The sequence below is a fragment of the Corylus avellana genome, chromosome 6, assembly GCF_965113065.1.
Source record: "Corylus avellana chromosome 6, dhCorAvel1.hap1.2, whole genome shotgun sequence".
Lineage (NCBI taxonomy): Eukaryota > Viridiplantae > Streptophyta > Magnoliopsida > Fagales > Betulaceae > Corylus > Corylus avellana.
Window position 1 is genome coordinate 5542788 of NC_142495.1, and position 141188 is coordinate 5683975.

Genomic DNA, 141188 nt, shown 5'->3' on the forward strand with positions numbered 1-141188 from the left:
TATTGGAAAGTTCTGCCACAGATTTATATGTTTCAGACCAATTATGATTCGAAGTTTAGGTTTCTACTTCAACAGTTAAATGCTCAGAGAATCTGGCCTGTTCGGTAAAATGATTCATCCTGATTTAATTGCGTGCAGGATGAATACCATAAGGATACGCCACCCTGTGATGGCTGTGGTTTGTTTCTGCCATGCAAAACTATGAAGAAAATGAAGGGCTCAACTTATGAAACCCTGCTTCTGTGTAAACATTGTGCTAAGGTGTGTTATAAATGCTTTATTGTGGAGAGCCATTTCTTGAAGCACGTCATTGTATCTTGTTTTCTAAGTGATGTCATGTCAATATTTCTACAGTTACGAAAATCTGGACAATACTGTGGTATTTGCAAGAAGACTTGGCACCATTCAGATGGCGGGAATTGGGTGAGATTATCAGCAAATCTAAATTAGGGTTATTTTTTGTTCTTTTCTTTTTTCCTTTTGAAAGACAATTGAATGATTTCAGAGATTGTTGGACTTAACTCTTTGGATTTAGGTGTGTTGTGATGGTTGTAATGTTTGGGTACATGCTGAGTGTGACAATATTTCCAGCAAACTCTTCAAGGTGCTTATCATACTTGATTTGTGATTTTATGTTTCTGTTACTTGTGGATGTTTGTTTACCCTAGTTCATGAGCGCCTGGGGGATCACTGACTTGTTTATGGTTTCAAGGATCTGGAGAAAATTGATTACTATTGCCCAGATTGCAAAGCAAAGTCCAATCGCAAATCATCAGCTTTAGAAAAATGCCAGCCAAAAATGAAGTATGTCTACACTATCTGTGTTTCTTCTTTTCTGCAGTTCTTTTTGGGCAATTGCATATTTGACTGTATAGGCTGACTTTGGAGGTTATAATCAAGTTCAAGCCTAATGTTGCACAATTTTTGAAGCAGGTCTGTAGAAAATGGTAGACAAACTGTTCTGCCTGAGAAGGTGACTGTGGTGTGCAATGGGATGGAAGGAACATACATTCCAAAACTTCATATGTAAGTCTTGAACTCTTTATAAATACTAGGTAGATTGAAACGGATTTCATATTGTCTGGGACCTTTTTTCTTTATCCCTTCTTTCTCACTATCTCATTCATTTTCTTATGCTCTCCTCGCCATTAAGTTGGTTTTTTTTTTTTTTTTTTTGTCCTGTTCAAAGCATCTTGCTTTCATCAAGTACCTTCAAGTATCTATTTTAGCTATGACTCTAGTAATTTATTTCACACAGAAATTTTTCTTGAAATTTACGTACTAATTTGAGACTTGTCATTAAATCTGATTAGGGTTTGTTTTTTATGGACAGTTCTAGCTGGTTAGATTAAGTTCATTGTTAAATTTCAGGTGATTTGAATTATTATTTTGAAGAAGCACCCGTTAAGCTACTTCTGTTTCCTTGTGTCTTAGAATTATGTGCAAATGTGGTGCATGCGAGTCGAAGAAGTATACACCTAGTGAATGGGAACGACACACTGGTTGCAGAGCCAAAAAGTGGAAGTATAGTGTGAAAGTGAAGGATACAATGCTGCCACTGGAAAAATGGGTCTGTACAAGTTATTATCATTTTCAAAGCATAAATGATATCACTTTGTTTTTCTGTATTTTAACTCATTTATAATATTCCAGTTTATGAAAATAACTTCTTTATTTAAAACAACTCTGAGTTCATTAATAGTATGGTTTGTTTCTTATCTTAGATTTTGGTGTCCCAACATTTTTGTAGCATCTTCTCAATGGCTGTTGTGGATGCTAAGCATTTTCCTGATCTAATTTTTTGGTTTGCATTGGATGCATAGATTTGCCTTCTATTTTACTACTTTTCAATGTATAAATCATTGAGCTAGGATTTTAAACGTCAATTGATATTATGGAGTTCTTGTTCCTTGTATGTTATGAATATGCATTTTAGTCTTTAGTGCCCTTGGTTAGAGACTTTTTGTACCTTAGTTTTTAGAACCAATTCTGTAGCCTTGTCAAAACAAAAGTTAATCCCTGTTCTTTTCAAAAAAAAAAAAAAAAAAAAAAAAAAAACAAAACAAAAAAGAAGAAAATCTGATTTTGTAGATGTGGAAACCTTTCGGAACCCAGATTTTTGTATGCAAATCTGTTCTAGCTCGTTTTCTGTCAAAATTTTCTAATTTGTATCATTTTGATTAGTTTTTTTTTTTTTTTGGTTGCAATTATCTCAAGTAAATTTCTTTCCTTTCAATTAAGCAGTATGTTTTGGCTCAGGCTAGGATTGCTTTGATCATTGATTTTTAACCCATGATTTGAGCTAATGGTGTCTTTGAATTAATGAATGATCTGAGAACTTATCTGGATCTATTAAGTTATTGAGTTGGAATCAATTTTCTAGATGTAGATTTGTGACACAAGTACAACCCTGATGCCTTCCAAATTTCTATGAAATTATTGGAGTGATTGAAGCGTTCCTTTCTTTTATTTTTTATTTTTATGTTTTGCTTTTTTATATTTGGTTAAAGATAATGAATTATGTGTATGGTTGCATTGTAATTTCCTGCTAACATTGAAGCTGCTTCAGATTGCAGAGTATAGTGTGCATGGTAACGTGCATTGTATGGATTCTCTGAAGTTAGATAAGCCGCACTTACTCACCATTTTGCAAGGTAAAACATGCACTTCACTTAATTCTTTACGTGTTGAAGACTATTTCTTTTCTGGTGTGCTTTGGTGCTGTGTCTGCGGCAGTAAGTTCTTTTTGTGGATTGGGAGGAAACTAATTTTACATATTTTAATTGCTGCAGAGACATATGAGCCTGTTCATGCAAAATGGACAACAGAAAGATGTGCTATTTGTAGATGGGTGGAAGATTGGGATGATAACAAAATTATTATCTGCAACAGGTATTTCCATCATTTATAGGATCTTTATAGCAAGTTTGTGTTATTAAATCAAAATTTGCTTGGTGGTAGAAGATTGGGTTATATCTTATACACTGCACTACTGAATGTATTTTCTGATACTTCTTTTGTGGGGGTGCAGATGCCAAATAGCTGTCCACCAAGAGTGCTATGGGGCAAAATCTGTTCAGGATTTTACTTCATGGGTTTGTAGAGCTTGTGAATCACCTGATGTCAAAAGAGAGTGTTGCCTGTGTCCTGTACAAGGTATGCCATCTGGATTAGTGTCTTGAGCAGTTCTTCGCCAATCTGTCCAGAATGCTTATATATTGAAGTTCTTTATGAAAATGCTAGTATATGTTTATTCTTCCTGTGTTTTCCAGCAAATCTTCTTGGTCTGTTCTGACAAATAATATTGTGGCAGCCTTTTTGAATCCCTGCATCCTTTTTCTTTTTTATCATAACATGGATGGTACTCATTAAGGATACAATCCAGCTTCCCCCTCTTTCAAATTTACAAGGATTTACTTTTGCCACATGACCATCATGCAAATATGATGACTATATATAGATTTTGAGTATACTAGACATATGAATTTGGATCCTCTCAAGTTCATTTGAATTTAGGAATATCCAGTTAGTTATAGTGAATATGTATATTTGTCATCTCAAAAAGTGAAAAGACAAAAATACCTCTCCATTATAACTAACTGGATACTCTCCAGTTCAAATGAACTGGAGATGATCCTATTTCTAGACATATGTACTTGAAAATGCTTGTGCTATTTAGTCACTGAAGTTAACTGTATTCCGGTGCTCTGCTATTTAGTCACTAAAGTTCACTGTCTTCCAATGGTAATATGTTCTTGTTATATCTGCAATCTGCTTATATAGGTGGTGCTCTGAAGCCAACTGACGTTGAGACACTGTGGGTTCATGTCACATGTGCTTGGTTCCGGCCAGAAGTTGGTTTTTCAAATCATGAGACAATGGAACCTGCCGTGGGAATCCTTAGAATTCCGTCTAAATCATTTTTGAAGGTAAAATGTTGTTCTTAATGATTGTCTAAACAGTTTTCAGTTCTGGTGCTTCAATCACAATATATCATGAGTTTCTCTCTAGTCAATCTTTACAGTCTTAAATTCCATACCTTAATAGTTGGTAGAAGGCTTTGGAAAGTCCTGTGGTTTGACTGTTTTTTTTTTGGACTACAGTGTTGTGTAATCTGCAAGCAGATTCATGGTTCCTGCACACAGTGCTGCAAGTGTGCTACTCATTTTCATCCAATGTGTGCGTCAAGAGCAGGATATAGCATGGAAGTATGTTTTTGTAGCTCTTTTACTTGTGAACTGACCATTGATTCGAACTAATATATAATATTATTGAATTCAACTGTAATTCTTTTTTTTTTTTTTTTTTTTTTTTTTAAAGCCTGCACGTCTGTATGATGCATGCTTCCATTTTCAAATTTTCTTATATAATTCATGAGTAAATAATATGAAGATGTAACTAGGTTGGTGATTATATTAACAGTATTTGTTGAAATTTCAGTTGCATTGCTCAGAAAAGAATGGGACACAAAAAACCAAAAAGTTGATATATTGTGCAGTTCACAGGTTTGATTTGCACCCATCATTTGTTTCCTCATTTTCTTCATCTATTGCATTCACCAGTGGAAGTGAAGCAAATTTTTTGTTGGTCTATTCCATCATGCACGGCATTTATTGGTCCAAGCCTACTTAATACCGTGGTTTTTCTGCAGGGTCCCAAACCCTCATGCTGTTGTAGTTGTTCATACTCCTTTGGGGGTTTTCTCTGCCAGAAGTGTACAGAACCAGACGGGGTGTTTCAGGGGTTCAAGGCTGATTTCATTGAAGAAAACTGAAGTTCCTGAATCTTCAACCATAGAGATTAATGAGTTTGAGCCACTCTCTGCTGCAAGATGCCGCGTTTTCAAAAGATCAAAAAACAATAAGGTAACTTATGTAGGAATATTATTTGTCTATAATATGTTTGTTTCATTAGAATACTAGTTGATTTACTTAATCTAAAGTAAAAGTCAAATTGTTGTTGCTATTGTTTTCTGCAACAAGGTAGTAAATTTTTTTTTTATTTTTTTATTTTTTCTTGTTGGTCTCATCTTAGTTTTGGTTTTGTTTTACCAGAGGCAGAGGGCTGAAGGGCAGCCAGTATTCCACCGATTGATGGGGCCAAGATATCATTCTTTAGATGCAATTAGTAGCTTGAGCACAAATAATGTAAATTCCTATCACCTTTTGGATTTGAAACTTTTGCTTTTGGAAGGGGATAAACTTGTTTTTCTGTTTTTGGAGTAATGAGACAGATAAATGTACATTTACATACTTTCTGTTGTCTTTTAACAGGAAGTTGAGGATCCTAAGATTTTCACTTCATTCAAGGAACGACTTCACCACTTACAGGTACTCTTATTTTTTCATATGCTACTGCCTACTTTATATAAATTTTTAATTTCACTACTTTTTTTTTGGTCCAACATTTTTCATTAACATTTATTTGTGGCTTCAGAAAACTGAAAATCATCGGGTTAGCTTTGGTAAATCTGGTATACATGGATGGGGTCTCTTTGCACGTAGGAATATTCAAGAAGGAGAAATGGTACGAAATACAGTGGTACATAAAAGTTGCCTTTTCTATGTGTGTGTGTATGTATTTTTATGTATGCATGTAAATAAATGTTTGTCTATATGTTTCTTTTTCTATCTGCATATTGCCTGCTATTGGGAATTTTTTTCTTTAGGATACCCAACTTCCCAAAATTTTTATAATAGATTGATAGACAATGGTGTACTTATTTTCTGCTTTACTTAGGTAGTTGACATAATAGCTATCTGTCTGCTTGTCTCTACCGTTTAAAGCATTAAGTACATCACTGGGTTGTTTTTCAGTAACAAACTTGTGGTTCATTTTCTTTCCTTTTTGAATGCGGGTGACTGATGCTAGGTATGTGTGTACCCATCCAGGTTGTTGAGTATCGCGGCGAGCAGGTTAGGCGCAGTGTTGCAGATCTGAGGGAGGCAAAGTATGGATTAGAAGGCAAAGATTGTTACGTGAGTCCCTTTCTTCCCTTTTTTTAATATTCCTTTGATTTTGTCTGTGTAGATGTATGCGTGGCTTGGCAATTGCTTATATTGTTAGATATCCTTATGCCTATGTTGGAAGTCATCAGAAGTAGCATGATGCTTCAGATGCAGTCAGGGAATATTGGGGACCTCTGTGTCTCTGTTTAGTCGGGCATAGATGTCCAATGCATATCTTTTACTCCATTATATTATTCTATTGTGGACTTTTAATCGTCTATGAATCATGGTTATTAAAGTCGAATGAAAATTTTATGCAGCTTTTCAAGATAAGTGAGGAAGTAGTAATCGATGCCACAGATAAAGGGAATATAGCACGTTTAATCAACCATTCGGTAAGCTCTTCTGTTGGAGTTGGAAGTTTTTGCTTGAAGTGAGAAAATCTCATGTTCTCGATTTCACTTCAAGATGCCTATGCTCATAGTTATAAGTTTATGCTCAAATCTCATGTTACTGCAGTGCATGCCCAACTGCTATGCGAGGATTATGAGTCTCGGTGATGATGAGAGCAGGATAGTTCTTATTGCTAAGACTAATGTTTCTGCTGGTGAAGAACTAACGTGCGATTTATTCCCTGACCTCTTTCTTTTTTCTTCTCTCTCTCTTGCTCGTTTATGCATTAACATTCAGTTTGGGCTGGTTGAAGAATAAACAATTTTTTCTTTTTTGAAAATTTTTCTGCCACAGGTATGACTACTTATTTGATCCGGATGAGCGTGATGAATTGAAAGTTCCTTGCCTGTGTGGAGCTCCTAATTGTAGGAAATTCATGAATTAAGTTGCACATTCTTTATTTCCGTCGTCTCCGCAAGGAGCCCTGACCCATTTCCTAACCGATGAGGATTAATTCTTTTTCCAAGGGAGCTTGTAATTTTTTTTTTTTTTTTTTCTTTTTAATTTTACCCGTATATGTATGATAAACGATTTTGCTACAATAAAATGTAAATTCACCAGCTTTTTGGTTGGTGCCATTTTTCTAAATAATTGCGCATCATCTTTGTAATATTCATGTCATGCTTTTCCCCTGCGGCGGATAACACAATCAAGAATAAATTAGAAACAGGGAAATATGTCGGTTCTTTTAGTAGCATCTTCGTATTTCAGCCTTGATTTGAAACTTGTAAACCTGCCATGAGTCATGACAATAGCCACGTGTCCCATGCTGGCGATTACAATCCTACGGCCTCTTTTTAGCGGTGATAACCACACGTTCATATACTTGTACTAGTTATTTTATGCGTTGGAGTCTCCAACAAAAGAGAGTAGGCCCAACTGAAGTTGGTCCATAATCAGGCCCAAATGGAAATGGAACTGGGGACCCGAGGCCCAAATATTTTTGAATTTACTCATATTATTTACTCCTATTCATTTAGTTTAAATCTGTTGAGTATTTCGCGCGCTTATATAAATAGGCGGAAGTGTGAGAGAAGGATTTCAGACTCGCACAAGATTTACTCATTTGGTTTTGGCTCTGTGCTTCAGAGCGATTGGCATAGCAACAATGGGAAAGCGACTGCAAAGTTCTGTTCCGCAGTCGGACCGATTGGAGAAGCGGTTGCGACGAGCCAAGCCGATTTGCTCTTGCGGCTCTCCTCGTCCAGCTTTCCTCACTGCTCACTCCTCTTTCTCTTGGTTCTCTCTCTCTCTCTCTCTCTCTCTGCGAATTTAGCCGGAATCTACTTGATTTTGTAGAAAATCTCAAATTTAGCTCTAAATTTTGTGCATGTAGGTGAATTTATGCCTATCTTGAATATCTTTGAGTTTCAGTGAGAAGCGAATGAGTGAATGCAGGTGTTATTTGGAAATTGATTCGAATTTTGTGATTCCGTTAGAAAATTTCCATTTATCTGTTTTTCGAAAGTACTGTTCGGTGAACTTCGAATCTCGCTTGTAAGGCTAGCTAAAAGCAAATCTGTTTTCATTAGGCAATTTCGCACTCGTACAGCTATTTGAACCATATTCTGAAAAAAAATTTGCTGAAAAGATTTATAAGGTACCGAACTATGACTTGAAGACTAGGTTTTACTCTGAATGATCGATCGGATTTTAAATCATGAATTCTAGAAAAATTTGGCAAAAAATAATGCATTTTCTCTACATTTTGCGAACTCTGTTTCTGTTTGAATTGGTAAGTTCAATTTCGTTAAAGCTTGATGTGGTTCATTATAATTCCCGATCCTCTGCTTGGTAAGTGAGAAACCGGAGGAATTATTGTTAAGATCACGTTCAGAATCTTTTCTTGGAAAATACGTTACTAAAATGATGTTTTGAAGGTTTAAGCCTTCTCGATTAGAAACTAGAAGTCTTTTGCAATATTCACTTGGTTTAAGTTTAATCGGTCAAGTTCCTGCGTTTTTTCAGAAAGAAATCAGAACAATTATGTTTAATTTCATTCGGATCTGGAATCAAATTTGAATTCTTACTAAATTTTGAAGAAGTGGTCTGAGTTGACTCAAAAGTGAACAGTTTTAGTTCATTTGTTGAATCACTTCTGTTTTACGCCTTTTACGTGAAACTTTCTGTTTTGATTTTGGAGAAAACTGAAAAAAAAAAACAATAATATGTTTTTTCTCTTTCTAAAATTCTCTCAGTAACCACATAAAGCTTAACTGAATTTAATTTTCTTTTTCCAAATTTATAATATCTCTGTGTACAAATCTGTTTGGTGTTCTTTCGAAAAGGTACGAAGAGGACGTGTGGACAGAGATCGCGAAGTTTCTGGACGGACGTTCTCTGGTGATGCTCGCCTTGACGAACAGATGGTTCCACCGTCTGATCATGGAAGATAGCATATGGAAGTTCGTGTGCCTACGTGATCTTCAGGTCCCTGCTCCCGAGCACGTGGCATTCAAGTGGATCAACCTCTACACTTCAGCCTTCGGTAAGGATTAGACATAGCCTCTAGATGCTTTCCACGTGTCGTTTGTGAATGGTGTTGCAATGGTTTAAGATAGGTGTTACACATTGTATAATAATCGTCCGATCAAGTTTGATTTATGATTTGGGCAGATGGGAGTCACTCTTACATGTTCCGCCAGCAGGAGAAGCATATTGGTCAGTTCCGTTTTCTTTGTTAATGAAAGGTTCCATGTGCTTCATTGACTACCATTAGCTGCTATTTCGACCAATCTTATTTTTCAGATTTCGATATTAGAACCACCTGGTGATTCTGAACCTATCCAGAGATTAATTCAAGGCTGGTTTTTAGTGCTCATATGTATAATTCTAGTTGCAAAAATACAGTGCACTGTATAGCTGTATAGGGTTGTGGCCTTGTGGGTATGTATGCTCGGTCATTTATCGAAATGTAAGAAGTTAATTTACATAATATTCAGATAATTTTGGCTGAATGGGGATGATGGGCAATGCTTGTAACGCAAGAGCTATTAACTTAAATTTATGGTTTTATCGAGCATATATAAAAAGAAAAATCCTAGGTGGTGTCTCTTATGTGAGAGTTTGCCAGTCATTATGCTTGATTAGGAAGGACTAAACCCATTAGCTTGTAAAGATATATGATCATTCGGAAAGTTCATGCTTTCTTATTTGACATTCTCCTGACCCATACAGATGCAAGTATGCCTGCATTAGTAGACTAATGAATTTATTCACTGTATCTTTCATTTGATGGAAAAATCAGATTGGATGCGAATTGGTGCATTTTTCCTCAAATCTTCAGAAGCACTCCTCACAGAAAGGCTGAGCTCCCCAGAGAAAATCCCAAAAGAAGATACTATAGAGGAGACTTTGCAGTCTTGCGGCTGTTGTGTGTTAGACAATGTTAAATCTGGGATCTGGATAGCTGGTAGTTCCAAGTCACTCTTATAGACTCCAATGTTAAAATTTTATCCCCTCAATTAACCTCGTTATTTAACTGGTGCTGATGTTTTCAGATCTCCAGCTTGTTCGATGCCCTGTCTGCGACCTCAATACATGTGATGGTGAGCAACAAAATTCATTACTACCATCAAAAGAAAAGAATCACTTTTCAATTTATTTGATTGATGAGATTAGCAGCCACCGTATTTGATTAATTAAAAGAGATACGGATATTCAATCATTAGGCCTATTGCACAGAATAAGGCCTTACTTAGAGAATCTGGTAGTGTTGTGACTCTGAGTCATAATTGAGTAGCTCTGAGGTTTTTGTGGCGGTAAGTTATGGTAAAGTTTATAATATGTAGTCTTCACAGGCTCATCCACTTCTATTATGCTTCAGAAACTGATTCTTTTTTTATGCTTTATATTCGTTGGAGGGTATGCTTGCTTTTTTATCCTAAGGTAACTCACCAATCCACCGGACTTTGCTTTGATAATGAATAAGCCAACATGCATGTGCAGCATGTCTTTTGTGTTGAGACTGATATTAACTACTATAACTGATGCATCCTATCACTGCTCCCATGATCAATCTTATAATGAAGCCAAAATCATCAACTAAGGGACAAGCTACTATAACTCTATAAGTACTGCATAAGCAGCTGTCCATTGCGGGTAGTATGTATTGCTCTCATATTGAAACACAGGAGGTTTTAGTCCATCAAGCCCGCAGAAGTATTCATGACCTGGATAGTATCCTTATTTATGTAGGAACAATGCAGACATTAGATGCAAGGCATATAGAGCTGTTCCTCTGCGACAAGTACAAGGATGGAAGCTGGGAATATGAGCTTACTGGATCTCATGATGTCAAAAAGCGCGCAAGTGGAGCTTTTGCAGCCATTTTTGACCTCAAACACCTCAAGGACCCGTCATCATGTGGTAATTCTTGATACTCCATACCAATTTAAGTCGCTGTTTCATTATTCTGTCACCAAAAGAATCACTTCGACTTTTATATTATAGCGTGATCCAATTTGTGTCAGATGTTATCTAATGCTGTTAAGAAGAGGTAGTAAATCTTTTCGCATGAAAGTGTGATTGATGAGGCAAAAACGATGAAGTGAAATTCGTCAGCAAGTCAGCCAAAATAATTTCACGAGTTGTGCTTTGTGAATGGGGTTTGAGGCAGTTTAAGAGTGTAATTGAACTTCGTCACAGCAAATGCCTCAAGTCCCTGATTCTATGTCAAGCACATTTATCATGTTATTAGTTGCTTCCAAACTATTGAAAAAGTAAAATGATCTGACCCTAATTTCCGAATGAACTGGCAGCGGTCTTTAATCTTGATTCATGGATAGGAAAACACAGTGACTGGCAGCCAAAGGCTATGATCACTCTCCATGCGGTTGCTGTCAACACCAATTTACAAGAAAATGAAGGTAATTATCCTTCAAAGCTCAAGTATTTGTTACTTTAAACAGATTTTAGCAGCCCTTTTACTTCTGCCCCCACCATTCCATAACTATCATAAACCAATCATGTGGTTACTCATAAATAGGCAATCAGATCATGCTTGCATTTCCCATTGTTGGTTTACCTAAGTTTCTTACATCAGTTATGAAACTCAGTTTGATGGATTACGGCTTCTAATGATTTTGTCACGATATCCTCTTGGAAGCAGGACTTCACCTCAAATACCAGACCATGAGAGCTGGAGCTGATGGGGAAGTTGTTTCTATTAGAATCTCTCAGCAGCTCCTGTAATTCTTCTCAAATCCCAAAACCTTAGCAAAATTTTATCCATCTCTTTCTCACCTGATATAGAGAAGTAATCTTCAACCATAGAAATCTTATTGGCTAGTAACTTTTATGTTGCTCCTATTAAAAGAACATGATCAAGAGTTGAGCTAGTCTGGTCTTCCCTGTGACCACTGTGTTTTTCTGTCGCTGTATGAGGAAATGACAAATATTTTTCAGGAACATGTATGTATGAAATTGCATACTTACATGTATACATGCATGGATATGTGGCTAATCTATATTTGGACAGAATGGATGAATGGTACAGAGTAAGTCTACAAAGAAGAAGTTATGCCCTAAGAGGTAGCTCAATCGACTGGTGACCACGCCTTATAAAGCGGAGGTCACTAGTTCAAATCCCCCATTCTCCTCTTGTGTAGACATGTCAAAAAAAAAAAAAAAAAAGGGTCTACAAAGAAGCCTCGCCAAATTATTCGTAATTGGAGCAGTTCGTTAGTCATTTGATCTGGCCTAGAGAAGTTTATTTTAAGCTTTTTATATTACTTGAAATAATGCTACATTAATCTTTATAAAGGTTTTTAATTTTCAATGCAAGGACAAATTTCCATTATCATTGTTAAGATAATACCATTCAGAAACTCCTACAATCAACATTTTCATCAAACAAATTCCATATAGTATTGATATATATTTAAGGCACCAATTTTTATTTTTTATCAAAATTTTGGTTTCAAATTATGTGTTACCGTCCCATCATTTTATGCATTTATTTACTAAAACAATAAATCACATGAAATGGTAGAACTTAAGTTTTGAGCCAAATATTTGAAAAAACTAGCATTTCTTGTTCACATATATTTGAGTGAGCATTGTTCTTTGATTGATTCATGCTTACATGTAATGTACTTTGACCTTTCCATTTTGGAAAAGGGCCGGGCCGGGCCGGACCCAAAAGCCCAAAGAATTTTTCTCAAAATTAACCATAACATTTTTACTTTTTGCATCACATCAATAATTTTTTATTATTATTTAAATAAAAAAATTACTACAAAATAAATTTTTTTATTTTTTTATACAAAATATTTTTATTTTTTTCTCTCATAGCAATTAAATCTTTTACGATACAATTCTACTTCTTTTGTCCATTGCATTGCCAAACACAGCTATGTGAAGGCGCTTCAGCATGTTAGTGTGATTCCCTTTTAGACTAATGGACCACATTTTGTCCTCTTAAACGAAGGTGCGCAGAAAATCCTTCTGCATACCTTTTCTTTGAATTGAGAATATCCTTGTGATAGTTGGAATATAGTTGTATGATTCACAAACGCAATTACGTCAAACGTGAGTCATGTTTAATCATTTAATAATGTTGACCAGTCAATAGCAAATTGTTGTTGGATTTCGCCGATCGTCATAGACTTATTTTATTTTTTATTTTTATTTTTATTTTTTCCTACGAATGAGTTTTTTAAAAAAGGAGGAGGGAGATCGGAAAGATTGACTTGGGCCTTAAGAAACGCCGTTGGAGTTAATTATGACGTTCTTCAGGAAGATAGTCTACGACCATAGAGGCATCATTGCATAATACATATTTCTATTTTAACTATCAATTTTTTAAAATTATTTACATCAAACTTAACATTTTACTATTCAAGATATAATTTATTTACCTACTTTTTCTATTCTTAAAGAAAATAAAGAACCTCATTACTTTATTTATTCATTAATATAACTAAAGATTTGTTACGCTACCTTACTCAACAAATTTTTAACCATTTTAACTGCAGAGTTTTTTTGAAAAATTTTTATTATAGGATAACCAAAATGATTTTTCTTTTCCTAGCTATTTTTTCTACATTCATCTATAGTGCTTACTCAAATGTAAAAAAAGCCTGGTAACTCTATGGATAAATTCTTAATTGCTTTATTCATTTTTTTTTTCTCTTTTTCTCTCTCCCTCACCCTATTATTAAAATGAATATAAAATTATTAAAAAGATCATTTTAATAAAATAGAAAAAAAAATTAAATAAGTGGATATATATTGTTTTTGAAAAGTAATTAATGAAAATAAAATAAAAAAATTTAATAAGTTTAAATAAAAATGTAAATAAGTCATTCGAGATTGAGATGCTATAAGAGTGGCCACATTCTCTCGCCAATGATCCTATTTTAGTAAGAGGCAAAACTTCCCAAAAATAAATAGTAGTACAAGGATTAAAAAACAAACAAAAGGGAAGTGCATATGTCATACGTGGCATGCGCTTATTGGCTATCAGTCATGGCGAATGTCAATTGGACCACGAGTGTGAAACAGTGAAAATGCCAGCCATTTTTGTCTCAATCTTAAAAGCTAAAAAGCTTGGAGAGCAATCCAAGTCCAACAGCAGGGCAGGGCAGCTTCGTTATAAATATGTAATTGTCAAAAGTCAGACATTCTTACGCGCAATCCACCTATCTCATTACCGGCGGCTACACGCGTCCTCCTCCTTCCTCTCCCTCTCCCTCTCGAACGGTCACGGAATTGGAGCTCGTCCAAAGCGAAAATAGTGAAAGTTTGCTATTATTGGCATCCCATTTAAGCTCCGATTCCTCTTCGTTTTCTCCTGTTCGGTAAGAAGTCCCTCTCTCTGTCTCCTCGTGTTCTTGGTCTTCTCCTTTGTAATCTCATACACTAATGATTTCACAGATCTCGAGGAGTTGATTGATTTTATTAATTACACTTCTCGGGATTCGTGGTTTCACTGTCCCGTGTGTTTGTCTGTCTCTGCGAAATGTCTTAGCCCTGGTTGATTTCTAGGTTGTCCATTCTTAGGTCTAGGGCTTCAATTTGTTCCTTTCTTTTTTGGTTGTTGTATGTAAATTCGAAATCAAATATAGGGGCTGTTTTGATCATCTGGGGATGAACTAGGTGATCTTTGTAATTATGAAAATGGCCGAATTCTTGTGAATTGTAAATATCTTTCGGTTAGGTTATTGTACATTTGATTCAAAGCTTTTCTGACTTGTGTAGTAGTAACCAAACAATAAAATGTCGTCCGCCGGTGTCACTATTCTTAATCCGGTTCTCAATGAGCCTGTGGTTTTCCCAACTCATTTGTATTCAAAATTGGATCTGTGCTCGAAAGAATCGATTTTGATATATCTCTCCATTTCGGGTTCAATGACTCCCATGCGTGTTTTGGAATCTGATTCCATCGAGTCCATGAAGCTCAGAATTCAAACCTGTAAAGGGTTTGTTGTTAAGAACCAGAAGCTGGTTTGCGGTGGCCGGGAATTGGCTCGGAGCAATTCTCTGCTCCAGGACTATGATGTTGCGGATGGGAATGTTCTGCATTTGGTTCTTAGGCTTTCGGATCTTCAGGTAATTACTGTTAGGACTGTGAGTGGGAAAGAATTTACATTCCATGTGGAACGAGATAGAGATGTTGGGTATGTGAAACAAAAGATTGTGAAGGAGGGGAAGGAATTTGTTGATTTTGAAGAGCAGGAAGTTGTGTTGAATGGAGAGCGACTTGAGGATCAGAGGCTGATCGATGATATCTGTAAACATAATGATGCAGTGATACATTTGTTGGTTCAGAAATCTGCAAAAGTCCGTGCTAGACCAATTGAGAAGAATTTTGAGTTGTCTATTGTCGCACCACAGTTGAATGATGGGAGAGATTATGACGGTGATGGAGAAAAGTGTAGCAGACAATATGATGTTGGAGAAATAGTACCGAGGAAACCTCCTGACAGTGATTTTTTGTTGGAGCCAGTTATTGTTAACCCCGAGATTCAATTGCCCTCTGTGATATGGGATATGGTTAACTCTACATTTGACGGATTAGATAGTGGTCATTACCCGATCAGGTCTATGGAGGGTACAGGAGGAGTTTATTTTATGATGGATTCTTTGGGGCAGAAGTATGTGTCTGTTTTTAAGCCCATGGATGAGGAGCCAATGGCTGTGAACAACCCCCAAGAGCTACCATATTCCCTGGATGGTGAGGGGTTAAAAAAGGGCACGAGAGTCGGAGAAGGAGCATTCAGGGAAGTTGCAGCTTACATTTTGGATCGTCAGAAGGGTGGGCACTACCCATTGTTTGGCGATGAGAAGGGTTTTGCTGGGGTTCCCCCTACTTTTATGGTCAAGTGCTTGCATGGAGGATTCAACCATCCAGGGGATTTGACTGTCAAGATTGGGTCTTTGCAGATGTTCATGGAAAATAACGGAAGTTGTGAGGATATAGGCCCTGGGGCTTTTCCTGTTCAGGAAGTGCATAAGATTTCTGTTTTGGATATAAGGCTAGCAAATGCGGATAGGCATGCAGGCAATATTTTGCTGAGCAAAGCTGGAGAAGATGGCCAGCCTATACTGATTCCGATTGATCATGGGTATTGCTTGCCTGAAACTGTAAGTACTCTGCTTAACTTTATTCATGATTAACTTTCTGTAACTTCATGCGTCCTATGGCATTTTTATTTGTTTTAAACGGCTTGTTGCCTCATTTATCTGTTTTTCACTTTCATAAATTATGGATTCTAAAATTATTATGAGATTGTAGTATTTCACTATTCTGGACTCCATGCTGTACATTTGATTCAAATTTCAATCAGGACTCCTAGATAAGGTTTCATAGGACTTACTAGGCTTGATTGAATAAATGGATTTGGGAGTGTACTTCTACAATTGTTTATGATGTATCCATCTGATCATTTTCATTAAAGGTTTTTAATCTAAATTGATGTGCGAAGCACATTGTTGATTAAGTATTGTCAAAAGACATGTCATTTAGATGATAGTAATTTTTTATTTTTTCAATTGATTGTTTCAGTCTTTTTGTTGAGTTTGTTGAATCCTATTCACTTTACACTTATGCTGTTCCTGCAGTTCGAAGATTGCACATTCGAATGGCTCTATTGGCCACAGGCTCGCCAATCTTACTCCACAGAGACGATTGAGTACATAAGATCGCTGGATGCTGAAGAAGATATTGCCCTTCTGAAGTTCCATGGATGGGAGTTGCCACTTGAATGTGCTCGCACGCTCCGCATCTCAACTATGCTTCTGAAAAAGGGGGTGGAGAGAGGGCTCACCCCCTTTGCCATTGGAAGCATAATGTGCAGAGAAACCTTGAAGAAGGAATCTGTGATTGAGGAGATTGTCCAAGAAGCACAGGATTCTGTGCTTCCTGGCACCAGTGAAGCTACATTCCTTGATGCCGTGTACCAAATCATGGATCGCTACCTTGACGAGATTGCTGGATCGCCTTTATCATAAGGATGCTGGTTTTTCTTTTCGGTTTTTGGAATACAGGTATATATAGGTATGGCAAGGCAACTAGGATTTTCTCCTTTTGTCCGTCCACACACAATGTGATTGGAGTAACATTTCTTTGTGATTATCCATTCTTTCATATCAAATTATCAATCACTAGTGTGTTGTGATTGAACTGAAGTCAAGTTTTTTAAGTTACAGATTCACTTCTTTAAGTTTTTTCTTTTATTATTTTTTTGAACGAGGGCCTCTCAGCTTGAAGGGGTAGTGTTGTGTGATTCAATACAACGGATTGTTTGACATGGTAGAAGTGATGAAGCTTAAATCCATTGAGGTTTTGTAGTCCACCAAAACATCAGATTTTTTAACGTGGCAGAAATGATAAACCCTAAATTGATTGAGGTTTTGTTGTCCGAGAAATGTTAGAGGTCATTCTGTTTCTTATTATTTGGCCCATATTTCATTATAATTAACTATTGAATTTGTGGGGTTCATCGTTAACTTATGTGATATCTACATAAGTCTACAAATTCAATAGTTAAGTGTAAGGAAATATGAGTTAAATATGTTTGACCCCTAGCATTTCTCTTTATTGTCCACCAAAACACTAAATTGTATGATGTGGCTGAAGTGATAAAATCCTGAATCCATGGAGGTTCTGTAGTCGAACAAAAGGAGGAATTTGTCTATGAAAATTTTGTTGATAGGAAAAACTGAAATAATTAATTTCGTTCAACGTTTAAATTAACTCATTTGTATGCTGTTCAATCCTTACTCTTTATTAGATGAGTAATGCTATATATATATATATATATATATATATATATATATATATATATCCATCATTATTTTACTGTTTTGATGCGATGTTGTTATATCCATCATTATTTTACTGTTTTGATGCGATATTGTTACCTTCAAATCAGTTCTTATTAAAAATAAAATAATGGTAAGATATTAGTTATAGCATACTCTTAATCGACTGAGCCTAATATTTATGTTATTTATTTTTCACCTCCTTTCTACCTAATCTAACCCACAACAATTGATCTGTCAAGAGAGAGAAAAGATGTTAGCTAACACGGCTTTTAAGCCTTTTATTGTCATTAAACATTGAGTAGCAGAAACAAGTTTACAGTTCCATAAAATACTATACACTTCAAACTATTTCTCCCCAGGTTACATGAATGCAGCAGGGACAGCAGGGTGATGAAGAACAGTTGTGAACCTCCTTTGCATTTGAAATAAACACAAAAATAACTTGGAACAACCGCATGATGAGGAGATTGAAAGTTGGCTCCAGCCAGAGTCATCTTTGGACTGGAATAAACACAAAAAAGCATATGAATTATGCAGTTACCATTTCTCGTGCATAAAGTTTGGAAATTTTTTGTCCTCCCAAAGTTTATGCAGTTTGACATCCAAAATTTTGCCACAATCAAATGCATGCAAACATAAGCTCTTGCTAGCAGAATTGGCAACAGATTAACTTGAGAAGAAGAGGGCTTGGCAGTGGCAGGTAAATGTCGGATCAAAGACATGCTAGATCTCGCTGTGGCTATGCCATTTGTCTGTCATTTGTGAGACGAAAAGTAAGACTCAGAATAGTTCTATGTTCTTAGAGAGGCCTAAATCCTCCTGACCTTCTTACATGGGTTCTTTCTTCTTTTTTTCAAAAAAAAGCCAACGAACTCTGACTGAAATGGTACTTCTCTCATAAAAATAGGTCGGAGAATGAGGTTGTTTATTCACGATCTGCTGGATGCAAATATAACTTACCAATAAAAAATAAGTTTTTTTTTTTTCTTTTTAACATGCTGCCCAAATGCAGGAGGCAGGTATCATCCTTATTTCTTGCCATGCTTTAGCTTCCGCTTCGGCCCTTTTCTGAAGAGAAAAAAAAGGAAACACAGGGTTTTTCTATGAAAATGCAAACATTGCTGAAATACCTCATGCATATTAAGTAGACTAGTTCCATCCCTCTCTGCCGAATTTCAGAACTAACTTTGTCAGAGTTCAAGAGTTACCTCTTTGAGGGTTTGCCAGTGGCACCAAACACACCCTTCATCATTGAGCTTATATCCACAGAGCGTTCCTTCATGATCTTATCCTGGTAAATTTTGCTCCCAATCTCACTAATTTGTTCCTCCACTTCTTCCACCGTTTGGTCCACATTGAGCTGAAGCTCCCCTTTCCGGATGACAGTTACACCAAAACCATTTCCTTTGGCTTCCCGAAAAGCATCCTAGGGAGAGTTAATGACTGTTAACGAGAGCAAAAAAAAAGGTTTCCCATCTCAACAGGGAAAAAGAATAACTAATAACCCAAAGAGGAAAAAAAAATTCTTTATTATATTTTCTAGTGGACAAGAAGGGAACTCTAGGCCTAGCGGTCAGCAAAACACACAAAAGCTAAAGAACATAGCTGAAAGGAATACTTAAAAATACACTACTTTGATAAGTTAAGAGAAGAGGAAATCAAGCATCAGATGGCGCCATCAGAGAGGTCTCTAAAACAAATGATGATGTACGACAAGCATAAATGATATTGTGAGCATGGTCCACTGAGCTGGTTCTTTAATAAAATGTATGACCATCGCCAACAAAGGCACTCAAATGATTATAGAAAACATTAATATGGAGACAAATAAACTCCTTACTTTAGGCAGCCGTGGAACAACAAAGGCATGGCCATTTCCAAGCATGTCCATATGAGCCTGAATGATGTAACACATATTTTTGCAGTCACCAACATCTTCAAAGGCAATCACATGATATGGCTTTGGTTCCAATTCAAGATCAGTAGCCATCTCCAATGAATAGAATCCAACCCTCTGTTCCCCATTATCAACTGTGTACAATTCGATGCACTGGAAAATGGAGAGAAGATAATCTGTAACTATATGGAAAAGGATTTTTTTTTTTTTTTTTTTTTAATGATGGGGAACCCCGCATGGCCACTTAGTGTACCCATCCCTGAAGGGCAAACTCCCGGACAATTCAGTGGAATATATACTAAAGCAGAATATAAGGTCAATTAAGTGAAATATTTTGACATGTGCTTAGTATTGACACTTCCTTTTTTTGGTAATGGGCAGATTCAGGTCAAAGTAGCAGAAAAGGTGAAATATCTACGTACCAACACATGTGGGAGATCTAACCACCACAGGTAATCTTCTTCCTTCTCATCTGCGTATTCACGATATTTGCTCACTACAGCTTGGGGTCCAAACAATTCCATCTCTCTTTTTAGTTTGTTGAGCTTCTTTTCCATGAATTTCTTATTCCTTTCAGGTACTTTCGTCATCAAGTCCGCTGCTTCCTGTATTTCATTTTCAGTGATCCACCGATCTAAATCCTTCCCTACATCCTTCATAATTGATTTAACTTCGGGGTCTGTCTCTGCATTGTAAGATTCCAAAAATCCATGGGACCATTTCTTTGTGTGTTGCCAATATTCCTTCCCTGATTGTGTTCCGGCTTTAACAGAACCATCACTGCCTTCAACTACTGTCTTAGATTTTTTTGAATCCCCATCATGGAATTTTTTGTTTGGATCAAGGGCTGGCAAAGAAGTTACATTTCCAGAGATTGGTGATTCTGTTGTTTTTTGAATCGAGTATTCCTGATCCTTCTCTATGGGGTATGAATTACCAGTGTTTTCACCCAAAAATGCCTTCCTTTGTTCGAGGAAGTTATTGAGGAACTCAGGATTTTTTTCCACTGGAGGTACTTTCCAGCGTGGTATGATTTTTTCTGGTGGATCATACAAGCTGATACCATCTAGAGGGAGAGAGAGAGAAACATTATCAGCACCAGTGCTTGAAAAAACTTCAAATGATAGGTTAATTATATGCACATAAACTTAGCCACTACTTGGTGACTTAGTATGTATAACCATTTACCAGTCTACGTATTGGTTCTTGAGAACTTCATTCTTAATGTAGAAGTCGTTACAGGTTTCAGCATGAGGTGAATTTCATTGTATTGCTGGTACTAATTTGGATTTAGTTATATTAGAAAACTAAAAATATATTGCTTTTAAGTTCTACCTTAAGGAAATAACGAGTGAAGGAAAAATAAATGATTTAAGAACAAGTAACTACCTGCTCCATAATCAAGATTTTCAATGTTTGAATGTAGCCATTCGTGCACTTTTGACAGCTTTTCATTCTCTTTCTCAACCTTCTTCTCAAGACCCCTAAAGAATGCCTGTTTATCTTCAGCATCCATCAAATGAAATGGATCCCGCCCCGCCAACTCATTTTCACGGACTTGAAAGACAATTTCTCTAAGACTGTCATCTTTCATCCACTCAAGTTCACTATCATCTTCACTAAAACCAAGCTCTGTAATTTTGGTATTTATATTGAGCTGTTCATTAATTTTTTCTCTAGCAACCATGTAATTATCTTTGAATCCAACTCCAATCTTCTTCATTATGGGCTCAACTTCATGAAAATTTGTCTCTATCCAGTTTTCCATCTTTGCAGATGATCCCGCCTCTGTATTGATGTCATTACCTTCATGATTTAAGGAAGTTTGGGGCTTCTGAAGACCCCCCATTCCACATCCCAACTCAGAACCTTCAGAATCATCATTGCTGGTAGGGACAGATTCCTTCGGAGAAACTTCACAAGCATTTGTGGAAGGTATAGAATTTGATGTTGGACCTGAAATGGCAGCCACTTTGTCATGAACGTCCAATTTATGGCTTGTACTGCTACTAAATCCCTCCTCACTTGGAAGCCTGAAAACAGCAGCACTTTCTTGCACAGTTTTGACGCCAGATTTTATGCTAGGCTTTAGGTTGTCACGTTTTTCAGAAAGATAGTCTCTAGCTTCTTTTACTGACAGTATCACTCTTGGTTTTGTTCTGATAGAATTTTCCTTTGACAAACACGATTCACCATCAGGAGTATGAGAGAATCGGATGACTTCTCGTGTGTGTGTTAACTGCAAAGCACTTTCGCTATCTTTACAATCCTGCATAGTGCTTTGCCTATAATCTGAAACTTTTCCACTTGGAGCGCTACTATCTTGCCTATCCTTGTCCTCTATGAAAGTGACCATACTGAGAAATCCAGTATCATCAAATTTTGGTTCATCCAAAGTTCCCATCTTTACAGTTCCATAAATACCATGATTCTGCCCTGAATTTCCATTTGGAAGGTTAGTTAAAGACCCTTCATCCTCTTCACTATGCTTATTGACCAGTTCTATCTCACTAGATAGTTCATTATTCACAGCCTGCTTTTCTTTTTCATCTCTATCAGTCTCAGTTTCCCGTGCACGCCTGGCCATTTGTCTGATTTCCTGAATTTTATTATCCAAGTCGGTAGATTTGGCAGTCAGAGAACCAGATGAATGTCCTAATGACAATTTATCAGTGCATGCCTTGGCTTTCAAAATAGTATCCATAAGTTCTTCCTTATCAAGCTTAGGCTTCTCAACAAACAGAGTGGGCGATTCTGAAGTTTCTTGAACAACCTCCACGCTCACCTTCTCCAACATCTCTTTCTCCTTTCTCGACTTTATCTTCCTCCTCATCATTTCTTTCTCAGCTTCTGTATGGTGAACCTCCTTCTCCCCGAAAGTAAATAACTTCTTTACTGCCCACAACGCAACAAATACAAATAACACCATTCTACCAACCCTCGGGAGCTTTGGGAGCAGCTCAGGCGGAAGAGTTAAACTCCGAACCGCCTTAACAAAACCAGACTCCGCGCCTTGAACAACAAACTTCGCCACCGAACTATTCTTCGGAAGCACATTCTTCCCACTCTCCATCTCTCTAGCCAAACTCTCGGCACGCAGAATTTTCAGGTTCACTTCCGCTGAGTCGTCCAATTCGCGTCGATCAACACGGCTTCTTCTTGAGATTTCGTGCTCGTCAACCGAAACCCACTTGACATTCCCTTCCGAATCCTCAAAAACCGTAAAAATAGGACCCGACCCAATACCCCAATCCTCGATATCCTTCTTATACTGGTCAGCCCAATTCTCTAACTTATTCCAGAATACAGATTCACTCAAACGTTTTGACTTGAATTCCTCCCTTCCACCATTTTCAACTCTATCAACAACACCACCATGATCAGAGTCATGCTCTTTTGCACCACCAAAATTTAAATCATCTTTAATACCGCTATCATCCAAACCAAGATTCGGTTTTTGGAAATCAGAGCTGGGTTTGTAAGTAATGGGATTGTTACGCACCTGTTGATAATCAACGAGCTTCTTCCTCAGCGAGTTCCGGCGACTCGTGGGTCGACCAAAATTCGCAAGCACCTGGAAATTTCTGCTGCTACGTGATGGTAAATAGATTGGAAATGACGGGTTCTTGTAGAAATTCGAGCTGGGGATGTTGTACCTAAATGAGGTTCTCTTGCTCCAAGCTTTAATCGGGAATTTGGGAGAGAAAGGTGAAGTTCCAGAAAGAATAAGAGGTATTTTTGGGTTTGGAGGAGTGAGAACCTCCATGGATTAAGACAGTTGAAAGAGAGTGAATCGTAAGGAGCATAGCATCGCACTCGTAGTGTCTAAAATGTCTTTGATAGAAGAGGTTTTGCAGCATCGCTAAAACCCATTTGCCCACCGGTGGAAGCTGATGATAAAGTCCGCGAACGACGTCGTGGTGCGATTCACGGGGAAAAAATGATTACACAAGACTCGCTGGAGGTTTATCAACGGGCCCAACAACCCAAGCAAATCAAATCTTGGAATAGTGTATCAATGTAAGCCCACTATAACAAGGAGCCCAATTGGAAAGGGTAAATTGATAAATAACAACAATATGGACCTAATGGGCTTCTGAAAAAGGTAAAAGAAAAACTATAAAAGTCCAAAAAGTCTTGAGTTGTTAATCTTAAATGAATAGAATAAGATAAATTTAATCATTTAATTGATATTTTAACAATTATTTTTATGTTTTATAAAAATAAATATATCACATTATTAACTCCTTCTATGTCAACTTATCTGCATGTTCAAGGGCGGATCCAGGAATTTTTTCCTCGGGTCCAGGTTCCGAAATTATATATATATATATATATATATATATATATATATATATATATTACCATTTTGCCCCTGAGTCCGCCTCCCTCCCTCATTTCCTCTCCTCGGGGCTTTTTATTTTATTTCTCTCCTCTTCCCACCACTACACAATTGTCTCCCATCTTTCATAAATAAATATTTAAAAAAGAAAAGGTACCCGAAAACTTAAGCCCCACTCATCTTCAAGACAAATTAGCAAAAACCCATTTTTATTTCCGAAAAGACAGAATGAACTTTTAGTTGCAGATTAAAGAGGAACACAAAAATAGCAAAAAAATTAACCTAAAACTCAACCATTTTCTGAGAGAAAAGAGGGACCACTTACCGACACCGCCAGTGTGGCCAAAGGTTTTTTGTGTCGGAGTGAGAGAGACAAGAGCGAGAGGGGATACTAAACGCCAGGGAGAGGTTTAGTTAGATGTCTTCGCCGGTGACCAGAGCCCTTGCCAGAGTGACAGAGAGCCAGAGAGGGTGAGCGAGGGAGGGATGGGAGAGCAGTGGGAGAGGGAGAGTATTAGGTTTAGGCTTCAAAAAATTTTGGAGAATTTGGGGAACCACGAGAGTATTAGTTTTCTTAATATTTTTTAGTATTAAAAAAATAAAAAGAGAAGAAAAGGTAGACATATGTTGGACAAAGGTTGTCACCCTATCATTTCTCTTCTAGGAATGTGTTTAGTTGAGAAAAGCTTATTTTTTTATTATTATTAAAAGTGACCCAAGTGGGCATATCATGGATTTTTTAAAGGAGAAACATTTTAGGGGGGGTGGGGTGGACATTTTTTTGGAGGGTATAAACAGTAATTTTTCAAGGGCCATTCTATCTAGGATTTTTTTTTCAAAGGGCATTAGGGAAAATTTTCTTTTGTTGGGTTGCCAAGGACCCCCCACCCCATAAGGTGGGTCTGCCCCTGTGCATGTTGCTATTGTAAGAGTTCCTAAAATCTTTTATTAAGATGTTGATTCTTTGTGGGTGAGTGGTGTTCTCTTGAGCCTTCATAAACGTCTAAGGTGAGGTTATGGAAGAATATTATAAAGGGTTAAAAGATGGTGCTTACGTGCCTTTTATAGTGTTTATGAAAGGAAAAAGAATTAAGATAAATTTTGAGGACCGTAAGAAGACTTTATAGGAGATTTGTCCTTATTCTTTGTAGGAAATTAAGTTTATATTCTTCTTTGTAGGAGATTAAGTTCATATTCTTTAAAACTTTATATATGTAGACAATTGTTTGAGTTATCTTTAACGATTAGTTATAGTGATTTGTTTGTTCTTTTTGCTCCTTTTATTTTATTTTTTATTTTTTTGTGTTTCCTTTAGTATATTTTTTATGTATTTAAAGGCACCCTATGCTTTTTATGATATATAACCTTCTGCTGCTACTCAATTTAAAGCTGACATCCTGAAATAGCTTGTAAAACAAAGTCAACAGAATCAACATATATATATATATATATATATATATATATATATATATATATATAAGGTCAAGGTACAATCATTCACAAGGCCTCAACTTGAAGAATGGGACAATTTTCTCTTTTGCTTTGCTGAACTTTCTTTTATTTGGGGGTTAGATTTTATAAGTTTTTCTGATTCTTTTTTAATGCAAAGTCGCGGTTCTTGTTAAACTGCTGCAAAGCTTTCTGCTGAAATTAGTTGGGTTATAGTCACTGATTATTGGTTGAAATCTGGCAACAAAAAAAAGTGCAAAAAAGGGAGGGGAGGAAGAGAGAGAGAGAGCTCACAGACAATTTATGAAAGGTTGAAACCTTCAGCACCATGCATAATTAATGACAAGCAATGTTATCTGCATCATCTACTAATATTATTATTGTTCCCAACATAATGCATGAAAGTACAGCACACAGGGAAGAGAGAGAGAGAGAGAGAGATCCAGGCTAACTACAAAGATTGTGTATGCAGGCCCCGCCTTCTGGGTTCTGCTGTTCTTTCCATATCCGGCCCGTAACACGCAACTTGAGCTCTTTCCTATCCCCTCCAGAGAAGAAAAGTGCCATGTTCCGCTGTATAATGAGGCCATCATGGCTATCTCTAACTTTCCTGTGGCTGTCCCTTACGCTTCTTGGGTTGCCCTCCCAAGTCAGTTTTCGACCATTTCCTCCAACTTCCAAGCTATAGGTGTAGTTTCTAGCGTCGTTTTCATCACCCATGAAACGGAGGAATGCCATATAAACAGGAGCCATGCCAAGCTGGAAGGCTTCAAAATGGAGACAGAAGTACTGACCAAAACAGTGGAAGACCTAACGAGGACAATAAAAAAGAGACAATTACTCAAGTTTCATGAAAATTCTACAAGTGGGAATAGCAATCATCAGCAAGATCAGGGACAAGCGGCCATCGGATGCAGCACAAAGAATGATAAAATAGCAATCTTCTATAAAACAAAGAGCAACGTGATTCAGTAAACTACTATATAATTGGCATATCACTGAGGATGACGTAACAGTAAAAATTGTTTATTTGCCCTTTCAATAAAAATAGGGTTTTCAATTTCAATCAAGACTTATTCCACATAGGAAAAAGAAACATGTATACTTACAGTTAACATCCAAGTAGCATTTTCTACTTCTCGGGGATTTGACTTGACATAACGATGGTTAAAAGTGCATCCAGAATGCATATCAACCTTGTGATCATCCCTTAAGTGGGCAACAAGGAATGGAATATCTCCAACGACAGAGCAGTCCGATCCAGCATATGGACAGTTGTATGGTCTGAAGTTACAAACAGCTTCATGTTTGAGTTTACTATAGTAAGGGAATATCTCAGGGCACCCAAGAGAGCTGTATTTGCAGCGCAGTTCAAGTGATTCAGCTACCTTCTCCAATGCTAGACACCTAATGTCGCCAAGCTCCTGCCTACAAGTTGGACACCGGTTGTGTACCCTTGTTTTACAGGTCGAACAGAGGGTATGCCCATTGTGGCACTGCAGAAACAATAATTGTTAGAAACTCAGAAATCTTTTAGGCATCCTAAGGACTGTGAGTAACATGACTCTATTCCCAGACACAATGGTAACCCAAAGTTTCCCACTACTTGTAGAGAAACAGTGACAACATCTGGGAGGAAGCCATCAGATATGGTTACATAACCTCAGAAAATCTGGCAACAAAAGCATGCAGGTGTTTTTAAATAAATACAACATTTTAAATCAGTAAACATCAAGCAATAAAATAATAATAATAATAATTAAAAAAAGAAAAAGAAAAAAAGAAAGATCAATCGTGTCAAACTACTCGCTAGGAAGAAGTTAAATAATACACACGAAGAAAGCCAAATCTGACCTCTACACCAATACTAGCTCCAACTCAACACACAAAATTCAGGTGGTCAGAAACTCTTCAACAAAATCTTTTCTGATAACCCTTAAATAGAAGCGTCTAACACCAGAAACCCAAAATAGAGTTTAACCCACTTCACTTTTCCCAGACTTGCTTTCAGACAAACCATTTTAAAGCCATCCAATGCCAGTACTCCATTTTTAACTCACTTCATAAAGAAAAGCCTCGGTCATGCATTTGCCAATTGCAGATCTCTCATCTCACAAACAAAGCTCTTGGATGACACTTAAGAGCACCATTGAGACTACCCATACAGACATGGTAACAAAGATTTGTAACCATGAAATAAAACAGTAGATCTGGACCAAGAAATTCTATCTATATAATATGACAGCAGGGGGGAAACAGGATTATAGGAATATCCTCCTCACGACCAAGAAAGGAACAAAAATGGCGCCTATAAAAGAAATGAGAAAAAGAAAATACCAAGCCACTCTGTATTTGATCTAATTTCAGTTGCCACTTATTCTAAAGTTCTTTTGAACATGATAAAACTTCCAAAGACAAAAAAAATTCACATCACATATCAATATCTCCTGCAGCAGTCATGTCACACCCCATTATGAAACATAGGCCATCATTGTAGAAGGATCTAACAACGAACAAACCTCTTTTGGAGGCGACCCACCAAAGCTTGTCTTCACCTTCCCGAAGATATTCCTGTAATCTTGTTTTTATCATTGTTGTTGATAGTCGTTGTATGTGTAAAAGGAACGCGGAGTCTGTAGACCATCTTCTTCTCCATTGTGAAGTTGTCAATGCCTTATGGGATGTTTTCTTTAGTTGATTTGGGTTCTTGGGTTATGCCTAAAAGAGTAGTTGACTTATATACATGTTGGTGGACTGTCGGGAGCACTTGAAGTGTTGTTGTGTGCAAGATGGTTCCATCATGCCTCTTGTGGTGTCTATGGAGGGAAATGAATGATAGAAGTTTTAAAGACCGTGAGAGGACTTTGGAGTAGCTTAAGTTGTTATTTTTCTATATTTTGTATCTTTGGACAGCAGCTTTGTTTATCCTTTGGTAATTAGTTACCATGATTTCATTATTCTCTTTTCTCCTTCTAGTTTGGTGTTTTCTCTTTTATACTTTCTATGTACTTGGGGCACCTTACACCTTTAATGAAATCTCGATTACTTATAGAAAAAAGTAAGTCCACTATCTAGAAACTTTCCAAACAAGGATACTCTAACCTACCCGAAATAGAGTTTTTTCTCCCGGCTACAAGCTAAAAATAAACTCAATCCAAAACCACCGAACCATGTCCTAACTGACACAGACATGCTGCTCATAAAATTTGAACATAATAAGAGGAGTTTAGGGTTAGGGGTATTACAAGTCATCAGCCACCATTCAACCATGTGATCAGCTAGAGAGATTCTATAGAGCAATTCCCATTATATGCAGTCATTATAGCCATGTATTTCATTAATATAGGAAATTTCAAGTCTTCTTCCAAATAGTCACTAGTAGTCTCCGCCCATGGAAAACCATCCTAATTAGTTAACTTGATTTTTGCAGACCCAAATAGCAATGGAAATTTAACTTGACAAAATCACTAAACTGCAGTTTGCAAACACATCACACCTATTATTTCACTCACACACCAGAAACCCTAGCTCTCACATCTTTTAGCACCACTACCATCTCAAATAAGTTGCACGTGCCTAATACAATACAACACAAGGGAGAGGGGTTGTTATTTAGAATAATGGCTGGCTAAACAAAGCATAGGAATTTAACCAAACAGACAGTGCTGCTATCTTAAAACTACAATTAATCAAGGAACATGATTGAGATCATGCTATCTCACATAAGCTCCTTTAGATTACTCACTCACACAAGACTCATTGTGAAATCATAAAATCATCCGCCCTTCCTCATCTTTGAGATCAAACTGGTATAGTAAAGAGGGATAGAGCCATTCATATGGAGGTGCACAGTTTGGGGAACACAGGAAACAGTAGAACAAATCAAGTAAACTCCCTTAGTGCTAGATAAGTAATAAACAAAGCTTTTCTTGGTTAAGATGTATACTCAACCAATAGAACCATCAAAGAACCCCAATTCAGAACCAATAAAATTCAAACTCTTGCAAAACGCAATGTTTTAACTCATGGCACGCTTACCCTTAGCTGCACCTTCTTTCCAGACTGTTTTGCATAAATTCTAGCAACTAAATCCCCCCAAAATCCAACCCAACCCAACCAAATCTCACAAACATAATCATCCAACAGAACTTAAATCCTACCCAAAATTTCTTCTATTTGGTAGTGCATTCTGCTCTTTATCTAACCTCAACATTCCCAATGCAATGCAATTATAACACAAAAATCCATAATCTTTACCAGCCCAATCAATCCAAAAAGAATCATCATCATAATTATAATAATAACAACAACAATAATAATAATAATAATAACCAGTAACGATAATAACAAAAATAAAATAAATAACAAATAAAAAGTACATAGAAGCTGGAAGCAAATTGATCAAGTCCAACAGAGGAAAATATTGAAATAGGCAAAAAAACAAAAACAAAAAACAAAAACAAAAACAAAAAAAACGAAGAAGAACCCATCAAGCAAAATGGAGGAAAAAAACAAACCTGATGGATTGGGGGGTACATTGAATTGGTGCATACAGGGCATTCAAGAAGCTCATGGACGCTGGTGGTGCTGGGACTGTTGTTGTTGTTGTTGTGAGGCTTGGAAATCGAAGGGAACTGATGGTGATGGTGATGGATCTCGTCCTCATCCATCACATCCGGGGATGGCACGATATCAATGCTACCTGACTCCATTCATATAAAACAAAGCCAACCCACGAACACACAAAACCAAAATATGAAATTTATGGGTTATCCTAAAATGGGTATAATTTTGTGGTTCCTTTGTATAGGATTCTCGCTGTACAGTCCAGAAGAGAGGGACAAAAGAGAAAGAGGTCAAAATTGTGGGCAATTGGTGGTGGGAATGAATGTTTTGTATGTAATCATGTGAAGAATGAACGAACAAAAAATAAGGAAGAGCAATAAGGGAAGGATTCCATCTGTATAATTATAAGGACAACTATTCATCAAAAAGGGTGCTTTTCTTCATCGTTTTACATACGCAGAGAGAGAGAGAGAGAGAGAGAGAGAGGGGCACCGTTGAAAATCCAAGAGCCATTTGATCAACATCATGCGGATTTGAAGTTTGAACTGAGACCGTAATGATTGGTATATGGAGATTATAGATCCTTATTAATTACCACTACGATTTTTTTAGTTACTTAAACGTTTGTATGCTGTAATAAGAAGAACGACTGTGCTATCATCATGTTTTTTACTCTTCTAAAATTGGTATGGTTTTTAAAATTATTATTAAATTAAAATTCAAGTATGATTCATCTAAAGTTTAATGATAATTTTAAAAGTCACATCAACTTTAAAAGAATAAAAAAAATACTCTTAACATTACTCATATTTTATTATTTGGTTGCTCTATCATTTAGGAAACATAAATGTTTTTTTTTTAACATCCTTTCATTTATTTTGCAAATTAGGCATGGATTTGTGGGATTCCCATGCTACTTATAAATTTAATAATTAATTTACAAAAGAGATGGACTGCGTATATGCATGTAGCAGGTCTCTTTAAGAATATGTATTATCCTAAAATGAGAAACTTTTGTTCTTCTAAAAAATGAAATATGTATTCCCTAAAAAATGATGCTGGTCTAAAAATAATAACTCAAAAAAATCATTCATCATTTTCATTTCATTTCTATCCCTCCAATAGGTGGCTGACCACCCAACCGAAGCTCCATTGTACACCCCAAGCATGCCATCTGGTGGCCTTAACCACAATATTGGGGCTTATCATCGATCATTGCTTTGCTTTGCCAACTGACGGCCATCATCCGGCTCAACCTATTGCTAGCAATCATATTCGGTGATCCTTTACCGTCTTCGAACATTGATTGCTCACATCCCCCTCTGCTAGCCATCTCAAGCCACTATCTGTAATGTCCATGAAAGCCCTCTACTGTCTGCCTAACCCACCATCGAGCACCGTTCGACCCAACTTACCTCTGACCATCGCTCAACCACGCTCATCATTGACCACCTTGGCGGTGGTCAATAGTGGGTTGGGGGGCAAAAAGTGGTCAAGAAAACAAGGACATAGTTGTCGAAGATGACAAAAGGCTATCAAGTACAACGACAGACGATGATTGGAGACAATAGAGGATTGTCAGATATAGTTGCTAGTGATATGCAAGGCCAAAAGATGGGCGGTGGTGGGCAGGGTCAGGCCAAGCAATGGCACACAATGAGCTTCAATCTGGTGGTATTAACCAGTAATCTAGTGGCTACAACCACCAAATCCGAGTGGCCCAACCACCCCAGTGCCAACTAGGAGGAGGAGGAGGAGGAGGTGCTATTCTTATATTATTTCTATAAGTAAGAGTATTTTAGGAATTTGGGTTGAAATTTGATTCCATTTCAATTAGGAAACTTGGTCAACGCAATTGCAGGGTGTGTTGTCACCAAATAATAAATAAGAATGATCATTTCAATCTAGTTTCTTGTATTGTTACTAATACTCATTTTTATTTGGAGGTAATCATCATTCTAATATAACAAAAGTATCCAAAAGGAGATTTACACTTTTTTATTTTGTTGGGCATTTTCTCTCCTTTCTGATTGGGATCTGTTGCAAATTGCAACTTCTAAATCTGTGGGGGAAGGAGAGAGACAGTAGGGTCTGGACCAAATGAGGAAAACATGGGAGTAAGGTGGTGCACATTATTGGACTAATGTCAAAGACATTATTTTGGATGGACAAGTTTAATTTTCTTTATAATATATGTGGGTCCCAGTTATCTCATGTTGTTTCAGAATTTGTGGGCACTTCTGATATGGTCAAATTGATTGATGCAATTAATAAATGTAGGATATATGCAGGGACGGTAGCATTTGAAGTTTAGGGGGTAAGATTAAAAAAATTAAAAATTTAAGAAGAAAAATTTTAATTTTTAAAAGGTTATAAGAATATTTTCTAAAAAAAAAATACTAAAAAATTGATTAAATAAATAATTAAATATCTATTTTAACAAATGTCTTTTGGTCACATATTAATTATAAATGCCCGAATAAACATCTGAAACTCTGAAAAAATTGTATTTATTATTCTTGACGTTCAATGGGGTCCATCTTCTAAATATAAAATATAGATTTTCTTATCTATTCAGCATTACCTTTTGATCTAATCCTTTACTTCTCTAAAAGTTACAATGCATTATGCATGTGTCATATCACTCTTCTACTCTTAAAGCTTGTGAGGCAAGGTTTATATTTTAGACGATAATTTATCATCTTTTTTATTTTCTTTTTATCTTTTAAAATTGATGTGGCTTTGAAAATATTAGAGGGGGGTGGGAGAAGAGTATGTGAGGGAGAAAGAGAGAATAAAAGGAAGAGATGGCAATGGAAAAGGGAGACCCCCGGCTCTCTTTTTATGGATCATGTATATTTGTTATCATGTTTAGAGAGAATATTGTGGTATAATGATGGCATAAAGGGTTACTTAGGTTGAAGGTTACTTCAAGATAAGAGGAGCACTAGCGCACAAAGATTCTAATGCCTTTTGTCTTGGATTAGAAGGAAGGTTAACCACTATAATGGCAACTTTAGCTCATCCATTGTGCTATGAGTAACCCATCAGAAAGTGGAATGGAGGTAAACACGCATTATCATCAGCAAAACAATCCGGATAAATACGGCAGCGTTTCAAAATTACATTTTGGGAATATCATCAAACATTCAAAAATTTCCCACCAGCTTAACTTTCTTACAAGAATCATTTGATATGAACTACCCAAACCAAAAGCAGAATATATAGAAACTTCGCAACTTTTTTATTGTAAACTTTCAATCCAGCTCTGCTATTCACCTCAAGTATATACAAATCTTTCACAAAGATTTAAAATAATTGAAAAAAAAAAATTCTACATATATATGATACACCTGAATGTGGTACACCTGTGAAATTCTGATTCCTTTAAAAAAGCCCAAAAGCTTGACAAGGAAGTTTTCATTACCATTGATTTGGGAAGGCTTCTCGGTAATTTGAATCCTCACCCAATGTAAGCTCTCTTACTGTTGCATCCTTCACCTGTGTATTCAAAAGCCTCTGAGCTAACCTATCTTTTGGTGTTACTTTCTTGCGCAGCATGGATGACAGTGTTTCCTTCTTGTTTCTGGCCGACAGCTTCTCTCCATTAGTTGCCTCCATATCTTCTCCAATAGCTGCAGAGCTTGAAGTCGATGCCAATGCAGCATCCCTAAGAACCACGTCATTGTGCTCCCGAATTTTCGCAAGCTTTGCACGCTTCAGTGACCGTTTATCAATTTCTCTCTTTTTCACTACCTCTTTATCTCTCTCACGAACATTCTTCACAGCTTGTTTTGCTACCTGCTCAACTAAATCAGTCCCTGAATCAAGAGTTATCTCGTCCTTTGAAGAGTTATGATTAAGTGGCTTTCCTTCGTCATCTCGAGGTATAATACGTCCATGAAATGGGCAAACTCTCAAGTCTCTTCTCTGACAAAGTCCCCCTTTCCTCAAAGGAGCATGGCATGGTTGAATTTCAGTTTGCTCCTCTTTGTAAAGAGTTGAATGAACATTCAGTTCTGCAATTTTCTCAGCTGGGATAACTGCATCATAGTCCACCCTACCCCAGTGACTTTCAAGCTCCAACCCCCGCTGATTAGCTAAAACCTCCCTATTTGAGCCCCAGTTATTCAAGAAATAGCCCCAGCTCATCATGGGAGCGTCAGCCAGAAGCTTATTCCTTAAAGAGTTTGTACCAGTTTCACCACCTTCAAGACTGGGCAACTCATTGTCATTAGAACCCCTGTTATTGCTTTCAAGAGTTCTATTTTTCAACTCGATAGATGCTAATGCCATGGAAAGATTTTCATTTTGATTATTGGGCACAGTAGACCTCTCATTCTCAAGTGATCCAATCTTACCCTCCTCCCAGAAATCTTCTTCTTCATCATCACAACTTGTAGTGTTTGGAACAGCACAACCTGATTCTTCACACTTCTTCTTCACCGATTGGAGACAATTTCGGATATCTATCAACTCCTTCAAAGTGGAATCTCTGACCCTGTTGTCTGCCACTTCGACCCTTACAAGAACAGAAATGCCTTCTTGGACTGAAACCAAATGCTTTGTCACTAGAAGCTTGTATAGCTCCCTCAATGCATCAAAAACCACTTTATTGTCATTGTTTTCATGAACCTTTTGCCCTTCTCTTAAAGTATTGAGACGGATTTGCAGCAGTTCAGATGAACGAAACTCTTCAAAATCTTCATCATCTATAGGACCCAGTGGCATAAATTCATCTTTTGCACAGACAATGTCTAAACATTCTCTAATCTCATCTATTGTTGACTTTATTTCTTCCTTTATTGATGAGAAGTTCTCCTTCAACATTTCAAATTTTTTTAGTAAAAGCTCTTTTGACCTTCTTTCCCTTTCCCTTCTCTCCTGCTGAATTCGAGCTGCATGTGCCTGTAGATTTGGAAATTGGAACTTGAGGGTGTTTTTAAGGTAGTCAAATCCTAATCTGAGCTGCCTGTAATGAATCCCAAAGGAAGAGTTCCACTTCTCCAGGAATTCAATTGCCTTTGAGCGCAAAACAGATGCAACAGCTGGTGGAGCAGGGAGAGGCAGATTTCTTTTGAACCCAACACTCAAACTTAGTAACTGATCCAAGTTCTCAACAAGGATGGTTCTGAAAAGCTTTGACCGCATGAAGAGTTCATCAATTATGAGAAGCGTGAGATACCTTACCTGCAATAGATTATGTCAAGATCAAATCAATGTTCACCAAAGCCTTCTTTCTCTTGAAACAGCAGCAATATTGCAACGAGAATATTTAGAGGCAGAGACCTCAAAACCGATAAACAAACAAATTACTCCCACCCGCAAATAACTGTAACACATAATTGTTCCAACACATCTGAAAAGCATATATTTGGGTGAATACTTGATTTTTCCCACACTAATGAAAATAATATCTAAAATCCTGTTTATAGCCTGACCAAGGATACCACAACATCATCGCAATTCACAAGCAAAGGCTTGACTCTTCAACCCACCTAACCCAACAAAAAATTATCTAAACTGCCTGGAAGCTAGATAAATTCGCAATGCCAATCTTCTGTGTAAAACGCTCAAAGAATCTTAAGGACTAAAGTTCATAACCAAATGACTAGTGGTCTCACACCACCAATCTACCAGACTTTCTCAGATTTCAAAAGGATTACATTTAAACATAAGCAAAATAATGGCTCCACAACATGTTACTTCAATCCTCATCATGTGTGGCAATAAAACAGGCATTCCCCATTTCCTTCACTTTTCCCCTACAAATTTCCTGTCGCATTTTAGCGCTTCTTAGTTCTCACAGCATTTATCCCTCTAATATTCTATTTCATGACGAATCTTAATGTGCAAACAAGTGATCACACACCAGTTCTATCAGCCAGCAAACAAAACAACTGCCAATCCTGTCAATGCTCTTGAACTAGCATTGCGAAGTCAACCGAGAAAATATGAAATTAAAAAAAATAAAATATAGTTTCATACAACAAAATTTATGACTCAACCAGGCAAACCAACATAAGCCATACTACCCAAGACTTTATTTTCTTCCCTTTAGTAGCATTCAGGAAAAGTAATACATTTCAAGTTGAAGGCACTGAAAATTCAAAATCTCTTCAAGGAGTAGCCAAGGATAATTGTGAATATGAGTTGAATTCAACCAAATAGTAGAACAGAATCAAGGCAGCCAAACCAAAGAGCAGAAATTAGGGCTTTGTTATCTTGAACATTTTTTTTTTCATCAGTATTCTCAGGAATCAAACATAGGGTAATAAAACAAACTCAAACACAAATCAATGCAAAATGATTGTCTGGAAAATCCAAATTCCAACTAGAATCAAATTCCAATGCAAAGCTTAATTATCGGCAAAAACATAGAATTAAACCCTGTACTTATCCACACAACAATATCCATCGAAACTCAAAACGGAAAAAAGAAAAACAGAAAGGCGGGATTATTATGAAACAATTAAGCGAACAACAACTAAAGAGACAAAACGAATCCAAAAAATGAGGACCTGAGAGTGATCGCGCTTCATAAGGTCCATAAGGGTCTGGGCGGCGAGTCGGAGCTCCCGATCCGAATAGCGGACCACCGATTTGATGGCCTTGAGGAGGCGAGGGTCCACCTCCGGAGCCGTGGAGTTCGTCGCCTTCTCTATCAAAGCCCTTACCTTCCCTCCCTCTTCTCTCTCCTCCTCCATTTGCCACCAATTACTCTGATTATTCCAAAACAAAGAGGGATCGACTTTTATTTGAAAATCCCCAATTTATATGGCTCTAAACCTTTGGGGGGTTAGATGGTACATTTAATTACATGAGTAATTCTAATTGCATGTAACTATGTAAGACACGTAGCATATAAATGTAAATCTGTTTTAGGGCTGAATAAGCCGAAAGTTATTAACTGTTATTCTCATAATTGTACGAGAATGCGGTTAGCAAAATTACTTTAACTATATATATATATATATATATATATATATATATATATATATATATTTGAAGAGAAATTCATTCTGATTTCATTAATGAATAATCAAGAGCATAAAAAGCTCTTACAATTATAGAGTATAAAGCTCTAAAATTCTTAACCGAAGCTAAAGGAGTATACGACATAAATGTCAAAAATAAACAAATCTTATAATGAAATCCTATGCCGTCTATACATCTGCTAACTTATGCCCAATCTTTGGCTTATAGAACAAATCTGCTCGATGCGGACTTAATCCAGGACATAGATAGCCATTTTTTAGGCATGAGCAAAAGCGCCACACCAAAACAAGTCCTTCTCAACCCGAAAGGTCAGAGAATTATTCACGTCTTAAGCACAAACATCAAGGCAACAAAACAAGCAAGGAAATACAGGGAAAAAACAAAACAACAGAGAAACCCACAAATACAGCAGCAACCATCATAGCAAGGAGCGGAGGACTCTACCGATAGTGCGAAAAAAGGGCAATGAAGAGATGCGGTGGAGATCGGTAGCATAGTGGAAATGGCAGGGCGGAGTCACGACAACCGATGTGCTATGGGGCACCAAGAGAGAAAAAAAACTCTAAGCAAAAACAAAACAAAAGGGAAAGCCGCACAAGCGGGTAGGCTTCCTCTCTCCCCTAAGCAGGGACCTACTATTTTTCTTTCCTTGATTTATTTGTGATTTCAAAATTACTTTAACTGTATCTACATTAAGATAAATGATTTTTTGCATTTTCCTAGTATTCTTCAAGGATATTTAGTTGATGTGGTATACTCAATCCATTTTTAAATCAATCTTAATTAAAAAAAAAAAAAAATCAAAGCTGAATTGAGCATGCGAAGTTAACTGAATATGCTGAAAAAATATGGGATAATGCAAAATAGTATTTTTAGTAATAAAATTGAGAAATAACAATAATAAGGTGGCAAAACTATCCTTATTGTGCTTAAATAGAAGTTAGAGATGCAACTTTGAAAAAAAAAAAAAAAATTACAACACTAACCTTTATTGAAACAATCACAAACTCGCTCGAGTTAAGTTTCTATTCCACGATTATCGCAATCTCACTTGATGTTCCTTCACTCGATTGAACATCGAGCAAACTTAATGTTTTTAATCTCGCTTGAGACCAACAAAAAAAAAACCCAAAAAATACAAAAACAAAAACCAAAAAGGATAGTTGTCAAACCACCTCTAAAATTGGCCGTCAAGGAGAGCGTAATAAAAAAAGAGGTGGCTAAGCCAACCCAGGCATATTGATGCATGGTGGGGCTTTATTTATTTGTCGATCCAAGATCTCATTAGCAAGTCATAAAGGCCAAAATAAGGATTTCTCTGTATATTCGGGCAGCATACGATGATTCAGCTAGCCCACGTTCCAATGTGACATTTTGAGCCTGTTATGATATCCATCTTAATTACGCCATTCCTTGAGCTGGGCCCTAATTCTTCAGCCGTCAAAGTTGATTTAATTCATGTTATAATATTATTGTCCTATTGTCATACGTTACCGTATTAACTATTACAAATATATTCGGAATATTTTATAATTTTATAATTATTATATTTTCTTTCTTTTTCTGTCCTCATACAACTGTAACTATTCTATTTTCTTCTTTTTCGTTTCCACAGTGATTTCTGTTGTCTTTTTCATCAATTTAGATATCAAGGCTACATGGGCCAACCAGCGTCAATTATTGGATAAAAAAATAGGATGTAGGTTCCTGCCTACCCAAAATAATAAATTATTCAGAACATATGTAAAATAATGGGTAGCTTATACTCCTCTATGATATTTATAAAGACAGATCTTCTTTTGGTCCAACTTGTCACGGTCACAATAGGACAGCCCATGTTACATATATTTGTACGTTGTCGTTTAAGATTGCAACATTCTGTGTAACACACAAGTTATATATATATATATATAATAATTTAATTATATTTTTACAGCTAGAGTCCACCCAACATGTGGGTAAAGAAGACACTTAGACACCTGCTTTGCACTTTCCCAGGTTAACGCTACCGAGACAATTCTCACTGTGCTGCATTGGGATGGTGGGAGCCCAGTTTTTTTGACTTGGCGCTCCTGACATGTGCGTTGTTTCTTTTAATTGTGGTCACAGTGGTCACCGCCATCTGGGCTTCCTGCTTTCTGATGATTGATTCAAAGTATTTGGTAAATTGCAATTAACTGAAATTTTTATTTTTATTTTTAGTTTTTGGTAAATTGCAATTAATCAATTTGGGCATTTAGTTGGAAAAAGAAAGAAAGAAAGAAAGAAGGGGCAAGTGGGCAGTGCGCTTACACATCAAAAACAAAAGGTGTAAAGACTGCAAACAATGCATCATTGTCATCGACAAAACAACGTAATGATTTCCTTCGGCCCTACTATGCCATCGTCCTTGCATTTCCCAGTTAAATGTAAAGTTAATAGGTAAAAAAGTTGCATATTGTTCAACAGAATTAACTTAAAAGTGAATAAAAATTACCCCTGTATTAGAGTAATAATTATGATGAGATACCGACAACAAAGACCACGTGAACCCTGTAGCAGTCTCCCATGTCCTATCCTCTCTCTTTTACTAGGATTAAAAAAATCCAAGAAAGATTTTTCTTTTTCAACTAAACAAAAACCCAAAAAAGAAAAAAAAAAAAACAAATGGGAGGGGAAAAGCTTTCATATTTCCCACTACCGTCGCGCACGCCGCTCAGTTCACGCGCACCCACGCGGGGCAAACCCGATCCGAGAACCCGCCAAATCGTACACGACCCGGAACCCCTGCTGCTGGATATTCCCAAGAATCGACAATCCGCTCAACGTACCGGCAAACGCAAAGCAGAAGGTACCATCAGTATCCACCGGGATCAGATAATTTGTCGCCGGCAAAGACAAGTCAGCGCCTCTAAAATGCAACACCACCGTCGGTACCTTCACCTCCGTCATCCCGGACAGGTCAAAGCACGTGTCGAACAATGAAAACTCGGGTCCCCGCTTCAGATTCGATGCTCCGGCCCGGAACGCATCTCTTAAGGCTATATAAGCGGGTCGGGTTAGGCGAGTAACGGATGTGCCCGAGTCGATGATTACCCCGCCGTTTCCAGAGGGGTCGAGTTTGAACAACGAAGCGGTGATGCCAGGGATGAGTTTCCCGCCGACGCTGATCCCGAGCAGTTCGAGGTAGTAAAAGGTGTCGAGCTTGGGGTTGACGAGCAAGGAAGTAAACCGGGCGGTCCGAGAAACCGCCGAATCGCCGAACACGACTGAGGACGGCCTGGATGAGGCGGAGCGGTCCACCAAACAGTACGAGAACTTCCGGTTAAACCGGCGACCGGTCTGCGAGGGGAATGACAACTTCCCCCGGCCGAGTCCCAACAGCCCCGCAGCACCGACGAACAAGCCCTCGTTGTCGTGGCCACAACCGACCGCCACGCGCGCCACCCGGGTACGACGGAACGTCAGCGTTTCGGTGGAGAAATCGCCGAAAGTGAATGATCCATCGCCGTAGGAGACTTGATACATACAAGTCTTGCGAGAATTGCAGCCCGCAGAGTCGAGCTTGCGGCACAGTGGGGACGCACAGGAGATCCCGGCGTAGGATCTGGATTTGGTCGGATCGAAGACCGGGTCGCCCTGGGAGTAGCATTTCTTACACGGAGCGCACTGGAGCCAAACGATGTCGCTCCCAGTGTCGAGCACCATGTACATGTACTTCGGGGGGGTCCCGACGCCGATGCGCGTGAAGTACTCGCCGCTGCCCTGGGAGAGCCCGGAGATGACAGAGCTGCTAAAGCCGCCGCCCGGAAGAGGCACGCGACTCCGGTTCACGGCGGATGCGAGGGAAACCAGGTCCTTCACTCTGACAGCGTCACGTTGGAGCCTGAGGTTGAAGAGTTGCTCCGGCGTTTTGTCGAAGGACAAGGAGTCTATGTGGTGCAACTGGAGGGTCGTGGTGGATGAATCCGGGTCGGTTTCGGTGAAGTCCGGCATGAAGGAGTCCGACTCGGCCCATGAGAGGGTGTGCTGGGTGCTAAGGAGCGGGTTGAGGACAAGGGTTTGGTACTGAAGTGGTGAGGCTGAGGAAGAAGCGGAAAGAAAGATGAGAATGGTGAGGAGAGAGAAGGCAGCATTTCTTGGTGGGGGTTCCATTGGAGAGAGAGAGAGTGAGGGTCTGAGAAAGAGTAGGGGGTGAGGGCGGCTTAAATAAATAATGGAAAAGAGCGAGCGACAGTGGTGAGTGTGGAGAAAGGCGGTTCTGGAGTGGAGTTAACAGATTCATTTTAGCATCGCAGTTGTCGTTTTGGGTTTGGCTGTGATTGTGTACGGTTCTACCGGTTATCGTGCTTCCGTGGGTGGGGATCCACTCTACTCTCTTGTGAATCCTCCATGCCACTTCACGTTTTGCCCAATTCCCAAATGACCAACTAGGCGGCCAGTAAGTGAATGAATCATAACCGTCCGATTTTTGTATATTTGTCTCTTTCTTTTTTTTTTTTCTCGAAATGTTTGTAGTTGGATACAAGGAAAAGGAAAGAATCTTATAATTTCACGATAAATCACGACTATGCGATTTTTATTTGTTAGAATATATATATATATATATATATATTACTCACTATGTTAAAAATAATAAAGATAATGTAATTTTATAAGAGTAGTGAATGTAAATGTTTAATGCCAAATTACTCATAATTTTTTGGGTTAAATACCTAATACCCCATGGAGTTTAGGAACTTTATTTTTACTTCCTTAGAATTTTATTTTTATCACAGGACCTCCTGGGGTTTTGATAAAGGACTAACTTAGTCCATTCGTTAGTTGACTGTTAGTTGATCGTTAAGACTGACACGTGGACCAATCAGATGTTGACATGTGGCACTTATTTAATTTATTTTTTTTTTAAATTAAAAAAAAAAAAAATTTAAAAAAAAAAAAAAAAGGAAAAAAATTGGGCTCCAAGGCCACCCCCAAATGGCCAAGAGCCACCCCCAATTTTTTTTCCTTTTCTTTTTTTAAATTTTTTTTTTTTTTAATACATTTTTTATTTTTTTAAAAAAAATTAAATAAATGCCACGTGTCAACATTTGATTGGTTCACGTGCCAGTTTTAACGGTCAACTAACGGATGGACTAAGTTAGTCCTTTATCAAAACCCCAGGGAGATCCTGTGATAAAAATGAAATATCAGAGAGATAAAAATAAAGTTTCTAAACCCCATGGGGTATTAGGTATTTAACCCTATTTTTTTTTTTTCTCTTCCGCTATAATTTTCGTATTTTATATTTTTTCACAAATTTGAATATTGTATCATAGGTTTATTATATTTTGACATGTTCACACAAGGGAACGAGGAGAAAGAATTCAAACTAATGACCTTCATTTTATAAGGTGTGTTTCACAGTCAATTGAGCTACCCTTTGGAGACTAACTTTATTATATTTCAATATTATTTAAAGGATATGTTTTGAGTAGAAAGTGCATATTTTTAATTAATATTTAACTAGTTATATCAGCTTACTTGATTTTTAGTGAAATTAATGATTTGGCGAAGACTAGCCGTCATTTAACAAGAGTTTCATCATTAACTCATTCTGTTCATATACACTCATATTTGACATTTTTGGATTGACATGCTCTTTGATAAGGGCTTCTGTTCATCATTTTGGAGATTGGACAAGAGAAAATGTCGTTAAAATTTTATTTTATTTATTTTTATTGGGTTAATAATATTTTTGGTATTTGGGTTTTGAAGTTTTTTAACTTTTCTCCTTAGATTTTAAAATATGACAAAATTAATACATTAAATTTTGAGAAAGACCGAAACACTACTTTCAGTTAGAAAAATTATATGGGGGTGGTTAAACCACCCCAGCCACCCCTAGTTTGACCTTAAGGGTGGCTCAGCCACCCCAAGGCCGGTCTGGGGGTGGCTCAAGGGCCATGGGGATGGTTTCGGCCACTCCCTTTTTGGCCCTTTTGAGCCACCCCTAAGGTCAAATTGGGGGTGGCTCCTCATAGAATTTTTCAAAATCTAAAGTATTAGATTTATATTTTTTAAAATCTAGGAAAAAAAATAAAAACATTAAAATTCAGGTACCAAAAAAAAAGTTATTAACCCATTTTTAATATATATACGGTCAAATAAAAGAAAATAAAATCTTTACTATAAGATATCTAATTTTCATTTCAATTAAAATGAAGAATGAATAGACCCTTACACCCACCTGAATCCTCCATTTCAAATAAAATGGAGAGAAATCAATTGTTTTTAGAGAGACAATTTTGTCATTTTCTTTTTACAAAAATATCTTCTTAAAACAAATAAATTATTTGAAATGGATCTTCCATTTCAAATAAAATGGAGAGAAATCAATTGTTTTTAAAGAGACAATTTTGTCATTTTCTTTTTACAAAAATATCCTCCTAAAACAAATAAATTATTTGAAATTAAGACGATATTTCTCACTTACCCTCGTATCATATCATAATTAGTACCAAAATTGAGCGGCTCAAATTTTTAGGAGAGGGTTGGAAATGGGGGTAGCAGTGGATGACAGAAATGCCCTTGGGCTCAAGTGGAAGGACAACTATCCTATATGGCTATATTCCTATCCTTATTTATTTGCTTTTGTTGGTGAAAGTTGGGTTTGTATTAACTGTAATGAATGCTAAAATCACTTGGAACTCGGGAGTTGAGCTGGCCGCTAAGATCCCGGGAGTGAACGGTGAAGTGATTTCCTGTGTGCCATCTTTGTTAACCGTGCTGTTCCTTTATCTATCCTCCGACGGCCAAAAACATTCTCGCGATAGTAACCGTTGATTCAGAATTATGTGACATAAGATGTGACGTGGACGACAACCAACATGTGTTTGTTAAAAGTATTATCTTATTTGGAGGATATGGAATTTATTATTATTATTACAATAATAATACGAAAACATAATTCTAATATAATATCCACAACCAATGAATGTTGTTAGCACTAAAGCAACTTTGTTCTTTTCCTTCAATCAAGTTTACTTAATTGGTTCGTTTTAAATGCCTTGCAAATAAAGAAAGACTGCTTAAGGACTCAGGAGTGCTCAACTTTATAAAAATTTCCCATCAAATTTTAGGCTGATAAGCCAATACAACCCTATTTAAACATGTACAATGAATAGTTAGACCGGAAGTAGAAGACAAAGACATCAAAGAACATGTAAATTACAAATCCTATGTTTTCCTAAAAAGCCATAACCACTACCTAGTATTTTCCACAATGCCTCTCTTAATTACCAAATTATTAAAATATTAATTTAACTATTTAATTAATATTTTAATACTCTAAAATACTTGACTCTTGAACAAGTTGACTTAAAAAAAAAAAAAAAACCTATTCTCGAATCATTATTTATGTTGCCCTTTTTGGATGAATCAATTAACATATATTGATTGCCACTAATCTCGCACGCGTTTATTTGACTTAAAACCATGAGAATTTCCATGTTGCCATTCACTACTACTGTATATTATATGGGGTGTCCAAAAGTGACAGCACAGAAATCAGAATGATAGAAATACGGATGAGTTCAGTGGGAAAGCATGCCCCTTGCAATACTGTTGATGTTTCTCCATGACTCCTGTGTACCATTTGCTATGATTCCTATCTTCCAACCGACCACCCAACTCTTGTGTTCTTTTTTCCTTTTATTTCTTGCTTTTCAAAAAGGTTGTTTTAATGTTCTGTAACATATTTTTTTAGACTAATTATAATTCCTACCTTAATTAACACAATTTAGCACATAGGTTAGTGTAAGGTAATGAGTTTAAGACTTGCTATTCCTTTAACTCTTGTTTATTATTTGTCCAACTCTTTTAAAAATTTACCATTGAATTTGTATGACAGATTCAATAATAAATTTGAATATATATAAATGGAGTTTGATCGGGGTTGAACTCCATTGGTTAGGCTCAAATTAGCTTAATAAAATGAATCAAAAGCCCATAAAGGGATACTTAGGGGTTAGGTTTGAATCTTTATAAGTTAAAAAAATCCTATAATTTTGCAATGATTTCATGAGTGATGATTTTAATTAAGGGAATTTTTAAGAATAAAAACCCTAGTTTCACAAACTCTAACATGGTTAAGGTGTTATCTGTTTTGGCACGTTGACTCGTGGATTTATCTCAAAAATATTCTTAATTTTTTAGTAAAATATAAAATAATTGTAATGGCTAATAAAATAGTGTTGGTAAGTTCAATGGTTGGAGTATATGTTGAGCTGAATAAAATTTCCGCAGAATGCGAATTCCTCCGGATTTTGATGTAACTGAGTAGGTAGGACATTAATGGATGTGGATGCATACAAAAAGAAAGGTAGTACATTTATGTGAAGCAGGTAAAATAATCAATTATACAACCTGTGTTAGGTCCCGATTCTGAAAGTAGATAAGGTAGGTAGCTAAGCATCACTTCACATTATGGACAGAATGAATTTGATAGCATTGGAAAAAATAAATGCAAAACTTCATAAAACTCTACCAAGTTCCACTCTTTGTGATATTATTTTTCTTAAGTTATAACTCTTAATTAAAGGTATTAAATTTTCAATTTTTTTTCAATTACTCTATTTTATTAGGATTTTTCGTTAATTTTTGTCAAAATATTTAAAATACCCATATTTTTTTAATAAAAAAATTGCAAATATGTTTGTTATATATATATATATATATATGAATCTTTACAATTTTTTTATAATAAAAAAACATTGGTATTTTGAGAATTTTGACAAGAGTTTTGACAAGAATTTTGAGAAGTTCGATACCCTTAATTAAGAGTTTTTGAACTTATAAGAGTACTTTCAAAATGCGTAAAAGTTTAAGAGATTTTTGTGAAGTTTTCCCAAAAATAAACAAATAGGGTACAGAAGTGTTGTCTAAAACTCACCATTTGAATAGATGGTTGAACAATTCAAAATTTATTTAAGCTGATAAATCTCATATAGAATCTTTCACACTTTACCAACCCAATTTATTGATAATTAATTTAAACAACAAATTACTTGGATGGAAGTTTGGCGAGCACTAAGTACACTGAACACTCTCCACCATGGAGTAAAAGAGTTAGGTGGAGTGGCAAGATTATAATAGAAGCCTGTTTCCTAAACCGTGTGGGGGCAAGCAAGCAAGCACTTTCCAAAAGCAACAAAAAGAAGAGAGAAAAAAGAGGATTCATCAACTGGAAAGAGGATTAAAGTAGCATTACAGAAATATAGTTAAGGTAAAAAGAAAAAGTCATAAAGATAGACCCAAATTATAAGCTACAATTGGACAAGAATTACATCATAAGTTCCCCACTCTCATGCCCAAGTCAACATCACCAATTACCAAATTCAATCTCACTCATGCTCTTTACTAGCTTTACATTTTTCTACATATTTTTTTGTTTTTTCTAATTATAGTAGCTTTACCTTTTAAAATGGACTGCAACTATTTACACTTGGTCTGAGTGGGTACAAAATTTTCCTTCTATATGTCTATGGAGTTTTAAAATACAAAGGTTGGAATTTATTGAAGGAAACACACTCCTTTATATGTTCTGGAGTCTATTGATGAGATGGGGTTGGAAAAAGCTTGAACCAAATTTGGATAGTGATGAATATAAAGGGTAATTGAAATTCTTAGGAAGAATTTTTTTTTTTTTGTTGTTGGAAAATTAACTACCAAACTGAAACAGCAACTTTGTTAGGTTCTGAAGGAGAAAACAGATGAAAATCTTTTAGATTTCATCATTGAATACAAATGGTAACAAGTAAATTAAGCATTTAGAGTTTTTCTTTGAAGGAAAAACAACAAAAATGAAACATGGGCATCTGCCAACCCCATGGATAGAAATTTGATTGCGAGAGTGAAATAGCATGTAAGAAGAACTACCGCGCACGCTTTCATCACCAGAACCTTTAAAACATAACGTTAAAAAAATAAAAAATAAATAAACGAAAAAGGAAGCAACAGTTGCGTCACTAAATAAAATCCCAATAAACGAGTATGTGTTGGGTGGAGTTTTAAGACTCATGCCAATTGCCATGAGAAATCAAATTCGACAAGTTCATTAATATTCCACCATACATATGGAGTAGTAATGTGGACTGATGAGAATGATCCATACGTGGGGTCCATCTTTTTTTTTTTTTAAGCAATACACGGAAAAAGGGTCGAGGGACGGGTCTTTGCTGCTTTTAATTGGACATATACAATTGGAGGAAAATGAGCAAGAATGCTTATGAATATTTGGTTGAAAGTGACCCATTTAATTATTTGGTGTGTCTTAGAATTGGCACATATGTAGATTTTAGTTGCCGTCCAGCTCGAGAAAAGCTAAAGTTGTATGTCAATAATATCCACATAGGATAAGAAGAACACGAGGAGAATACCAGGAGAGCATCTAGCATTTCCCAGAGATAATGAATATATCACTACAAAAATTAGGAAAAATAGTAACATGTAGAAGGTGACATTTTAAGCCCAAACGACCTTTCAGAGGGGTTGTTTACTGTTCAAACGACCCCTCCTTCTGAGGGGAGTCGTTTTACTATTAAAATGACCCTTGATAGAGTTGTTTTGTTAAAACGACCAAATTCAAGAACGTCCGTAGCACAAAGGTTTTCTGTAGTGTATGTACTAGTCCTTTAATGGCGAGAGAGACCACCGTGGAATCCCCTTCAACCTACAGAGGTTTTTTTCTCAATTGAGGCAGCTAGATTAATTGCTAAAAGGGATGCTTGTGCTTCACTTGTGTTTGCATCCACATGTGAGAGCCGCTTAGAGAAGTTAGTCGTTTGGTTAAAAAACTCAAAAAATATTTATTTGAATTTTTGCTATAAAAAAATGCCAAATCATACTTTTGAATATATATATTTTTTTATTTAAAAAAAGTTATATTTTCTAACGCAATTTTAAACCGGCTCATGGTGCAAATCCGTAGTATGTCACTTTGGTCATCACTTATAACAGCAGCTGCAACAGTAAAATTAGGTCTAATAACCACATCATAATTTTGCCTTGAGATGAACAAATGGTCCATCCAGAAGAGTTGACAATTGAATAGCGACCACTTAACCAACTATGAAGTTGAAAAATTTGTTATTAGACATGGCGTGTATGTGTGTGTTTGTTGGAAGACGGAAACAATGGGAATGGCTTTAGTTATGAGGTTGGAGGTGCCCATAGAGGAGAGCATCTTTAATTATGGGTTTAATTTGTCGATCTCAGAGTGCGGTTATGATTGAGGTAACAATCATTGAATCGCCTTGGCACAATAATCTATCCAAGCCCAGAAGAATTGAACTTTTCATAGCCATGAGGACAACTTTAAGAGCTTGTATCTACAAGCAATTCTCTTGTTTACAGGTTAGACATTAGAAAGCTAGCAAACAATCAAGCAAGACTAGAAAATAATAAATTTTGCAGAACAAAAAATTATGTTTTATTTGTATTTTGCAGCTACTTTGCTAGTTCTGAAGTGAATTTTAATTTTATGTTGAGCTCGTAATTAAGAAGTGTACAGAACACCTAAAGGATGCTCTGGCACGGATTAGCAGAACCATGATAACCGTCACTGCCTTGTCTCTTTAACTTTGTCTCAATTTTTTCTAACTCCTGAACAAGCTTAATGTTTAAGATATCCACCAAGTATATTCCAATGCACATAGGTATAAGGTACTCAGAAGATGCAAGCCACTTCGATACATGTTAGGTGAACGAGCAGTTTTAATATGTAACAACTCAATTTGTACATAAATATTGCCTTCAAGTTCTGAAAGTAAAGAAGAAAGGAGTAGCACTTTCATTTGGCTTACATCCTGTAAATTTTTCAATGGAGATCTCCTGTTAAAAAAATGAACGGGCAAGATTGCTTCCGGTGAAAAAATAAGTAGACTTTTTCTCCAATCTTGCAATATTGTCCATTCATTTTTTAACGGGACATCTCCATTGAAAAATTTACAGAATGTAAGCCAACACTCATTTTTCGTTTCCAATTGGATATGTAAGCATCCACGAAAAACTAAGCTTCAAGACATTTGGAAGAGCATTTTGCACTATAATCTTCTTCAAACACCCTAACCCTATCACTCCTCCCTGGACCAGTCCCCGCTCTTCCCACCAGTTTTGCGCTCAAGTCGTATATCTGTAATCTGGATATCCTTAGAAGCAGCCTTGCACATATCATAAACTGTAAGAGCAGCAATGGTCACAGCAGTCATTGCTTCCATTTCAACCCCAGTTTTTCCGGTAGATGCAGCTTCCCCTTCTATATCCACACTAAAATCCTCAGGGTTCAGTGTCAGATCGACACGAACATGAGTCAAGGTTATGTTGTGGCATAGTGGGATGAGACTGCTAGTTTCCTTTGCTCCACTTATTCCTGCAATTTTCGCCACACTAAGGACATCTCCCTTGGCGATTTGGTTAGCTAAGACCAAATCAAACACCTTCTTGCCAAGAATTACCTTACAACTAGAAATTGCAGTTCTCTTACTACTTTCTTTGGGAGAAACATCTACCATTTGGGCTTCACCCATACTGCCAATGTGGGTCAGGCCAATTGTGCTTTTAACTCCTTTATGAGAAACGAACTGGGTTTCTTCAGCCTTATATTCATTTCTTACAGAACTTGCAGGTCCATCTGATGGAGGTTCACCAAATACAGATTCCATTTCCTGATACGAGGAAGTATGCTTTGATATTTGTTGAGAGAGAAATTTCCAGATGCATACTGAGTTGGGGGATGGGAAGGAAGTTTTACAGCAATTATGTCATATTTCTTGGAAGTGAAATTAGACTCGACCTTTCCAAATTCTAACATTGGTCTAGCAACCATGAGTCTAATGAAAGATGATGACTTCTAGTATCTGAAATATATGTTTGGAACACTACTTTATAGTATTTAAAATCAATGCTATTGTTAACTTGTACAGTTCACACTTTTTTTGCTAACCTTTTCTTCAATTTTGCATATTATCTTGAGTTCTTATCCTGCATTGTTCTCTCCCCTTTTTGAGTATCGATTTCATTATACAGTATAAAAAAAGAACACTGCCACAATTTTCATGAAAAAATGGCAATGCGCCTTTATACTATGATCTGGCACACTTCATCGTAAGTAGTAAGCATGTTATTGACAATTCCACATACTTAACATTCTGGGGTGATTTTTCAGTCCTACAGAACAGTGGATTTAGCATTTCTAAGCAACAGAATCTTACCTTATTTAGGGCATCAATGGCGCTTGCAAGATCATGGTTGCTGTTACTGCTAAAGAACCTTCTTGAGTGAGGAAGCGCCACTGCAAGTCGCCTGAAAAACATGATCCACAGATCCCAAATTGTGTCCTACAGCTACAAAATATTGGGAAAATATTCATACTCTATTGATTTACTCAGGAACTGTAAGAACATCACTTGGTGAGCATTCTGAAACTACTTTTATCACTTTTGGAAGCAAATTTTGCTACAAGTCTTGCTGAAACAAACAATAACTTTGCTCTCAGATGCTAATAATACAAGTATCTAGCTTGGTTGAAGCAATATTCTCACTTTTTCCAAACTATACAAAAACAAGACTTCAAAATTCACTTTCTTGCTTCTTCCTTCACTTTCTCCGACACCAAAACGGAGAAGCAGACCCTCATAACATGAAATTCAATCCAAATGCGCGAAAAAACCAAAAATAATAAAGAAAAAAGAAAGCACGTGAAGTTAGAAATATTCTCGCAAAAAGAGAGTACTATTCCAAAACCAGTTCTCACAGGCATTTCCGCAAACATGTTGAGGTGATGAATCGAAAAAAGCAAATGAGCAAAATTCATACATATGCAATGATTTGGCTTCAAACACGGCAAGATAGAGAAGTAACGAAATGAAGTTTTAGTGCTTTTGCAAACCTTCGAAGGGCGAAGATTGCAGTCTCTGAGTTGAAGTTTGAACCTCCGAGGCTGATGTTGAGCGAGGCTGCGAGAGAGAGAGAGAAGAGTTTTGGCTTCAAAAATTAAGAACCCGGAGTCCTTTCCGGAGGGGCAAGAAAATCCTGGGCCTTACCATGTCTTATGGGCTTCAAGATTTTTGGGCCAGAATAGGCTTCAAACTCCAAACAAAGGACGTTCGATTGTAGTCCCCAAAAAAAGAAAAAATTAGAGAGCAACTAGGGCGCTTGGGCGTTAGTTTGGTATTGTCACGAATGGCCTACACGCATCATCGAATCAGGTTAAAGAAAAGCAAATTAGCTGACATTTAATGTCTCATTGGACACTATAACATAAAGAGAAATGATACTCAAGACTCCCAAGTTTTACTTCAGTAAAAATTACTATTAAATTTTGAATGAATCACCATTAAATTTTAAATCTAATGATAATTTTTATTTTTACGTAAGCAACATTGGGAAGTATAAACTTAGGCGTCTGCGTAACATTTCTGTAACATTTCTCTAACGTAAAACTGTAAACTCTAACCTAAAACACAGGTACCATAAGAAAGAAGAGGTCAATGAGAGGTGAAATTTTACCTGTTGCAAATAAGTAGCAACAAAAGAAATTGAAGAGAGTGCTGATAGTCATAACCAGCAAAAGTCTTTATACAAAATTATGACATAGGTTAGCCACAGTTTTTTTTTAATTTTATTTTATTTTTATTTTTTAATTATAAGTAATGCATATCACTAATTAATAAGTGCAAGGGTGCAATCCTAATACACAAGATACATACAAAAGGTAACCCCCCCCCCCCCCCCCCCCCCTTTAAGAATTAAAAAAAAAAGCACAAAATCAGAAAAGTTAGAAAAGTGAGAAATAGTATATGCCCATGTCCATATATATAATATAGCCAATTAACCAATATGCTCTTGAGCTATTTTATTTTAACATTAACTATTTTATTTCCTTAAAAATATTATTGTACAACAGCATAATAATAATACTGTGGTTTTGCATCTTCACAAATAGTGGCAGGAAAACCATCCGGTTTTATTTTTTGGCCCCAACTGGTGCTCCTAGTTTTTCCTGTATCTGGTTTTGGCTCCAACTGGTGGTCCTAGTCTTTCTCTTGGTTCGATTTACTGCAAGAAGCAATTGGGTCAGTTTGATGATTGATGATGACAAAATCAATGAAAACAAAATGCTATATAATTGCCACCGGAATTGTATATGACAATCAGGTGCTACTTGATGACATAACAAACGAGCATGATTTTATTCTGAATCAAATAGCAGCAGTCATGTATGAATCGGGGTGTACACATCCCCATCCCATGGCTGGCATTGAGTTGGATCTCATCTTTCAACGGGGGATAAATACCAGTTCTATAAAGGCCAGCGTGATAACATTAACGTTGTGGGTAAATCTACATGACTTTTACTTCAGTCTCTTACTAAATTTATTACATTTTTACAGGACTAGTTGAAACTTTGCACGAGGTAATAACAACAATGGCCGTAGTAGTGTATGATGCATAATGTATCAATTAGCTTCATTTGGAAGTAGTAACTTTGCACACAAAATGTTGAAGATTGAGAATGTAACTCAAAACTAGAAATTAGATTCTCAATCCATGGATGCTTAGCCATGCTAGGCCGATTGTTACCATAGACTGACCCATGCGTAGAACTAGGTGTCATTACCATAGCAACTCCTTGGTGCCATTACCATGGCAACTCCTATTTTCTAGCATAAACAAAGTCATGAAAATGGCAGCATATACTTCAAAAGCAGAGACATTGATAAAACCAATACAAGAGATGAAGATGCATACATGGATGAAGTCTGTTATAGAGAGGAATGGTTTTGTGACGGTATCTTGAATATCTCCTGCCTTACACAGAGATTAGGGTACAAGAGATGCAGGCAGCTCTCTCCGATTGTGTAATCCATTGGGCCAATGAGATTCCAAGGAAAGTAGACAATAATTCCATTCGATACAAATACAAACCTTTCATTTCATATCCATCAAAATTTAAATGTGACTCTTTCTAGTACCGGCGTTCGTGTTTCAGATCAACAAACAGATCTTCCTTCGAACCTCCATCAAGAAACTAAATAAATACAACACCTTCTTATTCAAAATACTATTGCCTCAAGTTACCTTACTCTTCTAATCTAAAGAGGTAATGGTAGGTACAATAATAGCAAAGAATATATGTTTTGCCATGCAAGAAAGTAGCATACATATATAGATACATACGTGTATATATATATATATATATATGAAATAGGTACCTTTTTTTTTTTTTGACGTGAATGAAACAGGTACTTATGTATGTGTGCATATGCAAAACACAAAACTCCAAGCTGGTACAATTGTGAAAATTTTCAGTAACCAGTGAAGCAATTAGCAAACTGGCAATTCTTTCCTCTAGATCTGTTATATTTACTATTAAATTGTCACTTATTCCAAAAACTTAAGCAAAAAGTAAATTGTGCAGTTAATCATTTTATTATCTTTCAAATACTTGCTAAATATAGAGGTGAGCATGGGATCCTAAAACCCAACCAACCCAATTGAAAACCAATCAACATCGATCAATTTCCAACTTTTGGTGGATAGCTTTTGGTTCCAGGGTTCAAAACTCAAGATTGTCAATTCTGATGTTGGAGGAGGGTATCGGAGATCCTATGAAAACTACCCAATGGTTATCCACTATGTAAAAACCCAGACTTTCTCACACCAAACATAGACCCTCTACTTCTCTCACCTGCTAAACTAACACTAGCCGTTTTCACTCTACATCTCTTACCCATACCCTACACAATCTTGTTCGCCACCCCTCTTGGGCCCTAAATCCCTATCACTCTTCATTTCCCAACGTGCTTGTCTGTTTGCCAACCTCCCTCACCAATCTCAAGTCCGACACCAGATGATATCATGTACCAAATATTTTTTCTTAAAATCAAAGCTTTCTGCAGTGACAGATTGAAAGAGTCAACAATCCAACCGCCATTCTCAGTGTTGGCATTCTGGTTCAGAGAGGACTAAAAGAGCTCGAAGTTTCTCTTGGTGAGTGAGACGCCAGAGGTCAAACCTAGGGTTTGTGATTGTGGGTCTGGTGGTTTGGGACTGCAGAGAAATTGAAGGGGCAGTACAACATCGTAGTAAAAAGCACAATGGACCCAAGTGGCCGAGCCAAAACCAAATAATTTAGGCTAGAAAAACAATGTACCAAAAGGGTCAAGCCAAAACAAACCAGCCAATCAACAACTGGCCGATAGCCATTGGTGCTGGTGCAAATCAGTTGCCAGCATTGGTTGGTTTAGTTCGTGGGCAGTTTCTGGCAGCCAACACCATAGGTTCAGTGGCTGAAAACTGACCATTGGGGTCAATGCTCACCCCTAACTAAATGGAGCATTAAAAGGGGGAAAAAAAAAAAAAAACTATAATTTTTTTTGATAAGTTTTTAAATTGGGTTATAGATCCACCCTGAATGGTGGGTAGCCTTAACCGGATGTGTGGATAACTGGAAAGTCCGAAGGCTGTTTCCATCCCTGTCAGGGGAGATGCCAACCATCTCTCCTTTCTACGAACACACAAAAAAAATATTATTAGCCAAACAGCCACGTAATCTTCGCACAATAACCCCCATGAAGTGTTCTACATCACTCTCTCTCATCCAAAGAAAACAAAGACTAGAATACCAAAGTCATAAGGCCTTTTATCTGATAGATATCATATTGGGCTTCAAATATTAGCAGCAAAAACAAAATCATTATAAAGGGATGAATCTTACTCGAGATTTGACATGAGACTTTTGGCTTCTCTCACAGCCCAACTTACAGCATATAGTGTCATCTTTTTAACCTGCAAGTAAAGGAAGAAATTTAATAGAGCCAGAAACATGGATAACATGAATATTTATTATCTATGGCCTATTTGATAGCCATCCCTAAGTAGGTATATTTCAACCTAACATAAATAGTTAAAGCCTCCATTTCATGTTGTAGTCAACATGAAGCACATATCTGCGATGAATTTAGCTGCCAAACTTCTTCCATTATTCAAATTGATCGTGCTATTAATCAAATACCAAATAGATGCCATCCAAAAGTACAATATATAATTTTTCAACTTTTATAGATGTACAATTTTTAAAGCCTAGTTCTGACATTCATAACCCTTATTAAGACACATACAAGTGGTTATGGGTCCATTTGACAACGTTTTTAAAAATGCAGTGCTACAATATTTAATATGCATAAATACTATTTTATTACAGAATGAAGAAAAAAGAAACTTAACATGACAAATAAATGATTATGAGTAACAAAAAGGCAGAAAATACAAAAAAGTACCTCCAACTTGTCTTCCTTAGCTCTATGGTTCTTTGGGAGCAACCGAAACTCTTCAGTTAACCGGACACATTCTTCAACATTTTCGGGAGATACAAAATCAAGTGCGACCTTTATACAAGACTGAAAAAATGACCCGAAATAGAATCAAGATAAATATTGAAAGACTAACAAAGATAGAGTGAAGGTGAAAATTAAGAAAATTAATATTTGTAGATGGGCAACAAAGGCCCAAAATAAGGAAATTATTTGAAAGCAATTCATTTTGGCTGTAGGAAAATCCGTTTTTTTTTTCCTAATTTTTCTTGTGTGTTTATATTACCATAATTCAAACAAACTAGTTCCATGCGTCCATAAAATGTATCAAAGTTACAATGTAATTTAATACACGCTTTTTTGTCGTATTTTCTTTGATAGGTTAATAAAATAAAAATAAAAGGGGTGGTTTCAAAGAGCTCACACGATTTTTAAGCATCAACCAGGGAAATACATATCAACAACTAGAAAAAAGCCCCAAGTATTTTGATAAAGATGTAGATCATTCATGTCTAACTTATGGACAAGCTCGTGATTAGCTGATCAATTACTTGTCTATTTCTAACTTGATGAGGGCATCCTGCTGGAATAAAAACAGCTTCACCAAGGTATTGCTCAAATGTCCAAGGTTCTACATCTGTGTACAAAATAAAACATAATTAGTACTGTAGCGGTATAATATAACTCTGCAAGACTGACTCGGAGAGATATAGAAAAGATTCTTACTAAACTCCTCCTTCAGTTGTTTCTTATGTCTCTCATTCAAGAAAAAAGTCTGATCATGAATTGGATGAATAACCTGAAACAAGCACATTATAAGCAACTCTATTCTCTTGTACAAGGACATAGTTAATAATTATCAGCAATGATACTCACAGATTTTACACGAATATTGTTGATGTGGCGAAATTCCTTCTTGTGCCTTTCCAAGTATTTAATCAACTTAGGAACATCTTTCCGACGGAAGATGTCCCAAACAGCACCACCATGGCCAATCTCCTGTTGTTCATTATTTTCAAGAGAATCCTTTGATGAGTCTGGACTCGACTCTTTTGATCCTGGATCATTAACTCCATCATTTCCTGGAAAAGAAATCCCTAAAGCTTCTTTCTCATTAAGCTTCCTTGTCACTTTTTCATTAGAAGATTGAACACATTCTTGAACAGTTGTATCAACTACGCCTTCATTCTCAGCTTCAACTCCATTTGCTAGGCACCGAATTTCAGCAGTAGGAGAAGAGCTTGTACTGACCCTATTACCCAAGGGAAAATTCCTTTCAGCAACTTCAAGTTGATAAGATGAGCAGTATTTTTTCTCTTCAGATTGATGTCTGCCTTGTGTCTTTAACTTCCCATTTGTTGTACATTCAGAAATAATCTCATGTTCACGAGTTCGGTTAAGCAGCTGTCCTTTAATTCCATCCCCAGCCTCATCTATTTCACCATGAAGTTCATGAAAGTCCTCAACTGCATGTTTCTTCCGTGTGTTCTTAACATATTTGAGTTTCCAGGAATCAATAATCACCTTAGTTGTGTGTGTCAGTACATTAACCTAAACCCAATCAAATGCCCATCAGGCAACATTGTCAAAGTCATGATATAGAATATCGTCAATAGAATCAAGCGAAATTAAAGAAAATCGTTAACTTTAACAAAGATGAAACTGGAATCATAGTTTAGAAACACAATTTTTTGCAAAACCTTCCACTTAGGAATTCCACATACAGGCTTCATGTGAAATAATTTGAGCATACAAAATGTGTATTATAAGTGTAAGACATGATGAGATGAAAGTATAAAATAAATCTAAAGTGAACACTCTTAAGCTCCCACAACTTGTGCTAGACATTAAATTATAATAATTGATGTAAAAATGCTATAGAATGCATAAACAAAAATATTAAATAGCTTGGCCCATAATGCTTGCAACACAATTAACTAAGCATTGCCAGAAAAGTAACAACCAGTATGTGCTCAGGCACAAGGGTGTCAAGAAAATGATTTAAGAGTGGAAATTTTAATTTATTAACACTTTCAGAAGGAAAAAAAAAAAACTAAAAGATGAAAGCAAAAACAATCATTAACGACTCAGAGAGGACAAACTTTATCATACTCTTCCGGTTTTTTAATATGCTACATACTCCAGCTCATTTTTATTTCCCTTTTTTTCATAGGTTAATGAAATTAATTAAAAAGAAAAGAAAAAAAATAGTCAAATCTCTCAAGCAAGGATTGATAGGTACAACGAAATATTTCCCAAGCATAACAACGTTACCGCATCAGACATATCACAGTGCAGCTTTGTCACTGAATCACCTCTACCAAGCTCTTCGGAAAACCCATATGCAATATATGTTTTGGGTCCCAAATCAGGTTTCAGCGAGTCATCAGGAAGTTTTGTAGCAAGGTTCAGAAGACCTGATTTTGGATCAGTATAGTCACTGTAGGGGAGTGCCGCTATAAATTCAGCACCATGCCTGGGCAAACGCTCCCCAAACAATGTTGATGAGGGCCAATCCTTCAATTTCAACATCTCAGGCCAGCCATCTTTATGCACACGGCCCTCTGAGTAGCCCATGAAAAATTGGTGAATATTAATCTCAACCTACATAACAATGAGATCTCATCAACCCAAAAATCTCATAGGTGCAAATATGGTAGAAGTATTCAGACATTATTTACCAGAATAAGTTCGATAATTAAGATAACCAACCTCACACCAATCCAAACAATCAATGGCCTTCACACTTCTAGTCTCTTCTTTGAACTTTACATTACCACCTGTTTCTCTAAAAGCCCTCCACATGACCATTGGTTCCCAACTAAGACCAGATGTCTTTTCAAGAACATTTCTGACAATCACAGGTTCACCCCTCATCCAGTGTCTCTGAAAATGATCAATTTCATCATATGCCATGTCAACAGCATTCGGGCAGTATAAGAAGTTATCATCACTGTTTTTCCTGAACGCTGCTTGTCTCAGATCAGAAATTATATCCTTGTTCCCACCAGAAATATTTGACAGGCATGTAGAACATCCTTGAGATAAATCAGAATCTGGCGACTTGTAATTACTAGTAAGATCCTCTGCATTCTCTAAAAGCTTTATTATCCAGTTAGCTTTAAAATTGCGTTTCAACTCTAGTTTTGCAGTACCACAACCTCCACGCTCTTTTGGAGGGCATGGAATGCTACCATCAGTATTAGCTCTCCAATCAGGAAAGTGACAGGACATAAGAGCTTTAGAATCATTAGAAGCAGGGGTCTCTTGGCTCTCACCCCCAAGTCTTTGCATTTGTGCATTAATATAGCCCTCTCTCCCAGTAACTTGAGAATAAGCTTTTTCTAGACACTGTTGTTGAGATGTTTCTGCTTCATTACCTCCAGGCTGGTGTCCTCCCCTTAGTTCTTTACAACAGTTGAGACACAGTTCATAAGAACAACTAGGGTTGGGGCAGCTTCTGTGGAAACCAACAATGGATGTATTGCAATTGTCACTGTCATATAAGAAAACACATCCTGTCATAACTAAATTCAATGAAGAAAAAACACACAAGTTTTAATGTGTGGCTGTGTAAACAGTTTACAGATATATATGAGCAATTATATCCATCAAGGAAAACAAAAGGCACAACCACTAAATCAGACAAAATATACATCTCACGCAATAGTTAGACATCTAGTAATAATCCCACTTTTCATTCAAGAAAACGAGCATTGATGCATTAAGGATCAAGATACACACATGCAGAATAATTGTATCCATGTATCGAATGTCACAAGTCTTATAAAGTTATGACCCCTTGATGCGGGTTGCAACAAGAGTTAATTGGGTCCAGTAGTTTTATTAGTTAATTGGGTTATTAGCTTTAACTTAAGTTTTTATTTAATTTACAAGAGTCAAAAGTTATTTTTGTAATTCAATACATGGGCGTTGCCCTAGAATATTTTAGGCAATTCAATAAATAGGTGTTGCACTAAATTATGTTAGATAAGTCAATAAATGGGTGTTGCCCTAGGGTTTAGTCGTTAGTCAAGTTAAGCGTCTTTTGTACTCCAATGAAGGTAGACTTTGATGGAATAAAATTATGAGAAATTGATTCTCTTTCCTTTTCCTCCCACCTCTTCTCTCTCTGTCTATCTCTCTCTCTCTCTCTCTGCTTCTCTCTTCTCTCTCTTTCCAGGCTTCTCTCTTTCTAGCTTATTCTTATACAGCCTCTACACTGTCAGAATCAGCTGGTTGTCAAGCTTAGAGGGGTGGCAGACAGAAGTGAAGTCACTGGACAGGAGTGAAGAGTACTGAGGGTTGAGATTTAGGAAATGCAAACCAACTTTGGAAGGTGTCTGATAATGGAAACACTGTTTTCATCCTGTTTGCTGGACTTTAGAGATGATTTTATAAACACCACCCACAAGACTAATGGACTGAAGTCCTTAATATCCACAACCGCAGCTTTCTCAAGGATGCAGGAAATAAAATTTGCATTAAGGCTTTTTTCAACTTCCCTCAAAGATGAAACTCTTGGAAAACATTTATGAAATCCTCTTTAATGACCTCCAAACAAGTCTGGAAAAAAGCCACGGAAAAACCATCAAGGCTCAGGGCCTTACCACCATTCAGGACACTCACCACCTCAAAAACCTCACTCTCCTCAAAAGCTCTCTCCAGCCACATAGCCTCAACACTGATGGAATTGAAAGAAAGACCATCCAGCTTTGGTCATGAGCTAAATATAAATTAATCTACCAACCAGGTTTTGATGTCTTCCTTTTTCCACTAAAGGACTCTCACTACCTTCCCCTAACTTATAAATCTACTCCATTGGATTATATCAACAGCTTTACACCCGAGCATCCATGTTTCCTCGAGAAGATCAAGAACATTCTTTCACTAAGAACTAAGCTTACTATGTTTTGATCTTGCAACCACAATGCCCAAAAAATTACTTCAAACTACTGCTCAAGTCTTTTATTTCAAATTTACTAGCAAGATAATTTTTTAACCTTCGTATTTCTCCATCATCATTTCTTCTCAATACTATATTATCGACATACACAATAAGAGTAGCTACCTTTCCTTGTGAAGAATGTCTATTGAAAAGTTTATGGTCAGCCTAACTCTGCTAGTAAACACATCTTCGCATACTTTGAGAAAACCTCTCAAACCATGCACTAGGATATTATTTCAAACCCTATAATGCCTTCTTCAGCTTGCACACTTCAATGTTGGCTGAAGGAAATTCAAGGCTAGGAGGAACCTCCATGTACACTTCTTCCTCTAGGTCTCCATGAAGAAATGCATTTTTCACATCAAACTGGTAAAGCGAACAATTTAAATTGCTGCCAACAAAAGTAAGACTCAAATAGAAGAGTTCATTTTAGCTATTGGAGCGAATGCTTCCTCATAGTAAAGCCTTTTGCAACCAATTTAGCCTTATATCTTTTCATAAAACCATCGAATTTATACTTTGCCAGTAAACACCCACTTACATCCTGCTGCCTTTTTCCCATTAGGTAATTTAATGAACTCCCATGTATTATTTTTGTGAAGGGCTTTCATTTCCTCCTGCGTTGCTTCCCTCCACTATCTCACTAAGAGCCTCTTGTACTGAATACAATTTGGAAATAAAGGTATAATATGAAGGTAAAGATGCTCATAGGAAACAAAGTTGGATATGTTGCACCAGGACAAATAAAATCTAAAGAAAATTAGGAAACTAAAATAGTGGCATAAATTTTTTATATTTTTTATTTGGCACCGGGTATCTGGAGCTTCGCTCAATCCCGGGGGTGCAAAGGCCCTCGGCAAGGAGTATAGTGGCATAAAATATTAGAATAAGTATATGTGGATGATGTGTAGAATTAGGGATATTCAGACAAAACATGGGATATTAAGTCAGAACCTAGAAGTTGAGGTGAAAGGAAACTCAAGAGAATAGAAAGTGAATCGTAAATAGGAAAGAGGAAAACCCTAGCCACCCAAGGAAAATAAATATTCCCTAAATTAGCGGAAAATAACTTAAAATGGTGATTTGGATGGGAAAATAGTGAATTTTGAGTCCAAAATAGCACTTCGAAGCTACGCTCAGTAACCACATCAAGTGCACCGAAGAGAGCTTTCCAGATTGGGGTCTTATGCGTGATTCTGACGCATGTAGCCCAAGTTACGCCCAATTTACTGCCACATACACAATATTGCTCGATCGGATTGAGTACAATATGGAGTTGGGAGTGATAAGACAAAACGGAACGAAAAACATAGTAAAAAAACACAAAATTAAGGCTAATTGCACTAAGCTCGATCGACCGAGGGAAAATCAACTGACAGATGACACTTGATCTACCAAGAAGGTGCTCGATTGACCGAGCTGCCAAAAACGGTTGAGCTTATTTGAGTCTAACGCGATTTTCACTCGCATTAAATGCGAGTCATGATGACTCGATCGACAGAGAGACCAGCTTGATTGACAAAGCCATGTGTCACGTAACCTATGACTGAAATGGAATCACTCAATAGGCTAAGCTACACTGAAACCGACTAGAGAGCATTGTGAGGTAGCGAAGCTCTGCAAGTTTGAGCGTGGAAAAGGAGGTACTCGCAAAGCAAACCTCGGGAGGTATAAAACTCGCTTTCTCATTTTTTCCATAAACTAGTGATTATAGTGTCATTGTATTGTCCAAATATAGATATATACATAGTCATACAATAAGTAACATTAACAATATTGAGATAATATTGATAGTATTAGTATTTCGATAATGGAAGTGATAAACGAAATGTTTTCAAAAATATTATGATAAAAGTATAAGTATGGGCTTGCATGGGGAAAATATGCATTAATGCGTCGTTGTATTGCCCAAATTTAGTTAAAACTATTGGAATTTGAAAGTGGAGGTTTTTTGTAAAAACTAAGGTTTTATTTAGGATTCAAAAGTTTGAGGTTTAAAATTTTCAAAGTATATTAATATATGGTGTTCAAAGTACTAGTTGGAATGAAGAGTGGTTAAAAAATTTAAAAAAAAATTAAAAAAGGTGGATTTTTGTGGTGTTTTCAAAAAATGAAAGCGTGTCAGAACCCCCTTGGTCGACCGAGTATTGTGCTCGACCAACCGAGCTTGAGATAGAAACTTCCAGTGTGCCCTAGTCAATGCTCAATCAAAGCTTGATCAACCAAGCCTGGGTAGTGTGGTAAAAATAAGGTTTTTCATGGGCTAAACCATAATTTAAATGTCCTTAAAGGTTCAAGGAACATCTTATGACTTAAAGGAAGATTAGAATCTGACAATTAGATGTAATCTGTATGTAGAGAAAACACGATTTCAAGCCAGACGATTTTAAACCAAGGATTAGTGAAAGGGTAAGTAAAACTATCCAACCATACTGAAATGTTTTACATGCCATAAATTGTTGTGCACAATTACTGACTCTGAGCCCTATGATTTAAAGTATGTTTCATATATGCACTGAACGTTATACTAAGTTTTTCATTGTTTAAAAAAAGGAATTTAATGCAAAAATGAATTTTGAAGGAACAAGTAGTTTTGAAAGGAATTAATTTAAAGGAAAGAATGGTTTTTGAATAAAATGGAAAAAAGAACATTTTGGAAATGTTTTGTCACAACCCAGGGTTGAGAGGGGGAATACGCTCGATGATCGAGTGTCGGGAGGAGGAGTACGACTTGACAACCTAGTGATAAGTGGATATGCGCTTATCGACCCAGTGCTAGGAGGAGGAATAGGACTAGGCTGACTAGCCACCCAGAGTCATGAAGGCTAATACGACTAACCACCTAGTGATAGGAAAGGTAACACAACTAGCCACCCAGCGTTAGGAGGAGGAGTACAACCAACAACCCAGTAATAAGTAGGGTAATACGCTTATCGACCCAGTGCTAAAAGGGGCGCACGACCATCAATTAATGAAATGAAATGAAAAGTAAAAGTATATGTTGATTTTGATATGCTATTATAAGTGTGTATGCTGCATGTTTTGATTTAACTGTTGTATTTTATTATCAACTGAATTTAACTACTATAAATAGCTATACGCTAATGTTTTAATATGGAAAAAGATAGCGTTAAGTATATCCGTTATTTATAGCTATACAGTGCTAGAAGGGCTCACGTCACACACTGTAAATAGTTAGCTAGTACTTACTTACTGAGTTTGGGCTCATTGTTTCCACCTGTAAAACTGTGGAGTTTTACAAATACAGTCAAAGTAACTGAGGAAGAACCCTATTGGAATCAGGATTATTATCCTCGAGGATCTGCTGGAGGCCTCAATCTTTGAGGTATGGCTGAATTTTGTGGAGATCAGCCATAAGTGTTACTAGTTGCCATAGTGGCATTTTTGTAATAGTTTGAACAAGGTTAAATATATTTTGTAATGACATTTGATAATTATATGAAGTTGTCTAGTAAAGCTCTGGTGTTCAGTTCATTGTGTATATAAGTGAGTTTGTAGTTTCAAAAAGAAGAAAAAACATAGATACATGCAATTTCTGCTAAGTGAATCAGCGTAATAGTAGCGCCACATGGAATATGTGAGTATTCCGCGTCTATCGACTTATATATTTTAAGCTAGGGTGTTACATGGGATGTTGAGTACATGAAGTGGTTCCTTTTGCATTGTGCAATAGGAAGGTTTATGTGATTAACAATAGGTATTGAAGAGGTTTATTTATTTATTTTGAAGAGTTTAATAAACAAGGGATTTAAGTAAAATTACCTGAGTCAAGAGTTGATGCTTGGCAACGAGCAAACAACTAAAGTTGGAAGCTCATCTGGCTCATCAATAAGTGCTGGCAAAGTAGCAGGTACAAGCAGAGGACTGATAGCATATTTCTCTTCACTACTACTCTCCCCTTGAGGAGAGGTTTGGGTAGATGAAAAATTAGGTTGTGATTCGAAGAATGTCAAATCCATAAACACAAAACACTTCCTTAATGGGGGATGATTACACTTGTTCCCCATTTGAATGGGCGAATAATCCAAGAAGACACATTTATGGGCTCAAGGATCCAATTTACCTTGAGCTGGACCATGAAGGTAAACAAAACAAACACCCTAGGGGGAACAATACATGCAGAGGAAGACATAGAGGGTGACAAAACCTCAATAGGTGTCTGGAAATTCAAGACGAGATGGCATCCGGTTGATAAGATATGCACTTGTGAGCAAGGTATCACCCAAATAAGATTTGGAAAAATAAATAGAAATCATTAAAGCTCAGGTTACCTATAGAAGATGCTGATATTTATGCTTAGCAACTCTATTTTGTTGAGAAGTGTCAAGACAAGTCGTCTGGTGGATAATGCGATGCTCAATAAAATATGTGCAAAGGTCACTAGATAGATACTTACCCCCATTGTCTAAACGAAAAAATTTGATGGAGGCATTAAACCGAGTTTGAACCATTTTGTGAAACATCTGAAAAATTGATAATACATCACTTTTATCTTTTAACAAATAGACGCATGTGGTCTTAGAATAATCATCAATTAAAAAATCCACCAACAAAATCTAGATAAAGAAACAACTCTCTGAGGACTCTAGATATCAGATGAACAATAACAAAAGGCTTAGAACTTTTATTTAAACTAGGAAGAAAAGACACCCAATGGTATTTGACACGTTCACAAGTATCATACTGAAACTTAGAAACATTATTGTGCAAAAATAAAGAAGGAAACATGCATCGTAACAAAGAAAAAGACAAATGCTTTAGAAGTTGATGCTAGAGCCAAATCATTGTCGCAGAGTCATCAGATGACAGATAGACGGCGTGATAAGCCTATTTGAGTTGACCATGTGTCCGGGGTTGAGAATAAAAGTGGTAGAGACCATCCCTCAAGTTATCACCCACAATGAGGAGCTGCCCCCACCAAGGAGGTGGCCATGGCTCATAACACACTCTTCTAGCCTAATTCTTCTTTTGATGACCGATTCAACCTCTAATAAAAAATATATACCTTTGTTATATTTCATCTCTTCCATCAACAACATCGGCTCTAGGAAGTCAAAATTGAATCTTGCTATTGGCTTTCCAAAAATTCATTCGTGAATAAGAATTCAAGGGCTATAAGCAAGCTCTTCTAGTTGTTTTTCCTGCTGCTTATTATGATGGCTATGTCCAATTATCCACCATGACTAAGTCCTGGAAAAAACAATAATAAGAATAAGAGATAACTATGTAATTCAAATCATGGGTAATACGTGCAATAGATAATAGATTAGTTGCAAAATCGGGTACATTGAGAATATATGAAAGTGACGAAGATAGCGTTACAAAAATAGAACATTTACTAGACATAGGTGATAGCGAACCATTAGCTATTCTTACCTTGTCTCTACATGAGCATAGATTATAAGAAGAAAACGGGGGAAGATAAACTAGTCATGTGATTGGGAACCCCTGAATCAATGATACAAGGATCATCAGATTCAATGGTGGAAGCATTCAAAGCATAGGCTAAATTACCTGAATAGGCAAAGGAGGAGGATGCACTAGTGGACATTTCTAATTGAGACATAAGCCGACGGAGTATTTCTAGTTCTTCCTTATTGAGTGTCCTGGTGTCGGGAGTGGAAGGACCAAGAGTAGGCATGGAAGATGCTATCTCTGCTCTCCACTATCAAAGGGTGATTAGCCCGAGGCCAAGTACATTGTCAAAACAACCTTCTCTACCTAGTAGGTTGACCATGAAGCTTCCAACAAGTCTCGTACGTCGAGACCTATTACAGTGGTCAGAAAATAATTTGTCCTTCTCATCCGTATACCCATCCGTTACTTTTCTTTCATCACAACTCCTATAATCTCCTTGTTGTTACATTGGGATGGAGTAACTATGGTGAATCGGTCATGTGAAGAAGAATGTAGCATAGCACTAGGACGACTCTCCTCATTTTGAACATATGCAAATAACTCCCCTCAAGAGGAAAATGCTCCTTCCCCAAAATTAGAACTCAAACTTGATCAAACTCAAAATTTTAACTGGTAAGAAATTCAAAGATATGCCGCTCGTTTATTATTCTTCAGATTTTAACCGTATACACTGCACACTCGATCTAAAAGATTTGGTAGTAATCCAATTCCTGTCACAAACCACGAATCTTATGAAATAGATGGCAACAAACCACTCACCTTGGGTTGTCCCATGAATCTGAAGCTTCAGCTCATAAATGTGTTGCATTCCCCTTCTTAGAACAAATTTGCATTGTTACGTTCCAAATCTCCTTTGGAGTGTAGAGAAAAAGATAACTCTGACTAATCTCCAATTGCATAGAATGTAATAACCAGGACATAATTGTTGAATTCTGTAGCTCTTTCATAAGTATAATTACCTAACCGGGGCTTTGAGATTATACCATTTAGATATCTCATTTTCCCCTTAACACTTCATAAATAACATGGTATATTACGACCAAGTAAGATAATAAAGCCCGTCTAATTTCACTATTGTGATTTGGAGAGTTGGATTTTCAATCTAAGAGGTCACTTGTCTCTCTATTCCCCTTTTGTGATTTTTTGGTATATGCCTCACTTTTAACATTTCTAGATAGACATCCAACTAAATAGCTCTAATACCCAACCACGAGGCTCAATGAAGTATCGAATATAACATTAAAACTAAACTAGGCATCACACATCATACTTGATTAAATATGGAAACAACATAGGTATAGTAGCATCTTTTTTTTACTCCTCTAAACAACTTGTCGTTTAGTGTAACTTACCGCTCGTTTAGTGTAACTTGTCATTTGGTTCTGAGCTACACGACTTGTCGTTTTGGCCCTTTAAACTGCCGCCTTACACAGCCACTAGAACAGTCATCATAGCCACTAGAAACTCGTGTTTTCTTTATAAATCAACGCAGATCATACCGCTTAATCCAATCGCCCTCATAAATCCTCTTACTCGCAACAACAAGGATCAAAACCGAAGAAAACTGATTGGCACCACCAGTGCTGGTTGTGTTCTCCGCGTTTAACCGAAAAAACTTTGATCGATAATCTTCTAATAAGCACAGATGCAAGCAAAGACCAAGCTTTTTCCTTTATGCTGATGTCAGCATATGTATAGCCAGCATTTCTCTCCCTTTTTTTCTCGATTTTCCCAGGAATCGACCGCTTTGATACTAAGTTGAAAAGAAAAGAAAAAGTAAAGAAAGAAAGGAGCAAAGAAGGGAGAAATTGTACTATTTCTAGGTTAATGAGCTATATATTAAAAAAAAAACAGGAATGCAACCTATTATGATATAATAATAGAAACATAATCAGAGAATAAAATAAAATCAGGAAATTAATTGTGTTTCCTAGCGTAGCACATAAATGATAACAACAGATACTAATAAAACTCAACATCTAATATTCATCTCAATTTTAGCATCAGAAAGTCCAAAAAATGTACCAGTATAGACGCTCGTTTTTATCCAGTTTGATTCTTGTTATATCCATTTCTGTCAATTGAACACCTGAGAAAACAATAAAAGAATACTTAACACGGTAAAAGAAAGTACAAGCTTTATTTACTTATATATCACATTTTACCTCGTATATTGGATTCAATTTCTAGTTCAAATATCTGCTCCTTAAGAATACATCTGAGAACAGGCAGAACTTTATATAGCAGGTACTGCAACCGCTGTAGTTTCACAGTGACATCTAGTTCCTTATGGCAAGGCTGTCAGAAGAAAAACAAGAACAGTGAGGAAAAAAAAAACAAATGTAATCTATCTCACAAACTTCCCATAATTGAGATTAGAAAAGGGGGAGGGGGGAGACAGAGAGACAGAGAAGGCATACCTTCACAACCAGAACCTCCCGCAAACAAGCTTTGCAATTGCAGTTGCCACAACAAAATGGACATGCATCCTCAACTTCCTCTCTTGTCTTCCCAGGGTACCTATTTCATTACAAACTATGTAAAGTCATTGCAGATCAAATCCCTCAACTTGAGAGCACTGTATTAGAACAAGGCTCATATTAATGCTGAGAGCTGGCTGAATTAGAATTGGCCAACACCTTCGAGCATATAAGTAATCCTTGGAGCATAAACTCGCATAGAAAAATGTACTAATAAAACTTCTATCATTCTTCTTACCACTTTTCAAGGCACTCATAACAATAACGCTTCCTATTACAGTTGGAACAGAAGACGACTCCACTCTTGTCATTTCGCTGACATTGATGACACATTAAACTCCCCTTCTTGTTTTTATTGGACTCGTCCTGCAGCGGCTAAGCTTGTTAAAATGGAAGACAATTCATTGCTGAGTAATACAGGAATAAAAATAAATCAGGCATACAATACACTTTCAATTGATGCAGAAAATGCGAAACAAACATCGCACTCTTGTTATAGGGAGTTGTAGCATTCAGAATAGAGATCTCGCTGCAGTATTGATTTCGCCAGATTACCGTGGTTTGTAGTGGAATTATATTTTTTTCCAATAGAGTTGATATTATTGTATTTTTTCTAATTTTTTGTGAACTCAAGTTCTGGGCATAAACTTGACAGTTGTAATCTATATTTTATTATGATCGAATTTGTCCCGACTGTAGAGAGTTTTCTACGTAAATTTGGTGTGTTCTTGTGTGTTGCTCTCTTGGTGTTTGATAGTATTTCATATTAAGTGCTTGTGTGTGGTTTTTTTCTTCTACTTTTTGCTTGAATTATTAATTTAATTCATTCATTGAAGGTACTTTGGCCCAAAAAAAAGCATATAAAATGCGAAGAAAAAAAAACTGAAAATCTAAGAAAGAAAGACATACAACCATTGAATTTACCTTCTCCAGGGCTTTACTCTCGGACTTAGCGGGCCTCCATTGTCCTTTATCGGAATTACTCTTTCCTTCACCGGAATTACCATTTCCTTCGCTGGAATTACCCTGTCCTGCACCCTTATTGAACGTAGACAGAGATTTTTGGGAATTAGTTACGCCTTTATCAACTTTCACTCTCTTATACGCAGAGAAGTTGTTCTTCTGCTCTTTGGTCAAAATGTGTTTCAAGTGGGAGTCGGACTCGCTCGCTTCCCCAGCCAATCCATCGCTCACCTCCTTCTTGTTCATCTTCTTCTTATTATTATTATTTGATCCGCTGGCGTCCCCTCTCCCGCCTAATATCTCGCCGGAATCTCTATTTTCGTCTCCGTCTCTCTGATTCCTCTTCTGCGTCTGCTGCTTCAGCTGGACCATGTGCTTCTCGCAGTACGACTTTCCCGGCGACGACGTTTCGCTGCACCGCCATTTGTTCGGTCCCGCGCTTCGCTTGCAGCGGCGATCGGACGGCGTATCCATGAGAAACTGGCTACAATCGACGGCTAGGATTGCATTGAACTCGGCTGAGATTTGTTGGGCGGTGGCGTAAGAGATATTCGGACAGGGCGAACTTTGTTATGAAACGAACACGAATCTGTTGTATGCGAATGGATGCTTATGTAGGGATTGGTGCGAATTGATGCGTTGTATGATGACGTGCATTAATTAAGTACGAAGTTTTCCCGAGCCGATCCAGAATTAATTGTTCTAGGACACGCGTCACTAAGTCGAAAGAAAACTTTCTCTGTGCTTTAATATGTCCTTCTTTTTTTCTCAAGAAAAAAAATGTCCTTCTTTTTATATCAATTTTATAACCACATTATACCTAGAAAATGTATAGGCTGAAGATCTTGATAGGATTTTTTTGTTATTAGGCTATTCCAATTTCATACTTTTAAGAGAGGGAAGTTACGGACCTACCTACGTCTTATTCAGACTAGGACAACTATGTCAGATTCAAAAAATGATTAAAAAAAAAAAGTGGTGCAAGAACGCCATTAGTAAAAGATAAATCAAGTAGGGCTAGAAACCCGAATCCTCTCCATTTTCTTTAGTAAAAAGTACAAGAAGTGAAGTTGGAAATCCGGATCTTCTCTATTTTATAGAAATTGGAAAGGAACCGGTTCTTTATATTACAAAGGTAGAATGATCAGTTTGCTTTTTTTTTAGATCATTCTATCATTATATAAAAAAGGATCGACTCATCTTTATTTCCTTTAAAATAAAAAAGAACATTTCCTCGAGTCGGAGGGTGGCCAATGTAAGCCATGACCCCCAACACAAGGTAAAAAAAAAAAAATTATAATGTAAAATTTTATTTTTTTTCTTTTGCCTTTTGACCTTTACGCACTAAAATTTTTGGCCTTTTGACTCATGCCCATACCAAACTCTGCCTCCGTTTCAAAATAGAACCGATGAGAGCATTTTTTTTGGACCAAACATACTAAGAAAAAGCTTTTGATCTCAAAACCATAATATTTTTATTTCTTTTCGACAATAAAGATGAAAGCCATTAGCAAAAATTGGAAAAATTGGATACTTGAATGGCTTTATATCAATCAAAGGTACATATGACCCGCCAACCGTGGTCCAGCAATGGCCATCAAGGGTTGGGCCTTAGGCATGGTCATCCCATAAACCTCACTTGTATCTATATCTTCAGGCCTCAACCCTTCCGGTGGGGCCCATTCAAAGCAGTGAAAGAGCCGAGCCAAAGCCATCAAAACCATGGTCACTCCAAGCGGTGCACCAGGGCACTTCCTCTTCCCAGCACTAAATGGCAATATCTTGAAGTCGGCTCCGTGGCTAATCTCGACTCGGCGCCCATCGACCAACCAGTGCCTCTCAGGCCGAAACTCCTCTACGTTGTCCCAGAGCTTGGTGTTCCGACCCAACCCATGAGTGTTGATGAAGACACGTGTCTTGGCCGGGATGTAATAGCCGTTGATGGTGGTGGCGCAAAGAGATTCGTGTGGGATGAGAAAGGGCCCAGCTGGGTGCATACGGAAAGTTTCACGTACGACGCAACGCAAGTAGTTAAGGTGGGCCAAATCAGATTCAGAGACCATTCTGTTGGGTCCCACGACGGAATCAAGCTCTTCTTGGATCTTTCGAAGGACACGTGGATGCTTGATCACCTCGGCCATCGCCCACTCATTGGTCACAGCTGAAGTGTCTGTAGCAGCGGCAATCATGTCCTAAAGTGCCATAAACCAAATTGGTCAATTAGTGTTTCATTGAGGTTTTATGAGCACCGGACGGAGTACTATTTGATGGGTAAAATTAAAAAATTTAAAATGTAAAATTCTAATTTTTTAAAATTTTTTTGAGGAAAATGTCAAGTTCGCCCCTAATGAGCACCATCATTTTATCATACTACAAACAATTATCCCTTAGTTGAGTAGCATTAAGAATGTGTATAGTCTTAAAAGAAATTGAAGGATCCATGACAATTCCCCAAATTGCTACTAACATGAATAGGTAAGGTGAGATATCTCATATGTTATTTATCTATCTAAAAAGGTGGTTAGACAGTCCAAAATGTATTTGGGTAAGTGGGTCTCATGGATTAGATCCATAACAATTACATGTTTAAATTACTATCAATTTCAGTAAGTAATGTAATAGACTCCATGTAGGATCCACTTGCCAGGCAGATGACTGGACAATGCAAAATTTATCTGGGTATGATGGTCCTATATAGGGTTTCTTACATTACCTGCTCAAATTGCTAACAATTCGAACAGGTAATTGTTGTATATCCTTATTTGAGTCACATATGAGCTTTCTTATATTAATTATTTGTTTAATTGCTAGCAATTCAGACAAGTAATTGCTATGACTCAAAATCCTAAAACAAAGTAATTAAAAAAAATTGAAGGAAAGTAAATAGACAGAATACTGCAATCATACAGTTAAAAAATATATATCACCTGGATTAGAGCTTTAATTTCTATATCATCCATGTGTTCTTTCCCGTCTTCACCAGGCAAAGATAGTAGGACATCAACAAAATCCAATTCTTCATCATCACCTGCACTTTCCTTTCTCTTTCTCTCTCTTGCGCTCCTATGTTCTTCAATGATCCTCATGTGAAAATCATCCACTCTCTTCTCCACATCCCGCATCCTCTTTTCACACCCATAAGGGTCCACGCACCTCCAAAACGGTAGATAATCACCTAAGTATATCAAGCCCAAAAGCCAAAACAACTCATGGGTTATATCCATGAACTCCATAGCCTCTTGAGGGCCAGCTGATTCAGCACCAAAATATTGCTTCCCCAGCAACATCCTCGTCACATTGTTCATTGAGAATGCACCCAACACTTCCCTCAAGTTCACCGCCTTTCCGGTTCGAGCCCGCTCCCAAACGTCTCGAACAAGATGTTGGGCTTCCTCGGCGCGGTGCTTCGCAAATGACTCGAGTCGCTTTGTCGTCAACAAGTGCTCCATGCAGATTCTCCTCATCCGCTTCCAATGCGGCCCCAATGGGGCCAGTGCCACGTCTCCGCACCCATAGGCTAAATGAATGGCGGCGAGAGTCCGTGGCCTGGAGGCAAATACATCGTCTTGACGAACCAAAATTTCGCTTATGATATCAGGGTCGGTGGTGGTGATGGCATGAACGCTGCCAAGGCGGAGGTAGACCAAGGAGCCATATTTGCCACACAGAGAAGCTAGGTCCCTGTGGGGGAGTTGGGTCAACTGGAGAAGGTTACCAAATATCGGCCACCTTCGTGGCCCCGGAGGAAGTCTTTTTGTTTGATTTAAGGACTTCCGATTGAGCCACTGGTAAATGATCTTGGCGAGGAGAGCTGCACAAAGAAGGGTTGAAGCAAATGTGACTAAATCCATGAATGGTACCAATTTTTTGGACTTTTTTGTTGCATAATTTCATTAAAAATTTAAGTTTGTTTAGACCTTTAAATACTTGCTTATTGCATAAATAAATAATGCTTTATTATTAATCATAATCTTTACATGCGAAAGGTCATAATTGTGTAAATGGTGTGACACATCTACAATTCTACATAGTTGAATCAAACAATTGATTATGAAGACTTTCATCCGTAGGTTGTTGGGTCGATGAGACATGCTCTTTGTGATGGTCACATATGGACTCCTACTCTAAAGAAATGAAATTTGCCTTTCTCCTCCTACTCATGGTAGATTGAAGAGTACAACATGCATGGCCCCTAGTTAGGTAAAGATATTATAACTATACAGGCTGCTCAAATTGATTCATTTATTAAGACAACTAAGGTTACTTTTAGTAGGTAGAAATGGACCAGGAATGGATCGGGAGTGACTATAATAGTTATTTTATTATTTGGTTGCAAATCACTACTATAGATCGAATAGCTATTTCCATAAATGAGAAATAAATATTCCTCTAAAAGATTAGAGACATAGCTATTTTTCCTGAAAAGAATTGCATTTTCCTTTCTTTTTTCTTTTTTTTTTCTAAAAAAAATACATTCTCCGTGAGTGGAGGGTGATTGGTACCTAGAGCACAACACTTGGTCGTTCGATTAGGGTATTTGGCCACTGTAGGGAATTAACCTTTTTTTTTTCCCAAAAAAATAAAAAAGAAAGCTTTTTTTTGGCAAAATCATTTTTAGAACTAGGGTACGTTTGAAATTTTGATTTAGCTATAGTTACAGTGAGGAAATTTTATCATTTGTGTGTTATCACCAACGAAATGATAGAAATGGTCATTCTATTACAGCTTAATTATTATATTCCTAATAATACTCATTCCTATGCTTAAGAAATCATCGTTCTAGTGTATCAAACGTGACCAAGAGACGGTGAATTAAGGAAAATGCTAAATATACTAGTGCATCTTTATTACAAATTTACAATACCTCTACAAAACTGAGGTGGAATCTTACATGAATACTGCTAAGTCAATAATACTAGAATTTGATTTCCAAGTCAAATTTTTATTAACAAATTCATATGTTTAGAAATTGAAGGAAAAATAAAAAAAAAAACTTATAGGATCAAATGCTCTTCCCCTCTCTTCTCCATCTCATACTCAAAATCATTTCATCTTTTATAGTAATTTTTTTTTTTTAATAAACCCAAACCCGCTCAGCATTCTGTAAAACCACCCTTTTTGGTGGTGTTAGTGGTGATCCTTAGGGTTGTTCATTATAACTGACCCGCCAACCGATAACCGATAACTGATAACCGCTAACCAATTTCATAGTTGGTTATTAAAAACCGCTAATCGACTAAATCGGTTGCAATTCGCGGTTTTAGGGGTTAGGAAAAGGCGGTTATAACTGATAACTGACTATATATATGTATAATAATATAAATATTTATATTAATAAACTATTAATCAAAACATCCTGACTTGTTGAGTTGTTGGCCGTTTACTAACTTTACTGCTCTGCTTCTCCAGATTTGAGAATTTATTTTTTCCAGATTTTGTAATATCCAGATTTGGGATTTGTCAATTGTTGGTTTTCCAGATTTTGTAATATCCAAACTGAGTGATACTATAAGTCTTCATAGAGTCCTCCTGGAGTCATCCAGATGTGGCTTTTAAAATCACCAATAAATCAAAAGTTAATAAATCACATCACATTTGGGATGACTCTAAGAAGACTTATAGCATTACTCATCTAGACTTGTTGTCTTTTTTTGTCTTTTTAATTTTTTTCATTTGAATTTGGATTAATGGATTTAGGCTATGTTTTTTTAGCCATGTTTTTGGGCTACAATTTATTGGGCCATTTTTTTCATCTTTTTTGGAATTTTTGTCCCAAAACCCTTACAATAAGATCAAAAATTACAAATTAAAGGCCCAAAACACTTAAAAAGCCCAAATACCCATTAAAAAAAAAAAAAAAACGGTTATAACCAATCGGTTATTGAATTGAATAACCGATAACCGCCAGTTATAAAATAACCGATAACCGACTAGTCGGTGGTGATTGCGGTTATTAAAAACCAATAACTGACAAAGTCAGTTGCAGTTACGGTTATAACTAATAACCGACGATTATAACCATTTGAACACCCCACTGATCCTGCACGCATGTAACATCTGACTTTCAAATAACAAATAAATGAAAATATCTAATTTCACATATGAGGTTACAACATCATAAATAATAAATTTCAAAGTGTAATATATTTTAGTTTTCTTTTCAAAGATATGACTCTCACATAACACTTTAGAGCTGGTAAATAAACCTATTTAAATGAATATTAACTTTGTGGTCTTACATTTCAAATACCCCCATTGAGCTAGATTAAGTTAAAATAGCCGGCATACAGGTCATACAATGGTTCCATGGTCTAGTGGTCAGGACATTGGACTCTGAATCCAGTAACCCGAGTTCAAGTCTCGGTGGAACCTATCTTTTTGCGCCTAAATTTCCCGACCGCTAATTTGTCAAGCCTCAAGTCCGAAACTCTGGAATCTGAACTATGAAACACATATTTCAGTTCAAACTGTCCCATATTTGTCGTTGCCACGAGGCAAAACACTATCTAACATTCCTGGAAAACAAAAAATTTCCGAGAAAGTCGTTTACTTTTTTTCCGGCAGGGAAATGGACTCTGAAACTCGACGGGAAATCGAGGAAACAGTGCTCGACATACTGAGGAAAGCGAACGTGGAGGAGATGACCGAGTTCGAGGTCCGACTCGCGGCCTCGAAGCGACTAGGGATAGACCTCTTCGAACCCCAGCGCAAGTTACTTGTGCGGAGCGTGGTGGAGAATTTCCTGCTCTTGACAATGGAGGACGAAGAAGGAGGAGGAGGCGACGGCAAGCAGGCCCATTCGAATGTTCGCGAGGAGACCAAAGAGGTGGTGCAGGAGGAGGAGGAGGAGGAGCAGGACACAAGGCTGAAGAAGGAGGTGAATGACGGCGGAGACCGCGTTGTTTGCAAGGTGACCAAACCCTAGCGCTCTCTTTGAGACCAAAAAAAAAACAATTGAAGTTATAGGAAATTGGGTTGTTCGAAAACCCTAGTTTCTCTTTGTTGCTGAGAAAGCCGAGGAAAGGGAAGGAAAACTGAATTGATTTTAAATCGAAGGTTTCTCATTTTCTTGGGGACCTCACTGAAATGACCTTAATTAACACAAGGAAAAGTGAATTTGAAGATTATCCTTTTTTTTTTTTTTTTTGTTAATTATCTTGGGCTTTAGAAAAATGGAAAAATAAAAGTAGTAAATAGTTGTTGGTTGATTCAGCTTTCAAACAAGAGGAGGGTGGTAATTCAAGATTTCAGAGGGAAAACTTTGGTTTCAATTAGGGAATTCTATGAGAAGGATGGAAAGCAGATTCCTACGGCCAAAGGTGAACATATATGCATACTGTTCTTTTTTTTTTCACATTTTCCTCTTTAGTTCTTGTGTACGTTTTGCTTTATAGTCTTTGCTTGTTGATTTGTTCGATTCAATATAATTGTACTTTGGGTTTAACATTACTTGCCTGCTTTCTCTATTCTTGTCTGTATTGTTGCATTTCAGGAATTAGTTTGTCAACTGAACAATGGTCGGCCTTCAGGAAGAGTGTCCCTGCTATAGAGGAAGCCGTCAGTAAGATGGAACTGAAGTTAAGGTGAGATTACTTTGTTGGAGTTTGAAAAGCTAGCTTTGACATGGTCTTTTGAATCTACATTATGAATAAAACTCACTGAAATTTCGCTTATATTAGATAGAGAAACTACACGCTTGCATAAATTAGGATTAAGGTCCGTTCATATGTGTACTAGGGTTGTGCCACTCTACTCTTTTTTTTGCCACTCTACTCTTTTTTTTAACGGGATTGAATTACTTATCAAAATAATTTTCCAAGCAAATAGTATTATTTGTACTCGCTACTTATAATATGTCATGCATTAAAACCTTTTCTTGATGGTTAAGAGTATGTAGCTGAAAGATTTACTGATTTGAAATATTTACTGAATAAAATGTAGATCCCACCTTGATGGTAAACAAACTGAAGATGTATGTGATTCAGTGAGTGATCTTGCTTCCCAAGAAGTTGTTGCTATTGCCACCCACCGTTTTTATGGGAAGAATTACCATTGCTGGGCACAGCAAATGGAAATTTTCTTAAAGCAATCAAAGATTGGATATGTACTTACTGACCCATGCCCAAGTGTTTCTTTTGGCCCGGAAGCAACTACCGAAGAAATTGCTCGAGCCAAACATGATGAGCTAAAGTGGGTGAATGATGACTGTATTTGCCGTCGCAACATCTTGAGCTCTCTGTCTGACCCTCTCTTTTACCAATACTCTAAAAGAGCTGGGAGTGCTAAAGAACTGTGGGAAGAGCTGAAATTAGTTTATCTTTTTGAGGAGTTTGGAACAAAGAGATCTCAAGTGAAGAATTACATTGAATTCCTGATGGTTGAAGAAAGACCTGTAGTTGAACAAGTCCAAGAATTCAACAACATTGCAGATGCTATTGTTGCGGCCGGAATGTCGATTGATGAGAACTTTCATGTCAGTGTCATCATTTCCAAACTTCCACCATCTTGGAAGGACTTCTGCATCAAGTTGATGCGTGAGGAGTATCTACCTTTCAGGAAGTTGATGGATCATTTGAGGATCGAGGAAGAGTGTCGCAGCCAAGAGAAGCAAAGAGAATCTTCTAATCTGTTGGGCGATCACGACGTCCGGAAATTTAGACCACAGACCAGAGATCTGAAGCCACCGGGCATGCGATGGAATAGACGAGAATCAGAGATGGATGGAAGGCCCAAAATCTGCCACAATTGTGGCAAGAAAGGGCATATTTCGCGCAACTGTCGTGGGAAGTTTGTCAAGGAAAATAATGAAAACAGATATGTGGACAATGGATCTATGCCTGCAGTTACAGAGGTTTAACATGGCTAAGGAAACAAATGAAGTAGCTGATTGACATGGATACCACCCAACTCAATTGTAGTGAGATCTTTGCCTGTAGTTGAAGAGGTTAAGGGAATCGTGAAGTAGCTGATTGGCTGATTGCCATGGTCACCATCCATCTCAATTGCAGTGACAACATGTTCAATTCGTCAAGATTTGGTCTGGACAAACTGAAGACTGGGCTAGCTCAAGCCTTCTCATACCCAGCAAAACCCTCTATTAGAGGATACTTTCTTTTTGACTGTATATGGCATTGTGATCAGTAAATAATATGCTTCCCCTCCCCCACTTTGTTTCCCCCTTTTTCCCTCAACGTATACAAGTCTGACCTGTCTGAATCTTTTACAAGCCAACATGAGATATGAAAGTTCTAGAATTTGTTCATAAAGACGATGCAGCTTAAACGAATGCATTGAGCAAGGCCTTCAAAAAGAAAGATTGAAAACACAAAACAGAAGGTAAATGTGTTGTCTGAAATGAATATGTAGCTGCAGTTGCAGCCTTCAAAGGAGGAGCAAAACAAGAGTATGAAGTGCTGAAGAAACTAATACTTATAATAAGCTTCAAGACATTAACATGAGTTATGGTGCTTGATAAAAATTGTTTCACAACCCAACATGGTGACCTCTTAACAGAATGAAGAGGAACAGTAAATCCAACCTGACGAATAATGCTAAAAATATGAGTTTCCTTGTCACGTAAAGTCATGGATAACAAGACTTAATGCAATCAATTTGTAAAAATACTAAGCAAGCATATGCAGTCGTGCAGAGTTAAAGATTTTGCACATCAATTGCTAGATAAAAGTAAATACCATCGTGAATAAAACAAACCCGGTCTTCTGTGTTCTATTCAACGACAAAGTCACAAAATTACACGATGTTAATCAAGCCACATAAAATTCCTTAAAATTCCTCAGCCTGAATAATGTTGTAATTTCCAAACCTTCAAGGTTGAGAAAGGCTGGCTAAAGTTTTGGTCATAAGAGGTTATAGTACATTCCCACTAGACAACAAACAAAACTACTGCAATAATAGAGGCCAGTCACATGACTTCATTATACTTTGCTAAGATGGCCTGGAAGGCAGTACATCATCACATCTGCTAAGCTTCCTGTCCGAAAATTTTTAAGCATGTCTTGTGAAGTTGGCATGGTCCAATAATTGTTGTTCTCTTTGCATATCCTCTACAAATTTAGATCTTTCCCATTCCAGCTTCTTGATCATATCTTCAGTTTGGATGTAGGTCACTGGTGCATTCGACTTTCCAGAGGCTACGGGAAATTTTACCTCTACATCTTTCCTAAAAGCAGAAAAGATATTCATTATCATGCTTTAATTGCTACAATGACATCAGATATCAATAACAAGGGAATAATTCTTATTTATATTCTGAAAAGGAGGGGCCTGCATATAATATACAAAGGATAGAAGGATATAAATCTGATGGCACAAAGTCGTTCATGCAAATTTTCAAATCCAATAAACTGTATCTGAGCTGTAAGCGTCTAGGTTAAAAATCAATGGTCTATATTGGATTGCCACATAGCAATTCTCAAGAATTACAAAATAGTTTCATACAGAGACACACAGGTTAAGAAAGAAACATCAATCTATAAAAGATGCCGTGAATGTACGATATAATTCATGTTGTCTAAAGCTGATACTAACCGACTGCCAAGGTCAAATACACCAGGTTTCTTAATCATCCCACCATCTAAAGACAGTGCTCCGTCAGTTATGCATGTGAGAGCAAGTAGCATCTCGCTTCTGGTTCTGTATATTTGCAGGCGAGAGAAGAGGCCATAGAATAATGTCTCTCTCAAACCATGTCCACTGGCAGTAAGACAAGATAAATTTCTCCTATCCAAATTGATCATGTTCACTGCATAATCAAGAAAGCCAGGCGGACACTCCCCATTCTGTAATTTTGGCTTTGGAAGATCAAGTTTCCTTTGCTGGTCATCAGCCACAAATCCACCAGCATATGGTCTGAGAAAAAACACTAGTTAGAGTCTTTACATAACAAATAATTACTTGAACAAAAACAGGGCAAAGGTAGGGTACTCTTGCCTTAAATCTTCAAGACAAATGACAAGGAACCGGCCATTTATTCTTTTCCCAATAGAAGATCCAAGCAAATGTAGACCGGTTCTGCTATTTACTATGCCTTCCCCATCATACTTCTCCAAAGCCTTAACACCTTCAAATGTCTTGGAAACTATTGCAAGCATAGTCTCTAATCCCAAGTACTCTGAGAGAAGCCTGTGACCAACATGTAGGATTAGATTAAAAATTTCCATGTATCAGTCTTTTTATTTGCCATCTCTGAAAACTATTCTATGACCATCCCAGTTTAAATTAAATCAGAATTGCGGATAATCTTTTGAAATGCATTTGGATAAGTTTCTAAAGGTGTTTTTGTATTGTGTTTTTCCAAAACTAAAAGGGGAAATTACTGAACCACTTCCTGAATTTCAATGTCTTTATCAAATTGCTTCCTGGGTTTTAATTTTTATCTTTTAACTCATTGCGTTGTTCCCCATTATTAAATTGATCATTGAATACAATTCTGTACAGATTCCATCAATTGTTTTTTACGGAGCCCATGGAAAATTACAATTATACTCATTTCTGAAAAAGGAACAAAAAAAAAAAAATCAAAAAACAAATCATGGGTGGGGTGAGGAGTGGTCGCAAGTCACTCCTCTGTTGGTGGGGGTGGCCATGAGCAACCCCTATGACAATGGGAATGGCCGTGAGCCACCCCCTGTATCAGTGTGGGTGGCTGCCCTCTTAGGGGGCACCCACCTCCCTCACCTCCAGTGAAGAGGCAGCCTCCACCCTTAGAGGCCAGTCTCTGCTTTTCTTTTCTTTTTTTCAAAAGAGGTCAGCCTCCACTTGTTAGTTAGCATGAAAGATTGAACCATATTTTCAAAGATGTTTTGCACTTGTTTTTGAAAAAATGAGCATGCATTTTCAAAACATTTTTCTACAAACGTGAGTAAATTTTCTAGAAGTATTTATATTTTGTTTTCTAAAAAGTGTTTTATGTGTTGTGTTTTGAAAATGAAAACTAAAAAGTGTTTCTGTGGGGGCCACACACCTGAAAACTTGTTTGAATAATTATATCTTAAAAGTGTTTTTAGCGTTTAAAAAGTGAAAACACCTTTTGAAATGCCCAACCAAACATGCTCTTAGTATCTAGTAGAACCCCATAATGAGTCCAGATGTCCATCTGATCATGAACTTTGGGGTTGTTAGTAACAATACCAAGATTTTAGAGTTGTTTGTGAAAATGATATGAACTACAGGATCAATGGCAGTAGCAGAACCAAGAGTGAAATGAAAAACAACTAAGTTCCTCATAACCATAGCTATTTCAGAAATCTTAGAGCTTTGGTTGATCGCCAAGAAAAACAAATTTCATTATCAGAAGAAAAAATGATCTGAGTAAACATAGTCTGACTAGCTGTTGCTTTCAATTGTTGGGTGACATAGGAAAGGTGTGAAGGATGAAAACTGCTGACCTACTAAGGTTATCATCATCAACTCTGGCAAGACTAGCTACAACACCCAGAACATCCTTGGTTAATGGCAAATCCAATGCCTGACTTAAATGATTAGCTTTCAACCAGCAAAATATACCAGCTGCAGAGTTTTCTTGCTGCAATATCTGTCCCATTGTTTCCTCCTCAGTGTGAGAAGAATTATCATTAGCTGTTTCAGCCACATTTGCTGAACAATGATACCTTCCAAGACTCACTAAAATCTATGTCAGCACAGAAAAGATTTCACAGTATTATATAACTAGAGCTTTAACTGAAATCAAAAAAAGAAAACCTACTGTACTAGAAAGTCAGCATGGAACAACCCTTGTACTTAAGCTTGATATGCATAAATACCCCTCCCCCCAACCCAAAAGATAGAATATACCTTGTAAATCACGTATAGATTCATCTAACTGGTTTATCTGAGTTTTCAGAAATTTAAGATTATCTTCATGCTGCTTGTCTTTTTTCTCCAAGCTCTCTGAATTATCCTGAAAAGTATGCTGAAATGAACCAATAAGAAAATTGTCCTTGAGCGTAGATTTTGGTATAACGCTGCTCAGTTAAGTCAGAGCAGATTTCGCAACTTACATAAAATTCTAAGTTTATGAACATGTATCCAATTTGGCATACAGTCAATAGCTATGAAACTTGCCACAAAAAATCCCTAAAAGCTAGAGTCTATGATACACATTATATACACATCATGGAAACTAAAATGCTATAAGAGTAAGACGTAAATCTGTTATATATGCAAATAAGCAATAGGAAGAAGAAAATCTTCCTAAGACTATTCTCTTCCACCACCCCACTCCAAAATAAAACGGGAAAAAGAAAATCCCCAAAACACCACTAAATAGAAAGGAAAGTAAGATGACATATACAAAACTAAAAGCGAAAGGACAAATTTTTTAAAGGTCATCCTCCACTATTACATCATTATAGTAGAACCCATCCTACAAAACTGAGAAGGCATGTTATTGTGGAGAGACAGCGCATTTGGCATAGATAAAAGCACATCCAGGTTTCTTTCCTTTTTCTTTTTTCTTTGAGGATTTCCCTTCACAAGAATTTCTTCTATGGCACTTAAGAGTATCTGATAGGACTCTCTCTATACCTTTTCGGAAGACTTCACACAGGTGATTTGCTCAAGGCACAAGGGTCAAAATGACTGTCTATAGGTGTCAAATTAATAAGATTGGCATACTGGCTAATAAGAACTGTGGTCCTAATTAAGAAATTTATTCAGGATAAGCATTCAGCTAAACAATTCAGGATAAAAAAAATATATTAATTAAATGAGTAAATTCGTCATTTGAGCATTGACTTCACGGTTTTCCTTTACTCTCGGTTAGAATTTTTAGTTCGGAATATTAGAATATTAATTAAATGAGTAAATTCGTCATTTTTTATTAACTTAAATCAATATTCGTGAATAATAAAAACTTCAAAAATTCATTTCCAATTTAGCGCTACAGAAACCAAAATTAAACCTTAGAATATATACACTCCTATCTGACAAACTTAGCACTTAAAAAACTGAAATCTAATTAATTTCCAATGGCCTAGAGTGTTTGATTCACAGAACCATGGCAGAAAAAGCTATGAGATAGTATAAGCTTGTACTTAAAACGTGGAAAATGCAGCTAAATTTTCCATGCAAGAGGCTTTAAAAACCATAGACATGGGGGAATGGTCAAAAAGCTTATATACAGTCAGTTTCCCTCCCTTTATTTTCCTTCAAACTCACATTCATTGGGCCATGTAATTAGGTTAAATTTGGGTACTTCATTTTACAGTCGGTTTCTAATTGTTCTTTGAGCAATGAAGATCACTCAAAATCTCCAAGATTCTAAAGAGAGAGAGAGAGAGAGGTAGAGAGAGAGAAGAAGAAGAAGAAGAAATGGAAAACTCCCATAAACCACACGCGCCCTAAGTAACAAGAATGTTCGTTATATTTGAATCAGACAATTACAAGCGGTAAAAGAGAAGTGAGTGGTAATGTTGTAAATACGAGAGATATAGAGAGCAGAGATCGAACCTGTCGGTTAGGCTGATGCATGGCTGAGAAGAAGATGACTCAAAAGAGAGTCGCTGTCTTTCACTCCTCACTCAGCTTTGAAGATCGAGGGTTGAAATTCAAAACGGAGTGGCATTTGCGTCAATTTGTGGAACTCCGTTGTCATTTTGTAATGGCAATAAACATCTGCAATTCAATTGCATGTCCACGTGTCCCAATTTCCATAATCCCCTTTTTTCTCCTTTACTAGAAAGTGTGGCCCACGCGCTCGTTTGAAATCTTGCCGTCTTCACTGTTGAATGAGTCAGCGAGAATGAATATAATTTTTCTTGTGTGATTTTTAAAATTAATAATAAATTAAAATTTAATATTAATTTTTTTAAAAAAAATTACTTTAATTTGAGAATACTCCTCTTTCTTGTTACTTTCTGTTCCAAGTTCTTTCTATTTTTCTTTATTTTATTTTATTTTTGTTATCACCACCAATTATTTTTTTTCTTTAATAGAAAGAATATTTTCATCAATTGACAAAGTTTTTTTTCAAACTGGGTTAAAAGAATTTTCTTCAACCTAATCAATAAAAGTGATCCTATCCATTTTTTTAATAACATATGATATGCACGTGAATTTTTAATAAAATTTATTTTAATTTTGTCTCTGCTATTAAAAAAATATGTACATCTCACATGTTCAAGGGACACATGTCACTTTTATAGTTTTATAGACTAAATTAAAAAAAATTCTTCCAAACTAATTTGAAAAAAAACTTTATCCCCAACCAATTAATACTCATCCAAACTTATTAAATAAAATATATTTCATGATCACAAATCACAATGCATATTTAGGATTCATATGATTTAATTAGTGTGAATGCAAGCATGGCATGTGCCACTCCCATTTATTTATAAAAAGAAAAAAGAGGATTTTGAAATTTGCGAAAAGTGCTTGAGGAAGAACGTCTTCCTTCCTCGACCGCTAATAAAATGTTGGCGTTTATGTATAAAGTGTGAACAAATTCTGACTTTGTTGTAAATATGGACGTGGAACATTTGCTTTGAGTGCTGGTTGATATAAAAGAATTTTTTATTTTTTTTTAAATTTATTTAGGTGTTTCGTGTTTGGCTGTTACTTCCTTAACCAACAGGAAAAAAGAAAAACAAAAAACAAAAAAAGCAAAGAAAAAAAAGTCAAATATTCGTGCCGAAAGCATGCTGACTGACAGCATATTGTAGCTTGGTCTTGATTAGACCGGAATGGTCAAGGTTTCGATTTAATCCATATGATCACGTGTCAGCCGTGACAAATCTGCCCACATATACAGATCTACTATGATTTGATTTAATTTACAATGGGTTTCATGCTGACCACTCAACATACCCACCCACCTATAGGCAAACACACCCATATATATCTTGCGATCAGAAGGTTCTCCTCTGTCCTTCGTATTAAAAGGAAAAAAGAAAAAGAAAAAACGCGTAAAAAAAATTTGGCTTATTTAGAAAATCAAAAGCTGGTTCACATGTCAAAATACTATGCGGTGGCGGGCCAGTGTTGAGGGCAGAAGAAAAAATCTTTGGTCTATTGAAGATGCTTTGAAATTGAACCACACGCCACATGTCAAAAAAAAAAAAAAAAAAAAAAAAAAAGTCTACGTGTACGCGAATTTGACACGGGCTTGCTCAGTGATATTTGTCATACTTTTTCGGCTCAGTTTTTCAAAGCACTTACTTTTACTTTAAAAGGCAACACATGCACCACATGATTTTTGTCACTCGCAAAATTCAATGGTGGAAAAGACGTAGGCCACATGAAAGAATTAAACAGCCCTCATGGTGCGACGCTGATACCATTGGACCACAACATCGTATGTTCAATATACTTATTACTTGCACCCAAGTTGTTGTTGTTGTTTTTTTTTTTTTTTTTTTTGTCAAGGTTGGAGATACCTCAAATCCCTTTATGGAAAGGAGAAAATATTAAAAGGATGGCCTAAGATTTGAGAAGAGGATCTATTCTTTCATCATTTTCATGTAGCATGTGCATCTACACAAAAGCACTCCATTTGGTTGTTAAGACGACACAGGGAAAGGAAACATTCCAAGGATATGCCAATTTCCAGTTTCCATCGTTTGTTTGTTTGTTTCCCTTGATATAGAAGGTATCAGTTCAGTATGAGCGTGTTTTGTTTAATGCGTGTCGAGTTAATCACTTTTTTAGGAACAAAAAAAAAAAAAAAAAGAAGTTGAGACCAAAATAGGAAGTGCCCCCATTCCATGGGAAGGTAATTCTTACATTGCCATGGTCAAGACTCCAATTTCTTGCCCACATTACAAGCATGCTGACAGCTAGATTGACAAGAAACGGCTGCAATTCTAGGCAATAATAAGAGGAACAGAACATGTTTGCTTTATGCACAAAGCAAAATTAGAATATGATTATTATGAAGGTAATTATTGGATAATGCAGTGGAAACCACCCCCCCCCCCCCCCCCCCCCCTTTTTTTTTTTTTATCTTTCCCTTTCAGTAAGGGAAATAACTACAAAACCGCATTCCCATGAAAACAGAACTCGGATATGGCAAGCAAAAGCTATTCAACTAAAATTCTTATCTCATAAAAGTGATTAATTGAAGCATAGATTTATTGACGACACACTAAACAAAATAATTGTCTGATGATACATTTAACCAGAGTCCAGACATTGCTATTAATGTCATTACAGAAGAAGTAAACTGCCTTGCAAAATTGGGAACCAAAAGTAGACCATCACATAGCTTGCAAAGGACAAAGGAGACAATAAATAAGAGCACAGAAAATAAATGCCAAAACAAATAACTCATTATGCATCAAATTCATATATCTCATAAAACTTTGATCCCTCAGAGGGCACAAGCAGCAGTGGGTTTACAAGTAACATGCTGATTCACAAAGAACTAGGTAAATAACTAAAACTTTGAGAAACTGGCATAAAAATTATAAAATTAAAAAAAAAAAAAAAAAAGAACAAAATTGTCTGATACTAATAACCAACAATAATACAGTCATTTTAACTGACAAATTTGATTCACCTAGCAAGAATACTTCCCTTATAACAGAATATGTATACTATAAACAATCACAGAAAATTTGCTGCCCTACTTAGTCAAGAAGTAGTAATTGTTCTACTTTAGCCGGCACTGCATTCCCTTATAGGATCCACTGCTGTATATCAAAACCTGTAAAAGAAAGCTTTTAATCTGGTTCTCCACTACGTATTACCTATGGACTACACTAAATCTGATTCTCATACTACCCAACTGAAGACAATGGCTGTAAGGAGTTGGATTCCCGAGAAAATGCTGCAATCAACTTTTCCTTTGTCAATTGCTCAGATCCTTGAGACTTGATTACAAATGTATGAAACACAGTGTCATTTGCTGCGGCGATTTTCGACTCTACAACAGTAACTTGTGCATCTTTGAATGCTTGGATGACTCTTGATGCAGGGTGTGAATCTAAAGGGCAGCTCACCCTTACAATAACCTCATCATGGGCAGCTTGAATATCAACATTAGGAGGTCGATATAGGTTTTCAGTGTTCGAGTTACCCTCCAAAGTTGATGCATCTCTTGAAGTGCTCCCAAATCTTTCCCTCTCTACTTCCATGACCTTGAGCTTTGCCTGAAGCTCATTGATGTAAGCAATGGCATCTCCCAACAAGGAGGCTTTGTCCATCTTGGATATATTGGGCACAACAGCTCGTAATGCATAGAACCGTTGATTAAGCTTCTCCCGCCGCTGCCTCTCCGCCTCCACATGATTGAGCGGTTCTTCTCTTCCATTTGCAGGTTTTCTGCCTCGTTTCCTGGGTCTCCGTTCCTCCGCTGCACCTGCTCGCTCTTCCTTGCACGAGGCTTCGACATCTGAGTGCTCAGATTCAGCACTAAACGGCCGGGACATCACAGAAGGCCTTGAGGTGGCCCCTGAAAAATCAATTTGCATTTGCACCTGCTTTTGTGGCTGGTAGTGGTTTAGCCGATATTCTTCCATAACCCCATTAACACGCTCCTGTAAGTTATTTGGGGTCTGCGAACAATAAATTTCTGATGGACTCCCTTGTTTCCCACCATGAATCTGTCCCCAACTTGAGCTATGGAGACCATTTCGTGGGCTGGGGTATGCAATCTTACTCCTATTAGGATAGACTTCCCATGGCCTCTCTTCCATCTTTCTAACAGCAAGTTTCTCCCGGTAAGGAGGACGAATCAAGTTACCCGAGTTCAAATCCTGCCCAAAGATCTTTGGAATTCCTTCCACTCTATCCACCATCCCCAAATTCACAATAGGGGCATTTTCATCTTTCTTCTCACTCACCACCGGCAATGCTGGCACTAGCTTAACCTTTGTTAGTGAGGGATGTGCCGAAAATGATGATCTTATTGACTGCAACAATTCTAAATTTTCACCCACAGATCTTACTGAACCCAACTCAACCACACCCACATCAGTTGTGACTAAAACAATGGTCTGGATTCCAGCAGATTTTGCAAGGAACGACCGGACACAATAATCAGACTGCGATTTCAGAGCATCCGGGAGCCACACATGCTTCCCGGACGCAAAGCACTTTCCTGGACCGCCCTCGCCTCGAGGGAATGAGAAATACATCGATGCAAGAAAGAACATCTCCGTATCGGTAACCCGGTCCAATCCTAAGGCATAATTATCCTCATCCGATCCCCCAAACAATTTGTGCAGCTTCTGAAGCACCCTTTTCCTCATCTTCTGCTGAGTCTCATCCCCCAGGCGAAGATTAAGAATTCGCATAGCTTCAGGCTCCTCCCCCTCCTTAGGCTCCCTACAAGACCCATCCCCCCACCCCAAAACCCAATCCCCTGACTTGGACCTTGAAAGTTGCCAAAAGATTGCATAATTCCAGCTAAAGTTCGAGGCGTTTGGGCTCTCCACGAGATCCGAAAGCGTGTTTTGCAAATGCTCATCACTTCCCACAGCCATTAACAAATTTTCATTTGGAACCGAGCTCGATAGCAAGTAATCGAAAGCCCGAGTCCCCAGAACCGCCGCAACCATGGTCTTCTCCTCATCATTCCACACCGCACCACCCAAACCCGCCTCAATCTTCATCTCTCAACCCCCAAAAATAAATTACCCACAATAAAAAATCTCTAATTTTCAATACCCAGATCAAATCTCGGTCCCCAAAACCCTTTAAGCAATGAAAAATCCCTGCTTTTCTAGCACTAAGCTCAAATCCAATACGTTACAATAGACCAAAAACAACAAACCCCACATCATTTTCTTAAACCATAGCTACAAATTCAGATCTCACAAGCTCTAAATCTTTAAGTACAAAGAAAACCCAGGAAAAGAAAGAAACCAAAATTGAGCAAGAAAAAACAACAACAATAGAGGAATTGAGAAAGATAATACACACCAGTTTTGGCTAGAGAAATGGGATCATGAAGCGGCGGTTGGTTAAGACAGGAGAGTAAATAATAGTCTCAGTGTAAAGATTCCCGGGTAAGTGAAAGTTCAATTGGGGATATAAAATTCTTCCAGGAAAACAAACAGGCAGTTAGTTCACAAACAATAACGAGAGCGAACGCCTTCTCTTTCTCTCTTCTCTTTCTAGCAAAGTGAAGGTCAGACTGGGAGGAGGGGAACAAATGGGGTTTTTCATTTTTATTTTCTTTGATAAATCTTAAACTTTCATAAAAGATATAACCATGGTTAACAAGGTTTTGGCGTTGGAAATTAACTATGGTTAATTCGTTGGAGGTTGAGAAGTAGTCGGCAACAATTTTTTTTTGTGTTGGTTTGTTTGTTTGCTGCTGAGCGACACAGTGGGAAACAGGCGAAACACCTGATATACTACTCGCAGTCGCAGATGATTATTTCATGTTACTTTTTTTCTACTGTTTATCTCCTTGATAATAAATGCCTTTGCTTCATAATAATTTCTTCTTTATGTTTTTTTTTCTTTGACAGAAAAGGACATAAAAGGCTTTGCTTGATAATTATTATTATTTTTTTTCTACTTTTAAAATAACAAATATTAACAGATAATTTAAAATAAAAAAATATTTACTAAACACTTAAAATTACTTTTATTTTTATTTCCTATGTAACACTTTTTCTAAAAGTTCCAACAAATGGAGATAAAAAAATTTGGTAATTCTCTTGCCAAGAAGAGGTTGGCAATAATTATTTCTTTCAATAAAGAAAGGGACACGATAACTCGGTGCACATGTATAACATGTGACTCTTTTTTTTCTGAGCCATACAGGAAAAAGTAAGTGGAATGTACAACATGTGACATGGTTATTCTTATTTTTCCCACTTTGTTTCTTTTCTTTCGGAATAAAACGCAGAGCCAGAGTACTGTTTCCTCAAATTATATTTTAAAAAGTTATGGAATTCTAAAATTTTCCAAAGATTTTTTTCTTACTTTCATATATATATATATATATATATATATATATTACACATTGATATCAAATTAAACAAAGATCCAAAGTTAGGTCACGAAGGTACAATTATTTTCTTTTTCCACGAAATCATTCAAGAGAAATGTTTTGACTGTCCATCTTTCAATATTCAAAACTATAGTACTCACTTAACTTTCCAAAATGTTGACCGTTTCATTGAAATTTTGACTTCCACTTTTGGTGTTCTCCTATTAGAACTTACGGTTTAGGGAAGAGAGATGAGAATTAAAAAAAAAAAAAAAACTCAAGTGAATTAAAGTTGTTCGGCCAATTGCATACGTCTACACATCAAAACTTTTTTTTATAACTAAAATTTTCCTTGATATATTTGATTGCGTACAATATTCTATTTATATATAAAAAGTATGAACTTTACAAGTCTTTTATATTTTTACATTAACAACAATAAAGTTAATTTATCATTTATAATTCTTGTCTCTTGATTTATTGTAACTATTGTCTATTGATTTATTGTAACTCTTAACTCTCGAGTTCTTTGTCTCTTGAGTTATTGTAACTCTTGTCTCAATAAGCCTTCGCAAACCTAATGGTAGATCACGTATATTGAGGTTTGGGCGAGAAATGGCTTATATGGCTTGAATTATAACATCAACTGCTATGACCGAAACATGGACTTCGGTGACTCTTGGCCGACATCAACTACTATGGCTGTACTTGAACATCAGCAACTTTTTGGCCATGATCAACTATTAGGGCCGGAATAGAGCCAATTGTTAGCCTGAAATTGACCACATGGGCCAGAATAATACTAAATAAATAAATGTTACATAACATAAAATCAAAAGGTGCAACATCAAAATGGCTAAACTGGAAAATAAATAAACTCTGCGACACGTAGATCCTACGATTCTACCATATATGTCTTTTTCATTCCGTCGAAAATCGATTTTACGAATGATGGAGTATTCGTCGAAGCTTCGGAGGATGAATAAAGTTAATTTATTTATAGAGAAAGAGTATGAACGTTATACTTTATACTTTTACATTAACAACAATAAAATTAATTTATCATTTGTAACTCTTGTTTCTTGATTTCTTGTAACTCTAAACTCATGAGTTATTTGTCTCTTAAATTATTGTAACTCTTGTCCCAATACTCATCATTCTACGTGAAAATTGTTTTCTAAAAAAATAAAAAATAAAAAAAACTTAATCCCCTCACAAAGAAGATCTATGAATATCCCTGTCAATAAGTTTCATTCATGCTTTCTCATTGCTTATTTTTTAATTCATTTTCTTAGTCTTTAGATTCGTCATAATTTATCCTCTCTCTCTCAATCAAGTGCAAGTGCTGTGTTTGTGTGGAACATTTGTAAGGTTTATTGTAGGCAAAATAAAACGAGGTTGACCGCGTGGGTCCAAAACCTTAAGAGAAGAAAAGAGATACAACCAAACGATCCTATCGACCATTGGTTTATGATTTATTCTTCTTAGGTATCATCATTTTGAAAGTTACAACAAAAAGAAATCCTAGGAAATCAAAAAAGTTAAAGGGAAAAAGAAAGAAATCTGATAAGTTTGAGGTTTGAAGCTTAATAAAGATTATAAAATTACTTGGGGCTGTAATTGTAAAGCAGTTGGTGGCCCTTAATTGAGTAGAATCAAAGGCAACAAAAAAGCTGAAAGTGATTCCAACCCAAAGATGTGTGGCCTCATTTTCACTCTTTTTTTAAAAGTTGGGGTGAATTCATAATTAACAATTTTTAAATAATAATAATAATATTTATATATATGTAAAATTATGGAAACTAGTAGGATGAGGGAGAGAGAGTAAATCGGAAATTACCAAAAAATACAAGTCAAGCATTAATTATTATTATTATTATTATTATTCATACATCACGCACACCGGTCGAACATCACGCGTTTTGGGCGGCTCCATCATCCCCATTGCAGAAGAAACACGTTTGGCACTGCAAGCAAGCGCCACGTGTTTAAGGCATGTGGGCCTATTAAAACGTGTCGAGATGTCATGGATCCTCGATTACATCTAACAAATTAAACCGATAAGAAACCCGCCCGAGAGAGAGAGAGCACTAAAAAACAGTGAGGAAGCTCGTGAACAGCATGTGAACGTGAACCTAGGGATGTGTGATGAAGCACGTGATCTACATTTAATATTCTGCTTTTAAATATTTCCTGTAACGTGTTTGGCGTGTGTCCCTATTTTTCTATTGCCTGACGTGGCATTGCCTTCTTTCTCACTTCTTTTTTTTTTTTTTTTTTTCATTTCCTCAGATTTTTTAGTTGGTTATGATGCAACTTGCTGGTTTCGTGTAGTGTGGCACTAATAACTACACCTTCATTTTATTTTCGTTGAGTTGGAGGATTATTTTTCACGCCAGAAAATAAGTTTTGAGAATTTTTATGTCTTAGATTTAGTATGTTCATGTTAAATGTGTCTCATAACTGAAGTTATACATGAGTTAACAGAATCTGATATCATAAATATGATTTGATTATATTTATGACTTTTTAATTTCATAGTAATTAGTTATATTTTATCAGATATAAGAGATTTTATGCTCTTAATCTTTTTTCAGCTAATTCCAAAAGATTTTTGTTCAAACAAAACATTCATTGATTTGATGTCATACTACTTATTAGCATTTTGATTAGAAGATGGGTAAAAAATTAACTCAATCTTTTTTGATAGGGCCGCAAAAAGTGGTATAGGAAGCAAAGCCTAAAAACATGAGAAGAGAAAGACTCATCAACCATTTTCAAACCCTCACTGGCAAGCAAGTCAACAAATACTAAAATAGACGTTGAAGGATGAAAGGCACTGAATCGATCTACGGCATTGACTCAATGGGCCATCATCTCATTGGCCCGTTATTCAAAGCGACGTAGTTTTTATATTTCTTCTCCTTCTCCTTGCATAGCTTTTAACTCGTGAGTTTTTTTTTTTTTTTTCAAAGAAAGGACCACATTTGATTTACATGGCCACAGAAACTTGGGCTTCGCCATCACGGAAGATGATAACAATTCCACCCAACTTAACTTTTCTATCCTTAATCCTTACACCATCGAAATTTGCTTTTGTCACAGGAATCCTATAATTGGAGGGTGTTGCACGTGTAGAATGTGCGTAGTGTGTAGTGTGTGTGAAAGTGCGTAGTACTGTGTCCTACCCTAGATTTTGCTACTTTGCTTCACATGGTCGGTACATTGAATTTGGCCAAGCCTTAATTCAGGCGTCCTGAAAAAAACTGTCCATTTTCAAGCTCTTTTCATGTGGTAAAACTTCCAATATAAGTTGATTTTGACCTGAAAAAAGAACATCACTTTTTTTTAAAAAAAATTTCACTAGTGTCAAACCCTAATTAAATCTCCTTTTAGAGACTGATAGGGTGCTTGAGTGCAACAGCCATAGGTTTTTAATTATGGTCTCTCCCTCCATTGATTAATTATGGTACCAAAAATGAGTAACCGCAAAACAAAGTCGCTAGTCGCTGACTTCTTTTAAATTTGTAATTAGGTTCGACAAACTCTGATGATTTGAGGAAAAGCTCAAAAATAATTTATGGTCTATTTTTTATAAATAATAATAATAATAATTTTATGAAAATTAAAGACCAATAATGTTTTTGGTTTGCCAATTATTTTCACGAAAAAATATATATATATTTTTTTTAAAAAAATAGCTTTAGATTATCAATTCTAGCTATTTTACTACGTCTACATATAGGATAGGGCAGTGATATACATCACACAGGCGTGCATGAACAGTCATGCACGCCCGTGTGATTTAATTATAAAATATAATTAAAATATTATATTTTAATATTTTAATTATAAAAATTAAAAATTAAAAAAATAAAAATTAAACACGGGCGTGCATAACTGTTCATGTACACCCATGTGATGTATATCACTGCTCTATAGGATAATACTAGACATTTCGACACTTTTTCCTGAATTCCTTTTCTCAAATGATCTGGTCCATTTAATAAATAAATAGTTTTATATATATATTTTTTTCTCAAATGAATGTGGGATTCAAATTATTTGGAAAAAAAGTTTTGAGATGCTTAGCAGCCCTCTATATTCTTTAATTTTGCAGTTTATGTACATAGTGACATATTCAAGCTATTGATCTAATGACAATAATTTAATTAGGCTACAATATTGTTTATAATTAACTTACACGTGAAATCCAGCTACTATTTTTACAAAAAAAAATATTACCTTGATTCTTTCTGCTTCCAATCGTTGCATGCATGAGATCATAATTCCTATTTAACTTTTATGAAGTCACGTAAATAATTAACATATTAAGGAAACATATATATTAGTGGAAATGCAATTAATATTTAAAATTAAAAAATCATTGTAAATTTGTTTGATCCACATTGATTGTTTCAAAGACGTGACTAAGGTTTTTCTTATGATGTTTTAGAGGAACATGTAGATTTATCAAAAATTTGTTTGTTTCTTTTAAAGGTTCCTCACAAAAATAAACAACCAATCTGTCTTTGATATTTTCTTCCATATATACCTAAGAGGCATTGGTCTTAATTAGATATCTTAGGCTCTGACCCTAGTGTTAATTTACACTCATCATCATCATTTGACCTTTTACATGCATTTGACATACCGATTACCTCAAGGAGTCAATGGTCTTTCATGAATAACTTTTAACTTTTTTTGTTTTTGTCGGTCAGTGAGTGATGTTTAATTGTGTTGTGATTGATATCGATCACATGCATTTGCATTAAACTGATGATTAAGAAAACGGTTGTTAATTTCTTTTCAGTCTCTTCCAAAGAACCAGCACCCAAAATTTTGTTAAGAAAAAAATAAAGAAAGGAGGAAATAGAGGAATTGTTTAACTCAATTCCTTTTCCGTCCATTTCTAATGGGCATGGGCCTACGATCCAAAGCTTTGTGAAGCTCAGTTTAGGCAATATTCAGCCATGGGCCATGGCCCATAGGCTTCAATAAAATAGATAAACACCGCTCTTCTAAAACGTTCAATTGTAGAATGGGTTTAAAATCACGTCACTCATTATTCAAGATAATGACTTTATCTTAAGTTTAAGACAATGAAATATATCCAGAAAAATTGCAGGAGACATTATTTCTTCTATTTTTTAGCATTTAATATTTAGTTGAATTGGTTTCTAAATAAAAATGTATATATAGACTTTTGAGTAATACTAGGGACCATCTTTTTATCCTCCTAAAGCTGATATAGCTTTTAAAATTACCATTAAATTTTAAATGAATCATGCTTAAATTTTGATCCAATGATGATTTTGAAAGCCACATCATTTTTAGAAAGATAAAAATATGGTTCTTAGCATTACTCTATACTTTTTCTTGAAATGGGTGCTTACTGAAAGGGTCATTTTCAGATGAGCCTAATCATAATGTTGGCTGTTGTGCTAACTCTTTCAACTACTATTATAGAGCAAACATTTTAGGTTATAAATAAATACCATTAGACAATAGTTTTTTTTTTTTTTCCTAATAAAAAGGGTAGGTCGGAGAGACCAATTGTGGCTATCCTACCTGAATGTGACCAATTGTGGCTATTCTACCTGAACATAAACCATATGCCTGACTTACTTCAATTGCCACATGTAACGCCTGATCATTCAACGGCCAATTGATTGCTATTGGAGTTACGTCTCAATGTCACTCCAAATGACAAAATTGTAAGAAGTCATTTAGTTTTAATAAATAGTTACTTTTTAATTTTAGGTCATCAATTTTGTCTACCAATTATATCTATTCTTCTTCTTTATTCTTCTTCTATTTGGGAAAATAGTCATTTTTATGAGAATGATTATTCTAAAAATAGTGTGCAATCAACCAAGATTTATTCCGCATGCCAAACACGCCTTATGCGATTCAATTACATTCCCAAGTCAGAACTCATTACGAGGTAATACAATATACTAAACAATATTAATCATGAATATAAATAGTAAAATCCATTATTTTACTCCAAGTTAAGAAAAAAAAACCCTCTTAACGATTGATGAGAGGGTTTATGCTTGCCAAAAAAAGAAAAAAATTGTGGCCACTATCAATTATCAAGTCACTGTCCATGCAATGGCCTAGATTATGTGCCCTCAGTGAATGGCCATCTCGACGCGTGGGCTTTTGCCCATAACAAAGGAACAAAAAACCCACCATGCACCAAGTAGCATGTAGAAAAATCTGCACGGGAAAAAGCCCAAGACAAATAAAAATCAAATTCACCAAAAGCCCGTGCTACCGTCCACCGCGTGAACCACACCAAGAGAAGCATGTAAAGCAAGAGCCGTCCTACTTAAAAGGGTTTTGCCAAGATATCAATCTTCCAACACTCCGGGAAAGAGACAGATACTGATCAGCTCTGCACACTACGTACTCCCACTCGCCCACTGCTTGCTGTAGGAATCACGACCAAACACCACCTGTACATTGTTGGGACCAAAAATCTTTCCAATTAATGCACTAGATATATAAGGCTACATGCACATTGCAGGAAGCCCGCTATTTCACAGTTTTTTTTTTTTTTTTTTACCGATTGAATTTTTTTTTCGTTAGAAGAGACGACAAAAAGTATATATATATATATATATATATATATATATATATATTCGGACACGTATTTGTACTTGTAATATTGATCTACACATATACTTTTATAGAGTTCTTTCTATCTTTGTTTGATAAGCGAGTTTAGCAGTGACAAGAGCCGAATAGGTGTCGGGTATCCTGATCTTGCTTTCCTTCCCTTCAAAGGATACTTCCAACGACTCATTTCTTTATCGCGCTGAAATAAATAGATGTATAGTATTTTTTATACGGTTGTGACTGTTTGAGAGTGTAAGTATAAGGAGAAGGGAATATGGTATATACTACCCGGTGGAACAGGCCTAATTAGAGCTTTCTTTGGGCCAGCAAGCTCTCTAAAGGATCCATTAGGCCCTCTAATATATGGACATTAGAATGCAACTGTTTTTTGTGTGATTATTTGCTACATGATCAGCCAAAAATTGAAATTGACTAAGTAAGATGGGGAGCGCTGTAACACAACGGAATCTTTCCCCATCTTTTGTATACGTTGAAAATAAATCTTGTGATGATAAGGGGGATTTTTATGGGGTCAAATCGAAATAGCCAATCATGTCTGGAATTGGTGGGACCCCCACGAGTGACACATTCGTCACGCGCTATAATGCCGCGGGGAGATGGTTCTCTCTCACTTGCTCAAGCATTTACGTAGGATAGGACCAGTTGCTTTAAGAGGGTAGAAGAAGCTGAGTATACGACGATTCTACAGAAGGGTATATCAGTACTTGCGCGTCCACCTCTTCTTGTAACGTCTATCGCGATTCACAGGTATAAATGCGTATAGGCACTCGAAGCCAAGGGGTTGTACTGTAAATGGAGCAGCCACCATACGCAGAGGATTACCTGACCTCCACCTCAGCCACCCAATCTCACCGCAAATCAGACTCCCAACGCGGCGGCACGCGCCACCCGGTATTCCGCGGCGTTCGGAAGCGACGGTGGGGGAAATGGGTGTCGGAAATCCGGGAACCGCGCAAGAAGACGCGCATTTGGCTAGGCTCTTTCCCGGCGCCGGAAATGGCAGCCAAGGCGTACGACGTCGCTGCTTTCTGCTTAAAGGGTCGTAAAGCGCAGCTCAATTTCCCGGACGAGGTCGACCACTTGCCTAGGCCGTCCACGTGCACTGCCAGGGATATCCAGGCCGCGGCGTCGAAGGCCGCGCATGCCATAGTTTTGGAGAAGAAGAAGCGCGACGTTGATGCCGTGTCAGGTTGCGACGACTTTTGGGGTGAGATTGAGTTGCCGGAGCTGAGGGTTAGTGAGTGTTATTGGAACTCGTGTGGGTGGTCGTTTACTGCAGGAGACGCCGCGGGGCTGGACGGAGAGGTTTCGCAGCCATTCACGGCATGTCTCTAGCGCGTATTGTATCATTGATTGGTGGGTATATATGCTCCATTTATGTACGTATGTACATATATATATATCACATCCGGTTGTGTTGCTACTCTAATGTACTTGTGATGTATGTATATCACAACCGGTTGTGTTGAATATAGAAGGGCCTATATTATTATTTTGCAAGTCGTATGGAGTTTTTATTATTGTTATTATTATTATTATTTGCCACCCTATTTTAAGCAGTCTAGTGCATTTGAGCTCAGTTTGATGAGTTTAAGCTATTGAATTTCTGCATCTTCTATCAAACCCAAAGCAATTTCATTAATTAACTAATTGGTTTATATAAATTTTATAGAGGAATTAGGTGGCGTAAAAATTATGAACGGAAAAATTATTGCACAAATTATTATTAACTTTTTATTATTAACAATTATGAACGGAAAAATTATTGTACAAATTATTATTAACTTTTTATTATTAACAATTATGAACGGAAAAATTATTGTGCAAATTATTATTAACTTTTTATTATTAACAATTATGAACGGAAAAATTATTGTACAAATTATTATTAGCTTTTTATTATTACCATCGTGGTTGGCTAACATCCCACGATTGTGATAAGGATATTTATAAAACTTACACTAGGTAATTTTGTACGTTTGGAATTTTTTTAAAAGATAATTAAACATTACATAATCTTTATATATTAGAGTGATTTTGGAAGAAGAAAGAGAGGAGATGTTCAAGCCGGCCTGTGCTGCTGTGCATGTAAAGCCAAAAAAAAAAAAAAAAAAAAAAAAAACCAAGTCTAATCGTCGTACAACCACCCAAATAGAATTACAAGTACTTATGTTAATTAAGAGATCATTATCATATGCTAAAACTATGACAAACCCTATTTGTAGAATCAGTTGACATGTTTTAATAAAAAAAACACACAAAAATTAATTTAATGACTTTTATTAAAAAAAATAAAAAATCACTTTTATATCAATGATTTATCCATTCTAATTCGTTTAAACTTTTGAAATAAATTGTGATTTAACAACTTTGATGGAACGTTTAAACATAAAAGAGTATGATATAACATCTTAAAATTTGTGTTATGGAAAGCTATTGGCTAACAACAACATAGCTAGCCCAGAAAAGGATGTCTTCCGATCGACTTTTGTCGGCAATCAACTCTTTATCATGTGTATTATGCAGCAATGAGTCCATTTCGTAAAAGGCCTGTAATTTTCTCGAATAACGAATGCATCCAAACGTTATTCCGCATACTTTTCACGGAAGATTGTAAACGTGCCCCGTCATTAATTTGTTTATATTTCTTTTAAGTAAAATTGACCCTTTTTTTTTTATTGGGAAATAGGGGCACTTATCAAATAGGATATTTCTTTGAAAATTATGTGGTGACGAATACGTATGAGACAGTTGAGTGGGGTTATGTGGATGAACACGTATCAGACGTGCATTTGAGTGGGACAGGTTGGTACAACTTGGTAGGCATCGTATTAAAAGAATTTGGCGGCCCGGTTGTTTTCGCCCTAAAATATTTACACCCAAATCTTGCGTTAAATTTCAAATTTAACAATCATATGATTCGTCGCATTTCTCATTGCTTTTCGTAAAGGCCATATTGATGAATATATATATATGGCAACTGTTAAAAGAGAGTGACCAGGTTAAAGCATCTTTGGTATTGCGTTTGAGAAATAAAGTTTTTAAGTTAAAAATAGTTTTTAAGCAAAAGTTTCATTTTTAAACTTTTGACAAGAGTATTTTTTAACCATTTCTAGGCTTTTTTGAGCTTTAAAAGCGCTTTTAATTTTTTTTACCAACGAGTATTGTTTTCTTCAAATTGACTTTTTGAGTATTAAAAACACTTTTAGACCTCTCAAATAAATCCTTAAACTTTCTTCTACCCCGATGTTGTGGTAGCTAATTCATTATTAAAGGTGCCATGACTATAACCTTCTGGATGCGTAGAATAAGCAAAAAAAGTGGGATTTTTTTTTTTTTTTTTTTGTTCAAAAAAAAAAAAAAAAGGTTTTAAGCCAAAAAAGCAAAGGGAGACTAGAATAACGATGTTATGCAGTAGCATCTGTATGTTGAAAATCAATGATAAGAAGGGCTTAAACATAAGGAACCGCAAGCTGTCATTTAAGTCTAGTTGATTCATAACCTTACTCAACTTTGTTGAGACATTAGTATGGTTTACACTAATCAATTATGCATGAGAATTCTCATTATAAGAGTCAAACTCATGTCTTAATATTTTACTTAACCACATAGAGATTACCTTGAAGCTATTAAACCATTACCCTTGACCTGTATATACTATGTTAGATTGAATGCCATAAAAGTGCTAATAGATTATTTCTCCCAAGGTGGATTGAATTCATGCTCTTGAATATCTTAAGTTTTCTTTTCTTGTTTTCCTGATACAAATTTTATGTAAAATTCACTCTTAAAAATTAACTTGCAAAGAGAAGATGTCCATATGATCGTTTTAACATTTTGTAAGACAAAGTTTACAATAGAAATTGGAATTCAGCACAATTGTTGGAAGAGAAAGATCAAGAAAATGATTGAGTGATGTAAGAGAGGTTAGAAGAAGTGGATGCAACAAATGAATACATGAATAAAATTTAAAAAACAAAAAACAAAAGTGAATACGTGGTTGGACCACGAGGCAATTGAGCTGTATATCACACTATAATAAGTGTCATCAATGTCATGAGTGTGATCTGTGAAGGTTCGATCTACAGCACTTGGTCCATCTCACCTTTTTCCTCGCTCTTGGAGCTTTCAACCCCAAAAATAGACCAGTGGCTACACGTGTCCACCATGGACAACAACACCGTGTAGCCCACACAGACAAGGATCACTAAATGAGACAACTCAGACAAGACATGCAGCTATCTTATTGCTAAATAAAAAGTGGGCCTATAGTTTACAAAAAAAAAAAAAAAAAAGTGGGCCTATCAATAAATGACAAACTCTCAACCACACTGTCGACTACAAATTATCAAATATATTTTTCCTTTTTTTCTTTCAAAGTTTTTATCAAATATCTTGAATCTCACAGAATCTGAACTACTGATTCAGTTCGTTCACACGAACTGAGATAAATAGTGATACCAATGGATCCATTGACACGATTCTTTGTGCAATGGACTTGTCATGTTGTACCTTAGTTAGCACTAACAATCTCATCAATCATTTAGCCCCTCATAAAAGACACTCAATTATTAAGGAGAAGATTCTGATAATTACGTTTGAAAACTTTTTTCTTTTTCTTTTTTAGACCACTTATTATTTTAAAAGTCTAAGTTAAGAACAAGAAATTAATTTAATTAATTTAATCAATACTTTTTTTAATAGGTAACATCTCAACACGTGAAATATTTAATTAAAATAAAAAGTGAATTAACAAAAACATAGTTCAAACTCAAGACTTTACTCTAATACCATATTAAATTAATACTTACTCCAAAAGCTTTAGTGTCGGTAGGATTGAAAATATTAATTTAATTATTTAATTAATACTTTAACAATTTTAGTTAAGTCTCTGACTTTAATTTTGACAAATAAATTCTTAGGCTTTTTCTCTGAATTCAAATGAGTCCTTCCATATATATATATATATATATATATATAAAGGGAAATCATTATAGTCTTATTAATTGATAAATGATCACGAGTATAAAGCTCTGAGAAAATCATAGTCGAAGCTACAAGATTACAAGATACATACATAACAATCTGACATTCAAGACCTATCTATGACGTCAAAATCCGCTAACCCATGACTAATATTCAATTGTAACAATAAGTCTGCTCCAAACAAACTCAATCCGATATATAAGTAGCAACATCCTTTAGCCGAAACTCATCCTCATCGACTTGCAAACTAGGAAATTATTCATATCTTTAACCCAACAAGCCAATACCACAAAATACAAGGAAAACGGAAATACATGAAAAAAAAGAAAAAATAAAAAAAGAAGCACAAAAGCCCACAAAACACTACCAGAGGAAGGCTGTCGAATGATAAAAAACCATGCGCAGGCCCGTGCGAGTCACGATCCGTCGTGGGGTTACCCGAATCAGAAGCGGTAGGTGCCGTAAGAAGTAGGCGAGACGCGTGTCGAGGTGGGTCTGACGGAGGGACGTAGATCGAGTTTTGAACCGTCCGATTCAAGAGCCTCATTAACCCTGAAAAAAGACACAATAGAAATGGTTGACGAAGTGACATATCAAACCAATCAATTGCCGCATGAATTTCATTTTGACATATATGCGAATCACATGACAAATTTATTTTAAGTTTCAAAAATACCCTTAATAAAAATAAAAAAATAAAAAATAAAAATTTTAAGAGAGAGAGAGAGGTGACCAGTGACCCTAACTAGTGAGGTAAGCCTCCTCTAAATATATAGAAAGAACTAAGAAGCCACTACTCCTCTAAGCCTAAGGTTGTCCTTCATAGTGATGGGTTCCCATGACGTTGCCCCCTCACACGAGAAGGGTGGCCACCCTTTTAAGCCTACCCTTCCCAGAGGGAGAATGACACATGTCTGAGTACACCTGTCCACCATCGATTATGGAGTTTTTAATAAGTGTACATTAATATACATAGTTGAACACAACTCTAACCCAAAAGCCTAAGTTAATAGGCTAAGGTCCACTTAGTTATATTAAGTATTATTTTCTTTTTATATTTTCTCAATGTGGGACACAACACTCACAGCACATTACAAAACTTTTTTTTTTTTTTTTACATTACATAAATTAAATCTACTACCGTTCCAGTCCACTCATTTTTTTAAATCCTTTGCCAAACACACCCTATATGTTCTTAGATGTTGCTTTAACCCTAGCTAGGTAATCCTAAGATTAACAGTTTAGTAATAAGTAACAGATAAAAAAAACGAAAAATATTCTTAGTTGTCACTGCTTGTTGAGCTTGAGGGTTTTGGGAGGATGGAAGAAGACGGTGGAGAAACAAGAAGAGAGGATGTTTTGGTACTACTCGCTCTCCAGACCACATAAGTAAAGATACAAAATGAAACACGTGAGGAAAATTTGATGTAGGATGTGAAGTTTGTGGCCGTGTCTGTTTCAAATGTCAGATTATATGTCTGTCAACTGCGCATGGGCCGGGATGGCGTTTGATTATTATTCCCCTTACAGTGTCGTTTGTTTGAACCTCGTTGCTTAAACGACAGAGCAGCAGTACTTGTTAGGTGGACCGCTGCACCTGGAGCTTTCACCCATTAATCTCTCCCCCTTCTCCGGGGGGTGGGGGGCTAGGGTTTTGTTTGTGTATAGTATATTTCTTTTTTTTTTTTTCTATCAATAAGTGTGAAGAGCATATTCTGTTATTGCAAGTACATCGGACCAAACACGCTGAAAAAATAAAACCAGATCTTATCAAACACTTCTTAAATTTTGTGTGTGTCTTTGTAAAATGATCATATATACCTAACGCCAATTAGGATATGCAAACTCTACCAGTCCTGCCAGCTCGATGACAGAGTCATGTGCTTCCTTTATGTCGTGAACACAACAGTGACATGGTGTGGTGTCCTTTCATGTCTTAATGTATAGGACATGTACATAAATTTCTTCCGAACAGGTTTTGAAAAAAATTTCTTTAATTTACTCTAATCTAATAACCATTAAAGGTCATTTCTCACATTATTTATTATCATTCCACTAATTTAAGAACTTAAACATTAATTTTTTAAAAACAAAAAAATGTTAAATGACAGTTGTCATTTATTAATTAGAGTTTTTTTTTTTTTTTTTTTATATCAAAATAGGTGCTTCTCATTAGAAAATCACAGAACTAGAGTAGATTGCTCTAGTAATAACATGTCATGAATACAAGCAGGAGGCATATCATGCCAAGTTTCAGAAATACAGTTCATCAAAGCATACTTAGCTAGATCATGAGCCACTTTGTTGCCTTCACGTTTCACAAAAGTAAGCTGCCAGTAACCAAACACCTGCAACTCCATTTTGATGTCGTCAATCATTTGCCCCATCCAGCTCCTATCAGCATCCGTGGAATGTATCGCATCAATAACCCCTTTGGCATCACCTTCCAAGTGGACGTTGGAACAACTCAGCTCGTGGCACAAGTGGATGGCAAGTAACAAAGCCAAAGCTTCAGTGCCTGCTAGGGCAAAATTCCCCGTTCGTGTTGCACATCGCGCCGCCAGCAAATTCCCCCGGGAATCAAATCAATTTGGAGAAAATTTGTGTCCGTACGGTATATATATATATATATGTCCTTCATTTTTAGCTTGTTTAGAAAAGTCTGACTAATCAAATGCTTTGCATTAAAATGAAAGCAATTTGAAAAGCACATCTTGTCATGCCATCTCTGTCTAGATCTGTGCTGTCACTTTAAAATGATTAGTTAATTTGAACTTTTAAAAAAAAATTATTTATAAAGCTCAGTTTTATATAGTAAGTAAGTAATATGTGACTTAACAGTGACACTCATGAGTGTTTTTATAAACCATTAACTCTCAATATGGGAGACTGAAGTGTTATACTAATAATGTTGACATGACACCCAAATCAGCCATTGGATTAATTCTTATTAATTTTTTTTTTAAAAAAATGTAATAATTAATTTAGAGTGTCACGTAGGTTTTTAGCTCAACAATATTGTGAGGTCCATTATTCTCTCACTTTTGTTTGTGCAAATCATTGAGAAATTTAATTAATTAATACTTCTGATACTTAAAAATATTTTTTTCCTTTATTTCCATAAATAATAATTATAAGAGGATCAACTATGATGTTATACAATATAATGAATATATCAATTTTAGATGTATCTAAAAGAAAAGATGAATAATTAAGTGGTCATGGTTCGATTTGCATCCAATAGGCGGGCCTAGAGGTATGGACCAAGCCTGCTAAATTTGACCCCGAAGATGACTCTGCGTATGATCAAGTCCAAGGTGTCAGAGATTTAAGCCTGGGCTGAAGTATTTCCACGCAACCCGACTAGAGTCGGATTGCGAGCAATTTGGGCTTAACTGTAAGCGGTTGTTTTTCGCGTGAAAAAAAATTAGCAGGCTTTTCGGCTAATTTTGGGCTGAAGTATACCTTCTTTCCTTCTCCTTTTGGGAGTGGGCTGAAAATTGGGCTTTTCGGCTGAGGCTGAGGCCCACTGAGCCTATAAATGGTTTGTGGTCATCACCTGGCGGAGTTAGAGCTCGACGACGATTCGGCGGTCGATTTTAGAAAAAATCTCAAAAAAACGAACGGTAAAAACCTTGCCAGTTGCCAAGTTGCTACAGAAGAAGTTAAATAATTCTTAAAAATTTTAAAAATAATTTAATAAATTGTTGAACCATCTTTTCCCTCAATTTAAGGAGTGATAGATGATCTAGTGAACCCACTCACGAAGGTTTGGGGTGGTGCAATTGCTCTTTGGGGGCTCTGGAGTAATGTAGATAATACGGTTATTTCTGAATATTTGGAAGTCTGGATAAAGCTTTCAAGGTATTGCTTTATTAGCTAAGAATCGTGTTTTATGAAATAAAAGTTACTAGTTTGAATTTTTTTTTTTTTTTAATCTGTGTGCAGACGTGTATATATATATAAAGAAAAAAAGAAAAAAAAAAAATTGAGGGGCTAATCGACCACTCCAACCACTTCAATAAGATAAACCGTGGTTTGACCACCTCCTAAACTGGGGTTATTTATTTAACTGTATTTATTTATTTATTTAAAGGCTTACTTATACATTTTGAAAGAAAATTGCAGGCAAAAAACGCTACCCGAAAGTTCCGGGATTGGGATTCCCGGCAATACCCATAAAATTGCCTATCAAATTTTTTTAAAATTCTGGTCATCTATTTTCATCTAACAGTTAAAAATTTGCCACATGTTCCACTTAATGTACAATAAAAATATTATTTAAATTTAAAAAATAAATATAAAATTAAAAAATTAAAAAAAAAAAAATATTAAAATACATGGGGTGGGGGTGGCCGAGCCACCCCATTTTCCCCTTGAGCCATGGGGTGGCCGGCCACTCTATTATTATTATTTTTATTTTGTTTTATATATTATTTTTACAATTTAAATAATAAAATATTATTTTTTTAATTATTGGGACACGCTTGTAGATCTTTAGACGAGATTTACGTCAAAATTTAAAAAAAATTTGCTGGACAATTCCTCAGCGATCGGTATCCCAATCCAACTTACCACTCCAGCGTCTAAAAGCTAGCTGGGTGACTGGGTCCAAAACCCTCTTCATATATATTCCCTATTTAAATCCCCACAAAATACTCAAACCCTCGATACTTTCCCTCTCCCTCTCTCTTCAAATCTGTCACTCGGATCGGTCACCTACCGCATTTCCAAATCCCCCACTTAAACCCACACATCAGAAAAGCAAACACATATCCTCACGCTCATGGAGTGGAACCCAGAAACCCTAAAGTTCCTCTCCGAATGTTTCCTCCACACACTCTCTCAGGCTCCCGAGCCGCGCCGCCGCGCCGAGGCCTCGCTCGCGGAGGCGTCCGACAGCCCCAACTACGGGCTCGCGGTCCTCCGCCTGGTCGCCGAGCCCTCCGTCGACGAGCAGATCCGTCAAGCCGCCGCTGTGAACTTCAAGAACCATCTCCGTGTCCGGTGGTCCCCCGCCTCCTCATCCGACGAGCTCAGTGCCCCGTCCCTTGTCCCAGACTCCGAGAAGGAGCAGATTAAAGCCCTAATCGTTTCGCTCATGCTCTCCTCCACTCCCAAAATCCAATCCCAGCTCAGCGAAGCCCTTGCCCTCATCGGCAAGCACGATTTCCCCAAATTGTGGCCCGCATTGCTCCCCGAGCTCGTCGCCAGCCTCCAAAAGGCGTCACAGGCGTCCGATTACACCTCTATCAACGGTATCCTCGGCACCGCCAACTCTATCTTTAAAAAATTCTGTTACCAGTACAAAACGAATGATCTTTTGCTTGATTTGAAATATTGCTTGGATAATTTCGCCGCACCGTTATTAGAAATCTTTCTCAAAACCGCCGCACTGATTGATTCAGCGGCGAGCTCGGGTGCCCCCGCTGCGACCCTTAAGCCCCTCTTTGAGTCTCAGAAGTTGTGCTGTAGAATATTTTACTCTTTGAACTTTCAGGAACTGCCTGAGTTTTTTGAGGACCATATGAAGGAGTGGATGACTGAGTTTAGGAAATATCTGACTACAAGCTATCCAGCGCTTGAGAGTGGTGGGGTTGATGGGCTTGCGCTCGTAGATGAGCTTAGAGCCGATGTGTGCGAAAATATTAATCTCTATATGGAAAAGAACGAGGAGGAGTTTCAGGGGTATTTGAATGATTTCGCCTTTGCCGTTTGGAGTTTATTGGGGAATGTGACTCAATCTTCAAGCCGTGATCAGCTAGCAGTGATGGCAATTAAGTTTTTGACCACAGTGAGCATGAGTGTGCACCACACTCTGTTTGCAGGTGAGGGAGTGATACTGCAGATTTGTCAGAGCATTGTGATTCCAAATGTGAGGTTGAGAGAGGAGGATGAGGAACTCTTTGAAATGAATTATATTGAGTTCATTAGGAGGGACATGGAGGGTAGTGATCTCGATACTCGGAGGAGAATCGCATGTGAGCTTCTTAAAGGGATTGCTACAAATTATAGGCAACAGGTCACTGAAATAGTTTCTGCACAGATTCAGAATTTGTTAACCTCATTTGTATCGAACCCAGTTGGAAACTGGAAGGATAAGGACTGTGCCATATACTTGGTTGTCGCCCTTTCTACTAAGAGAGCTGGGGGTGCTTCTGTCTCAACTGATCTTGTTGATGTTCAGAGTTTTTTTGCTTCAGTTATTGTGCCTGAGTTGCAAAGTCAAGATGTCAATGGATTTCCAATGCTTAAAGCGGGTGCGTTGAAGTTCTTTACAATGTTCCGGAATCAAATACCAAAGGATGTTGCAATACAGATTTTCCGAGACTTGGTTCGGTTTCTTCTTGCAGAGTCAAATGTTGTGCATTCCTATGCTGCGAGTTGTATTGAGAAACTCTTGCTGGTCAAGGATGAAGGGGGAAGAGCAAGATATACTGCAAAAGACATTGCTCCATTTTTTGGGGAGCTGATGACAAACCTTTTTAAGGCCTTCAAATTTCCAGAATCTGAGGAGAATCAATACATAATGAAGTGTATCATGCGGGTTCTTGGGGTTGCAGAAATATCTCGTGAGGATGCTGGAAATTGCGTTATAGGGTTGACCTCAATTCTCATGGAAGTTTGCAAAAACCCAAAGAATCCAATCTTTAATCATTATCTATTTGAGTCCGTGGCGATTCTTGTCAAGCGGGCTTGTGAGAAGGAGCCCTCTCTTATATCAGCTTTTGAAGAAAGGCTTCTTCCTTGTCTGCAGCTAATATTGGCCAACGATGTTACTGAGTTCTTCCCTTATGCATTCCAGCTGCTGGCTCAGCTTGTTGAGTTGAATAGTCCACCAATTCCTCGAAACTACATGCAGATTTTTGAGATTCTCCTCTCACCTGATTTGTGGAAGAGAACTTCAAATGTCCCAGCGCTTGTACGTCTGCTTCAGGCCTTTCTTCAGAAGGCACCCCATGAGCTTAGCCAAGAGGGGAGGCTTAACATGGTGCTTGGGATATTCAACACGCTTATCTCATCCTCTGGTACAGCTGAACAAGGCTTCTATGTGCTCAACACAATCATTGAGAGTCTTGAATATGGTGTAATTGCACCCTACGTTTGTCATATTTGGGCTGCCCTTTTTGGGCAGCTCCAAAATAGGCGAACAATTAAGTTTGTCAAGTCTTTCCTGATAATCATGTCACTCTTTATAGTCAAACACGGTCCTGCAAATCTTGTAGATACTATGAATGCCGTTCAGCCGAACATATTTTCTATGATCGTGAAGCAGGTTTGGATACCTAATCTTAAGCTGATCACAGGAGTCATTGAGCTCAAGTTAACTGCAGTTGCTTCTATCAGACTTATCTGTGAGTCTCAAGCTCTTTTAGATGCTGCAAATGTTGAACTTTGGGGGAAAATGCTGGATAGCATTGTTACTCTCCTTTCACAGCCAGAGCAGGATAGGGTGGAGGAGGAATCGGAAATGCCAGATATTACAGAAAATGTGGGTTATACTGCCACCTTTATCCGTCTTTACAATGCTGGGAAGAAAGAGGAGGATCCTTTGAAGGACATAAAGGATCCAAGGGAGTTTGTGGTTGCTTTATTGGCAAGGCTTTCTTCCCTTTCTCCTGGGAGATACCCCCAGATCATCAATCAATATCTTGATCCAGCAAATCAAGCAGCATTACTTCAACTTTGCAACACTTATAATTGCCAGATAGTTTGAGTAAGTAGTTATTCGAATCTATTACGTCTTTGTTTAGTATTATTTATTGTGTTGCAACTTTCATTGGTACAGGATAAAGTATGTTTTGATTACTTACTAGGGATGCCTACTTATAAAATACATATCTGAAATAGTATGGGCTTATGCTGAGTCATATATAAGTTGCCAAATTTGTTCTAATACAGGAAATTGCATAGGTACTGGGTTTCTCGTGTCTGATAGATCAGTTGTGTGTTTTATTGTACGGGGAATGCATATCATTATCATACAATCAGCATGATCCTCTTATTTAATGCATTGGTGGCCAGTGAGAGCAGCCACATGGCCACCCTCTTTTAAAAGTATAGAGTCAGCAGTACATATGTTTCCTCAAAATAAGCTGGTGTAACCCACAAAAACCATTTTCTCGAATGTGAACCCCATTAGAAAACACTTCTCACATTTATGTTACATCAAAACACTTTTTCAAACAAAAAACAAAAAATGCTTACCGAATACACTTACAAACATGCCCAGAAATATTCGGTTAAAGTTTTTTTTATTAAAAAATTAATTAAAAAAACTAACTGCATGTTAAAACCATGAAGACGGACATTGTCTGTGTCACTTGTGAGTTCTAAAGTAATGCAGTGTTCATTTGTGTTTTAGTACTAGGAGTTGTGGGGTCACCCTGAGATACCGCTCTTCATTCTGTTGATAACCATAGTGAATAAAGCAACAGTGAGTGTGTTGTTTAATATTCAAATCTCTTCCTTGCATTTTCCTTTTGCTTTGGAAGAACACTTGAACAACTATATTTTTTATATATAAAAAATAGCCATAGTGAATAGGACATAGCAATTGATTAGTCCTTTCATTTTCTTCATGATAATGCCCTTCAAAGCTTGTAGCTTCTTTAGATGAAGAGAAGTAGATGTTTAGGTTCTTTCCATTACGTCATCATACCTTTGATGGAGATCTTATGACCTGAGAATTTTGGCAACTTTGCCCTTGACTTCAACTGCAACTTAACACTGGCTCAATTAAAATTAAATACTAAAGAGATGCTCCCTCGGGATTGTGGATTAGTCGGGCATGGTGGCATTTGTATGATGAGCTTTTTGGTTTTGCTTTCTATAAAGGGGTGGTTTTGGGGTATAAACTATAAAGTAGCATAATGTTTTGTGCTTAAAATAGGGTTGTGTTTTTTTCTCTCAGGGAAATACGCCCCCTGTGGGGTGGGGGGTTGTTTGGAGTATTATAGTCCAATTGGAATGTGACTTTGTTTTTGTGATTAATTGATGCATGGATGGTTCCAGCAACTGCAGCTCTGATTGGATCTTGGCATCTTGCTCTATAGATATTTTAAATCTGGCAATTTTAGCACTGATATCTTAACCAAGAGGCAATTGAATTCCTCTGAGGGCTTATGCCTATCAAAGGGCTTTAGCTCAGACCTATAAAATGATTTGTCTTTCTGTTCTTTGTTTCTATTTTTGCTTCTTTATGAGATGTCTTCCATGTGATCCTAGTTCTTTTCCAATTTAAAATTTTACTGTATAACGGTATTTGTTATATCTGAATGTTCGCTGATTAGTTGTCTGTTTAAGTATATATTCTGTGAATATGGACAAAGAAATAAGGTAGATCATTTTGTTTCTGGAACCATCTCTCTTTTTACTTTGTTGTTTTTGAGTTGGTGACTGCATTGGCATGTGTAACATAAGAGTCCTTTTGTGTCAGTGTGTGTATTAGCGTATCACTTGCATTCATTCGCACATATATCTTGAGTTTGTCGTTATATACATTCACTGATCTCTAGCTAGTCTCGTGCCTTGCTAGAGAATTAGATTGAAACTTTCTTCGTTTGCTAGCTACATTGTCACCCCTTCTATAGTCGTCCTTTTTTGTATTTTGTGCTTCATCTATTAGCCTCAATGTTCTTCTAATCCTCCAGTTGCACAATCTTACAGGATCTTATCAGCAATGGAGCAGGCTTGTTTTTTTGGCACGATTTCAACGAGTCTTCTTCAACATGGTTTTTGTGCGAATGGTCTTTCACGGCGCAATCAACTGGTTTAGATGGTAATAATTTGTCATCCAGCTGACAGCTGTATAGTCACCCAAGATCTTATGCAGTGTGATGTGGGATTTTGGTGCTGACAGTTTTCCTTAGATTACCATGCACATTGAGCAGCCGGTAGTTTTACATTGTGGGTCACTGGGTTTTGGGTATAAAAAGAACTTCATCTTCTCCCTTTTGTTGTCATCATAGCGTCTTGTTTAGCCTGCATTTGTGAGCAAATTGATGACTATATTGCGGTCGACCAACTTATATTGTAAACTTATTATACATGCATGCGATTGTGTCATTTTTTTTTTTCTAGTCTCGACGAGCTATCAAATAGCTCTAGTTGTGAAATGAAGGAGACTTTCAGCATATTTTGTGCTTTAACACGTATTAAGCATTAAGCAAAGACCGATATTTTAAGAAAAAAAAAAAGAAGCAAGAACACAAAAGAAGAAGACTCTTTCATAATTCATGGGCAAAATATTACTCTTCCCTCTCCTGGTTGTGGGTTCGGTATATTGTGCTTTTTCGAAATTGGACTAAAACTTAAAAGAATCTAATTGTCGAAGTTTAAAATCAAATAACTAAATTGAAATTACACAAAAACATAGAGAATAAATTTGAATTTTTCTTTCAATAAAATGTTATCGATTTTATTTCCTTTATTGCAGTGCTCTTTATTTATTTATTTTTATTTTTTATCCCAATGCTGTGGTACGTGAGTAATTGGGCCCCAAATCTCGTCGTTGACAGCTCTGCTTGGAAGCCCATTAATCTGTAAAGGAGCTAATGAGAGTGGAAAGAGGAGACGGTGGAGACGGATCCTCTTCATTTGCAAATCCCATTCATATGTCTTCGTCGGCCACTTGGCCCAATCCCGAATAAGACCGGTTTGGCCTCGGTGTTGGATTGGGTTTAGTGATAATTCCTCCTCCTTTTTTCCTTTTATTGCCATATATAAATTATAAGAGCCTACTTTTCTAATTAGGACTTCTATAAATACTCTGAAATATATCGTTTTCATAATCAAAAAATCATTTAGATCTTTTATTTGGTCGCGTAGATAATTTTTAATAATATTCATTATTAAAAGGACTCGTTCAACAATAAGTGTTGCAACTAGCCAAATCAAAGATAGTGTCATCGTCATTCCAAGTTCATAAATTTGTGACACTGCTATAAATCTATGATATTTTCTTCAAGTTTGAAGAGTTTATTGTGACTGATGTTCACATCATTTTGAAAAGTTTGCTTTCACACCTTCTAATGTCCAATCACTTTGGGTCTATTGTGCCATTAAGAGTGGTCCTTGGGTGGTACAATTTTTACGTCGTTAAGCAAACATCTGGGATTGAATTCAATTTCAGTAACGAGAATTCTTATGAGTAATAAGTGTAAACCATCTTAAGATTCTACTAATATTTTGATAGAGCTTGGTCAAGTTATGACTCAATTAGGCTTGAGAACATGTGCTACTATGGTCACGTTCAAATAGAGTTGCCACTTTGATCACCCTCTTTTGTCTTTTTTGTCTTTTTTTTTTTTTTTTTTTTGCTTAGATAAAAAAAAAAAAAAGAATATATTCGCCACGTGTCTCCGCCTATGGATATATGCATGACTCCATCAATGACCAATGTTCACGCTAGTTCCTATGCACACAAACGGACACAAATTTTCTCCAATCTATTTCAATAAGTGACAAGTGTCATTCAATATCTTTAGATTTCTTACAAATTAATGTTTAAATTCTTAGATTAGTAGAATGACAATAAATAATTATTAAAAATATTAAAAGAAATATATGAGAGATGAGACATATCACGTAGGAAATCTCTTAGAAAAAATTTATGTCCCACGCGAAAGGTCCCCAACAGTTTTCAAATATATTTGTGTCGTGAAGCAACCGCAGGGGGAAGGGCCAAGTGAGAAAGTGGGGTATTTTAGAAACCGGAAAGAAACCGTAGAAAACGAGATCGTTTCAGCTAATCGTCTTTTTAAAATTAATTAGGTGATAAATAATGATTAAGAGATGGTTCCTTGTAACTCTACACATCTCCGTGCTAACATCACGCATATGACATGCGTGCGTTAGGTTTCAATTATTAATCAACTGCCAATTGTTTTAAACAACATAATTAAAGACAACAAAAAAAAAAAAAAAAAAACAACAACAACAACATAGTTCCTTTATGAAAAATCACCCAAATCTTATTTTATTAAAGGATTTACAGTACAGGGACCTAAACCTTTTCTGTCTCTCTTGTTGTGAAAAATAAAAAATAAAAAATTAAGAAAAATATAAAATGTCATTAACACTAACTTTATGATTAAGTCCAAAAACAGGCTCCAATAAATTTATTATTTTTAATGGAAATCAAATAGGAAAACTCCCACCTATCAATAAATAACACGTGGAATTTAGTGTCGTCTAAATGGGCCCCAAGTAGGAAAGAATGTTGAGCTGATTGATTATATTACCAAATAGGAATACTCGATCCCACCTATGATTCTTCCGGCTTTTTCCTGTTCTTTTTCTTTTTCTTTTTTTCTTTTTTTAATCCTAGAGATCATTTTTTTAATGGATAAGATTCATTAATTATAAATTTAAATCCATCTGAATATAACTTAAATATTCCTTCCTTAACAAAAATTTTCCCACAAAACCTGAAGGTGCCCTTTTTTTTTCTTTTTTTTTGGGTCAATTTGTTTACCCTTATACATCACTTTTAAAATTAAAATGGTATAATTAAAGAAGCAAATCAAATTCATTCAGGTGCATTAACCATTTGTATAGTAAAATAAGATGAGAAAGCGTAAATATTATTAATTAAATACGGCCGGCCTCCCAACTGACCTCCACTAAACCATTGTTTACTATTTGTTGTAGGGTTACTAATTTTAAGGTTAATAATATTAATCCGTGTGGTTAGATGTATAATAGGATGGTTCAAACCGGTGAAGCCTGGCCAATCCACAGGCACAGTAAATGATTAATGAGATAATCATGATTGTCTTAATAATGTTAATGCCTTTTAGGACCCAACCACATGGTTGAGGCTCAGCCATGTATGTCTTGTCCACTTACCCTTCCCCACCCAAATTTTGATAAACTGTTTCTGGCACTAGTTTTATTATTGTACTCGGGCCCTTCAATGGCCAATTGCAAGTAACCAAATATTAATTTTGTTTAGTGCTAACTTTACTTGATTTGACCAATCCTCGGCCCTTCATATTGCTTACTTTCTGCTATACTTTGGATTCAATCTTGGGGGTTAAGCTTGGTTGAGAAATAATCTATGGCTTGGGTGGTGGTGGTGGTGGGGTTGTATAGAACATGAATCTCAAAAGCAACCCTCCAAGGAAAATAAATAAAGCTAATTGACAACGTTTGGGGTCGTATAAATATATACTCGTATCCCCTCTTATTATTATTATTATAAAAAGTTGCATATATTTAGATCGTTAGAATGCAATAATTCCCTCATAATTCTCATGATCAAGATTTTGATTCCATAAAGTGAGTCTATGCAACTTCTGTGAGAGGTTGTTTGAGTTTCACCTATTCGAGCAGCTCGAACAAATAGAGTTTGAGCTGTTCGAGTACTTAATCGAACAAGTAAAGCTTAGACAATCTCATCTTTGTTAGAATATACAGAAAATATATAATATATAATATTTTTCAAATATTTCATAATTAGGTTGATATTTAAATATTTTTTATTTATGAGTTGATAGTAATTAAATATTGTGATTGTAATCAAATCAATGAGATTTGATCACTATACTTGTATTTAGACATTACCATATAAATATGGATATTTGTATTGTAAACAAATCAAGTTAATGAGCACAATATAGCCCTTATAAGTATTCCAAGTAGTAGAAGTAGGTGTTTAATACCAGAGTAATGCTATGTACCATCTTTTTATCTTCCTAAAATCCTCCTAAAGCTAATGTGACTTTTAAAATCACAACTAAATTTTAGATGAATCATACTTGAATTTTGATCCAATGGTGATTTTGATAGCCACATCAGCTTTAGGAGAATTTTAGGAGGATAAAAAGAGGGTACCTAGCATTACTCTTAATACCAACCTCTTGTAAAGTTCTTTGTGTTATTTATCTCTCTTGCGTCCGCTGTTAATTTTCACGTTATTGACTTATTACAATGTACAATGAATATATTCATTATATGGTGCAACGTGCAGCCTTTGTGAGAGGTTGTTTGGGCAACCTGAATAAATAAGGTTCAAATTGCCCGACTATTTATCCGAACAAGTAAAGTTGAAACTGCCCGTTACACCATAGAATAAACGACCTGAACAACCTTATTAATCATACATAGACAACACAATAAGAACGGCCAAGATTTGCACACTGCAAGAGAAGAAGTAAACAAGTTTTCTGAGGACATCCTCTCAACATGATTACCTCAATGTTTACCCTTTTTGTTTCCATATGTACCATTTTGATTTGCTCATGATTATGAAAACAAAGGATCATACGTTTGCTAATGACAAACTTCCACGTAGGGGTTGAGGCCCTTTTTTTCGCATTAGTGTAAAGGTGACGTTAGGGGTGTCCTTATTTGATAAAAAGAACTCTAAAAGGTAGAAATGCGGAAAAGAAATATAGGGGGTATCAAAGATTCTCAGCTTAATGACTGGATCTGACGGCTTAGAAAGCGTCCAACTAGGTCAAAAGTAAGTCCTGATTTGTACGGCCAAAGTGAAGTAAGATACCACTCAGCCTCTCCAAAACAGTTTACAATTTTCAGATATTCTAAATCTAATCCCTTTGGAATAACGTAATTTCAATTTTAAACACAAGTTTTTAAATTTTTTACATTTAACCCTTTTGACAAATCCAACTTGGCTAGGCTAGTTGGCAACATGGCAGTAAAGTGACAGCTCTAACATGGCTTTGTACGCATATAGCCACATTTTCAACAAAAATGTGGAATAAAAAGTAATAGAATAATTGAAGTTAAAAATTTCTTAAAATATTTATAATTAGTCCTTTTATTTTAATATAAGTATTCAAATTTTAAAGTATTAAATTTGTTTATAAAAATACAACAATGTTATTGATATACCAAGTAGCCACCTGACCATCCCCTGTTGAGAATACAAACTTGAGCCGAGAGGTCACGAGCCCTAATGGGTCGTGAGAGCTAACATGGCAATTGTTCATGTAACAATTAGGGACGTGGCGTAAATAATAGCTCTCCATTGTATCATCCTAATTTATTCTTGATGAAGAAACATGCAATGTCCTTAGCCTACCAATGAGCATGCAATTTGGCATGACACGTAATAACGGTCACAACTTGAATGTAGGAAAGGAATTAGACGCCATAATCAGCAAGAGTAGTACCCATCAACATGCTACACCTGGCCAAGGGCACCTCTCTGTAAGGAGACGGATTTGAAGTCACGGCCTTACTAGGGTCGACATACCCTATCAGTGGATGATACTTAGCCAAGGCCGTACATTGTTTGCAAGTACTTCACATAAGAGGGAGCATGCAACCTACACATCCAGATACACAGACACATTATCATTCATACTACATTATCCTTGATCCCAACATTCACTCTCTCTAAGAAATTTATCAACCACCTTCGCTAATTTAAGTATCGGCATCATCTCCTGTCAAGACTCCCATTAAATCTTTAACCTTATTATTCTGTCTTGTAGATGTTTGTTGTTCGAGGTTGGCCGTGTAATCAACTGTATCATCGGTTACAATCTTCTTAAAATATCTTATAATCTATATTTAGATAAAATGATTTCTGATAAAAATCTCAGAATTTGTCTTATGTATTGTCAAAAAACTAAGTACAGTACATGTTTTATAATATCTTTAATGGTTCAGATTTAATTCAGATTTTTTTTATGAGATAGAGAGATAGAGAGGGTACAATTAAATTTGAATTATTTAAAAATTCAAAATTTTGTTTATTTTAAAGATAACCTAGAAAACTGAGGATATAAGAGCTTTCACTTTTAGAAAGTGAATACGTAATTTGAGGTGGATTGAAAAAGAATAAAAAACATTATAAATTGAAATGAGAGAATATATATTAGGATTAGATTATGATACCTTTTTCACAAACTTTTTAATTTTTTAAAATAAAGAATAATACTTAATATCTATAATATAGCACAGAGAATTGAAGATTGAGACTTTTGAATTATTTATGAATGAAAATTTTAAGAAAATAGCATTACTTACCAAAAGTGGCATGTAATCTGAATAAGTTGGACCATCCTTAAGAGCACTTTATCTTCTTAATGTAAATCCAAACCTTAATTAACCAAATAATTAATCCCTAGTAATTAAATTGACTTTCAAAGTTGTCCTAGAACATATTCGGTTGCTTAGATATGTTCTAGATATATATGTGCTATTCTTCTTCTTTTTTTTTTTTTTTTTTTTTTAATATATATAATATAAAAAACCATTAAAGAATAATCAAATTGATCTCTCGATTTCAAAAACTATCACGAATGATATAGGTTGGGTCATGGATCGACCACTTAAGGCCCAACAAGCTTCTAGGCCCAATCTATTGAATGAACTTAATTGCCAGACCAAGCCCAGGTTGAGACTTAGTTGACCCAGCCCGATGCATAGTCGGCCTACCAAGGGCATACTAGTCTTTTACCGAGGGTAGGTCGATCATTCCACATGAAGGGAGATCCACGATCCCTAGATGAATGTGGATAATCTGTACAGCATCCAAACAACCACCCACTTTCAACCAAACGTGTCAAGTTGTCAGCGCCCAACCAATACACATATACCCGAGGACTACTCGGGTATCCACGTCCGACACCAACAAGGCAAAACCGCCTATTCCATGATCTTAGGCTCCTAAGATTGTGAAACTACCAACAACCCACATCCTTCGGCGACGCTGCACAACAAATATTCAGGGATGTGGGAACTGAGATTCACGGGGTGATAACAACTATTTGATGCCTATAAAAATTGAAGTCCCAACTCATTTTGTTGGGTAATGACAACTTTCTCTCTACCTCTCATTGTGCTTATATATTCTCTCTAAACAGTTGATTGACTTAGGCATCGAAGTTATCTTCCGCCGGCACACTATCGGCAGCTCGGATCTCATAGTTTTCTTCTTTTGCAGTCCAACACATCCTTGGGTATCGTGCCGCATCACCCATCGGAAAACTGTGATCAACAATATATGTATACATCTAATAAACTCTTCGACCCTCATTCACCATTGCCTACTTGTTCTTGATGTTCTTGTTGGATGGTTTAATTTGAGGGGAAGGGAATGATTAGAAGTTCATATATGGGATTGCCCATGATTGTTTTCACATGTTTTAACATGAATTCGTACATGGATGCTGATTTGTTTATGCCTTTGGGGGTACCCAGATAAAATAAACAAACCCTAATGCTTATTCTTTAGTATATCAAATGTACTAAAGAAACCTTTTTGTGGGGGCAATAAGAAAATGAAGAAGGTAGAGTGGCCAAACCTAGAGAGAATGTGGGGTGCCTCATAATGTGAATGTTTTAGGGCAGCCAAGCAACACAAACTAAATTGGTCTCCACATGGGGCATGCACTCAAAATCCCCCAGTCCCATTAATCATTTATTTTCCAACATTTTTTGTCAAAAAAGGAGGCACATAGTCCAGATGGATCATGGAGGTCAACCCCCGACAGTCCCCCTCTCTCCTTCTCTCTCTCTCTCTCTCTCTCTCTCTCTTAATCACCAATCACCATTTAGCTTTACTAAGACCTATTGGGAAAATAAATTTCTACAAAAATCCAAAGTAATGGGAAGAATTCGGAAGATTCTTCCAATATACCAAATCTTCGTAAATATTTGTTTGCGAGGAATAGAATCAAAGGAAACACTTTGGTCAGGTCAAGAGCACAAAAGAAGCTATATGATCTTATTAGCTTTTCTCACCAAATTATTTAATATATATGTAATTTTTGTTAAGTTTTAGGGATCTAATCTCCAATCCTAATGGAATCTTCGAGATCAGATGGATAAGATTATACGATAAGATTATTTCAGCTTTATTTATAATTTACACATTAAAAAAATCTTTTTTTGTTTTTTTTGGGTAGTATTTATGAGAAATAGAGATTTTGACCCTTTCGAAGAGCCAAGAGTCATTTCGATGCCCACTGAGAATCTATAACATTAATTATGATTATAATGTTATAGATTATGTGGTTAAAAATAAATAGAATTAGCTTATAAAGAAAAAAAAAAGTTCATTTATGAAATATATCACCTAAAAATCATGATCAACTTTCTTAGTCGGGCTTTGGGGAAGTTTGAATCAGAAGAAAAGCAATTTAATGGGTTTTTTTATTTTATTTTATTTATATATGAAATTGTTATGTTTATTGATCTTGTTGCCTACAAGGTTGTATCCAATCAGGATTTTTTTTTTTTTTTTTTTGAAAAATATGGAACTTTTATTGATGAAATTTTATGAGCATAAAGCTCTTACAACATACAGTATACAGTTCTGAAAAATCATAGCTAAAAGCTATAAAGGTTACAAAGTCATAAAAATGACTTCAAGCTTTCGCTAACGCATGTACAATTACATTTAAGGAACATATTTGCTTCATGCAGACTAGATATAGGACAAGGGTAGCCTAAATAAAAAAATAAAATAGAATAAAAAATAATAATAAAAAATTTGAAAAAAAAAAAAAAAAAAAAAACTAGAAACTAAAAATCCGGCCGTGAGAGTTAAGCCCCCACACCGATCTACTCCATCCTCAACCTGAAGGTCATGACAACAAATCCATCCTCAACCTGAAGGCCAAAACAAACAAAATAAAAAACAAAAACCCCACAAGCAGCAACGGAGGAGCAAGGCATCGTACACATCCCTTTAGAAGACACGCATTGGCCGAAAAAGACGATTAGATTTAAGGTTGAAAATACTAGATCTGGATCTAGATCTAGATCTAAAGCAACAACGGAGACCAATGGAACCTACCGAGAAAACATTGAGCTCAATTACCGTAAAAGGGGAGGAAGGAAGATCTTGTTAGGGAAGATCTCGATTTAGAACTTCCCTCCTCTTAAAGTTCTTCTTAGTGTTATTTAGAAGAAAAGTCGGATCAAGATCTTGAAACGAAGACTAGTTATTTTCATATTTTATAATCCAGATTATAGTTTACAAACCTAATGGTATATCTGTTGCTATGCACTTAAAATTTTAAATGATGTGTCACTATATATGCCGCCATTTAAAAAGTAAAACAAAATCTTGATAATAAAATGGCTACTTTTCCCCCCTCATTGAGTTGTAATTTTAATTTAATTCAATGGGGTGTGACTAATTAATTAAGGGGTTAGCAGTAAATAAAATATAAAAAAGAAACGTCTTGTTAATTAGAAGTATTTCCGTCTTTCAGATAAAGGGATTCTGATTCCAACTTTTGCCTCTCTCTCCTCGTATAGCAGGCTTAGCAGCTGGTAAAAATTGATAAATGAGTTAAGTTCAAAGGTATAAAGTTCCAGGAAGGTGTGATTAGTCAAAAGAGTTGCTTAATATCGAAAATATTCAAAGAATCGGATCCTCCTCTCCAAAAGCGAAGGTAAAGAAGCCTTCAATCCATTTTTAAATCCCATAATCACTCTATCATTGTACATAATGTAATATATATATATATATATATATATATATATATATTAAAAAAAAAATACAAAAGATGAGGGTAGAGCACCCCCACAAAGACTACAAATATTACCGTTTGAAAAAAAGAAAAAAAAGAAAAGAAAAAAGGAACGGGCCAAATAAATAACTCAACCGAATAGTTTTTGACACAGGCCAATAAATAGGCCGCTAAAAACAACAACATTCAAGGTAGTCTAATTGACAGCTAATTGCTTGAAAAAACATTTATTAATTGAAAATGCCACATACTATACTTTCATCTCTTTAGACTGATGTGATAATACCCATTAGTTCTTGAATTAATTATTATTATTTAAAATAAAATAAAAATGGTAGTGAACAATGTCACATCAACTCAATAAAATAAGAGTGAATGGAGATGTATTAGCATAATACTTAGCATTTCTCTTGTTGATCATAAGGACTAACAGATGATTAGTCCAATTACAAAACTATGTAGTAAGGGCATATTAAATGTTGGAGTAATGCTATATACTACACTTCTATTTTTTTTTTTTTTTTTTTTTTTGACATGTCCGCACAAGAGGGGGGAGGGGGGATTCGAACTAGTAACCTCCGCTTCATTAGGCGTGGTCCCAACCGATTAAGCTACCTCTTGGGGACTACACTTCTATTTTTCTGAACTAATGTGACAGTGCCCATCAACTTTTGGATCCGCCATTTATTTTATTTTTTAATAGCCAATGGGTATTGCCAAATCAGGTCGATAAAATGGGGTGAGAGATGAGAATATAATACATACTACTAGTATTGCGAAATAATAGTAAAATATTGAAGTGGCATATAGCATTACTCGTTCACTAAATAATGGTCAAATTATGGAGAAGAGGGTAGTGATGTAATAATGTAGAGGAAGAAAGGGTGGATTATTAGTTGATGTTAAAAGAGTTGTTTCCTGCCTGTGATTAGTGAAACATAGTAGCATAATAGAGGGGCATTTGGTGCTTTAATTAATTATAGTTAAGAATATGATTTGGATCCCACTCCACCACCAAAGCTTTTCTTAATATATCTGAAATTATTCTCCTCCGTGCTCGTATTTACAAATAGAATAATATTGTGAGCGTAGCCATTGGTAGCTTTCAAAGGAACGGTCCTAAATAAACTTCATATTTACATTAAATAAACAAAAATCAAATCATGAGGGGGATTCTCCTCTCCCTCCCTCTTTTCTATTGGTCAAAACAAAAATATAAATCTCACGCGTGCTTTTGTGTACCTAAATGCACACGTGTAAGCAATCGAGGTCATCTCATTACTATAACATTTCCTTCTCATTAAGGCATAATCTCACACTACGCTGGATCTCTTAAATCCCAGATTTCCGACTTGTCATTCATTTCTCCTCTAAATCCTTGAAAATAGGAGAAATTACACTTTCCTCCTAAATTAAAGCAAACAAATTCATTAAAAAACACGAACAAACATAGAAAAGAGAAGAAAAGCCAAAAAAAAATGTCGTGACCCACGGCCAGCTATGGGTCTTGCCCTTTTTCATTTTTTTTTTCTAATTCTTTTTTGAATTTTGTGTTTTTTATTATTATTTTATTATCTTATAGAATGTAGTTTTGTCATTTGAGATGCACAAGGGAAACATTGCAATGCCTTTAGTAGTTAAGAAGGATGCATTTGAAAAATTGAAAAGAAAAAAAAAATTACAAATTGAGTCATAATTTAGGAAATAAATGTAATTTTCAAAAAATATTATTATTTTCAAGAGAAATGCTAGATGTCAATAAGCTCCTCATATTTGGCCCATATTTTCCTACAAATTCAATAAATCAACCATTAAATTTGTAGGGTCTACTATTAACTTATGTGGGGTTCACATAAGTCCACAAATCTAATTGTTAGTTTATCAGATAAGATTGATCAAATATGAAAAAAATATTGACCTCTAACATGTCTCTATTTCTAATGACCCGTTAAGTATTCAGTCATCCGAAAGGACCAAAATCCATGGATTAATGTCTTTATAAAGGAAACAAGAAACCCGAAGAAGTAAATATATTTGGTCAACTGCAATGTTTTATGAAATGGAGATTGTTAATTCGACTGTTCTCATCTCTCTCCTTCAATCATTCACATATAAAAATAAAAGCATATATATATATATGATGCCAAGGGAAAATAGCTTAGGATTTATTACTATAATTATCAATATATCTTGCCTAACTTGTTTGGCATAAAAAAAACTTTTCGAAACTTCGAAAAAGAATATCTTTTATACAAATATTGGAATAATGCTATTATTTACACCTATTTATCTTGCAATCTTGCTATTTATGTGCAAATGAAGTTGAAAACAAGTTGAATATAAGTTGCTTTGAGTTCACTGCCTCTTTGCAAAAGATGGAAGATTATGACTAATATTAATTCTCCACCCCCCCCAAAAAAAAAGAAAAAGAGAAGAATAATATTCCATAAGATAATAAAATAAATATGCATTAGAAATAGCTCAGGGAATAAAGAGTATCATTGTCAAACTTAAATATGGTAATGCTCCTTTGGCATTTGCGAGCTGATTAAGTGGTCTCAGATGCCATTTTGCTTTTTAAAACATATTCTATTCTATTCTGCAATACCATTAATCACATATTACTTTTTTTTATTTTATTTTATCTTAACCACTAGTATATCGTTTTGTTGGGAGACACATGAATATACTATTTTACCCAGTATATTTTTTCAAATTTTAAACATTATATATATATATATATATATATATATATATATATATATAATTTTATTATTATTTATCAACCATTTAATTTAAAAATAATAGTAAAATTTTGAATAAATTTAGCCTACAGAATACCCTGGAAATCGTGAGAGATCTTAATCCATCTTTATCATTTCTAAATAAGTGCTTTACAAATCTATAACAAATCATACATTCCTCTTTTGTTTGGTAATTTACTTTTGGCAATAACAGCACATAATCTCCAATTCTCTATTAAATAAGCGTTTACCTTTTTCATATTTTAGTAATATCCTTGTTTTACTCAGCACTTTTGAAACTTCAACTCATTTATCCATATACAAAGGAAATTAGGGGGAATAATTTGAAATTTTGTGTCGGTTTCAGATTATAACGAAACATATGTATAAAATTATATAGGTCAACTTTAATCCAATAAATTTAATAAAACAGATTAGACCCGTCAACTATAATTCATTAATTTCGCGTTGGGTTTAGGTCGAATTAGTGAGTGGTGTAAAAAATTGTCAATTTTAAATGTCGCGTGTCGGGTTCGAATTATATCGAGACATGAATATAAGATTATAAATGCCGTATCTCTCAACTCTAACTTGTCAGTTTTATGTTAAGTTTAAGTCAAATTTATTGATCGTATCAAAATTATCAGTTCTATATATGCTAAAATTGTGAATCTTCTCTCACATATTAATGAGCTTATTTTTAAATAATCTGGCAATATGGAAAACACACGTACCGTTAAATGTTAAAATTTAATCTTAACCATGAAATAATTGATCTAGTTCTTGTAAGCTTGGATGGGTTTAGCTTAGTTAAATTTTAGTTCATTTTCTGCACCGCTATGGGTAGAAACTTTTTGAAAACTTATCTTATTGATGGATAGGCATTTTGATTCCGAGGGAATAGTTAATTAATCGGAGAAAATTCAGTTAATTATTCTTAAAAAGTATTTATATTTTTGTAACCAAATATTTTCCTGTTCAAATATCTGATCCGAGGAAGTATATGTAAATCTTTTTACATTTATTAGACTGTTGTCTGTTGTAGTATAATTATGTTTCCGGTCTTCTTGGGTTGTTGATTTTGTTTAAGGAGCTGGGGAAGTTCATGTATACAAAAGTTGTGAACTTAGAATGTCCTACATTGGGAATTGGAAAACTAGTCGCGTAGGCAAGAAAAGGACCAAACCACGTGGCTAGGCTTAATGAGGTAGGCATTATGACGTGTACGGTAGGACCACAGCCAGATTTTTCTTTTTCTTATTTAATCTTTTTCCAAGACTAAGAGCTGGACCACCAAACAGACCGGAATGGTCAGAAGTACATACTAAGTGTTGTTGATGACTAAAACCCACGCGCTTCTACACAATCCCCGATCGGTTGCGTTAAAAAAAAATGTTAGATTTTTTTTTTTTTGTGTTTTTTTAATTTTGATTAAACTTTTAAAATTATCGTTAAATTATTATTAATTTTTAATTTATTAATAATTTTAAAAGTTAATCATAATTGAAAAAACATTAGAATATTTTTTTAAAAGAAAAGCAGAAGTGATATTTTTTTTTTTACATGTTCACACAAGAAATAAGAGAAAAAATTTGAACTAATGACGTAATCTACTACTGATTAAACTACCATTTAAGGACAAATATGATATTTCTAAAAAAAACAGTAAAACACTTTGAAAATGTATTATTTTAAGATTTTTCTTTGTATTATTTTCATAAAATGTTATGTAAGTTGTTTGAGCGCGTGTCTTGCACCCTTCCTCAAAAGCACGAAGAGAGAGTGGGGCACAGTCTGTGCAATTACACGAGTTCTCCCAGGTCAAAAGCCGACCACAAAATAAGTATAATTAAAAACCACCCCAAAAAAAAAAGAAAAAAAAAGAAAAACAAAATGCTCTGCCGGATTTACACGAGCCAATACAATTGCCTGCCACGATGCAGACATGGAAAGAGATGGATGTGTGTGTGAAAGAAAACGGAACGGAGATTTAACTCCGTTATTGTTGAGCCGTTACAGTTTCCGATGCGCATCAGCAATTAGGCTCATGACTGATGTGATGTGATAATTACAGGTAATGAATGCCCGCCGCCGTTACCCGACGGCTGCTTGGTGCTTTCCCAAGTATGTAGTACGGTAATCCCGTGATCCCTATTTTCAGGGTGATTACGATTAAACTAATCAAGAGAGAGAAATATTCTGATGGTGACGGATAAAAATAAAACACTATTCTATTTTTTTAAGAACATATTTCGTTTTGTATTTAGTAACAAATATCCTATTTGGTTGTGTTCATTCATTATTTGATTTATTTATTTTTTTAATAATAGTCGATCCAATAGTGAACTTACATGATCATATGAGTAGTTCCTTTTTTATTTTTTTTTTGAAATAAAAACATTTCAATTTCATTGATAATAATCACGAGCATAAAGCTCTTACATCGCAGGAGCACAAATGCCTAAAAATGCAAATTATAGCCGAAACTACAAAGATACAATCATCACCTAAAATCTCCGCTAACCTATGACTAGTTTTCAGTTGAGATAACAGATCTGTATAAGACAGACGCAATCCAATGCATAGGTAGCTCAAATTCCTTTTCGACCTAGAAGCCAAGATAAAGTTCACGTCCACAACTCAAAGGCCTTGACCAAAAATCACATCCACGACCCAAAGGTCTGAACTAAAGTTCAATTCACATCCAAGCAGGCAGATCGAGAGGCCAAAGCCTTATTACAAAACAGAAGCAAGAAAATCGAAATAAAACGTGGGTGAACAAAAGAGGCAGAGCCTTATTACAAGCAAATAACATAACATATGAGTAGTTCTTATAACACATTATTATCCCATGTCATATTATGTAACAATGTCTATCGTCAAAGGATAGGTGGATCGATTGTATTAAAAAATTTTAGAGCGGCAAGGGTGATTTTCATTAAATTATATTCTGAGGAGAAAAATAAGGAGATATGAACCCCAAATACAAATGTACCAAAGTGGATGGTTCTCCCTTGTAAGTGATTAAAATTAATTAGGATACAGCTATTGATAAGACAAAAAAAAAAAAATGAGTGTATACGTAACTCTTAGAGACCATGAGAAAAGGTCTTTGCAACCATATGTTTTGTCCATGCCTAATATAGTTAACCCAACTATTGTGAGTATTTTGTAGCATGGAAGGCAATGAAATTTAGCAAAGATCTAAGAATACAAAATATTATCTTGGAAGATGATGCCCGAAACTAGTACATGTATTCCAATTTTAGAGCAAGTATAGTAATTTTATTAATGATTTGAAGATAATAATGCATATCTCTTGTCATTGTACAATGATGCATATTAGAAAGAAATCAAACATGACATTAGAAATAAAGTAAACATGAGAGCCTATAGAAGGGTGGAACTAGGATTTGTGGTGTTCGGGGACGGATTTTTTTGTTGGTTGGAGAAATAGATGAACTTATTTAAATATAAAAGCACATAAATACATATAATTTTTTTATGTGTGTTTGTGCGTGTTTATATAAAATAAAAGCATATAAGTCTTAGTGTCTTACATTTAATCTCAAGGCATCACAAATACACAATAGTATAAATAACTATTAAAATAAACTAAGCATTATCTATAAGGTTAAAAAAAAATGGTACAGTTAAGCATGTACTTTTTTTTTTTTTTTTTAACAATCACCTGAAGCACAAAATAACAACAATGCTAAAAGTCTAGCCAACCAATGGTAACTAATTGTTTGTTAAAAACCACTCAAAAAACTCAAACCATTTAACTTTTCATTTTATATATTTAATCAGAGTCCCAAACCAAATTGAGCTTATGGTTAGAAGAGAACTAGGATATGGAGGAAAACTAAATGAATTGGATATTTTTGGGTTTTTATGTTGAGAGAGGGGGCTAAAAAGAAAAAGAATTAAAATGGGGCACAAATAGTATTTCGAGGGGACAAAAATATTATTTTAGGATGACAAATTTATAAAATGAGTATATTTTAAGCAAATTTGTAAACATTTTGGACGACGAATGTCCTCCCAACCTAGGCTTAGGTCCACCCTAAGCCTATCATTTGACAAATGCGGCTGTCCAACAATCTTAAAAGCAAATATAGATGGAAAAATACCCTATTTGATAGAGTAGTGTTATAAGACTTCTTGTAGTCTTCAAGAACTAGCTCAATCGGTTGGGATAACTCCTAATAAAGCGGAAGTTACTAGTTCGAATTCTCCTCCTCATTCTTGTGCGGACATGTCAAATAAAAATAAAAAATAAAAATGATGTGACTTTTAAAATCATTAATAGATCAAAGTTCAATACATCATAATTGAGAGGACCCTAGAATGACTTTAGGAGGACTCATAACATTACTCTATTCGATGATATAAATGAAAGCCTAAAATTTTCACCCAAAACAAGAAAGCCATTTCATGATTCCTCCGTTTTATAAACATTTAATTGGCTTAAAAGTTTATATGTTACTTCATAATTACATCTTGAGATTTCCATGTGAGAAATATGTAAAGAATAAACTCACTTACAATATCACAGGCGTATTATGTATATTTTATATATATATTTTTTTGGGAAATAGATGAATTCTCATTGATGAAAAATTAGATGGATATTACTTGTTCCATTAAAACAATATCACGGATAGTCCCTGAAATTGTAGAGTTCTAAGTCTTCTCTATGAATCGTTTATAAGCCTCTTGAGTCAAACCATGTGCAGCCATATTGAAAGTGCGACTGGCATAACAACATTCCCAACATGAAAATTCACTCAACACATTCTTTATATCTCTCACCAGATGGCCATAGCGGGAGGGTGATCCTTCATTGTAGCACAATGCTGTTTCATCTCGTTTGAGGAAAGAAATTCGTGAGAATTCATAAGATTAACGAGAAAAAAAAAATACATACTTACAAAAAAAAAAATGCATATATTAATACTCAAAGGAAGTCTAAGGTAAAAGAGCTCAATTTATCTTACAGTGTAGCGTATATACGTTATTTTAAAGTATAAGAGTTCTATTTTTCTTTAATATATCTTTTCTTTTATTTTTTTTTTCCCAATGATGAACACCATATCTAAAGAGGAAGTGGAAAAATGAGTTTGTAATTGATAAACCTCAAGCTTATGGATCAATAAAAGTAATAGATGGAACAAGTTCTTCACAAAGTATTTGTTAATGTGTTTTGAGAGTGTTTTTTTTTTTTTTTTTAATCGAGTTCGGTTTGTCTCAAGTAAAACATTGTTGAATTTATTTTATTTATCTAACCCAATTATGTTTACATTGGATTCATCTCCACCGTTTATTTTTTCACAATAAAATGGCCAATAAATTTTTTAAATGGGATCAATTTAAACCCTGCCATTTTTTAATCTCAAGCTCTCACGTGGATGGATGGATTAATTGTAAACGAATATGTTTAAAAAAATGTACCGCTTGGGTACATTGGTTCATAAAGTAAGTATTAATAATTATTTCTTTAACATGTTCCTTTCTTATCATATGTACATGTTTCTATTTTTATAGATTAAGATCGAAACACATATGCCTTCAACAGATGTGTTTCCACCATTCGTAGTGCAATCTCTGTTGTTCTTTTTCTATTGTTTTTCCTGGGCTTAGTGCAATATCTCTGTTGATTAGAAAAAAAGAAAAAAGAACTCCATTTATGCAAAGGTGGTACTTGTTCTATCAATTGGGTGAATAGAAAGTTACTAGTGACCACCTCCAAGCAAAATAACTTAGAAAAAAAACAAAAAACCCTTCTACTCTACGGAAATTCTACACAATGTGTATATACAAAAGATTATAATATTATATGCCATTATTATTCAATGCTAGGCTTAAAAATTGGAAAGTAAAAGTAAAAAATAGTTAAAAAGAAAGAAAGACAAATAATGAGATTTGAAAAAATAATATAAAAGAATCAATTTGGCTCGTGAACAGTAACAGCCGTACGATGGGATGGTGAGGAGTGTGAAAGACGGGGATGAGTAATTGGAGGCACTGGGAATCCAGAATCATTTTGATAAAATGAATTTTGTGGGCCAGTTTTGAGTGTTTATCCAGGGTCACTGGAGAAAGGGCAACAGGATGTGATGAAGCGCAGAGGCTAGGGAGGGAGACTAGTACTAGACTTTTTAAGAGATTATATAATACGACCAGAAAAAAACTACAAGTAGAAAGAGACTAGAGAGAGAGAGAGAGAGAGAGATCGGAGAGAGATAATACGACTCAGAGAGAAGGCAAATTTGGGGATTTGGTAACGTCGATTCAGCTGGCTCGGAAGGCGAAAAGAACCAAACCAACAACAAAGGACAGCATCAACGCCATACACACAAGAGCGAGAGAGGTTCAGAAAGCAAAAAAAAAAAAAAAGAAAGGCGGTTTTGGTTTGGGGACCCCTTAGCAAAGACAAAGACAAAAGCAAACCCGGTTTTGTAACGGAAGCAGAGAGCCTCCCAGTCGTTACAGAACAACTGCAGCAGTAACAATAACAACAACAACTGATCATTATTATGATTGCTTGTGTAACCGTTGTTGTGTCTGCTTAGAGGCTTTTTTCTTTCTTTTTTTTTTCTTCTCCGTCTGGGCATTTTTTGCTCGTAAATGGGGTAGCCTATATTTCTGCTATAGCGCGTGAAGCGACGCACAGCTTGGCTTGACCTTCGGCTTGCTTTCTTTTCTTTACTGGGTTTTCTCCGTTTTTCCTTCCACCACGCCGTTTGTTCTCGCCCTTGAATGGCGCATCTGGAAGGTGGCCCGAGGAGCTCGTCGATTTCTCATGCGGAACCGGGTAAGGAAAGTTGGTGGGTAGCGTGGAAATGTCTGTTTGGTTGCCCAGAAAGTTTGGCATAGGGAGAAGAAATGAAGATGCGAATATTTTGCATTCTCTGTTTGGGTCCCGAGAAACGGAGGAAAATAAATTGAAATGAAGATTTCGATCTTTAAGCTTTCTACCATTCTGTCTCTCAAGGAAAAGTGCAAACTTGTACCTACTAAGCTAATTATCTGGTTTTCAAGTCGTAGCCTCCTTAATTGTCCTGCGTTTTCTGGGCAATCAAGCGGAGCAGAAGCTTTCTCAGCCACCAAATAGAGCTGAAGCTCAAGACCCTCTTTTATTTCTCTGATTCACTGTTTTTTTTTTTCTTTTTCGATTTCCTTCGCGTTTTGCAGGATTTGGAGGTGATGATCTGTACGCCGAACTGTGGAAGCTATGTGCAGGGCCTTTGGTGGATGTGCCACGCCCTGGGGAGAGGGTCTTCTACTTCCCTCAGGGTCACATGGAACAAGTACAGCACACTCTTCGGTTTCGCTGTTTTTGTTTTCAGTGTTTCCAAAAATAGATCAAAATCTGCTTTTTAATTTTGCGCGTGTTTTCAAATTTTTATGCCATATTGGGTTTTGTAGTTGGAAGCATCAACAAATCAGGAGCTGAATCAGCAAATCCCTCTGTTTAATCTTTCTTCTAAGATCCTTTGTCGTGTTCATAACGTTCGATTACTGGTATCATACTTCTGATCTTTGTTTCTACATCCATCTTTGTTTTCTGTTTTCTGAAAGTTGGTTTTTATTGTAATTGGTTAATTCATTTTATAGGCGGAGCAAGAAACAGATGAGGTTTATGCACAGATCACTTTGCAGCCGGAACTAGATGTGAGAATTTGTTTCACTTTTGTATTTCTTATATATTTACTTATTTTTTGCATTGTTTGGTTGCTGAGAAAACGTGGAGAAAAAAAGGTGGATGGATTCGAGAATCTTTCTTTTTTTTGGGTTCTCCCAATAAATGGAGAAACGACCTTATGACATAACTTGTTTTGATTCCCTTAAATTGGAAAGTTTAATCTTGTTTATTTATTTATTTATTTAAAAAATAAATAAAAAAATCCAATCTTGTTTATTTACTAGATATTGTTAGTGAGGAAACATATAACGAAAATTCTTGTTCACTTAATTTTCTTTTGCACAATTTTCTGGGTAAATAATTGGTGCCTAAGAATAGAATGAATTTATGTGGTTATGGTGATATTACAGCGAAGTGAGCCTACTAGTCCTGATGGGTACTCACCTGAGCTTCCGAGGCAAACGGTGCATTCATTTTGCAAGATTTTGACTGCTTCTGACACAAGCACTCATGGAGGGTTCTCAGTTCTTCGAAAGCATGCCACTGAATGCCTGCCTCCGTTGGTAAGTACTCCCATTTTGATCGTTTAACGTAGAAGATGGTCTAGTGTTTGATCGAAAGCTTTTCACATGCACTGCTTGCTGTTTTTATATGATAGGATATGACCCAAGCAACACCAACTCAGGAGTTGGTTGCCAAAGATCTTCATGGGTTTGAGTGGAAGTTTAAGCATATATTTAGAGGTAACACATTTGTGCAGTCACAAGTTTACTTTGTGAACCAATGAAGTCCAAGTTTATTTCATTTGAACATACTTCTCTGAAGTACAAGTAGTATTAGATATGTTTCTAGGAACCAAATCCGTTTCCTTATTCTTTTGCTGGAACTATGTTTCTCGTTTCTCCTGAATGTTTAGGCCAACCACGGAGGCATTTGCTTACGACGGGATGGAGTAACTTCGTCACTTCTAAGAGATTGGTTGCAGGAGACGCCTTTGTGTTTTTAAGGTAAATGAACTAGATGTACTCTACATGCTTTATTGTGTAGAGTCAGTTGTATGCATCTTGTGGTGGCTTAGCTCGATAACCTGCTGTGTGTAGGGGTGATAATGGGGAATTGCGAGTAGGTGTACGGCGTCTTGCCCGCCAGCAGATTTCCATGCCTTCATCTGTGATATCCAGCCAGAGCATGCATCTTGGAGTGCTTGCCACTGCTTCTCATGCTGTTATGACCCAAACCCTTTTTGTGGTTTATTACAAGCCAAGGTTTGATTGATGTGTACATTTATTTGTAAATTTGGATATGTATATTAGTTGATCATCTTGTTTATTAGCTTTGATTTCTTTGGCTTCATGAATTTCTTCAGGACTAGCCAGTTCATTATCGGTGTAAACAAATATGTGGAGGCTGTTAATAATGGGTTTTCAGTTGGCATGCGCTTCAAGATGAGATTTGAGGGAGAAGACTCTCCCGAAAGAAGGTGACAACATAACAAATGTTTTGGGCATTGGGTCCTACCTCTTTTTAATCTTGATCGTTAATTTCAGTGTAAAATCTGTTTGGTCAGATTCACAGGCACCATAGTTGGGGTCGGGGATATATCTCCAGAGTGGTCAAAGTCTAAATGGCGATCATTGAAGGTTGAAAAATGTTTTTTATTTCTTATGTTTTGAAGAAAGTAAATTTATTCCACCAAGGGAAACTACAGTAGTACTGACAGAATAAGCATCTAAGCTGCAGTCTCAAGAACAAAATCTCAAAACTAAATAGAAACTAAATCTCTAATGAATACAGATAAAAGGAAAGGTTGAGAATGGTTATCATTTATGCAATTAAATGCTGATGCATTTATTATCTTGTTTGTCTCAACTACTTCGCCTTTCAGGTTCAATGGGATGAACCATCAACGATTCAAAGACCAGATAGGGTTTCCCCCTGGGAGATAGATCCTTTTGTTGCTTCTGCTTCCTTGAACCTTTCTCAACCAGCTGTTAAAAGCAAGAGGCCCCGACCTGTTGATATTCCATCTTCTGGTATGAGAAGCTATTTTGTTGAGTTCTTTTAATGAACTCTTGGTGTATTATATTTAATCTTTATTTACAATCTATTTGGAATGTAGAGATCACCACGGCGTCACCTTTTTGGTATCATGGATCAAACCAGTCCCACGAGTTAACTCAATTGAGTAGTGCTGCTGAAGTCCAAAGCCATGAAACCTGTGGTGGTGTCTGGCCTACTAGGCCTAAGGACATCAATACCAATGGCTCAAGGGTGAGAGCAGAAGGCATGTGGCCCGCTTCTCCACATATGAATGTCTCTCTAGATCTTTTCTCAGATTCAGCAGAGGATGACAAAACTGTAACAGCACAGTCTACACTTTCTGATTACATCTCTCCAGTTTCATCAAGACTAAGGAATGGTCTGATACATGACCATGTGGAAAAAGGGACAAAATCTGAGGCTACTCTCGGCTGCCGGTTATTCGGAATTGATTTGTTGCCAAAAAACTCTAAGACCAATGCTCCTCCAGACAGGGAACCAGAAATAATGATGCCCATTGGTAAAGGACCAAGTCCGACTGCAGCATCTGAATCTGATAGGGTGAATAATCTGGATGCTTCAAAGTCCTCAAAGGAACAGAAGCAAATTACCCCAGATGCATCAATGCGGGAGACACACAGCAAGCAGGGCTCCAGTCTTTCCATGAGAACTCGTACTAAGGTAAAAAGTATGGTCATTGCTGCTTCATATTGGATTGTTCTGCTACTTGCTAGTATTGATTCCTAATAACAATGAACCTTGTTGATCATTGAAAAGGTGCAAATGCAAGGGGTTGCTGTTGGACGAGCCGTCGACTTGACTGTCTTGAAAGGGTACAATGATCTAATAGATGAACTGGAGAAAATGTTTGAGATTAGAGGGGAGCTTCGTCCACAGAACAAATGGGCAGTTGTGTTTACTGACGATGAAAACGACATGATGCTCGTGGGCGATGATCCATGGCTGTAAGCAACATAAAAATTGGTGTACTCGTGTATTTCATTTCCCCCTCTATAGGGATTGGGTCTAAGTTGTGTTTTGTTTCTCATTGCAGGGAGTTCTGTAAGATGGTGAGGAAGATCTACATATATTCAAGTGAGGAAGTGAAGACGATGAGTACAATATGTAAGCTTACCAGTTCGTCGTTAGAAGGTGAAGGAACTACTATTCTTAGCTCAGACTCTGGAGCCTAGAGGTGATGAAACTTGATAGTTCAGTCTCCCTATTTTTACTTTTTTGGGTTTTGTTGTGTTTTGCTTTCTTTGCTTGCGGTTGGGGTGGATTGGCGGTGGTTTGGTTTGCGCAGAGTTGGACCTTCCACAAAGACAGCCAAAAGAAAAAAGTCTACTAAATGGATTGGGTTTTCATGTAAGGGGGGTAGTAGACTCATGTTGAATTGGAGCAACCAACTTAAAGCAGCGTTGTCTATGGGGGGTGGTTGGTCTACGTTAATCTGCCTGTAAGAGTACATATGTAATTGCATTTTGATGCCAGTTTACTCTGGTTTGTTGTTAGTGTGTTGCTTCATATTCTTGTCTTGTGTTCTGCTTATCATCCATTTTATTTGCCTTCATCTTCGCGACTCAGCACTGTTGTATCATGTCTGCTTGTGCACTAGGCGGCTAGAACTAGAAGCAAGCCGCCAAGGTGTGCTTGCATATTGCAAAAAAAGTATTTAGGGTATGTTTAGGATTGTGTTTGAGGGGTCTAAAAGTGTTTTTAACACTCAAAAAGTCGGTTTTGGTTTGGAAAAAAAAAGAGTGCTCGTTTAATAAAAGAATTAAAAGCGTTTTTAAGGGTTCAAAATGCTTAAAAATAGTCAAAATGCACTTTTGGCTAAGCTTTTGTTTAAAAGCGCTTTTTGACTTAAAAGTTTTATTTTTTAAACGCAATTTCAAGCAGGCTCTTAGTAAATTTTAGAGGAAACTTCACTTTAGCCTTTTGAATTTTTACGTAATTTGATAAATTTTTCTAAACTTTTAAATCTCTCAATTTAGACTCATAAATTTTCAGTTGTTCTCAATGTAGATAATTTCGTTAATTTTAGCCGTTAAAAATACTAAAAAAAGACTCTAATATTCTTGATTTTTGTTTTTTGTTTTTTGTTTTTTAAATAAAAAACGTTTTGAAATTAAAGGTAAAGTTGAAATTTTATATATAAGTCAGGGGTATAAACGTTATATAACGTTTAAAATTTGACAGAGGAGTTTATATTGAGAGCAATTGAAAGTTTAGGGGTTTAAAGTAAGATTTGAAAGTTTGAAAGAGGGATTTGTTAAATCGCATGACACTTCATGGGACTAAATTGAAATTTTCTTTAAATTTTAATGGCAGCCCTGGCAAAAGAAAAGAAAAGAAAAGAAAAAAAAAGAAAAAGAAAAGTGTACCAAATAGCATTACATTTAATGAATCAAAGAGGGTTTTTTCCTTTGTAGTTTTGTTAAAAGAACACTAGGACGGAACTTGGTAAGCCAATTGTAAATATGTGGACAAGAAAATATTGGTTGGTGGGTTTCTTAGTACATCGAAGGGAGCAGCAGGTAACATGGTTTACTTGTTCTTTTCCTGAAAGAATATAACCCGAAAGATACTCTTTGAGGAGGCATGGCATGTTATGGAGCAATTGTGGGCATCCTGACGTGTCACAGAGAGAGAGAGAGAGAGAGAGAGAGAGAGTCAATTTCTCTTTTGCTTTCTATAATAAGTTGTCTAAAATGTGGAGGCAAGGGTTGTTTTCATGAAGATTACTACCTCTCGAGGAAGCATTTGTCAATAGGAGGGAGGATTAAAAAGAAAAAGAGAAAAGATCTTTGAAAAGGTGTAAAATCCATTGGACAGCGACACCAAGATATGGTGGCACTATCAAGTTTGCAGCTTCCAACCCTTCATTTAATTAAAAAGAGAAGACAAAATGATGGAACTTTTGCTTTACCAATTACGATTTACGACCATCAGTTTTGTACGCAAACCATATGATGTTATTGTTTGCCTTCAATTCAGACGTAGGGGGAAGCTATAGAAATAGGAGTTGATAGTAACGTAACTCTTAAAGAAATCTTATATATATTAATTAGGACTCAATAATTTTATTGAAATATGACTAATAATTGATAACTACCGGATTTAGATTATAAATTGTTGAAGCAATTTTTCTGACCGGTGGATCTAGAAATTAAAGAAGATGGTTATCGAAGTCTTTTGATCCCTAGAGCCCGAGGACATGCGATTGATAAAGCGTATGCGAGCGGTTATTATCTTAGAGTGTGTGTCCCCTTCTTTTAGGAGACTTTATGAAGATGCGGTTATTATCTAGCACAAACCTAGTCACATTTGCTCAACACAAGTTGTGTTTATCTTATGGACATTCAAATAAAGAGAGGATATTTTCAATCAAGTATCTTGTTTATCGCTGTGGGTTCCCATCATTTACAAATAAATAAATAAATAAAAGAGAAAAATATAGATATGGGCTTTTGGTAGACATAGTCAATATTTCAGATCTGTTTGTTGGTTGTGGGGGAATAGTGCCGGATTTGTGTTTATTATGCAGAAAACATATAGAGAGGGAGAGAGGGCCCCGGACCAAGTCGGGCTACTTAATAATATACCACATAGTATCTTTTGCTTCTTTGTAGGAGCGAATATTGAAAGGGAATTTAATCATATTTATTTTTTCTCTTTTCTGCTATATTATTATTAACCAGCTGCTTCACTTAATGGCCCGACCACTTTTCTGCGTTCCGTACGGTTGCGAACTACTATTCATGGGTAGATTTGCGTCTTCTAGTTGTTGTCAGGTGCTTCTGTCACGATGTTCTGTCGCGTTCATTGGCTTTTGCCACGTATCCAGCTAGCTCTCTTTGGGTTTTTTCATGACTAAAAAATGTGGAACTGAGAAATGCTAAAAATCTCATAATTATTATATAATATGTTAAATTTAATTAATTTATTATTATTTAAAATAATTATAAAATAAAAATGTAATTTATAAGATTAATTAGAGTAGATGTAGCACATGGCCCACTTAAAAAAGATTGGCTCAAGCACTTGCAACTTGTTAATTTTTTTTTTTTTTTAAAGAAAAACTTGGATAATTCTCATTCTAGAAAATCAAAGTGAGAGGGTTTGGAGTTCCCTCTCAATAATATCACAAATATAGCTGGGGATTCACTCAGCCAAGTTCTATTTATGAAAGTGTTGACTGCCAATTTAGCCAACGTATGAACTGTCATATCCGCCATACCATTCACATGTTGACAACTCCAATCAGCTTGGTATTGATTGTAGCACCATCTTAGTATCCTCAATAATATGCCCAAACTTACTCCAATTCTTATTGGATGAATTTACCCCTTTCACTATAATGAAATCCTCCATCGCCTACATAGTTGCTCGAATCAGATCATTCGGGGTAATGAATTGTTCTCCATGAATCACCCCATTCCGCCTCATCCAAATACTCTTGACTTGACGTGTAAATATCGTGAGCATTTCTTTCCATATATCTCTTCCACTAACTGTATGAAGTACTCTCCTGAGAAATTGCATTTTTGGAAAAATATTTATTTGACACTCCAGACATCAGTAGCTAACTTGCAAGACCACAAAATGTGAGTTTCTGTTTCGAACTCAATTCCATAGATTGGACATTTGGGATCCAAAATAATTTTCCTCTTCAACAAATTATCACGTGTGGGAAGGTTTTGTTATGACACTCTTCACAAAAAATTCTTGTCAGCATTTTGGCATATGCATAATTAAAGATTATGGGCCAACCATGGAAAAGGACCAAAACACCCTCTCACAACCTAGTCTGAAACCTGAGTGGTTCTTTTCTCGCCGGCCCAAACTAATTTTGTAGATCACCAATTACAATGGGCTCCGCTTGGGTAAAGATAACGCAACATGAGACCGGACCGGAAGCAGCCAACCTTAGTTCGACTGTAGGCCAAATTCAATTTCTTGGATCATACAATGGTAGCGGGTGCTAGCCTGCTAGGGTTCAACTGTTCAAGTCTTTTTTTTTTTTTTTTTTTTTAATTAAAAAAATAAATAAGAAAGATTTCTTAGGCATTGGGGGCATAATAAGGGGGCCAATGCATGCTCGAGGGTAGACCCTTTGATCTCCACGTGGCTCTATCACTAATTATATTCATCTTTCATTTTTCTTATATTTCATTAAAAAAAAAAAAAGAAAAAAAAGAAGATGAGTTTGGTTGTAATTGTGCCAAACCAAGTACTACAAAATACAGGGTTATTTATTTAATTTTCATTTATTTTAATTAATGATAAATAAAGTAACATAAATTCAACGAAAATAAGAATAATGGGAAAGAAAGATTTTTCCTTTTGAGATGGGACAAAAGTCAAAGAAGAAATGGATGTTTAGGGTAACCAGCCCATTTTGTTTTTGATAGCTAGTGAAAATGACGGAATGCTGTCCAGTTTTGTCGTTTTGACTTTTTTCACATGTTGAATGAACAGAAGAAATATTAGCTGGATTGATTTATTAAAAGGGTTTCCTGATGATTGTTTGCAGATATGCGATATGCACACCCACATTAAAAGTTGGACTAATTTGGCTTCGCATTGGATTTTTGGGGTGTTATAATAATATAAAGTTATAGCATACGACAAAACACCAAACTATTTCTCTTCTTTTTCGTAAAATAAAATTATTATTTCTGCTCTTTTCTTTTTTTTTTCTTCTTCTATTAATTGTACGCATCCATTGAATTTTGTGAGGGTCACAACTTTATAATTTATTTAATGCCCACTACAGAATCATGAAAGCCTTGGAGTTTTGGTAAATTCGTCAACTTTTAAGTCAATTTTTCTAAATCTTTTTATACATTATTTTATTTCAAACTTCTAGCACATGTTTTTTTTTTTTTTTTTTTTTTTGCTTTACTTTCTAGCCCGGTGTACCTAAATATAGGTGGGTATCAGCCATTCTTACATCGGACTATGACAGTGCGTTTTTGACTTTAGCATTTTTTGTTGTTGTCTTATAATTGGTAGTTAATATAGCTGTATAGGTTTACTTTAATCTGTGTTCCTTTTTGTTTCTGTAACAATCTTGTCTAACTCTTTGAAACCATTGAGTCACTTGTTTAACCAATTTTTTAACTATTGTAATTATTTATGTACTATTTTAGTTTATTTTTTATTTATTGTTGAGGAGTCCACCCCATTTTCAATTTTAGGATCATCCACTTCTTTAGAAGTGGGAAATATTTTTTCTTGTAACATTTTTCTTATTCAATTAAAAAAAAAAAAGCGGATCTAAGCTACCCTACAATGGACCACAATCGTCCTATCTTCTAGTCCTAGACTTTGTTGAAGTGGGATAAATGAAGGTTTTATCCTTTCCTTTCCTTATCGCATTTAATAATAGTAAGGACGAAAATTTTCTCCAAACCGATACGAAAGAAATATTCTCCAACTCATGTAAAATAGTGAAAAATGTCTATAAACATTTAAAACACACATTAAATTCTTAATCTTATTAATAGCAGTTTATTAATTTAGACTAAATTTAATGTGTCTTTTAAATATTTATAAACACTTGGTACTATTTTACATGGGTTGGAAGATATTTTTTCTATACCGGCTTGGAGAAAATTTCTGTCCTAATAATAATAAGGGTTAATAACTTTTTTGGTACTTCAGTTTTAATGTTTTTATTTTTTCTCCATGGGTTTTAAAACATGACAAATCTGATACCTCACATATAGGAAAAGACGAAATCACTACCTCCATTAGTTTCCGCTAGTCCCAATTAACAGAAGTCTACGTCATCTACGTTTACATCGCAACACGTGTCCAAAAAATCAAAAATAATAACATAATAATTAAAGAAAATGAAAATTCTATAGGGTGTCCGGCCACCCCATTTTGGCCAATGGGGGTGGTTGAACCCCTTGGGAGTGGTTCAGCCACCCCTAGAGGGGCCACATGGGGTGGCTTTGATTGTAATCAAATATTGGGAATATAATCAAATCAAGGGGATTTGATTACTATACTTGTATTTATACATTGCCCTATAAATATTAACATTTATATTGTAGACAAATTAAGTCAATGAGCACAATGTAGCCTTTAAGGGTATTCCGAGTGGTAGACGTAGATGTCTAACACCGAACTACTTGTAAGTTTTTTGAGTTGATTTATTTTTAAATAGAGATTATTTGATATCAGCATTATTATGGAATACACTAAAAATATTATATATTTTCTATATATTCTAACAATAATAATAATAATGAACCCCACTCTTCGGTCTTCACTAAATGTTTTCATGTATAATGAATTGAAATCCCATGGACATTATTGTTCTTTCAGTTTTTCGATTATTTTATTTAAAATTCTGTTTATTTTATACTAAGATATATAAGTTAGATTTGGTGGTCGGGGATGTCAGCGCCCCATACCCTCATTTTCAAACTATATCCTTTTCAAGTTTAGAAAAAAAAAAGAAAAAAAAAAACGTTTTCATGGTTTATATTGACATGAGGAACATATTTTATATCAAAGTTGAAATTGAAGTCTCAGAAAATTGCAAGAGCTTGAAAGAAAAATCATATAACCATTAATTTTTTTTCTTCTAAAAGTGTCATTAGAAGGCAATATCAAGTAGACCCTATATTATCATTAATTGTGGTCCA

The 141188-nt window shown here is 36.1% G+C and overlaps 16 protein-coding genes and 2 non-coding genes across 21 annotated transcripts in view; 8 read left to right on the plus strand and 10 right to left on the minus strand.

Moving 5' to 3' along the window:
* SDG14 (SET domain protein 14) overlaps positions 1-7004 on the plus strand; it is an 8711-nt gene extending 1707 nt beyond the window's left edge. The window contains exons 4-23 of the mRNA XM_088517730.1: positions 139-261; positions 355-423; positions 536-604; positions 713-804; positions 934-1026; positions 1435-1570; positions 2570-2654; positions 2793-2892; positions 3032-3156; positions 3784-3929; positions 4104-4208; positions 4441-4505; positions 4652-4865; positions 5055-5147; positions 5274-5330; positions 5437-5526; positions 5892-5978; positions 6269-6343; positions 6468-6568; positions 6696-7004. Of these exons, the coding sequence (XP_088373856.1) occupies positions 139-261; positions 355-423; positions 536-604; positions 713-804; positions 934-1026; positions 1435-1570; positions 2570-2654; positions 2793-2892; positions 3032-3156; positions 3784-3929; positions 4104-4208; positions 4441-4505; positions 4652-4865; positions 5055-5147; positions 5274-5330; positions 5437-5526; positions 5892-5978; positions 6269-6343; positions 6468-6568; positions 6696-6786 (2016 nt within the window). The 3' untranslated portion in view covers positions 6787-7004. The remainder of the gene's footprint in view (positions 1-138; positions 262-354; positions 424-535; positions 605-712; positions 805-933; positions 1027-1434; positions 1571-2569; positions 2655-2792; positions 2893-3031; positions 3157-3783; positions 3930-4103; positions 4209-4440; positions 4506-4651; positions 4866-5054; positions 5148-5273; positions 5331-5436; positions 5527-5891; positions 5979-6268; positions 6344-6467; positions 6569-6695) is intronic.
* Positions 7005-7509: 505 nt separating this feature from the next.
* On the plus strand, positions 7510-11594 carry RMF (reduced male fertility). Its single transcript, XM_059600593.2, has 8 exons — positions 7510-7640; positions 8690-8889; positions 9018-9062; positions 9649-9813; positions 9902-9949; positions 10599-10769; positions 11162-11269; positions 11512-11594. Exons 1-8 carry the CDS (start codon positions 7510-7512, stop codon positions 11592-11594), a joined length of 951 nt encoding a protein of 316 aa, XP_059456576.2.
* A 2429-nt stretch (positions 11595-14023) lies between these two features.
* On the plus strand, positions 14024-17153 carry LOC132187109 (phosphatidylinositol 4-kinase gamma 4). Its single transcript, XM_059601285.2, has 2 exons — positions 14024-15989; positions 16467-17153. The coding sequence occupies exons 1-2, from the start codon at positions 14622-14624 to the stop codon at positions 16854-16856; spliced, it is 1758 nt and encodes a 585-aa protein (XP_059457268.2). The 5' UTR covers positions 14024-14621; the 3' UTR covers positions 16857-17153.
* A 772-nt stretch (positions 17154-17925) lies between these two features.
* LOC132186955 (uncharacterized) lies at positions 17926-23418 on the minus strand. Of its 3 annotated transcripts, XR_009440780.2 has the most exons (6): positions 20959-23418; positions 19992-20635; positions 19513-19722; positions 18881-19098; positions 18633-18740; positions 18092-18173 (listed from the first exon to the last, which is right to left on the minus strand). XR_009440780.2 is itself a non-coding variant. In XM_059601084.2 (5 exons), the coding sequence occupies exons 1-5, from the start codon at positions 23333-23335 to the stop codon at positions 17960-17962; spliced, it is 3663 nt and encodes a 1220-aa protein (XP_059457067.2). In that variant the 5' UTR covers positions 23336-23418; the 3' UTR covers positions 17926-17959. The 3 variants fall into 3 exon arrangements, 2 of the variants coding, with proteins under 2 accessions (XP_059457067.2, XP_059457068.2); XM_059601084.2 differs by lacking the exon at positions 18633-18740 and having other exon boundaries at positions 17926-18173; XM_059601085.2 differs by having other exon boundaries at positions 18080-18740.
* A 2248-nt stretch (positions 23419-25666) lies between these two features.
* LOC132188378 (Protein with RING/U-box and TRAF-like domain) lies at positions 25667-30472 on the minus strand. The gene is made up of 3 exons (XM_059602810.2): positions 29878-30472; positions 26470-26856; positions 25667-26170 (listed from the first exon to the last, which is right to left on the minus strand). The coding sequence occupies exons 1-3, from the start codon at positions 30070-30072 to the stop codon at positions 25808-25810; spliced, it is 945 nt and encodes a 314-aa protein (XP_059458793.1). The 5' UTR covers positions 30073-30472; the 3' UTR covers positions 25667-25807.
* A 2677-nt stretch (positions 30473-33149) lies between these two features.
* On the minus strand, positions 33150-36671 carry LOC132186898 (ENTH/VHS protein). The gene is made up of 2 exons (XM_059601010.2): positions 36448-36671; positions 33150-35116 (listed from the first exon to the last, which is right to left on the minus strand). The coding sequence occupies exons 1-2, from the start codon at positions 36631-36633 to the stop codon at positions 33350-33352; spliced, it is 1953 nt and encodes a 650-aa protein (XP_059456993.2). The 5' UTR covers positions 36634-36671; the 3' UTR covers positions 33150-33349.
* A 2663-nt stretch (positions 36672-39334) lies between these two features.
* On the minus strand, positions 39335-41353 carry LOC132187562 (aspartyl protease family protein 2). Its single transcript, XM_059601910.2, has one exon. It carries the CDS (start codon positions 41057-41059, stop codon positions 39626-39628), a length of 1434 nt encoding a protein of 477 aa, XP_059457893.2. The 5' UTR covers positions 41060-41353; the 3' UTR covers positions 39335-39625.
* Positions 41354-48616: 7263 nt separating this feature from the next.
* CNX3 (cofactor of nitrate reductase and xanthine dehydrogenase 3) lies at positions 48617-51106 on the minus strand. Of its 2 annotated transcripts, XM_059601404.2 has the most exons (4): positions 50986-51106; positions 50832-50898; positions 50155-50286; positions 48617-49608 (listed from the first exon to the last, which is right to left on the minus strand). In XM_059601404.2, the coding sequence occupies exons 3-4, from the start codon at positions 50254-50256 to the stop codon at positions 49018-49020; spliced, it is 693 nt and encodes a 230-aa protein (XP_059457387.1). In that variant the 5' UTR covers positions 50257-50286; positions 50832-50898; positions 50986-51106; the 3' UTR covers positions 48617-49017. The 2 variants fall into 2 exon arrangements, with proteins under 2 accessions (XP_059457387.1, XP_088373896.1); XM_088517770.1 differs by lacking the exon at positions 50986-51106 and having other exon boundaries at positions 50155-50245; positions 50832-50960.
* A 629-nt stretch (positions 51107-51735) lies between these two features.
* Positions 51736-69698, minus strand: LOC132187182 (Transcription factor jumonji (jmjC) domain-containing protein). The gene is made up of 13 exons (XM_059601402.2): positions 69049-69698; positions 68363-68490; positions 68065-68164; positions 67810-67942; positions 67670-67733; positions 57970-58753; positions 57532-57861; positions 56134-56808; positions 55984-56056; positions 55809-55894; positions 55225-55344; positions 54663-54733; positions 51736-52000 (listed from the first exon to the last, which is right to left on the minus strand). Exons 1-13 carry the CDS (start codon positions 69559-69561, stop codon positions 51976-51978), a joined length of 3102 nt encoding a protein of 1033 aa, XP_059457385.2. The 5' UTR covers positions 69562-69698; the 3' UTR covers positions 51736-51975.
* On the minus strand, positions 54333-54462 carry LOC132188896 (U6atac minor spliceosomal RNA). The gene has a single exon (XR_009440956.2). It is a non-coding gene; the product is annotated as a U6atac minor spliceosomal RNA (small nuclear RNA).
* A 942-nt stretch (positions 69699-70640) lies between the features above and the next one.
* Positions 70641-72938, minus strand: CYP703A2 (cytochrome P450, family 703, subfamily A, polypeptide 2). Its single transcript, XM_059601405.2, has 2 exons — positions 72015-72938; positions 70641-71279 (listed from the first exon to the last, which is right to left on the minus strand). The coding sequence occupies exons 1-2, from the start codon at positions 72936-72938 to the stop codon at positions 70641-70643; spliced, it is 1563 nt and encodes a 520-aa protein (XP_059457388.2).
* Positions 72939-75387: 2449 nt separating this feature from the next.
* Positions 75388-75459, plus strand: TRNAQ-CUG (transfer RNA glutamine (anticodon CUG)). The gene has a single exon. It is a non-coding gene; the product is annotated as a tRNA-Gln (tRNA).
* On the plus strand, positions 75413-78278 carry LOC132187185 (zinc knuckle (CCHC-type) family protein). The gene is made up of 4 exons (XM_059601406.2): positions 75413-75997; positions 76301-76406; positions 76580-76670; positions 77029-78278. The coding sequence occupies exons 1-4, from the start codon at positions 75656-75658 to the stop codon at positions 77942-77944; spliced, it is 1455 nt and encodes a 484-aa protein (XP_059457389.2). The 5' UTR covers positions 75413-75655; the 3' UTR covers positions 77945-78278.
* Positions 78279-78731: 453 nt separating this feature from the next.
* Positions 78732-83670, minus strand: LOC132188802 (protein DEFECTIVE IN MERISTEM SILENCING 3). The gene is made up of 6 exons (XM_059603353.2): positions 83557-83670; positions 81901-82018; positions 81495-81729; positions 80038-80229; positions 79636-79956; positions 78732-79267 (listed from the first exon to the last, which is right to left on the minus strand). Exons 1-6 carry the CDS (start codon positions 83575-83577, stop codon positions 79093-79095), a joined length of 1062 nt encoding a protein of 353 aa, XP_059459336.2. The 5' UTR covers positions 83578-83670; the 3' UTR covers positions 78732-79092.
* A 2699-nt stretch (positions 83671-86369) lies between these two features.
* Positions 86370-89300, minus strand: AIB (ABA-inducible BHLH-type transcription factor). The gene has a single exon (XM_059601982.2). The coding sequence runs from the start codon at positions 88659-88661 to the stop codon at positions 86826-86828; it is 1836 nt and encodes a 611-aa protein (XP_059457965.1). The 5' UTR covers positions 88662-89300; the 3' UTR covers positions 86370-86825.
* Positions 89301-97321: 8021 nt separating this feature from the next.
* Positions 97322-98166, plus strand: LOC132187767 (Integrase-type DNA-binding superfamily protein). Its single transcript, XM_059602188.2, has one exon. It carries the CDS (start codon positions 97433-97435, stop codon positions 97973-97975), a length of 543 nt encoding a protein of 180 aa, XP_059458171.2. The 5' UTR covers positions 97322-97432; the 3' UTR covers positions 97976-98166.
* Positions 98167-106174: 8008 nt separating this feature from the next.
* LOC132186647 (cellular apoptosis susceptibility protein, putative / importin-alpha re-exporter) lies at positions 106175-111702 on the plus strand. Its single transcript, XM_059600631.2, has 2 exons — positions 106175-109343; positions 111296-111702. The coding sequence occupies exon 1, from the start codon at positions 106413-106415 to the stop codon at positions 109341-109343; it is 2931 nt and encodes a 976-aa protein (XP_059456614.2). The 5' UTR covers positions 106175-106412; the 3' UTR covers positions 111296-111702.
* An 18221-nt stretch (positions 111703-129923) lies between these two features.
* On the plus strand, positions 129924-135054 carry ARF11 (auxin response factor 11). Its single transcript, XM_059600042.2, has 14 exons — positions 129924-130650; positions 131031-131146; positions 131265-131360; positions 131454-131510; positions 131892-132044; positions 132140-132224; positions 132398-132488; positions 132582-132746; positions 132848-132961; positions 133049-133121; positions 133367-133514; positions 133601-134202; positions 134299-134486; positions 134576-135054. The coding sequence occupies exons 1-14, from the start codon at positions 130596-130598 to the stop codon at positions 134712-134714; spliced, it is 2082 nt and encodes a 693-aa protein (XP_059456025.1). The 5' UTR covers positions 129924-130595; the 3' UTR covers positions 134715-135054.
* Positions 135055-141188: the final 6134 nt, after the last annotated feature.

Coding starts and splice junctions, on each gene's coding strand:
- RMF (XM_059600593.2), top strand. CDS start 7,510: ATGGGAAAGCGACTGCAAAGTTCTGTTCCGCAGTCGGACCGATTGGAG. Junction 7,641..8,689: donor GCTCACTCCTCTTTCTCTTG/GTTCTCTCTCTC, acceptor TCTTTCGAAAAG/GTACGAAGAGGACGTGTGGA. Junction 9,063..9,648: donor CCAGCAGGAGAAGCATATTG/GTCAGTTCCGTT, acceptor TGGAAAAATCAG/ATTGGATGCGAATTGGTGCA.
- LOC132187109 (XM_059601285.2), top strand. CDS start 14,622: ATGTCGTCCGCCGGTGTCACTATTCTTAATCCGGTTCTCAATGAGCCT. Junction 15,990..16,466: donor GGTATTGCTTGCCTGAAACT/GTAAGTACTCTG, acceptor CTGTTCCTGCAG/TTCGAAGATTGCACATTCGA.
- LOC132186955 (XM_059601084.2), bottom strand. CDS start 23,335: ATGGAGGTTCTCACTCCTCCAAACCCAAAAATACCTCTTATTCTTTCT. Junction 19,099..19,512: donor TTGTTCCACGGCTGCCTAAA/GTAAGGAGTTTA, acceptor AACTCTCCCTAG/GATGCTTTTCGGGAAGCCAA. Junction 18,174..18,880: donor ACTGGCAAACCCTCAAAGAG/GTAACTCTTGAA, acceptor TGTTTATTCCAG/TCCAAAGATGACTCTGGCTG.
- LOC132188378 (XM_059602810.2), bottom strand. CDS start 30,072: ATGGAGTCAGGTAGCATTGATATCGTGCCATCCCCGGATGTGATGGAT. Junction 26,857..29,877: donor TGTACCCCCCAATCCATCAG/GTTTGTTTTTTT, acceptor TTGTTTCTGCAG/TGCCACAATGGGCATACCCT. Junction 26,171..26,469: donor ATGCTACTTGGATGTTAACT/GTAAGTATACAT, acceptor TGTCCTCGTTAG/GTCTTCCACTGTTTTGGTCA.
- LOC132186898 (XM_059601010.2), bottom strand. CDS start 36,633: ATGGAGGAGGAGAGAGAAGAGGGAGGGAAGGTAAGGGCTTTGATAGAG. Junction 35,117..36,447: donor TGAAGCGCGATCACTCTCAG/GTCCTCATTTTT, acceptor AATCTATTGCAG/GTAAGGTATCTCACGCTTCT.
- LOC132187562 (XM_059601910.2), bottom strand. CDS start 41,059: ATGGAACCCCCACCAAGAAATGCTGCCTTCTCTCTCCTCACCATTCTC.
- CNX3 (XM_059601404.2), bottom strand. CDS start 50,256: ATGTTTTTCAGGCGACTTGCAGTGGCGCTTCCTCACTCAAGAAGGTTC. Junction 49,609..50,154: donor CCATTGATGCCCTAAATAAG/GTAAGATTCTGT, acceptor TCCTCGTATCAG/GAAATGGAATCTGTATTTGG.
- LOC132187182 (XM_059601402.2), bottom strand. CDS start 69,561: ATGGATACGCCGTCCGATCGCCGCTGCAAGCGAAGCGCGGGACCGAAC. Junction 67,943..68,064: donor GGGAGGTTCTGGTTGTGAAG/GTATGCCTTCTC, acceptor TTCTTCTGACAG/CCTTGCCATAAGGAACTAGA. Junction 55,895..55,983: donor ACAACTGAAGGAGGAGTTTA/GTAAGAATCTTT, acceptor TTTTGTACACAG/ATGTAGAACCTTGGACATTT.
- CYP703A2 (XM_059601405.2), bottom strand. CDS start 72,938: ATGGATTTAGTCACATTTGCTTCAACCCTTCTTTGTGCAGCTCTCCTC. Junction 71,280..72,014: donor AAATTAAAGCTCTAATCCAG/GTGATATATATT, acceptor ATGGCACTTTAG/GACATGATTGCCGCTGCTAC.
- LOC132187185 (XM_059601406.2), top strand. CDS start 75,656: ATGGACTCTGAAACTCGACGGGAAATCGAGGAAACAGTGCTCGACATA. Junction 75,998..76,300: donor GAGACCGCGTTGTTTGCAAG/GTGACCAAACCC, acceptor TGGTTGATTCAG/CTTTCAAACAAGAGGAGGGT. Junction 76,407..76,579: donor GCAGATTCCTACGGCCAAAG/GTGAACATATAT, acceptor GTTGCATTTCAG/GAATTAGTTTGTCAACTGAA.
- LOC132188802 (XM_059603353.2), bottom strand. CDS start 83,577: ATGCATCAGCCTAACCGACAG. Junction 81,730..81,900: donor ATCTATACGTGATTTACAAG/GTATATTCTATC, acceptor CATAGATTTTAG/TGAGTCTTGGAAGGTATCAT. Junction 79,268..79,635: donor GTATTTGACCTTGGCAGTCG/GTTAGTATCAGC, acceptor TTCTGCTTTTAG/GAAAGATGTAGAGGTAAAAT.
- AIB (XM_059601982.2), bottom strand. CDS start 88,661: ATGAAGATTGAGGCGGGTTTGGGTGGTGCGGTGTGGAATGATGAGGAG.
- LOC132187767 (XM_059602188.2), top strand. CDS start 97,433: ATGGAGCAGCCACCATACGCAGAGGATTACCTGACCTCCACCTCAGCC.
- LOC132186647 (XM_059600631.2), top strand. CDS start 106,413: ATGGAGTGGAACCCAGAAACCCTAAAGTTCCTCTCCGAATGTTTCCTC.
- ARF11 (XM_059600042.2), top strand. CDS start 130,596: ATGGCGCATCTGGAAGGTGGCCCGAGGAGCTCGTCGATTTCTCATGCG. Junction 132,225..132,397: donor GTTTAAGCATATATTTAGAG/GTAACACATTTG, acceptor CTGAATGTTTAG/GCCAACCACGGAGGCATTTG. Junction 133,122..133,366: donor CTAAATGGCGATCATTGAAG/GTTGAAAAATGT, acceptor TTCGCCTTTCAG/GTTCAATGGGATGAACCATC.